The following is a 144,179-nucleotide window of genomic DNA, read 5'->3' on the forward strand; positions in this document are numbered from 1 at the left end:
GTTTCCAATCTTTGGGTCTGCCTCCCTTCTCTTTTCTGTAAAGTAGCAGCTCCGACTTGGCGGGGGAGCATCGAAGTCCGGTGGGGCGGAGATACTCCTCGATCACGTCAATCGCCTCCTGCATGGCTTCTTCGACTCTGCCCTCGCAGCCGCGGGAGCACCATATGGTGATGTCATCGGCGTAAATGGTGTGCTTGACGTCCTCGACGCGCGCCAACCTCTCCGAAAGACCAATCATACAGATGTTAAACAATGTTGGGGAGATGACGGCGCCCTGAGGAGTGCCCCGCCCTCCGAGGGGCACATCTTCGGAGCGGAAGTCTCCAATGCGAAGCTTGGCCTTCCTGTCAGTTAGAAAAGAGCTGACGTAGTTGTGGAATCTGGAACCGAGACCCAGGTCTGAAATGGTCTTGACGATGAAGGTGTGGAGCACGTTGTCGAAAGCCTTCGCGAGATCCAGACCGAGCAGAGCCTTGACGTCTCTGGAACGGCCATCCACAATCTGATGCTTGATTAGTTTCATGGCATCCTGCGTCGAGAGTCTGGCACGGAAGCCGATCATGTTGTAAGTGTAAACCTCTTTGTCTTCGAGGTACCCGTTAAGCCTGTTGAGGACGACGCGCTCCATGACCTTGCCGACGCAGGAGGTCAGAGAAATCGGCCTCAAGTTGTCGATGTTCGGGGCCTTGCCAGGCTTGGGAATGAGCACCGTGCAGGCCGTCTTCCATTCTGCAGGTACAATGCCGCTCTTCCAGGACTCGTTTATCTTGTCGGTCAGAAAGACAATCGACGTGTCGTCGAGGTTCCTCAACATTTTGTTGGTGACTCCGTCCGGACCCGGCGCAGACTTGCGGTTGAGCGCGAAGATGGCCTGTCTGACCTCGGCAATGGAGAAGTCTTCATCCAGCTCGGGTCGGGGAGGGCCTCGGTAGTCCGGTAGTTGGGTCGACGGATCTCCGTCGCGATGGACAGGCAGGTACTTCTGTAAGAGTTTTGCGACGAGTTCATCGACCGTGTTAGACCTGGTAGCTTCGTGAAGGGCCCGGGCCAAAGTCGCAGCTTGACATGTTGCCAGTCACTACGCTTGCAGCCCACAGATTGACAAAGGCGAACCATGGTGCTCGCGAAAAGGAAGTTCGAGACGAACACTGACCGCGCTCTTAACACGCAGCACGTTGCAACACAAGCAGGCGACACTTGCTGTGTGCCCCGTCTCGTATAGTAATGAATTGGCCTTGCGCATTCTCTTTGTTACTTTATAGAAACAAATTAACCTTCCAACTACTACAAACAGCTGTTCGCTATAAAGTTGGAAAAATGATCGATAATGTGACACTCGGTAGAGCACAGACCGAGGACACATACTGTGGGCTCTCACCCGAGCTCTTGGGACAAAGGAACACAGCAGTGCAGACAGTCACAAGGGCATTTATTGCACCTTTTATACACCAATCTATGACCAGCCGAATTATCGATATAACATGCCGACTCGCTGCGACCGGATAACGAGTATGTTCACCCCATGCTGGACACTAACGTCTGGACGTTCGCGCGTACGGTCACGAGAACGGTGGCGCGTTCGAACGATCGGGTTCGTCCATTCCGGTGTAGGCCTCGCGAGACAGTCTCGCAGAAGCATGGATCGGCGCACACGCGGAACTTTCGTACCGCTTGCCGATCCCTAGCCGAAGAGGAATATTCTATTAAGAGCCTACTACACGTCACGAGACATGCGGAGAAAACAGCATATTAGGGGACGCGTGACAGTCGCGCATCCCCACAATACTCAGCATACCCAGAGAGCACATACCCAGTCTCTTACCTACCCAGTCCAGTGACCTACGTCCAGTGGCGTAGCTAGGTCGTCTGGCACCCGGGGCCCATAGGTCTTTTGTCACCCCCCCCTCCAGGGTGTAGCCGGCGGAAAGAGGGGTGACTTCAGACGTATATGACACCCCCCCCCCCTCCACTGGCCCCTTGCACCCGGGGCCCACAGCCCCCCGGCCCCCCCCTGTTGCTACGCCACTGCCCACGTCAGCATGAAAGAGGTTTGAAGAGCGGCGCGTATGTACACATTGCCACATACTCAGTGCCCCAAGTTCGCCCAATGGTTGGTTTCGAAAGCTGTTACCTCAGCACAGTATCCCGATGAGCTACCCATTTGACCACGGACCACCCAGAGCCCCAGGTTGGCAGGAAAATGGTCAGACGATAGGTAGCCCCCAGAAAGTGCATTTAAAAACTACGAAGGCATTGTTTCAGGCAACGCCAAGCACCGTTCCTTACTTTAAGATTTTCACTAAAACTTATTTGATTTGTTTTCTGGCCATTAACGCTACCACTGTTCGGCAATTCACCTGTTTAAAGATCTTGGAGATCGCTGATCTGTGCCACCTTTCAGGATGCCCAAACTGAATATAAGTACTGACTGACACGCCGATAAGTTAGAAGCGCGTAAACAATTCCAGGCAATACGATGCACCCGAACTAAATAACTCTCCCTACACGGGTTTTTGGCTACTTGACAGTACAGATTGGTTGAATTTCATTGAGATTTTGGTACCACTTTCAAAGTCAAACATAGAATTCCTTGTTTATGGGATTTAAGCATGTTCGTTTCCGTCAATGTGACACAGTCTCCCCATTCCAACCACAACTCAGACATGTCCCGAGCTGTAGACAGTCCCTTTAGGCTTCAATGTGAATTCAAAACGTATGTCGTGAAATCGAAGACTCCAATTTTCTTCTGGGCACTTCTAACGAAATGCATGACAGCAGGCGGCCTCGTGGCATCAAGCTTCAAGAAACAATCCGCACAGAAATCTGGCTATCTATGTGGAGTTCCGACCTTCTCGCACGGTCTTTGTTGTGCTGTCGACCAGCGCTGGATCCGTGTCAGCACTGTAGCTTGTATGCGGCTACGGAAGGACAGTGACTGTGCAGCTTACATGCATTCGTTGCAAAGCAACAAATCAGTCATAGCAGACGTCTATTAATTCCTTCACTGTGCAGGTGAATTCATTATAGCTTTGCTGTAGAGGCATTCACAGTGCAGATTTAAGGATAGGAATTTGGCTGGGACGCACAGGACTATGGCATTGACTTAGACTAGTTGGTACCTTTCCAAGCTTAAACAGCACTAAAGACACGACAACTAGGCAAGAAACACGAAGGTGCTGACCTTCAACTAACGTTTATTTTTTGCAGCGTTCCAGGAGACCCAAAAGCCCACCGTGCATCAAGTACCGAACAAAGTGCGCCGCCTGCATCACCGAAGTCACCTACGACATCCCTGTCATACAGCCAGTCGTACATACCAGCCGCTTAGGGATGGTCGATTAATTTATTCAATGAACTATTCATCATTCATTGTTTTAGCCTTTAGTCAAATAATCACTTTTGATGCAGGTTTTTTCATAGATCAATTTATGATACTTTTTTGCCATGCACTTCTGAAACGGTTATTTACTTTTGTAGGATCCTATCTTAACGTTTGAGAGATGGAATAAAGTTTTGAACACGAGTGTAACACGTTTGATAGGTCATTTGACTAGCATGTTTGAACACTAGCATTCTGGTTTCTGGCACTAGCCTGCTCCGTCACTGCTGACATTACAAGCAGCAGACACGAGGGGGGCTACTTAATCCAATTTAAACGTAGAGTTATGTGCTCTTAACGGGCCCCCAAAACACTAATTATAAAACGGCCTCAGTATTAAAAAACATCGTCTCGCAAATCTCGTCCTGCAAAAATTTTTGGAATCCTTTTCGCACCGATACCCAGCTTTCTCTTTTCATCTCCGGCTGTAAGCTACACATCACAAAACTGAAGAAGGCAAACCCTGCCCAAAATTTGAGTGTCAAGGAAGCAAAAGAGCTCGTCTCAGAACCCCATGATGGCCACGACAGACAATACGCAGCATGCCACTGCCATCTCGAGAGCCGTGTGCAGCAGACTCTGCTACGCACTATCGTCGTGTGTAGACTAGCAGTGCAAAGATAAAAAATTTGTCTTGTTGAGATAGCAGACATTTATATACTAAATTTATTGAACTTCATATTAGCAATTTTGCATAACTGAGAATGCTCTTGCGATCACTAGTCAGCGAATAGTTTTGCTGGGTCCAACATTGTAGAAGTGAGCAAGCAACTTTTCACGATTCTTTAGCAATTGTAAACTCCCCACTGCATGCAGTGCAGTAAAACTTGGCTCTCCATGTTCACAGCAGCCTCTAGAGTGGATCGGCCATGTTTTCTTACTATGTTCAAAAAGTGTTTCAGGACCCCTTTAAGAACTGAGTTCAAACATGATATGCAGTCAAATTTGAAACCACTTCCTTGATATACCTAAATAATAAAGTTGGCCTTTGACCAATTATGCAGAGAAGCCTAGCTGTTTGATGATGATGATGTGTGTTGTTTTGTGGCGCAAGGGCCAGGTTTGGCCAAAGAGCGCCATGACTGGTGGTAGTGTTAAGGATGTATTATGGAAGATGTGACTTGGCTGTAAAGTGGCCTAAAATAGTCGCTGTGAAGTGCGTAAAATCTACGTGCTATAAAATTATGGCGATGACTGGTGACGGATACTATGAACTTTAAAATCCATCGTAAAAGAATGATACAATGTTTAAAATATGCGAGATGTTAAATTGCTTACAGCACTACTGCCTCGACAGGGCCCTTGAACCATAAGGGCCTAGAGGCATGTGCTATTTAAAATATTTATCGCAGCGGCATCCTCTGGAGAGAGGACCCGCTACGAACACGTGGGGCTAAAAACATGCAAGACATCTTTCAGAAAGCTTAGTACTGCGTTGGTGTCAAATAAAGGTTCTGGGCCGAGTAACATAACAGGATGAAGGGGGATGTGCTGTCGGTATGCTAAGGGAAAATGTTTCTTTCTTTCATATTCGGCTTCCCGACACTCCAGGAGGACGTGGAGGACGGTCAGCCTCTCCCCGCATCTACCGCAGGTTGGAGGCTCGTTTCCCGTGAGTAAAAAGTTATGTGTGCCAAAAGTGTGTCCTATTCTTAGGCGACAAAATAGGACATCTGTCCGGCGGGATTTTGTTACAGGAGGCCAAAAACCTAATTGTGGCTTTATTACATGCAGTTTATTATTTATTTCTTCGTCCCACATGCGTTGCCAGTGGCTTCGTAGTTTCCTTCTTAAGAAAGGCTTCAGGTCTGTGACAGGGACCGAAGCAGTAGGATTAACTGCATGCAATGAGATTGATGTGGCCATCTGGTCAGCTAGAGCGTTTCCCTCGATGCCCCTATGTCCAGGCACCCAGCATATGATCACATGTTGGTTAGACATATATGATTTGCACAGTGCGGAGTAGAGCTCATTAAATACTGGATTTTTGTGATTACAGAAAGACTTCAAGGCCTTCACAACACTGAGGGAGTCCGTGTATATAACTGATTTCTGGAGTTTTGATTTATTTATATGCTTTACGGCCGACAGCAGCGCGTAGGCCTCAGCCGTAAAGATACTAGTTTCCGGGTGCAGTACGTCGGATTCCGAGAAGGATGGACCGACGGCTGCATAGGACACCCCGTCGTGTGACTGATGCGTCTGTGTAGAACTCCGTGCAGGAGTATTTGTGCTGGAGTTCCCGGAAATGCATCTTGATTTCAATCTCTGGAGCATGCTTTGCGACTTCCACGAAAGATATATCACATTGTATGAGCTGCCACTCCCAAGGAGGTAGCAGCTTGGCTGGATGCATTAGGCGAAGCTCGAGGAGTGGAACGTGCATTTCTTCGCTAAGCTCCCTCACACGCAGCGAGAAAGGCTGTCTTACGGAAGGACGATTACGAAATAGTGTGGCACGTGTCATGTCATTAATGGTGTTAAAACAGAGATGTTCGGGATTAGAGTGGACTTTCAAAAAATATGTTTGGCTGATGTATGTTCTCTGGATATGAAGTGACCACTCATTCGATTCTGCATATAAACTTTGTACGGGACTCGTTCTGAAAGCTCCTGTGGCTAAACGGATACCCAGATGGTGAACAGGGTCCAGCATCTTTAGTGCGCTTGGGGCGGCAGAGTGATAAATGACGGCACCATAGTCTAGTCGCGATCGAATGAGGCTTTTATATAGATTCATTAAACACTTCCTGTCACTACCCCACGTAGTCTGGGATAGAAGTTTCATTATGTTCATTGTTTTCAGACATTTTTCTTTAAGATGTTTAATGTGGGGGATGAAAGTGAGTCTGTAATCAAGTATGACACCTAGAAATTTGTGTTCTTTGTTTACAGGTATCTGTTGTCCACACACTTCTAAGCAGGGACCCGGAACCAGGCCTCTCTTCCTTGTAAACAAAACACAAGAACTCTTATGAGGATTGATTTTGAATCCGTTTTTCTCTGCCCACCCTGACACCTTGTTCGAACCATGCTGTACCTGTCTCTCGCACACTGCGAGGTTACAGGATTTGAAACCTATTTGAATGTCGTCCACATAGACGGAATACAAAATGGCCGGTGGTAAGGAAGTACGAAGTGTTGTCATCTTAACAATAAAGAGTGTGCAACTGAGCACGCCACCCTGGGGTACACCGGTTTCTTGTGCAAAAGGACGTGACAGCACATTGCCTACTTTCACCCTGAAGGTACGATTGGACAAGTAGCTTTTTATTACGTTTAGCATATTACCATGAATTCCCATTTCTGACAAATCTCTCAAGATTCCGTAGCGCCAGGTCGTATCGTACGCCTTCTCCATATCGAGGAAATATCGATAAGAAGAACTGTTTGTGTACAAACGCGTCACGAATATGTCCTTCAATACGTACAAGATGGTCGGTTGTGCAGCGCCCTTCTCGGAAGCCACACTGAAAGGGATCAAGCAATTTGTTTTGTTCAAGGAAATGTATGAGTCGCCGATTTATCATTTTTTCAAATACCTTACACATGCAGCTTGTGAGGGCTATCGGGCGGTAACTTGCCACTGAAGAAGGGTCTTTCCCTTGTTTCAAAACAGGGACCACAATGGCTTCTTTCCATGCCGTTGGAAGGTACCCTGCATCCCAGATAGTGTTGAAGAGTGTAAGTTGTGTAAGTTGCGTGTCATTGTGTAAGTTTTTGAGCATTTCATACATGATTCTATCGGATCCTGGTGCGGAACTCTTGCATGCGCTCAAGGCCGCTTTCAACTCGGCAGCACTAAAAGGGCAATTGTACGGTTCATTCTGTCGGCATTTATTGGTGAGTGGCTTGCATTCTTCTATTTGTTTATATTTCAGGAATGATTGCGAATAATGATTTGAGCTTGATACACTTTCAAAGTGCTCCCCAAGTGAGTCTGCTTGTTCAAGTAGGGTATCGCCTTGTGTGTTTACCAGGGGGAGCGAATAAGTTTGTAAGCCTAACTGTTTCAAACCATTGTCACTAATGAGAATGGTCTCATCACTAGCACACAAGCTCTTGTCCAAAGAAGCTTCACAGTGACAGTTGAAAACTGACCAGCACATGAACAATGTGCTGCTTACAAAGACACACAAACATATGTAAAAAAAGACCTGTATTGCATCCAGACTCTCATACAAATTCACTTCGAGAGAGGGGAAATAAATGGTTGCACAGAAACATAAGCCAATCCTGTAATTATGCCAACAGATACAAACTTTTCTACTGCCATGCTTTAAGCGCACACTGAGGAAACAAACCAAAAATAATTTTAAGGGCTAAATAAGACAGAGGTTGACATGAAAGGGGACAGTCGGCAGTTTTTATCAAATGCCAAGCAGCCGGCCACAGGTGCAGCCCCACATGTCAATCTTGACAATGGCAGCACTGTATTTCAGTTCGTTTGTAGCGGTGGCCGCCTTGCATAAGATGTGCTCCTGCTATGGCGGCGGTAGAAGGCTCAGTCACACGGTGGTTCCAGTTACATCGGTTAACGTGTTACCAGTACAATACGCTGAACAAGGACTGCGAGCAGCAGGTGACCAAGGAGTCCAACCACATAGAGAAACCCGGAAAAACTAGCACATGCGTGCAAGCCTGCTGTGCCGGCACTGGGCACGTTAATTTACTCTGGGAGCTGCATGAGCCCAATGGTCTCCAACACCAAAGCAAAAGGGTGACACCGTGGACACACCTTGGCACGCGCAACAGCTGTGAAAGCAAGCAAGGGCATCATCTGGTGCGAGGAAAATCAAGAAATTACACTGCACTCTAATACAATACACAATTTGGTAGTAAGTCTCAAAAACAGTTACAATATAGCGGCAAAAAATACGGGAAGAATAAAGGCGCAGAGCAATTACAAGGGTTTCTTGCTACACAAATTAAACCACAGTGAAATGCTCCAAGGAGCCCACAACGGACACAAAAACGAACAGCGTTACAGCAAAAACTATGGATGCTACTAACTCTCTGGGTTTGGCCTAGCAAACCAAGCACTGAGGGGAAGCAGTCTGCTGCTACTGCTGGGAAATGATACACACCAGTAATTATATTCTGAAACTCTCCACAATTTGACAAAGTTAGCAAAGCTGATGAGAACACTATTGCAGTGCAAGATTTAAGGAAGAAATGCCTGCAAACACTAGATATGAAGCCTACTTTTACGTGCAATGTTACTGCTACAATGCCCTGCATACCAAAAAATCCCACTGACAAACAGACTGGTTATGTACTGCAACACACAGAAAAGAACTCCTGGTCTCCTTTTATGGTAACCGAGAGAGTTCAAAGCAATTAAACAACAGTCTTCTGCTGGCAGCTGCCAGGTAACGAAGAAAGGCAAAAAAAAAAAAGCTTGCTCAAAATACAGCCTAGGGGTCGGACACTAATCGGCTGATAGCTGTTCCGGCCAGTCTAACACAATAGCAGGGTAAATGAACGGACTGTAGATGCGAGCCAAAAGGAAAAAAAACTGCCAGTAGAAAAACAAACGCCACCGAGGCAGAAACGAAAAAAGAAATTTAATAAAGCCCAGGAACGTCGGTAAAGAGCAGTGTAGTCTGCGCAATGCACTGCATCTCAGCCAAAGCCCAAGTAGCACTGGGGGAGAACAAAAACTTAAGCAAAAGGTGTTTAACAACTACAGGATCAAACTCTACCCTAAAAAACCAAGAAAATGCCAAAGTGCAAGAAGGAGTAATCTAGATCATGATAAGCAAAGGATGTGCTGTGCCAGAGCATCAAGCCGCGTAAGGCAGCAGCAGCAGCCAGTTAGCAAATTCCAGGGGTCAAAATTCAAAAGGTGTTTCTGGTGCACGGACACCACCACGAGGAAAGCCATAAAACACTGCAGGCAACTCCTTTTCATTTGCTCATACACAAGATGAGAAGAGAAAGCCTATCTCAGAGATCCATGTTTTACACAGCACTGCGATCTAGTGGTAACACATGGAAGCAAACATCTACACAGCAGGAAAAAAAAAGTGCAGCGAGTATGCCGTCTGCACAAAGTAACGCATTAACGAAGCCTTCCTAAACCAGCGAACACCAAGGCCGCATGGAGGAAAGTAGAAAAGGGACAGTCAAACAAGAAGTGTCATGTTCACAAATCGGGTCTGTCCTCAAATCTGTCATTCATGAGTTTCGAGGTCTCATTTGTCAAGGTCCGCATTTTTTTTTTTCTTCTCGGTAGCCACTGCAGGTTGCAAATCTTTCCGTCATCTTTGCCGAACCGGTTCGCTCATCAGTTTCCTCGAGAGTTGAACTATCGTGCAAGACCCCTCTGAGCAAAGCGGGAGCCCGGAGTTGAAAAAGCTTGCTTGCACTTGCAGGATGTGGAAAGAGAAGGTGACCATGAAGCAGACATGTTCAAGCCATAAGCTTGAAGTTATGAGAAAGTTGGAAGAATGCTTCACAGCAGAGTTGCCACCCTTCATACATCTATATACCCACATTGATTTCTCTGCAAGACAATGAAAGGCCTTCCTCAATCCGCTGCAAGGATAAAAAACGCAGTGCAAAGCAAATGGGATAGTAAAACTAGCAACGTGGTTGCTTTTTGTCAGGTTGACTCACTGCCCTGCCGGCATACGTTTTCAAGCAGACTTGAACGCAGTTCGGAGAAACTTGATGGGAGGAACTGACAAATAGGTCAGGGTTAAATTGCTACCACATGGCAGCAGCTTGTTCCAGGCTGTAGTGGTCTGTTATGCGTGTCACTGTCAGCCTTCCTTTGTAGTCGCAGTCACGGTAATAAAACTCTGGGTTCCTGGATTGGGGAGAAACTCCCCTTCCTGCATGGTACAAGTGAGGTAGCCGTCGTCAAAGAAGAGTGCAGTCAAACGAGGACTCCTTCGAGGAGAGGATCACGCGAAGCTGCGCTCCCTGACCAGTGGATTCAAACGAACAAATGTTTAACACGGGCATCACCTGGAGACATCCTCGCAAAGAGAGAGAGAGTGGGAGCACAGTCCTGAGAGAAAGTTTCCGTAGCCTGTAATCCTGAGGGAGGGGCGTCATAGGAATGAAACTGGTGCATGTCGGCGCAAAAGAAAAAAAAACGGCTTTCAGCTCCACTGTGGGAATGGCGTTTTGAACGCAAATCTGTTTTAGAAGCCCCCACCCTCGCAAAAAAAGCCAGCAGAAGGCCTTGAGCTGCTATCGTCAAAGTATATGTGATGAAGTTTTTTTTCATATTTATGGTTTTCTAGAGCCTGCTGCTGAAAGCAAGCAGCATCCCACTTACGTGTTCTTTGCTGTTGTGTTTAGCCTATGAATTCAGTTGATGTGTTATGACTAAGATTAGTGGTCTGCGTGTCTCGTCTTCACTGCAGCTACACAAAAAAAAAAAAAAAATGAACATTGAAGCACTGTTAACCCATGCGAGGCGGTCAACATGAGATTTTTTCTTTCTTGTCCAACATCCGAAGCAGAGGGAACGAGAGCTTTTCTTTTTCTTCCAGTGCTCTTGGCTCCCCTCACAAATTTTACAAGTGTGTAACAGCAATGCAGTTGTGATGCCAGCTTCAACGGTAATAACTGCTTGCAAAGGGAAAGGGATTGGGAAACAACTGAACTTATTGGAGAAACTTGGCACAAAAACCAACCGATAACATGTCTTGCACGTTTTTTTCTTTTTGTGTCTTTCACAAGTTGCACACGCAAACATGCCAATAAAGGCCTCAACATCTCGCAGAACATTTCTGAGCATAACCCGTCCATGGAAGAACAGCAGATGTGTAAGAAAAGGCTGCTTGGCAATGCAAGGCGTGCATGCAAAATTATCAGGTTTCAACTATCCGACCGACTTGGTAAAAAAATTTCTTTTTGCTTGTTTGCTTGTTTATCTCTCTGACAGACTTTTAGCCTTCTATGTTTTGTTTTTTTTTTCTGTTCCATACCACACGCAATGTCTCGCATCACATCAGGTCATCAAGCATCCAAAAAAAAAAACGTGTGTCGTGGCAAAAGGCGCCACCTTGTCATAGGACACACACCTGCACACGCGCATACACACACACACAAAAAAAAAAGTTTCTCCAACAAGTATCAAAAATAAAAGCTCTCGTTCATCGCGTAACGTTTATACAATAAAAAAACGGGAGGGACAGAAACACAAAACACGAAAGTGTTTCTCGCCTCCATCAAAAACGCCTCCTCTCTGCTCAAGCATGAGCGGCAGACTCGCAACGCCGACTACTAAAGTCGGCCAGCTCCAACGGCAATACAGCTGCTTTCATCACGAGCGCCGCTCGCCGTGACCAAAAGTTTTACACGACTGGCGCGTTTTTTTTTTTTTTTTTTTTACATACACATGTCACATATGCTACTGAAAGCTGCACATGTGTAAAAGAAACGCACTTTTTTTTTTTCACAGCCCTGGCAACCATAAAAACACGAGGTTGCATTTGCGCCTGCGCCCAAGATGAGAGGGGGAGGAAGGTCACCCTCTAAGCAAGTCTTGTCAGTGTCGGCACGCAGCTCATAGCCTCCGAAAACCAGAAGGCCACCACCATTGTAACAAGTGTCGGCAAAACACACTGATGCACACTTTCAATCACACTCGTCTAGAGAATGCGAGCGGTGTTGTGCAAGTTGCCATGAATACATTCATGAGTAACACTATCTTTAAGAAGGGACAAGGCACTTCGAAAAACAATTTTTTTGAACAATCTGAATGAAATTTCCACAGTTAATGTATTTTTAGCAGCAGATTTCAAAAATGCAATTTTTTTTTCTACGATAGATATTCTTTATGATATCCAAAACAGAATGTTCTTTGTTAGAAGCTTAATTAGCTCATCAAAAGCAACTTGCATGCTAACATAGAGCAGACGGAATCGATTCTGAATGCTCATAGTGTGTTGTAACCGATAAATTGTTTTAGGCCATTTCGAAGCAAAGTTATAGGTTGTCAAACGTAGCCATAAAAAATGCCCATATTGATACCTTTCTATTATCTAGGTCGGTATTTTTCGTGACTAAGTTTGACAACCTATAACTTCACTTCGAAATGACCTAAAACAACAATTTATAGGTTACGACACCCTATGACCATTCAGAATCAGTTCCGTGTGCTGTAGGTTACTGTGTAAGTTGCTGCTGATTAGCTAATTAGGCTCCAAACAAAGAACATTGTTTTGGATGTTATAGAAAATATTTATCGTAGAGAACATAAATTGCACTTTAGAAATCAGCTGAAAAAGATACACTAACTGTCTGAATTTCATTTAAGCTGTTTTGAAAAAAAATTTCCAAATTTTTTTTTAAGTACCTCATCCCTCATCCCCCCCCTTTAAAGCTTTCGTCCCAGACTTTGCATAGTTGAACAGTGTGGTTGGCTCCTGGTTTTCCAGAAAGCTGTCTGGAATCCAGCGTGCACAGCATAACAGCACGTCTTGCACCACACAGCACTCCGCAGCACACCACTCGTGTGCTCTAGAGAGATGCAATCGGAGGGGGGGCCTGCAGTACATGCAAGCTTCAGCATGAACTGTTGCACAAAGCGCTCTTCTTGGTCTAAAACAGCAGCCGACCGCTGCCTGACGGACAGCTGCAGCAAGATGTCGCCGCAGCTTGGTACCTAAAAGCTTGGTGGGACAAAGCCATGCTTCCTGTGGCCTCTCGCCATTGGCTGACGCCCACTTAATACACGCCAGTATCCATTTGATGCAGAACAAACAAAGGAGGGTTCCCTTCCTCCCCACACCCAAACGTAGTATACATGTGTATATATATACAATGCACTCTCCTCCACGCACTCCCTCCCTCATTACTCTCCCCTGTGGAGGAGCACTCTCTCTCTTTCACATTTGCACTTTGTGTCGATCAAACCCACTCTCTCCAACATTTGTTTCCTAAAGAGAGAGAACAAAAAAAAATGTGACATGTTGATGAAGAACAAGGTCAACAACATCATCAACTGCCCTGCTCCCTAATCCCCTCCTCTTTTTTTCTTGTGGCCAACACTCTTAATACACCACTACAAGGGGGGGGGGAGAAAAAAAAGACTGCATCTAACAAAATGTGCTAACTTTAGTTCACTAACCGCCATTCCTTGTAAATGAGGCACAGGCAAGCGCACGCATATTTACAATGCTGAAATTGTCTTTGGTGGTGCTTGAGCCTCAAATCTAGAAGACAATCGCGGCCAGCTGAATCCAGACACCCGGAAAAGCGAGTTTCGCGAGTTTGACTCGCTGCCCAAACCATGCCAAAGTCAAATGCACGAGACTTTCATTACACTAACTTCATAATGTTCGGGCCTTCATGCACAAACTAGGATGTGCCGCTATTATTTAGTGCCAGCAATGGGTCTCTTTCATAGAAAAAGAAAATAAAAGAAGACTGCAAAGGCTTACTTTCGAAGAATGTTGTTCATGCCGATGTACAAGCCCCAAATGAAGGAAGTGCAATCGCACACGAACACCACACTCGAAATCTCCTTCAACACTCCACACCTGCCCCTAATAAAGCACCACTTCACACAATCACCGCATGTAATCCTTGGAAACCCTTTGGAACAGTGCTGAACAAATGGTGCAGGAAGAAACCTCCTGAATACAAAGAAGCAGTCCTTTACCTACCCCGTCACTCCTGGTCCAGTGGTGCAAAGGAGTGTGGCCACAAGAAAAAAAAAAAAAGACACTGGGAGGAGAGGGACGGCCACCTAATACGCTCAGACACAATCCCCTCTCAGTTGCTCGGGGGCGAGCCAGCCTGCGGCTGTGGTGGCTGCGAAGAGGAAGAGGAAGATGGAGGCGATGGCTGCTGCTGCTGCTGCTGCTGCCTATTGCTGTTGTTGCTGCCACCTCCGCCACCACCCCTGCGTGGTCCCATCCGGGGGTGCATGGGGTAGGGTCCCTGGCCACCCACCATCTGGTTCCGGTTCACCAAGGCCCTGATCTGGCGCTGGGCAGCCTGCACGCATTTGCACAGGGAGCCTTGACATCAAGCACACAAAACAGCGGCAAAACGTCTTCAGGCACATGAGGGCCTGCACCAAATGCCAGAAAGCACTCAACCTGCAGCAATGGCACAGCAATGGTGCAATTTGGATATGAAAAAAAAAAAAAGACCCTTTTGAAGCAACATGGAGCAACAATTCCAGACAGTGCAGACTGACACAACTGGTACAGCACTTCCACTACTGCTCTTCCTTTCTTCAACATGGAATACCCCTCATCCTTGCACTCTGTCATCAATTCTCCGAGGTCAACGGTTCCGCTTCTAACCTCCACTTCCTTATGATCCTGTCGAGCGAGTGATCAGTAAGCTGAGGTTCTGGCAACTTGCTCGTGGTGTGGCCCGCAACCAGAATGGTCTGCAATACCCAAAAGTATTTTCTATGCAGATCCATTAAAACAGATTAGGACTATACTGACACAACCAAAAGGCAAAATGGCTACCCTAAAGAGTGAGGAGAATGGGCGATCATGAAAGAGGGGAAAAGGGATCTTACTACACGTGAGGGTGGGAGTTCCCTAGAAGATACGAAAACTCTGAATGGCAAACTTCACGGCAGTGCACATTGTGCTGCCGTGAAGCCACACTTCAAGCCAAACTTATCATTCGCACCCAAGCCAAACTTCAATATTTTAAAATTTTTTGGGGTGCAGATTATAATCGCAAAAACACTGCACCTACTAAAGTCATGGACGAAACGTCACCACTTAGCTTCATTTTCTTTTAAGGTGAGACACTGCTATTGAAATAATGTTCCCCATTTTCTTTCATCAATATTCAGGAAACATTCCTGTCTTACTACGACTCTTGTGCCGATTTCAAATGTGCAATTCGTTTTGCTGCAGGTGAAGTAGTTCCTAAGATAAAATTTCACTTCCATTGTTCAAAGGGACACGAAAGCAAAACAAATCAGTTTAGACTAATTGTTTCACGCAGTACGCTGCAGGCAGTCGTTTCGAAATAGTTTGGTTATTAGATGAGAAAATGAAGGTCGAAATATCAGTATTTTAATTTCGCGCCAAAACCCAGACACCAGTACATCAGTGTGACGTCCGGGATTCCATTGTATGCTTTTGCATTTGGGCTGCGTTGGCTGAGTAAAGGTTCCCAAAACTTGCCACATTTATTATTTGGTTCTTTTAGAACACTATGTAGTCAATCTGTACCGCTATATATAATTAGTAGGCCCTAGAAGATGCCATCAAAATCCATGACGTCACAGCGACCAGGTGTGGGAACTTCAAGGAGGCATCGCCACCCGTCTTTCATTCTTGCACTTTTTCTGGCTTACCAAGCAAGCGTCTTATCATAGTAGGAGTGGTGTTTTTGGTGTCCTAGAGAGGTAATTTACTGATGAAAAAAAAAATCATTTTTCTCTTTAGTGCCCCTATTAAGGCCACAACAGAAAATAAATGTCACAATAAACATTCTTAAGGCATGGTTAAACAGCATAAAAAGCCTAGCAAGCACTTGATCTGACCATTAAAAGATATATTTATCAACCCATTGAATATAAGACCACAAAATGGGCAACCATGTAGCAGAAAATGTAGCAAAATATAATTGATTTCCAACATAAAAACAAAATTCTGCTTGCTATATACTTTATACGCATTAGGCTCCATTCTGCAAAAAAAAATATTTCTATCTGTTCCTGGTGTTAAGATATCGAAGCCTGAATATTGGATGGAGACTTTTTTTTTTTGAGAAAAGTACAAAAACAGCATTAAATATATGGGGACCCGGCGTCTGGAACAAACATTTAAGGGGGGACGGACCTGGGTTCTAAAACGTTTTTCTTTATTTTTCAGTTCAATTTGACCTAAGCTTCACTGTTTTGTTCAGTTTGCATGCTGATTTCAAATGTATAATTAATTTTTTGATTGCTGCTCTAGTTCAGAAAGTATTAACATCTGAAAATAAACTTAATGGGTGTTTCTCACGGGGCTTTTTGGCAATTTCGTGTTGCTAAATGCAAGAAGTTCATGACCTGAATGCCAAAGACTTGCATTGGGGGTGATGCTATGTTTATTTGTTTGAAAGCACTCTAAAGGTAAGAAAGCAGACCAACATTTACTGTGAATACTTTTTCTTATTTTCACTCATTACTATTTTTTATTGTAATTTGCAAAATGATGCTAGTGCGACAGAAACAGCATCACCCCCTAGATAATTTCAATATGAATACACTGATACCAAACTTACTGTATTTATTCAAATCTAGGCCGATAGCTTTTTTTTTTAATAATCCTATACCAAACTCTAGGGTCGGCTTAGATTCGAGGATCTTAAAAACGTGCCAGCTTTAACATATACTAATAAATACAGTGCATAGCTAATACCATCTAGAAAAGTCAGTATCGCAGCTGCTACTAGCCGTGTCAGTAGCCAATTGAAGTACATGAGCAACGTCGCCATTTTGACCTGGGTCTAACTGGTTTAGCATGGCGTTACCGCAATGACGCCAAACAGGTAATGCCACTATGCCGCCGCTTTCAAATGAAAAGTTGTGCTAGCCGCAGAGGCATTGCCAAACGCTCAAGCTGGGCGCGACTTCCGCATTGATGAGAAAGGCGTCCGTCGTGGGGGGGGGGGCTGCAAAAAGATGACAGCGATAAGAAAGTGACATAGAATGAGCTCAGGATGTTCATATTCAATTAATGCTGTTTTCATTTTGTGGACGCTGTCCTCACTTTATTTTGTTCGCCTACATTCAAGGTAAGTTTTTTTTTTTTTCCCCTTGAAGAAAAAAGCCCGCTCTTTGAAATGAGACCAAGATGTCCACACTTCGATGTGTGAAACAGCAGCTACGTTTTGCAGAAGTGCCGTTTTAGTATTAATTTCGGCTCAAATTTTGCTAGTATCAATGAAATGAAGCAATGCTACGGCTAAAATACTGATGGAATAGTTTAAAAATTCGGTCTGGTTGTGTAAAAAGAGGTGTAGATTTCAGAAACACCGTTTTCAAAAAGTGAGTTTTTTTTCGCTATTTTTTTTTCGTCCCAAAGGCCCCTATCCCCCTTTAATCCGCTCCAAAAGCTCTTTCGCACATTCTCTGCCCCTGTGGCCAAAGTTATGTGTCATTCACCCAGTCACTGCCCATGACGTCTCCCGAAATGGAGGTTTGCTAAGTCACACAGGCGTCATACGCACTTATTATAAACACGGAGGAAACGGAGGCAGTTGAGGCAAGCAATGGTGGCGTCACCACCTGATCAAAAATTGCAGTGCCTACAGGATCGCCGCGAGAACTGTCAACACAGTGAGAAACTAAGGATGGGCCCCTGCTTCCTTCTGTAACGATGATGACGTTAACGTGCTGTTGGTTTTGGTTTCTGTTTTGGTAGCTGTGAAGCATGGATAGAAGGAGGGCTTTGCTCTTTTGCATGCTTTGGCCACTTTGGCACAGGCTCGGAGCAATTCTCCACTAAAATGTCGTTTTGGCACAGGATAGAGCAAAGGTCCGCTCTCGGAGCAGTTGGCACAATTCTGTTTGCAAGCTGTTCCACCACTGCACTTCGGATGCAATAGGTGGCACCGGCCGTTCCGTTCATGCCAGCCATTCAGGAAGCGAGCACACCTGCAATCTTCGGCCTCTCGTTCCATCAACGCTTTAGTTTTTTTTTCGTAAGCTTGACTGGCCTTTAGGCGAGCGTCTCCTGATGCGCCACAAGACAAAAGCCGCTGCACCAGCGGCGTGAACGCAAGTGAAAGCAGACAACGTCGACCCACGTAAACTGGCAGCAACGGCAGAGACGGCGGCGCACGCATAACAAAAATGAAAAACAAAATGGCTGCTTTGGTGACGCCAGCCTATGGAAGGCGCAAGACGAGGGGCTCGCCTTGCGCACTTGCGCTCTGCCCAATCAGAGGCCAACAATCACCCTTCAGAAAAGTGGCAAGAGCCGTCCTTATGTTTGAGCGGTGCCACTTTGAGCCGGCGCAAAATGTGCACAAGGAAACCAGCTTCAAAAGCCCAAGATGGCGGCGGTCGGCCAGCGGCTGTGGCAGACGCTGGAAGTCTTGAACAAATTTAGCCTGGCTCCCGCGGCATTATGAAAGCAGATTTTTTCTTATTTACCGATCAAAATCGGCTATAATAATTTGAGGACAGATGCTTGAAGGCACAAACATTCCTAAAATGCATTTTTCTCAAAATAAATTTTTCAGCCATGTTTTATCATTCTAGAACATGCAAACCCCCCTTAAAAATTTGGGATGCGACTTGCAAAAAATGTAGTGCAACAGGATAGCTAAAAGTAAGCAAGTATGTTTCTGGACGTTTAAAGACTGCAAGTTAGAATTTTGATGTTTGTATCTGTGCTTTAGCCGAAGTTTTGAAATTTTAGTGTTGCAGCTTTACAAATGTGAATTCATGTTAGTGATTTATATAGGATTTCAAAATTTTACAGTGTCATAAGACACTACTATATCGTAGTTCTTGTGCACCCTCTGATTCACCAACATTCGGGTAAAAGAAAGAATGACGAGAACTGAATGAGTAGAAGGGACACAGTGCCAATCCCAAAATGTGAGACTTAAAAAAAACTGTGAGAAAAACAAAAATAAAACAAAAAAAGATGGGAAATCATAATTGGACACAAGAATGCTTCCGCTGATGACATTGCGCGGACGTACAGGCTCGTAACAGGATCCAGAATGCACCAACACAAACCCACATACACGCGAGAGGCACACGCAAGGAGTACGGGAATCAGTATCGGCACATCATCTGCAGTCTCCGAACTACTCAAGAGGACAAGCGGCTATGGTCGATGCAGTACGAGATTACAGGAAGCAGTGGCTTATCTACAGTGTGATTTTGTCATCGGCTGTATGCCACAACTACCTCCTCTTTCTTGCCCTGAGAAGCAGAGACGGCTTGCACTTTGTTTTCTATTGATGCGTGTCCTGTTCCGAACTTATTTTTTTGAAGCGAGGGTCAATTTGGTTTTCACGTTCACAGTGTGATTAACAAATAAACCGCGGATCAAGAGTTTTCAAACCAGGCCCACTGGCATGCCTAGCAGATGAGCTCTATACTGGCCGTGTCAGGGCACTAGGTGCCATAGTAACAGCGAAGAGGTAGGTGCCTCTGAGCGTGCTGGCACACAGAGCTAATAGGAAAGCCGCGAAGTTCTTCAGAACGGCCCCTAATTGTTTTTAACGCGATAGCGTTAAGGAGCTCGTGTCGCAGAAAAGCCGGTGTCGTCGGCGTCGGTGTCGGCGTCAGCGGCGTTGGCCGTGAGCGATAAATCCTAGCAGGCATTTCATGAATAAAAAACAACTTGCAAGATGGACTGGGTGGGAATCGAACCAGGGTCTCCGGAGTGTGAGACGGAGTCACTACCACTCAGCCACGAGTTCGATGCTTCAAAGCGGTACAAAAGCATCTCTAGTGAATGCGGTGTCGCCTTAGAAACGAGCTGTTTCGTGCGTCGCTTGCTCAGGCGCACATTTCGTTGCCGCGCCGAACGCTGCGTTGCTCGACGCTCACCACGTCCGATGCGGGGCGCGTAGTCGCTGTGCCGTAGCCCATTGACGGGTCGATGGGAACGCTGTCGCGTTCCACTCTTGAAGGCGAAGCTTAAGCGCCCTCCAATTTTTCATTTGCCCCTTTCCTATGCAGCCATAGTGGGTGAGAATGCAGGAAACTGAGAGAAGGAACTTTGAGCTTTTCGAACAATACCAATATGGCAGTGCTCTGCGGTGGGAAAGACTGGAGATTGCTACATGAACTCCATTGTTTCTGCACAATTTTGGGCTCTTTTCTCACTGTCTGCACTGACGAAATTTTTTGGGGCCCTTGGGGTGCGTTTTTGGGCAAATCATTTTGATATGGCGTAGATTAGGCATTATAGATGCGGAAACAAGTACCGTATCTACTCTAATCTAGGCCGGCCCCAATTCTAAGCCGACCCCCAAATGTGCAAAGCCAGAAAAAATTTTGAAAGCTTACCTCGAATGTAGACCAAACAAAAAAAACGAAGGACAGCACTCACAAAATGAAAACAGCATTTATTCAATATGAACATGCCGAGCTCACTCTACGTTATGATTGCTGCTAGCCCAGACCACACACACGCTTGCGGATGCATGCAAGCTTACGTCAGCAAGCGCAGACAGTGCGGCATGGCTTGCAGGCATTGAAACACAGCGCAATCCCGGTGAACATCTTGTTATTACGCGCTTATTTTCCTTATCGCAGTCATCTCCTTGTTGCAGCCATGCATAAAGCGCCTTCCCCCACTGCTCCCTCCAGCGACACACATTTTTTCTCATTGATGCCGAAGTCCCGCATGACTTGTACGTTTGACGATGCCTTTGTGGCTAGCACAACTTTTCGTTTGAAAGCAGGGCTATAGTGGCATTGCCTGTTTGGTGCCATTGTGATAATGCCATGCTATGGGCCACGCCGCACGCCAATATGACACAGGTCAAAATATCTAGCTAGTTGCATAGCTAGATGCCACTAGCTATGCACCATATTTATCATATTCAATTACAAACCGGCACGTTTTTTAAATCCTGGAATCTAAGCCGACCCTAGAGTTTGGTACATGAGTATTTGAAGAAAGCTATCAGCCTAGATTCTAACAAATCTAAATCCTAAAATCTTTTCCTAAAGATCCTTTTTTCACGCCTTTCAGTTTTTATGACCCCTGTTCCCCCTTAACAAACCAGCCTTCACTCACGGTACATACGACCGACGTCACGGTAAGCAATTCTAAGGCGTAAATGTGGAGGAAAAATGGCCAGCGAGAAAAATTAGCATGCTCACATGAGTGCTGAAGAAGTCACCAAGGAGGTGCACTGGGGTCTCCTCAGTGTTGGCATTCTGGCTCTCCTCTGGCAGCTTTATGAGCGCACGTGTCAGCCGCTGCAGCTCTCGAACCTGCAACACACACAAGCAGCCCAGACGATAAACAAACCACTAATGAACAGTGGTACCAATGAACAAACTATTGTGCCACGACGATGACATGTAGTGTTTAAGGGGGGACAAATAAAATGGTCGATTTGGACACATTTTCTAATCGTCTGATTTTCTTCTAAACCGGAGTCGAATTAATGGAAGTCTACTATCCTTGGAATCACGATTGCACTTTCATTGAGCTGAGATGCTCTTCTCGAATTCATCTCGTATGGCTTCATTGTTTTTCGGTACAGTTGAGAATGTTGAAGACGGTTCACCGAAGTGCTTTGCAATTTCATATTTTTGTCGGTCGCCTTCTCCACCTCGCGTACTACATAACTTCTTGTTCCAAGGTCAGGCACATTCACGCAGGGACTGGCAGTGCCATTTCCAACCGAAGACCCACAAAAGCACACGCGAGGCACATGTAACAAAGCAATCCACAAACCACATGGTCACAAAGCCTGCACTGGCCACTGCATGTATGCAAGCAAGCACAGAGGAAGCAGCGCAATTCTGGTTCGGCAGACTTTGGGCACACGGAATGCGGTGCAAGGGTAACACTTGCCCATTTCATGGCACACACTGTGTGCACTACTTCCGCAGCGCCACGGAGTGTGCGCACCCACGACAGCACTCCGTGTTTTGCGCCGAGCCACGTCGGGTGAGGGAGTGACCCTCTCCGTGGCCAGCTACGCCGTCGCACCCTTTTCTTCCATACTGCGCCCACGTGTTACCAGAGACGAGGAGCGGGTGCGCACTCGCAGCAGAGTTCAGCTCCTTTCGCACCGCACAAGCGGGCGAGCAACACTCAGCCTCTCTTGCCACGCTGCCTTTTCCTCCATACTGCGCTTTTATGTTATCAAAGGCAGGCAGCCCTTGCCAGTTCACTCTAAGCAGAGCAGCTTATCAGTGTGCTTCGCGTAACCTGGTAGAAAACCAGGCGTTCAGGTTGGGACTTGGACAAATTTCGAATAAAGCGATAATTCAAGCAAAGCGGCTTCATTACAATGAAGGTTTATACAGTACATTGCTATGGGGTAATGTAATGTGGCTGTATATAGGCCTAAGAGGACGCACTGTATAAAAGTTTAAGAGATGCACACTGCTGAAATTATGCGACTGAGCAACAGACACGTTTACTAAAATTAATTCGGATCGCGGTAAAGCAACGAAGTTTTGTTGTCTAGAGATACAGATCTCATTAAATTCTACGGCCATCCGCCCGAGATACAAGTATACTGCACTGTGACAAATGATCCTAGCTTTAGTTATTGTAGAGTTCCGACTGTATCCCCAAAAGTGACCATCCAAGAATACAGGTTGATATAGCAGCTATTGCTCTATCACAGCAGACTGCATTGCCTCAGGACACTTCAGCCTGCCAGAGATCGTTGCTTGCAACTAGGAAAATAAGACTGCACATGCAACAGGAACAAAGATGGCCAGAAAGATGCACGGCCCACTCCAGTTACACTATCCTTTCCAAACAAGCTACAACGAACTAAGCAAGCAGACAGTGCATGCTGTTGATACTCACCGTCTGGCCACCCTTGCCAATGATGCGCCCAACTTGGTTGGAAGGCACATAAATCTCTACCCTCAGGGTGCCGTCTGGATTGCCCATGCAGCCCTCGTAGCAAACTTTGTTGAAGATCATGCTTTGTGCCTGCATCAGAGCAACACGAAACAATGAAGAAAGGCCTGCAGCAGCACATCGTGGTCTACAACATGGTGCGGCACCTGAAGCAGCAATCTGCAGTCTTCCATATGCAGCATCAACGCCACACCAATGTCACCCATGGCATCTCGAAACATTTCTAGCACCAGGCTGCACATGTCAGTGCCTTGGTGCGCGAATTAAGCAGGCGTTTTGAGGACTTGTTTGTGGGCAAGTTCCTGCAGTTTACTGCCCATTTTTTCGAATGGTGCCAAAAGCAGACAGCACACAGAAAACATTGACACAAGCACACTATGGCACTTGTGTACATTATGTTCTCTGTGTGGTCTCTGCTTTTCGTGACATTCAAGACAACGCATACAGTAGAACCTCATTCATACATTATAGAAAAAAAAGCAAGAAAGACATACTAACCAGAAAAATTTACAGGCCAAGCCAAAGTCCTTAAAGAATTTGCCAGATTCAATTTTATTTGACACCTGCGAAGCGTTGCACAAATTGTTGCACCACAAGATGCTGACACATACCGAGCTGGTTGGCCTGAGACACATTCTGTCGTTTTTGCGGCTTCGTCAAGCTTACGTTTGCACTCTTTGAACTCTGCCTAGGTCAGCAGCTCCTACAGACAGTGCATTTCACCGGAAGTTCTGACGTGCCCCCACCACGAGATTTGTTGTGGCTCAAGATGCTGACACACATTGAGCTGGTGGGGCTCAAGTGGCTGGAGAGGCCCTTTGTAGTTTTCTTATTGCCTAGTGTTTTAAGATGGTTATGAGAAACCAAAAAGAAAACGTGCTGGTAGGCAACGATGCTGCCAGAGCAAAAATTGACACTCACTTCGCAGCGAATGGTGGCACATTTAGGTTACAGCCTATTGAAAAGCATCCAGTACACTTCCAACACCAATACGCCGCACCCTGGGAAACAGATAGGCGAAGATGCTTATTCCAATACGGTCATGGCGAAAAATGAGGAAAATCGGACTGTGGAGGGTTTTTGCGTTTAAAATTTCAAACGTTCTTATAAATTGGCTCTACGGGGTACATGGTGGTGCCATGAAGGCGTCCAATAAATCGGCCATTGACTGTAAAGGCTTTCCTGCGGACGTCTATTTACGAGATGTGACAGCCTCTCAACAGTTACAGACTAAGCAATTCCTAAAAGTACAGCACTTTCAAAGGTTTGTAAGACATGTCTTATTACACAGTGAGATGCAGGGATCATTTCGCGATAAACTCAGCTTTTGGAAACCAGGCGTTGCGGTATCGGCAACATTTACATCAACACTGTATCAAAATAGTTTGCCGGAAAGTGCCCTTAAAGTGCCCAAAGAATTTAATTTGCCAGTGCGCAGGGCGGGAAAACAGCTTTAAGGGGGGAAGTGGGTCTTAAAAATTTTTTATGCGAAGCATATTACGAGAGCTCAACCCAGCTCCTCAGGCGCGGCGGTGTCGCCTTGAAACCACGTGACACCGTGACGTCACGACAGAGGAGAAGTGGCTTTGGGTCAACTCTTGCAAGATGGGGTGGGTGGGAATCGAACCAGGGTCTCTGGAGTGTGAGACAGAGACGCTACCACTGAGCCACGAGTATGATGCTTCAAAGCGGTACAAAAGCGCCTCTAGTGAATGCGGTGTTGCCTTAGAAACGAGCTGTTTCTAAGGCTCAGGCGTGCGTCGCTTGCTCAGGCGCACATTTCGTTGCCGCGCCGAACGCTGCGTTGCTCGACGCTCACCGCGTCCAATGCGGGGCGTCCAAGGCGGGGCGTCCAAGGCGAAGCAGAGTAACGCATGAGTTGTTTCTTCGTCTAGCCGAACCAAATATAGCCAAGCAACAGCAGTTCACCAAGCTAAACAGTGGTTCAACAACTAAAATAAAGGCTAGTATGCTTCGCATCCTGGGCTTAACCTTACCTAAGCCACAGCCATTTTTTTCTTATTTTTGGGTGAATCTTTAATAAACTCCACTGTCTGGGGTAATTTTTCGTGATGATTTCAGATCTGTAATTAGATTTTTGATAGCTGTAGCAGTTCAAAAAATATTGATGGCTGAAGTCAAATTAATTTCAAACTCGTTACGGGGCTTTTTGATGATTCCGTCTTGCTAAATCAAAAACTAAATGCATGACACCATTGCTAAAGACCTACTGCAGGGGGTGATGCTATTTTTATTCATTTGGAAGCATTGTACGGACAAGAAAACAATCTTGCATTTATTATGTACATTTTTTTCTAATTAGCAGCGAGTACTATACCTGAATGTAATTTTCATGACTGTGCAAGAGTAATAAAAATAGCATCACCCCCCAGATCATTTAAATACGAATAAAATGATACCACCCTTGTCATTTTTGGCCAAAGACAACCCAGAAAAAACACCCGTAAGGCGAAGTACAGTGTGCAAAAACATCGAACTGAAATAAACGCATTTGAAGTTTCAAACGAATGTAGCTTTTGCTGAAGTGAATCTACAGCAATACAAATGGTACCATTTTGAAGCTCTATGTTTTGTAAGAATGGCCATACTAAATGTGTAACTGCACACTCTCAAAATAATAGCACACTGGCCACTGAACTAGCACAAGACACTTTATTAGGCACCATGCTCTACAAAGAGCATGGTGCGTGGGTTTCAAACCGAAGTGTAAAACTCTGTGTGGGCATGAATATAGTTCCAGTGTTGTACATGCAGGCTGTCTGATTGATAGCAGTCTCCATTACAATCAGTGAGGAATTTTTTTTCATTTGGTATAATTGACCATGTTACTGAATGAAAGCTCCGAGTGTAAGTAGCCTTCCAAGTCATCTTCACCTGACAGTGGCTGTGGAACTTAGGATCAGAGAGCCAGTGATAGATATGCAGCTGCTAGGTGCTTTCCAGAATTTTACTTTTGTATGATGCCTCGATCACTTCTGCAGCCAGGTGTGTGCCAGCCCAAGGGGCCTAGTGAACAGAGCTCATGATGAGGTTCTCTTTATGAAGGGGTGGTATGATAGATATTGTTACGAGCTATCGTGACAATATGATAATAGAGTGAACGCGCAATGTGCTTGGTTGCAAGTCCGAAGTGCCGATGTGCGAAATGCACAGCCGCAGATACAAGGAGCCGACGCGCGATGTGCTTAGTCGCACAGTTCAAGCTGCCGACGCGCGAAATGCCTAGTCGCGGGCTCGAGGAGTCGACCCTCGACGCGCTTATTCGGGCAGTCCGAGGTGCCGACGCACGAAAAGCCTAGTCGCGGGCTCGTGGAGTCAACCCTCGATGCGCTCATTCAGGCAGTCCGAGGTGCCGACGCGCGAAATGCCTAGTCGCGGGCTCGATCGAGGAGCCGACACTCGATGCGCTTATATTCGCGCAGTCGGAGGCGCCGATGCACAAAATGATTAGGTGACGGTCCGAGAAGTCCGCGCGCGATGTGCATGATCGCCGAGTCGGAGACTCCCTATGCACGAAATGTTTAGCCGTGTTTCCGAGGATTGCGTGCGCGATACGAATTTGTCACGAATTTGAAACACCGAGTGCTGAAAGGCTTAGCCGCATGTCCGAGAATTCCGCGCGTGAATGTTGGTTGCGAAGTTCGCGTCGCCGATGCTCGGAATGCTTAGCCGCGAGTCTGAAACGTCCACAAGTGCAGGGATCGGCCACGCTACTGTGATGTCCGCGTAGCGCCCGTTTTGACACGTCGAGATTACGGCGAGTGGAGACATCAAACTCGCGAGGTGCAAAGAGCTGAGCAGACGACGCGAGCGCCGGACCAATGGCGAACCGCGCTGGAGTCACGTGGCAGGCGCGGCCAATCGCAGACTCCGGCACGACCTTCAATCATTTGCTTTTTGTGCGCTTGTTTCTGTATGGAGGAGATCGCTGAAGCGGCAAATTTGAAGACGGAGAAATGCGCTTTCCAACGAGACCAAGATGGCGGCGCTCGGTCGCGCCGTTCCGGAGATATCGTGGCGTGAAAAACGTTCTTTCTTGATTTCCGCGAGATTTTTCGCCACCTTGGCTGATAAAACGAATTTTTTAGAGCACTTCTAAGTGGTTTACAGTGATGATATTTGGGTATCAGATAGAAAAGGGGTTATAGAAACTGAAAATGTGATTTTCAAAAAATCGATTTTTTGGCCATTTTTCGCGATTTAAAACCCGCGTCCCCCCTTAACTCTTCGAGGGTCAATGATGTAAATATACGGCACCGCAAAAAAGTCCGAAAATGGTCAATGCCGTATATTTACAGCGCCGTCTGTACATTTAAAAAGCGCGCCAATTTCCCAACTTCTTCTTTTCTGTCATGTGCTGCCACTATGTGGGAATACAGGGAATTTTTTTCGCGAGCCTCCCTCTCTCGGTTTCCGTTGCATGGTTTGTTTTAGAGTTAGTTTGCACCCGCACGACTATACACTACCACTCGCGCATTGGCACGCCGGACGACGGTGGTTTGGGCTTTGTTCTGCGGGCAGTTTCGGCTTCTTGCGCTTGCAAAACTGATGGCTATCTCGTTACTAATCACTAAAAGGGCAATCGCCTCTTTCTCGCTTATTTAGTGCTCACAGGGGTGCACACAGGAAGGATGCTGCCGTGTATACGTTTCCATTGCTTTTTTTTTTTACTCTCACAAAAACTAATTGCCCCTGGTTGGCAATAAGATGAAGATTAGCAGAAGTTTGTCACACATGCTTTTTTGACGGGCACGCAACCACACAGTTTTCTTGAGTTCGCGCACCTACGCAGTTCGATTACGCTATGGATGTACATATTAGATATTAATGTAAGAGCAGCAACATTTGAGTCTTGAGAAATATTTGCGTATTTGCGTAGGCCTCGAGCTGTGTTCCATGTCAGCGGTGATGCAGACGCACAAGCGTGCAGCGTTCGCGACTCCCTTCGCACGGTGTCCACAACTGAATGGAAGTTGAATTTGATGGACCGGCAAGGCCAAGAACAAATTTTCAAAGCCCACCAAACGACGAGGCAAAGGTGCAAGAAGATGACTAATAGCTATGATGCCGAATATTACAGCTCTGGTCCATTTTATTAAATCTGCACTGCTTGCAAAACTTTGCAGCCCGTTTTCCTCCCTCTTCTTCTCTTAACAGCTCCAGTGTAAAAACCTCTCTCAATCCAGTTGCTGCCTGCGGAACGGCCTTTATGTCTCAAGCTGCTTTTAAGCCACGGAATACAACAGAACAACAATGATATGCGCGTGCACAATTGTGCGTACAAGGTGGCTGGTTATACACTATAATTACTCACCCTCCACTGGCACTCGGGAGTTCCCACAATCGTGACCTTTCTCTCATGAGCATCAGCAGGGTCATCCTTGTTTGGTTGAGCAACCTGAGTGGTGCAAAGGAGAGAGAAAATTAAGGGAATCAAACACAAAAAACCAGAACCCTTCATTTTACTGTGAAGGCACTGGACAAGAATGTGGCACTTTTTGCTGCATTCGCCCATTTAAGGGACAGTCAGCGCAGAACAAGCATGTCACTGCAGCAAAGAAAAACTGAAGACTATCTAGAATATGGTTGACACTTGTAACAGATCTAGCAAGAAATGTCCCTAGCATCCTATAGCCCGTTCATTCTCAAATTTAGGGCTGCTAGCATATGTAAAACTTGTGAATGTAATACAGACGCCGACTGATTTTTCTGACTCTAAAAATTCGGACACGCTCGATTATTTGGTCTGCTTTACGGCACCGCCTTCTCCCCATAGACCATAATGTATAACTGCCGAAAGTATGGACACCTTGCAACCTCTTGTCTGCTTTTTCGGACACTCCTTGAGCCAACTCGATTCCTGAACGCCGTTTTTGTTTTGAACAGAGCCTCCTTGCTGCACCACGAAGTGGCGCTACCGCAAATCCCTGCTCATCATCATCGTTCCTGCCTGGTTCGATAGAGTGGCTACAGCAGTTCTGGTCTCAGCTTAGTAAGCCATGTCAAGACAATCCAGCAGCTGTTTTGTTTCTTTCTTCATGCATCATGTTGTAAGTAGGCCACGTTTTTTGTTTGTGCGACTGGTGTTGGCGTCGTGGTGGTGTTTGTTTTGTGTACTGTGTCGAGGTTGCGGTGATCCAACGTGGCGTACCGGAAACATAGCGTCAAATGTCTAATGGCGCCGACAGTGCCCGCGCAGACTGCGCTAGGGAATGCTGGCAAGAAAGTGCCGAGAGGCCTAGGATTTGTCGCCTTCCGATGTGCTCTACTGCCGCCGAAAATGTTCTGCCGAGACATGCACAGTGGTTGCATTGCGATTCCGGACACCGTCTCATTTGACAGTTTCATAGGTTCTGACACTGCTGTACTGACATGCGCAGAACTTGACGACGGCGAGATCATTTGTCAGGTTTCTGCTGCACCGCCGGAGGCTGACTCCGAGTCGGAAGGTGATGCACCATGTGCTACACGCTGCCGTCGCGTACGGAGCGTGCACAAGCAGTGACTGTGCTTTCAGACGCCTATAGTGACCATATGACCCTCTCCGAGATTCAGGCTAATCTGATTGCGCGTAAACGGAACAGCGTGCAACAGTGCATTCATGATTTCTTCAAGCCTACTGGCGAGCCCGAATGAGTGCGTGGAAATAAAGGATTCCTTTTTTTTTTTTTAACAGCTTTTTCGGACACCTGTTTATTCGGACTTTTCTACAGTCCCCGTGAGGTCCGAATAAACGGTCGGCAACTGTATGAAATCTTTCCATTTAATACGAACTCGAATAATGAAAATCAAGAGGGAACTGAACTGAATATTTTTTTATTATGATCGTATTTACTTAAATCTAATGTGACCGTGATGTTTTTTTTTTTAACATGAGGGTTGACTTTCCAACCACACGAAATAAAAAAAAAATGCCACGAATGTAACGCAATATGAAAGGACAAAGATATGGTACCTTTATTCAAGAAATCACAGTTCGGAAATGTTCTCTTCACTTATTGTCGCCGTCTGAGGTGGAGGCAGCTTTTTAGGGTGATCCCTTTTGGAGACAGTTTCACTTTCCCGAAATTTCGCGTGACTTGGCACAGGGAATGTCCCCGACAAGTGCTTCCGGTGCTGTGCCAAGCTCGCTATCAGTGTCAAGAGTGCCGTCAGCTGGATACAGTCGAACCTCGATAATTCGAACTCAAAGGCCCAAAAATTTCTTCGAATGAAAAGGAGTTGAAATTAAAGGAAGCTAACTGGATGGAGGACTTAGCTACAGTGGCGCATGTGCGTGGGAAGTTCCACGCACATGAGTGGGAAGTTGCAGAAGACTTATTCACACGTATTTACAAATTAGTCAGTTATTAGGCACACTGGTGCTCATACTGCAATAGAAGACGGAGGGTGCAGGCATGTATAATTAAAGGAAACGAACCATGTCCCATGACAATTGCCCCTTCGAACTTTTGGTATGCTTCGAAGCCCTGAAGATCGGCATTTGCAGTTGAATCTCTGTGGCGTCATGCTGCGACCTAGGCAAGGCCTCAGGGATTACCATCTAATGTGCAATCTTTGAGGCCATATTTGATGTCTAGGGTCCCTGACATCATAGATGTCTTGCCGGGGTTGCAGAGGAGATAATGGCGGCAAATTCGGCGTTTGCTGCAGATACGGAATCCGGATAACTGATTACGGAGCTGCCGGCTGTGCAAGATATCAGCTGTCTTCACACATTTAGTCTATGGGGCCATTGGTAGTGCCGCAAAGCTGTCCGAATTACCAAGCATCAAGCATGTCTGAATTATCAGTGTCCGATTTACCAGATGGCGACTATAATGCCATTACTAGAATGTAACGCAAGGGTCAAGTTGAAGTAACGAAAATCAAGAAAAATACTTGCGTTAAAATCGAGTAAATATAGTAATACCGTATTTACTCGCATAATGATCGCACTTTTTTGTCAGAAAAAATTGACGCAAATTCAGGGGTGCGATCACTACGCGGGTTAAATTTCCCGCAAAAAAAAATTTTTTTTTGTCGTCCCGCGTTTGCTGCGGGATGCGAGTGCGGGACACCAAAACAAAAATGGCGGCCGGCGGAGCAAGCCGAACGTGCCGAACGCGATCTTTTTTTTTTTCTTCTCGTGAGTACATTACGTGCATTGAAACAGTTTCTTCTGTGTCAGTGATGAATAATATCGTAATATCGGCAAGTTTGCGGCAATAACGTAGCCATGTCCACTTTGAGGGGACAGAAACTGATGGGCGCACTTTGCTGCCAGTGACAGAAACCCATGGCCGGCGTGCTGCGGAAACTGCGGCACCTGTTTTCACTACTACCTTAACACGGCACGTTTCCGCTAAGGGTGGGCGAATATCTTAACTGTGTTACAAGCGTTGGCGTATCAACAGGGTACACTTTTAACGTATCAGTGTAAACGTGGCTACTGTCATTGCCGCGCGCGATTTGTTGCGTGCTCACGAGTACAGATGAAAAGAATCGAATGTCCCTTTTTTGTTGTTGTTGACTACAACCATTATAAAACCTACCCATAATAAAGGCAAGTTTGGTTGTGCAGAAAGTGATAAAAGTAATGAAATGAGGCATCTACTTAAGCATGTTTGGTGCGTGCAGACGAGTCGTTCGCGTAGCATTCGACAGATGGTAAGCGCGATCATTATTAGCTAGACTTGGCATACTACATATCGCTGCAGCAAGTTCAGGGTGCGATCATTAGACGAGAAATAAAAAAAAAACGAATTTTGACGACAAAATTCAGGGGTGCGATCATTACGCGAGTGCGATCATTATGCGAGTAAATACGGTACTATTGGTTTTGCAAAAATTCAATTTTTTCACCCACCAGAGATTCAAAAAGAAAAGGAAAGTTTATTGCACAGCAAATAATGTAAATAAACATTATGCTTTTCGGTTAAGAAAATTGTCAAGTACAGCACTACTGCTTGACAGTATCACAACTGCAGCTATCTAACGTTGTTATGAAGGAAGGATAGCTGCTCGACATGTTCGGGGAGCAGCAACACACTACAGTCGCCGACCGATTTTTCCGGACTCCAAAAATTCGGACATGCCCGATTATTCGGTCAGCTTTGCGGCACCGCCATTCTCCCCATAGACCATAATGTATAACAACTGCCGAAAGTTCGGACACCTTGCAACCTCTCGTCCGATATTTCGGACACTCCTTGAGCCAACTCGATCGAGGGTATCATGCACCGACTCTGACCGGCGCATAGTTCGACTTGCTGAACGCCATTTTTTGTTTTCAACAGAGCCTCCTTCCTGCCCCACGAAGTGGCGCTACTGGAAATCCTCGCTCATCATCATCGTTTCTGCCTGGTTCGATAGAGTGGCCGTACAGCAGCTCCGGTTTCAGCTTAGTAAGCCATGTCAAGACAATCCAGCAGCCGATTAGTTTGTTTCGCGCACGACGCTGCGAGCAGGCCACATTTTTCGTTCGTGCAACTGGTGTCGGCACGGTGGTGTTTGCTTTGTGTGCTGTGTCGAGGTCTCGGTGATACAACGTGGCGTACGGAAACATCGCGTCAAGTGTCTAATGGTGCCGACAGTGCCCGCGCAGACTGCGCTGGGGAATGCCGGCAAGCGGGTGCCGGGAGGTCTAGGATTTGTCACCTTCCGATGTGCTCCCTACTTACGCGAAAAAATGTTCGGCCGAGACCTGCGCAGTGGTTGTAATGCGATTCCGGACACCGTCTCATTTGACAGTTTCACGGGTGCTGATGCTGTACTGACATGCGCAGAACTCGACGACGGCGAGATCATTCGTCAGGTTTCTGCTGCACCGCCGGATGATGACTCCGAGTCGGAAGATGACGCACCATGTGCTGCGCTGCCGTCGCATGCCGAGCGTGCACAAGCAGTGACTGTGCTTTCAGACGCCTATAGTGACCGTACGACCTTCTCAGAGTTTCAGGCTTATCTGATTGTGCGTAAACGGAACAGCGTGCAACGGCGCACTCACGATTTCTTCAAGCCTACTGGCGAGCCCGAATAAGTGCGTGGAAATAAAAGGATTTCGTTTTTTTTTTTTTCTTAATCTGCTTTTTCGGACACCTGTTTATTCGGACATTTCCGCAGTCCCCGTGAGGTCCGAATAAACGGTCGGCGACTGTAGTGCATGTCACAATTCCTTTTAACACCGAAAACAGTCTAGTGAGCCCTCTTTACTGTATTTGGTGTTTATGTTCCTGGAAGCATTGATGTTGATGGAAGCACAGCTTCATTAAGGTGAGGTCCAACTACATACGAATGACCCATCCGGCACAGGAAAGATGCGCGGCACCCACCTTGATGGAGGCCCCCGAGAGCATGATCATGTCGCGGATGCTGCTTCCACCCGTGCCGATGATGGCACCCACAGCCGTGTTGGGGATGTACAGGCAGACCAGCTCCCTGTCCACCCCGTGGCCAGGTGACATGTAGCCCCCCATAGGACCGTGCGTGGCACCCCCCATGTAGCCTCCCCCTCCCATGGTAGGCGGGTGCGGGTAGGGGCCGCCTCCGCCTCCACCCCGGTAGTGAGGCGGCCGTGCAGGAGGACCATGCACAGGCGGCGGTGGCGCGTAAGCCGACATCATGGCCATTGGATGCAGCCCGGGGAACATGAGGCTCTGGGGTGCCAACGCCGCCAGGTCACTCTCGTACGACTGGCGCAGCTTGGCGCTCACCAGTTGCTCTGCGCGGCACACGCCTTCTGGTTTGCCCTTGATGGTGATTACCCGCTCCAGGTGAAGGGCACTGCCATCGTGCAGGCTGCCAGGGATGAAGAAGAACAACAAGGGGGCACGGTTCAAAGCGATCGGTATCACATGCTGGTGCACACTCGCTCACACACAGAATCACGAAGGTGCAGCATAAAAAAAAGATCACTATGCTAGACTGTACCGAATTTTTTTTTTTTTTGCATGATTGCGCCTTTCGCTTCTTGACACATTCTGTTACCAATACAGTAAAGCCTTGTTCATTCAGACTTCACTGGACCGGAAAAAATATCTAATTAACCGAATGTCAAATTATCGAGAGTATCAAGAAAACAATGAACAAATGCTTAGTATGTCAACACGCTTTTGTTTAGCGAATGAATGGGCGAGCCAATCCTGTTGCTATTTTGCACAAAAGCAGTGCGCAAGCTGGAATTCTCGTCATCTCGTGGCTGATTAATGCTCGCAGTGGCAAAGGCTATGCAACTTGTCTAACGCGGCCGCAGCATGCATCTTCATCTGAGACACGCTTTTCTCTACCCCACAAGAAATCCCAATAATTTTTTCGCCAGTGAGCTGGGCCGCTATTTTGTACGCGCTCAAAAAGCCAACATTCAGTTTCACCTCACGCAATAGGCCTAGATTGGCCTAGGCCGCGATATCGGCACAACCTATACGATTGCACGAGGAGAAACTGAATGTTGGCATTTCGAACGCGTACAAGATAGCAGTCCTGGTTGCCATCTATCATAATAAAGCCAATGCCCTTTGTGTAAGCTTTGCACTAAGTCAAACGAAATTACTGTTTGCCGCAACCGCTGTAGATAAAACCACAGCCGCTGTTGATGCGATCATGGCAGGCGACCATGCAGTTCTGAAGCTGTGCGGCCGACGCATGCACCGAGTCGGAGTGAAACTATTGTTTGCTGCAACTGTGGCCAAAACCGCGGTCACTACCGACAAGATAATGGATGGCAACTATGCATTTACGAGTACACGCCCGACACGTACCAAGCCAGAACAAAACTACTGCTGTGGACGAAACCACGGCAGCTATCGATGCAATCATGGATGGCAACTACGCAGTCATGAAGGCACATGGCACACTAAGGCAAAACGAAACTACAGCTTGCTGCAACCACTGTGGATGAAACTAGTCAGTGTCAACACGACCATGAACGACGTCACTATCAACGCGATCATGGAAGCCGACTATACAGTTATGAGGGCATGTCACCAATGTGGCATATTGAACAGCGGTAAACGCAAGAATAAGGGCTGTAAATGAATAGATAGACAATGCACTCAGACATTCCTAATGTTCACATACGATTTCCATTGATGACTACGGCAATGTGGACTCCGCTGCTTCGTTTAGGTTGAAGGCTAGCGCCGCTTTTGCTGTGCTGTGCCACAAATTTGCAGCGCTCCGCATTCACCAAGCTTCGAGAGTCGACCGAATTAGCCGATGAGTAGCCAAATACTTCTGAATTAACGAGTTTGCTCCTATGAAATAACGCACATGCCAGTTGGAACCAGGTAACGAATTCGACTGATTTAATTTTCCAAATTAACGAGGTTTTATTGTAGCGGCGGCGCTGCAGTCACTGGCTATTGAAAGTGCATCCCAGTGTGCGATGAAATACATTGGCCATCCAGTTAATTTTATGCTTCAATGCATAAAAAAGGCGGTTTGTTAATAAAGGCAAGTGGAACAACAGTTCATTTTTACTGCACGTTTGAGAGTACATATCTCAAAACTGGTGCAATATACAGAATTCGTTGCCACTGGATGTACCTCGCAATCTCACCAACTACAATTAATAAATTACAATGTATTAAAGTAATTAGTTAAAATTCATGGGTGAACTTCTGCATTTGTTCATTATGTGTTTCAATTTATAGGGCAAGTAATGTCCACCTCTTTGAGCAATGAGGTTAATGATTAGAATTGTGCTATCTGCCACACACAATTCTTAAAAATTCTTTACTTCACGTGAACTTAATATGTGGGAATGATGACGTATCAAAGGGGATTCTAACACATAAATAACTCTTTCACGTACCAGGCTTAAGCGACATTACACCTGCAAAAACGTATGAACGAGGATTGTATCAGCGGGCTTTTACTCTCAATAAAGGCATCCTGATCTCTTAAAATTTGTTGTTCCCTTTCGACTATTTCATGTTAATACGACGTTTGAGTAATTTAGATAATCCTTCTAGCCCCATGAAGTGCAAATCAATACAGTAAAGGTACGTTAATTCAAAACTCGATAATTCAAATTTTTGCATAATTCGAAGTAGCCGCCGCAGCCCGTCCTACAATGCATTGAAAGCAATATGTAACGCATCCCGCTAATACCCACTGAAATCTGCACTGCCACCGGTAATTTGAACTCCGCTCCATCAGGGATGAAGAGAGTGCCAGTGCACCAGAGTGCGTTGGCGACGCTGGCTTAGCCGCGCGGGCCGCGAAGCTTTGCTTTTTCAATTTGCAACCCTTTGTTTAGACCTGCAGAGTTCACTGCAGAGACGCATTTGCAGCTGGCCACACATGGCCAACGCTTCTGTTGCAGGTCGGTTCTCTCTCTCTGTCTCTCTCAAAAGCTTCAAGATAAAAATGCAAACGTGGCGCTGTTTTTTTTTTTCTTCTCTCTTTTCATGTTACATCTTGGAAGCTATGCTCTCTCTCCACGAGGTGTTCTGCCGAGAAGCAGCGCCAGGTAATGTCTGAAGCATGGCGGCCGTGACGTTGATCGGCGCTCACGGTACGAAAAGCATAGCCTCTGAAATTCGTGGCTATTACTCAAAGAAAAGCATCGCTGGGATGCATGTTTGGGTGCCACCTATACGTATAGCGGAACTCATCAGCGCACAGCCAGCACAGCTACGAAAATACAACAGAGACCAACGTCACAGCAGGTTGTGCTGCATTTCGTGAGTGCAATTTTTTAAATTATGGGGTTTTACGTGCCAAAACCACTTTCCGATTATGAGGCACACCGTAGTGGAGGACTCCGGAAATTTCAACCACCTGGGGTTCTTTAACGTGCACCTAAATCTAAGTACACGGGTGTTTTCGCATTTCGCCCCCAATGAAATGCGGCTGCCGTGGCCGGGATTCGATCCCGCGACCTCGTGCTCAGCAGCCCAACACCATAGCCACTGAGCAACCGCGGCGGGTGTGAGTGCAATTTAGAGCGCAGTTCCTGTACCTGCAGAGAGTGTCGGTGGTGCAATGGCATGCTTATAATCCTACGTTTTCAGCGCACATCACTTGCGCTACGCCAGCCAAAAAGCTGCCCCCTCTACACTTCGAAGCACATGCCGTTGGCTGCTCTCTTCGGAGCATTTGCACAGCGATCCCCAACCCATGCGCCGCTTTGAACGGGTGTTTGTAACCGTCAGCGAAGTAGCGTGGCCACCTTCTTTCTCTGTGCCATGCATTGTGGGACAGTGCAGTCGGCGAGATGAACGCATGAATGGAGAAAGAGCCATCTCAACGTCGGGCACGTCGAACCACAAACCGCATTACATTGGCTGCGCCAGTATTTCGAAATATAGACGTTCTCACCAACGTGATGCAGCATGTCTGCACGTGCGCTGAATGCTATGCCTGACTATATGCACGCCTCAGCCTGACAAATATTTTTTCTGCTACTTTCATTCGTTTGAATTTTCTATAATTTGAATTTTTTTTTAGCGCCCCTAGAAATTCAAGTTAAGGAGCTTTTACTGTAGTGTTTTATCATACTCAGAAAGTTTAATCAAGGTTATCAGCCATTTAATCAAATTCAAACATTCACACGATTTGACCGTGCCCACCACAAAGAATGCCAAGCAAAACAAAACATGACAACCACATTTCCTCCCACACGCACCTGGACACGGTGATCTTTGTATCTGTCTGCTCCATGATGCGCTTGATGGTGTTGCCGCTCTTGCCGATGATGCGCCCAATCAGGTTGTTGTGGGCCATAATCTTCAAGGGAACATCCCTGCACAAGCAGAAGCTGCTGAGATATCCAGCTGGGACACTTGACAGTTTCCTGTATTCGTTAATACTATGAGGTAATTGGGTACTGCGACGTCTCGATGTGTCAGAGTCCACATGACAGGCACTCTTTAGCACCACCCTTGAACTAGACAAGATACGCGCTCATGCCATTCATTTTCCCTGCACCTACCATCCCTACCATCTGATATGCTGTGGCCCACGTCTCATGACAAATTGCCCGTGCTGCAACATGCCTTTGCTTTTTACCCTGAATCCTTATGTTACATAATCCCTGAATCCATAATCCATATGTTACCCTGAATCCATAATCCAGCACAGCATGCTGTATTCAATAGAAAAACAAATGCTGTGTACCGCGCGTGTGGAACACTTGTTATGCATTTACTTTCACTGTGAGAAGGACGCTACAAATGACCGGGAGAGCTTGTGGTCGTGCAAGCAAGCACACACACACATGCACTCACTCATCTGAGGCATCATGGGTCCATTTTACAGTTCCTAAAATGGCCTGCTACAGCTTTTGCCCTTTTCTGCACTGCAGATGATGCCCTACATGGCAAGTTCTCAACAACAGACAACTAGGGTCATGAATGAAACACCACGCAATATCAAACTAGTATGCGTGCTCACATGCAGACCTCACTTTTGCTACTTGCACGCATTGCTGACGGTTTTCGAGCAGTTTCTCACCGCTAAAATTTAACAAGGTGCGAGAATTTTCCTACGTAAGAAAATTACTATTTCATTCACACACCGAATGATAAAACACGTGTACCTGACGTAAACTTTTTTGTTAATTTAATATTTACAAATTTTTTTAATGAAGTAACTGATCCTACAAATTTTAAATCTCCAATTTTCGAATGTTGTCTGCTGAAAGGGTTAACAAGTGTCCTGCTCTACAAACAAGTGACCACTCACCCCCTGTTGGTGTTGCTAGCCTCCTGCTGCATCACCTCCAAGATCTTCTGGCAAGCCGTGGAGCAGTTCTCAGGGTTGCCATAGATGGTGATCACCTGTAGGGAGAACAAGCCCATTGCTAAAAGAAAAATTAAACCTAGGCTTCTGTATGCCAAAACCCTAATCTGATTATGAGGAATCTCCCAGTGGGAACACCTAGTAAATTTTAATCTCTCGGGGGTGGGGTTTCCTTACCAAGCGCCTAAATCAAAAGTCCAGGAGCGTTTCTTGCATTCTGACCACATACCAATGTGGCCACTGCTACTGGAATTGAACCCGCGACCTTAGGCTCAGCAGCACGATTTCATAGCCAAATTTCAAAGCGCTGCTGTGATATTTGAAAGCTACCGGACTGAGTCACCATCTGTGATCCAGACTGAGTGACCGAATGATATCCCCAGTGAACTTTATCTTTTAATCTTTCTGTCCCCTTTTCCCTTTCCCCAGTGCAGGGTAGCCAACCGGGCTCAGTCCTGGTTAACCTCCCTACCTTTCATTTATAATTTGCTCTCTCTCTCTGATAGCCACTTACATTGATGGGAATGCCCTTCAGCATTTTTCAGCACCCATTTCTGTGTTCAGAGCAGGTGTAAAGCTTCCACGAAAGCACAAACAAAGAAATGAAACTTAGTTTCTCTCTTGTTTACGTAATCATTTAATTGTAACAACTAGGAACAAGTGGGACACCACACAACGTGACGCTATCAGCAGTGAACTTAGCCTAAACACGACACACTGCTGGCTGCAATGCATGAAACCGTGCAAGTTAACGTTAAAAGGACACTTATGCAAAAAATGAAATCAGTTTCATATAATAAAACATTTTTTGAAAACTGATTTCTTCAATTTCGCAGCAATGAGTGATTAGAAGAGGAAATCAAGGTCACATTTCCAGTTATTCCATTTCGCGCCAGAACCCCAGCGCTGGTACGTTAGCGTGACGTCGCATATTTCACAATGGAGCGGTGGCGCAAAAACTAAACGAAAAGAATCACTCTTTCAAACAAAATCAAAATGGCTGCGATTGGAAACTTAGAACGGCAACTGGGCGTCATGGAAAAAGGCCTTTTTCTTGCGCTTTTATCAGTAAAAATACAGCTTGTCAACGTGATTAAAATGCCATTACGACTAAAATAGTAGTCCAAGATGCGTGAAAATTTCTGAAATAATGCATCAGACACTGTAGATGCCAAAAATCACGTTTTCAAAAAGTAATTCTGCTACTTTTTCGGTCTCTTAGACCTGTGCCCCCCCCCCCTAATTTGCTATTTCTATCGAAGCGTTGCCTTTTGGCCAAAATTGCGACCTTTCTTTACCGTTTTTTACTTTGGACGTTCGCCACTCACTTTTAATGTCGTTAGACATTGCGACGAAAGTTTCGGAATTGAGGCGTTTCAGATATTACGGACTTCTGATAAAACTGAAGCTTTTTTTGTCGGCTTATCAGGGCCCGTTGCAAGGAGAGTCGAGTAATCATAATTTAACTGTACGACACTTGGGCGTCATGCTAAACACCTCGGCACTTCTTTCACAAGTGCATGAAAGAACTTCAACTCTGAGGACACACCCCACTCTCAACGAATTCGGGCGAAGCAAGCATGCCTACCTTTTCAAGGGAACCAGCATTCTCTTTTCTGTGAACATCGACCCTGCAGGACAAAGCGGAACCACAAGCAGTGAGCGACACAAGCAACATAACTCGGGGATAAAACTATTTTTCACCTAGAAATATGAATTTTCTTGCAAGTGCAGTTTGATTAGACGAAAAATATGATATACTGCACAATATACTCACACAACAATTGCACTTTCCCTGAAAAATTTCCGCAAAGAGAGGAGGTGTGCCTACATTATGCCAGGTTAAAGTTGAAGCAACATTTTGTTGCGAAAGCGTCAAATGGCTCATTGTGCAAGAAAAAAGCAAAAAGCCAGCGTCCGGTGTTTGTAGCAGCCTAAATTCTAATTGGCTGCGACGCCACACCACGAACCCACTTCGACCGAGCAGACCGGGTGAACCAGAACACCAGCGCACCAGATGTAGCATGAGGAGAGAGGGCATGGCCGCTACGCTATGTCACAATCGTTCTCACTCTCGGAAACCTGCCAAGAGTTTCTTGTCTGTGCAAGCTCTCCCCTGCATTCTAACTGCGTCTCGGGAAGACCAAATCTGAATGCACCAAGTGTCTCAATGCACTCGCTTGGTTGCGAAGAGTTCATAACTCAAAGGACCACCCAGCGGCGTTCAATTGGACATTAGTGCTTTCGCAGTCTCAACTCAGAAGTGCTTAGGTGTCCTCAGTTTCTTTCTTTTTTTTTTTTCTTTAGGTGGCCATCTCCAAAACGTGGGAGACACAATGTGTTATCCAGCATCTGCTACAGCGGCCAATGCACCGGAACCCAGGCGTTTTGCCGTGCCATAGAGCTGAATCAGATGTCTCGTTTGTCTCGCTTGCGCAGGCATGAAATCTGGTGCTATGGCATGGCAAGACTTCAGTTCCGTTGCGTCGGATGCCGAATCATATTGTGCGTCTCGTACTTCTCAGGCCAGGAGTCCAATCCGGCGCTACTGCACAACGTATGCCTCGTTCCGGCACGTTGGACGCCATACCAGGCATTAAACTGTACCACATGTCCCACTTTTGTTGCACGCCGGACATACGATCCAGCACTACGGCATGGCAAAATGACTGATCCGGCTGCTGTTCCAGCGCGTCGGAGGCCGTATCAGATGACAAATTGTACAGTGGGCCTCCTTCACGGCAGCAAGTTTGGGGCGTGATCATTATGCAAGGGAAAGCAAAATCTTACTTTTTTATTGGAAAAGTCGGGAATGTGTTCATTATATGAGTAAACACAATATACCGTACCTACTCGCATAATGATTGCACTTTTTTGTCAAAAGAATTGCCGCAAATTCAGAGGTGCAATCATTACGCAGGTTAAATTTCCCACGAAAAGAAAAAAAATTTTTTTTTCATCCCGCATTTGCTGTGCGATGACAACAGGTCAACAAACCGGCAGCTGCTGCTGTAACAGTGCGGGACACCAAAACAAAAATGGCATCCGGCGGAGCATGCCAAACGAAATTTTTTTTCTTTTTGCGAGTACACGACACGCATTGAAACAGTTTCTTCCGATCAACAATGAATAATATTGTTAATAATGACAAGCCTGTGGCTATAACATAGCCATGTCTGCTTTGAGGGGACAGAAACAGATGGGCGAGCTTAGCTGCCAGCGACATAGAAACACATGGTGGCTATGCTGCGGAAACTGTGGCATTTGCCTTCGCTACTATCCTAATACGGCACGTTTCCGCTAAGGGTGGGCGAGTATCTTAGCTGTGTTACAAGCGTCGGCATATGAATCGGGTACACTTCTAACGTATCAGTGTAAACGTGGCTACTATCGTTGCCGCTCGCGATTTGTGGCATGCCCACGAGCGCAGACGAAAAAAATCGAAAGGCGCCTTTTTTGTTGTTGTTGCCCACAACCATTATAAAGCCTACATATAATAAAGCCAAGGCAAGTTTCGTAGTAGCTTTTTTTATTTTTCATGGAAACGTGGAAAATGATAAAAGGAATAAAACGGCACATCTGCTTAAGAATGTTTCGTGTGTGCAGACCACTTGGTATGTCTTGAGTCATTCGCGCAGCATTTGACAGCATTTGATAGATGGTAAGCGTGATCATCATTAGCTAGACTTGGCACACAGCATATCACTGAGGCAAGTTCGGGGTGCGATCATTACGCGAGTGCAATCATTACGCAAGTAAATACAGTAGACATTGCCCGCTTCTTAAGTACTTTAAGAAATTTATTTCGTGCGATATCTTCTTCACTCAAGTTCTGACTAATTTTCAGGTCATTCTGCACGCTCTGCAGAATGACCTGAATTCAACATCACTGCTTTATTTTAAAAAAAGTTCGGCCATCAAATTAGACTGAAAATATTATTGCACAAAGCAATGCATAAGCTTGTGCATGTGCAGTAAAAAAATTGGTCACATAAAAATGAAAATTATGTTTGCACATGACCAGTTTACAGTCCAGAAATTGTGCTTTAAATTCAGCTGACCTTTAGAAACTTCAAGACAAAAATAATACTTCGTTATAACAAAACAAGCAGGACAGGAAACAGGCTTCGTTGTAAAGGTGATTTCATTAAAGGACACCCATCAACTCCACTGGAAGCTGTCAATCACAGTGAAAAGAGCATTCCACTACAAGTCTGTCAAAAGAGGGTTCAATCTGATTCATCATTTATTTTATTTTTGTAGAAAGACTTCACAGGCCTACAGAAGAGGCATAGCGTGAGGGGGGCATATGGTACAATTTATCACAAGATACAATCAGTAAAAACATTGGCACAAAACGGTGAAATTTACATACGTACAGAAAGATGTCAAAAACAAAGAAAAAAGTAAAGGGAATGAACAGATAAGCATTGCATAATAAAAGCGAGGAAAGCAAGAAGTAATACATAAAAGCAGCAAGGTACATTGCAGTGAAATGTTATACGCAGCGTAAAGTAAAAAAAAAACAGGAAACAAACATAAGGCATAACGCATGGCAATGCATTGCAAACGTAGACGTAATGGGATTGATGAGTGCCTGTGCACTAACTCAACCCTACACACAGTGCAGAGAAAAATGTTTGACCAAATTACTGCAAAAGGCATCATGGTTTCTGAGCGAAGCAGTGCTATCCTGAAGGCTGCTCCAGAGACGGAAAGCGCGAGGCAGTGGTGGTGAAAAGTTAAATGTTTGTGTCGCTCCATATATGCGGACATAGCTGAAATTATTGTGAAATCTGCACGAGAGAGAAGCAAACCGAATGTCAAAGGAGGCTCTTGTTGCACTGACCTGTGCACGCAAGCAACATTCCTCCCCTGCTTTTTCCAATATCGGATACAAGGGGCCCACACAATACACATTTATGCTTCCTTGAAAGTTACACTTCGCCTGGACCTTCCTTTGTCAAACTTCGTTGTTGCAACAGCCATAAGCAATGCTGCCTCCAATGTAACAACTGACAGACATCTGTGTAGCAGACGACACTTCCCTATAACCAATCAAGAAAGCAGGATTTGTTCCACATAACACAAACGTCTGCTCCACAGTTGCAGGAGCAACATTGCTCCAATTCTACCGTGAAAGAATGTACCACGCACCGTGCCCTCGACTGCTGGGTGATCTGTCGGATAGTGCCCCCGGCCCGGCCGATAATGGCACCAACCATGTCACTCAAGACAAGGATCCTGCAACACAGTTAAAAGTAAGCGTTTCTTTAACAAAAACACACGACACAAAACAGCCCGTACATTATTCATCGCAGCCTCCAAAGCGCTGAACAGAATCCTAATGGCTAACTGACAGCCTGCAAGCAAACCCTTAATCACAGCTAATGAAGTTGACATATCACCACTGATCATAAATTACTTGGCATTGTGCCAGACGCCACTCCTATTTCACTAAACAAAGGAAGCAATTATCCCTAGCTATAAAAACAGGCCGCAATTCCACATTTAAAAAAAATTTTTATGCTATACAAATTTGTCAACTGATAATTCAGTGTTGACAGAGACTACCAAAATGCCTGAATGAGATTAAAGATATTGGATTTGCCATAAAAAAAAGTTACTGCGCAAGTTCCCAAAAAATGTGTGCCATATGCTTAATTGGCCACTTTCTCGGACACCTTCAACATGACATGTCTAATGCAACTGCAAGCACCCAACAACTAAAGCAAGCTGGCGTACTAAGTTCTTTGCTTTTATTGAACTTAACGGGTTACATTCACATGCAGAGTGCAGTCAGAGTCCCACTTCGTGGCGTCACGATGACACGCAACACACATCGGGCCATATAATGGGGGAACGTACAATGCTCCTGTGGCCTCGACCATTACGAAATTTCAAGTAACGCGTACCATAACACTGAGCAAAAGGGTGTAAACAAATATTCTCTACTGCTGGCGTTATGAAAAATGTACAACTTCCGTTTTTGCACAGATATAAATAAAGCTTTGAAGACGATTTAAAAGATTACCTCTGCTAGTAAAGGATATGCTATCCTGACATCCACATATGCGCACACAGCGCCTGAGGGGGACATATACTTACCACGTGTGCAGAATAAATCCAGTTACAGGACAACACTTATGTTGTTCCAACTGCTCCTTGTCTTTATCGAAAAAATGCATAAGCAGCAAATCCAATAATCCATATGCACATACCGCAAATCCAATAATACCACATGAACATGTACGGTTCCTTCATAAAAGCTTGGCATGTCCAATATGATATACAAGAGCATACAGATTTTTATATGGGACCCCCAAATGTTCATATAAGACCACTGGCTATAGAAATTATGGGAAGGGGGTGGGGGTTTGACATGGTTCTCTTTATGCTGCTACACCACGAAAGTATTTCTACTTGCCCAGCTCTGCACACCATTCGGTGCATACATGCACAATCTACTCCCTATTGGTGAATTCCAATGGCAGATTCAAAGCACTTCCGGTAGTAGTTTATCTGCTGCTTGCGAAGCTAGTCTATTTCATTGAGAGATTGGAACAGCTCTCCTGCTAGATTCACTCCACAAAGCAGAACTCTCTACTCTGCAAAAACTAACGAAGCGGACTGGAAGTCGCGTGATGTAACACCACTCACAGCTAACGTACCGTTATAGTGCGCGTGCCCGTGAACGCAAATCGCGGTCTCTCGGAAGAAATGAATGGTGCTTTGCACCGTCAACTTGCGCTTTTACTGCTTGAAGAGAGTGATGATTCATCTAGTTCAAGTTCCGAATTGACCAGCGGTGACTCAAGCTACGAAGAAGCTTCGGAAACTAGTGTATTCAAGCAAGCTTTTAACATGTTTTGGCCGCCGGCCAAGAGAACAAAAGTTGCGCGAAGTTCGTCAAGAACGACGTTCACCAATATTCGGATGAAGAGGTAACAACAGCTCCTTTTAGGAAGTTTGCATTTTAACGGCCTTTACTTTGTTGATGAAAAGTATTTGCGAAGGCACTTCAGGCTGTCTCGACGTGTTGCCACAGAACTGATCGCAGGCTTCGCTGCATCTCCAATGTTTCCAACACACAATCATGGCGGACGAGAGAAGCAGACTTACATGCGGTGTGATTTGGATTAGAGCGCAGGAGGCTAAAAAGAAACACTAAACTTCTAATCACAATGCTCGCGCAACTTCAAGCCGAACACGAAAAAAAAAAACATGAGGAATGCTGGCCGCTTTCAGAAGCGGATGTGTGCAAGCACTCCCTGTCCATTGCTCTAGCTGGACTGCCTGTGCTTCACTCGCAGACTTCATTCTGTTGCCCTGCGCCGCAGGGTTCGTCGGCCACTCCAAATCTGCCATTGGAATTCACTGAGTAAACCCCAAAGAGTTTTAATGAGGCTTTTAGCACAAGACACACGAAGCAAACTTCAGGCCCAGAGGTTTCCTCATGCTCTCCCAGATGTGTCCGCACCTGAGGGGGAAGTCGGACGGCCTCATGGGGGACGCCTGGCCACCCGAGTACTGGAAAGGCCGAAACATGGGTCGGTTGCTGCCCATGCGCATGTTGTTGCGGCCACCGCCACCACCGCCGCCGCCGTTGCGCATGCTCATGTCCATGGCGTACTCAGCTCTCAGCATGCTTCCTTCGTACTCGTAGTCCCTCAGCTGAGCCACAGCCCTGCAGAGAGGACAGAGTGCTACTGCAACAAAGGTGAGGCTAAAACATTCTCTCGCGACTAGGTAAAAACAATGAAGGCTTCACCACATAGCTGTACTGGCATAAAACAGGGCACTACCGCGACATGGTGCACCATCTGACAAGAATGAAAAATGGAATGGTAAAAAGTAAAGGCCCTGCAAGAACCACTGGCTTAGTCCAATTTTTACACCTGCACACTATGAACAAATATGGCCAACACTCAAAAGGTGGTGCTCCCCAAAGCAAGCCATACACACGCACCTCCACTGCCCGTGGTCAATCAAGTTTGGAGTGAAGGCATGCACTGGTGAAAGTGCACAACCTGCACTGCTTGGTTGCGCGAGAATATGAAAGCCAGCCACAATTTGCAATATCGAGAGGGCTAGACTACACAACACTGCAATAAACTGCATGGTTACCATGATCTAAGTGGCTACAGCAACAAAGGTTTGACAGGACCCCTTGTGGGGGTTGTTCATAACGAGGCAACAACGCCTTATTCAAAAAATGTGTAGAAATGTGCCTGGTATCCTCGTGAATATTATTTAATCAAAAAGCTATTTTAGCGTGTTTAGTATGAAGACCATGAACGAGGTTAATGGGAATTAAGCGCTGCCGCTGCCCCATCCTCGCAACGATACCCCGTCATTCTAACTAATAAATACCGCTTCCCTCCATTCATCGCTGTGTCACATTATTGCATCGGCATAAACTCAAGATAAAGTAGCACAACCCACAGAGTTCCCTGCCAAAATACTAGAAGCAAGTCTGGACCTGCAATCATACTGCTACCATGGGAATAATGGATACAACATGGATTCACTTTTGTGCATATGGCATCAGAGGTTTCATCATGATCATAATTTATTATTCCCTTAAGGGTCCCTTCCGGGACATTACATAAGGGGGGGGAGACAGCGATGGGAAAGTGCCATACATCAGCTCAAAAAAAGCAAACGAAGGTAACAGAAAAATAAATAAGCTGTGTAGGAAACATCAGGTATAAACAGAACAATGAAAATATCTCAAACTGAGTAGCAATAAATTAAAAGAAAAATGTACACATAAATATGAAAAACGCTAAACAAAAGTGGCAAAAAAGAAGAGAAGGAAAAATAAGCAGTGACACAAGCAAGTCTGATTGCTGGGAGAAGAAACGTGAGGAAAAATGACTATTTTGGGTTCAAATGGTCTGATAGTAACTGCCTAAATTTGGAGGGATTTGACTCTGAGACCACGGCTTCTGGAAGATTGTTCCATTCTTCTACGGCAATGGGGAGGAAGGATTTGAAGGCGTTGGAAGAACCATGCAAATGCTATATGCTAAGCGAGTTAAACGGTGAGATGAGCAAAACGGAGCATGTAGTAAGTTCTCGCGCAGTGCAGGAAAGTTAAAGTATAATTTTGTAGCATCAGTTTCTAAACAATCACAATTTTCTGAACAAATGAAGGCAAGAAGTCCCTATGCACATGCGTGGTTGTGAACGGCTGCATTTACAAGGTCTTGTCTCGTAGAAAATCGTCAATTTGCAAAGCCAGAGCTGGTAGAAGCCAGATGTAGGAGGTTTTAGGCAAATCCATGTCTGTCATCATGCCCCTACAGACTGAACTGCGAAGCTTACACCAACCATAGACACTGGCACCACATTTTCCTTTATAGCAATTTTTGCACCAAACTATGGCACAACCCATGGTAACATGACTCAATCTCTATATTTATTGTATTGCTGCAGTGGTACACTTCACGATCAGATGGTGCCACCTATCAGTAACAAAATTCTCTTGCTTCTGCTCGAGGCACTGCTTAGTCATGACATCTAGAGAAATCTGCTCAGAGGCCATTGTGCTTTGAGAAGTGTAAAGGAATTCATGGAAGTGGCAGATATATCAGAAAGTTCAAAAAGAAAGAAAGAGCAGGTAAAACTTTTAATCGAAGTGCAGCAATAATTGGAATGTTTTAGCGTAGAGTTGCCATCCTACTGTTACCAATAATTGCTGCCACGACTTCTCAGGCAGAGTTACTGGGTTCTCAGTATTTACCGTTATAGTCCGGCAAGTTTGTCATGACTACTTCCATTGGTTTGCCGCGATTGTGCAACAACATGGCAGCATCCAAGCGGCCCACCTGAATCCTAATTTGCCATTGCTATTTCCTCTCCGCTGTGACAGCAAGATAACACAGCAAAACCAGCATTCACTTACATCTCACCTCATGCTGAGGATAAAGTTCTAGCAATCTATACAGGTGAGTTTGCTGTCGGTACATGGTGTTGAGAACAGAACCAGCAAGAAAAAAGATATGCAGATTCCACACACAGTGGGAATCGATGTAAGCGAAGCTTTCAGTGCTGTTTGCATTCATCGATGGCATTTCGCGGCAACATGGACGGCATATGACAGTTGCGATGCGATGATAAATGTTACCTAGCCTGCACCACTTGTGTTTTTCCACATAGTACACAGAAACATGTCATTCATTAACTCATTTCTTTACTGAAGAGAGCCCGAACGAGCAATGCTTTCTGACCACGCATTTTCTTTTTCCCATGTCATGTTAGGTGAAGTACCACGAGAGCAAAAAAGGGGTAAGGTTAATCGCCCGTTTCCAGACTGTGTCGGTATGGTATCCAGTTGTACCCACTCTCTGCCTCCTCTCTCTTTACTTTGTCTCTAACAGCCTCCCTACCTCCTCCCTGGACTGTCATTGCTATTGCGCATGAGCATGGCAGCTCCTGCAATGCTTTTCCGTTGGTTATGCCTAATTACAGTGCCCAGAGGGCATTGCCAAGTCCCTTGGGAACCTTCAAAAGGGATTGTGGCGTGGCTCCGGGCACATCGGAGGGCGTTCTGGCTCTGCGCTTCCAAAACATCATTGACGTCGCCCATCTCTTCGCCTGCACTGCTGCCGTGAGCTCGCAACTATCCCCCAACGTGATGTGCAATGCAGCGGCAGCAGCAGTGGAAAAGTCTCAGCAAACGACAAAGAAAGCTTCGTTTAAAAAAAGAAAGAAAGACTGAACTAGACAAAAGACAGATACAGTGCTTTGTCAATCATTATTGATTTGACTTTTTACACTGTTAGATTTAAGAAAATATACAGACAGGCAAAAAGCTCCGACTTGTACCTAATAAGATACTGTAAACCCTCATTTATTCGAGGCTCCTTAATTTGGAAAATCTGATAATTCAAACCCTTTCTGAGGTACTAGCAAGCATATGCATTATTTAATGGTATCAAACTCCCATTCATGCAAATGTACTCAGCTGCGCACCGGCTAATTCGGACAACTCTCAAAGCACGACGAGTCGCACGAACATGCCAAGAAAAAGAGCAACAGCAGCACTAGCGAGCACCGAAAATGAAGTAGCGGAGTCCACATCAGCATAATCATCAACGGAAACCATATGGGAATGACAGCACGACCAGAACGCTTCAAGTCTATTTGTGCCTTTATTTTGAAGTTTACGACCATGCCTGATACTGTGGACGTACCTTCAGAACTGCATAGATCCACGATTGCAACAATAGCGACCACAGTTTCACATGCAGTGGTTGCAACAAAGAGTACTAGCAAATATGTTCAAATATAAGTCTACCTTTCTTTTTTTTCCCCTGAGAATGCAACCAAAAATGAGCTATCAACCTAGATGTGTCAACAACTCTAGCAAAAGTACGAAGCTAACTCCATTGTACTCGCCGAAAGGCAAGTTGGAGATTATCCATTATTCTAAAGACTAGCGCAAAATAGCAGGGACAAAGACAGAGAAGACGACAGGCTGGCTTTAGGAAATGCTGCCTATGCAACACACTTGACAGCCCCAACGACACTTCAGTTTGGGGTGCCAAGGACGTCAGCGAAGCATCCAACGAGGACAACTCTGGCAGTTTAGACAAGGATGCAGCACGTGGCATCAGCTAGCGAGACGATGCAGCCAACCTTATGGTAAATAAAGGTGTATCATGTTAAAGTATTTTTTTCTCTAAAGAGATAGGGGTCAACTTGTATTCGAACCACCGTATATACTCACGTAACGTGCACACATATTTAAAAAAAAAAGCAAAGCAATGTACATGGGGGGAGGAGGAAATTAATTATGCAGAGAAAAGTTTATGGGCATTTTTTCTAAACAGCAAAAATTGTAATGTAAGACAGTAATGATTTGAAAAATGCATTACATAGATTATCTTTGCAGTAAAGATAGATGTATACTATTTGCAAACCATAACAGCATTTTTATTGCACTTCACACCGCACCGATCGGAACCACCAGACTTATCGTTCATGTTGCTGGCCGCTTTATCCGCATTGTGGATCCACAACAGCTCGTCCTCGCAGCCGCTTAGGGCCGTCTGGAGTTATCACAAGCATCTTGTTGAAGCGCTGCTTTTTGGCACCTGTTTTGACAAACACGCTGTGTGTGTCTCTTTCCTTTACCATCCTGCTCATCGGCATGTCAAACTTTATCGGTGTCTGATCAGCCTTTCAGTTTCTGTAAGCAGATGAACTCTGTCCCGCAGCAGGCTTAGGGCTCATTGCTCAGAATGAAACCAAAGACGCAAAGTGTCCACCAAAAAAGGCAGAAAAGTGGGCAACTGACACGTCAATTTGACACTACAGCCCGCTATGCTCACCATGCTGACCAAGTGCCAGCCACCCCCTCTCGACTTTGACTCTCCCGTGCGCAACGCATGCTCCTATTACATCAGAGTAAAGTCCGTAATCTGCTTAAAGAAACTGTTGCAGAGAGCCAGTTGCATTTTTTTGTTTTCTCTCTCGTCTGCGAGGTGCCTTTGCACCAGCACTGGTAGCAAGCACACAGCAAGACCATGCCGAGTGTTATTGTGCACACTTTCCGTCAGGTCCCAGACAACCATGACAGCGTGCAGCCTGTTTTTATTTCATGCTTGCCGCCAAGGTGCCATCGGCTTCTGAGTCATCAAACCCACTGCCCCTGCCGGTGCCCCATCACAGCATGTTTACCGCTAGCATGGATGTGCAGCCTACATAAGTTAGCCACAGAGTCTTTTTTTGCGCGACGTCGGTGTTCCTCACGTGGCATGATCATTATTTCCAACACAGCAATGAGCATCGAGTGCGCTTGCTGCAAACACATGTGCGAGAGTAACAGATTTTAGTCACCAAAAAACTACAGCTCAGCCATTTGATCGTGGGACTGCAAAGTAGCAAAGTTGGGGGTGCGTTTATTATGGGAGTACGTTCCTTACACAAGTATATACGGTATATTCTTTTTTCTTTGAGAGTTCAATATATAGAGGTCAACCTACATTCGTGTGCAGACCATTCTCGAGTAAATACAGCAGTTTCATTCCAACTCGGTGCGCATTGGCCAACTACCTTTAGAACAGCATGTCTCCATTTGATTTCTCCATTTTTCTTATCTTGGCTTGAGATATGCCAAGTTTTCAGTTTGGTTGTCCCATTTCATACTCGCCATGAACTTGTCAGATGGTAGTGGTAAATACAGAGATCCCAGTATCCTCCACGCAGGTGCAATCATGGCAACAGGTATTGGCAACAAGAGGATGGTAATGCAATGCTTAAACACCTATTTCGGGCTCAGATGTTTATGAGAGCAGTGCACAGAGACTAAGGTATACTTAATATGTTCCAAGGAGGGTTGCGGGGCCCCCTCAGATCACCTTGTTCTTCAGTACCCAAAGAAGAAGAAACAATAATAGGAACAGAAAAGCAAGGGGGAAAAAAGCATACGTACTGCTGCGCCTGTTCGGGAGTTTCGTAAGTTACTTGTGCTCGAAAGGTTTGGCTCTCGGGCTTGGAAGGAGGAACTGAGGAAAAGAAAGAAACAAAAATAAAAGAAGGAAAATTCAAAGAAATGCAGCAGCATAATGTTCACGGGCCAGATTATAAAAGCAGAACTAATGATATTGCAACGCAAAGAGCACGAACTGGCTATTTCACAAGTAATGTGCTGCACAATGCTTTATGCAATCCCTCCTGCAGCTGCACAACAGCTTGACACAAGCTGCAGATGCCAAGTGCCTGCTACGCAACCATGGTGCGGAGAGTGCAAAGCGCATCAACCCATTACCCTACAACTGTCGCACAACCTCGGACGTGAACAGCAACGGTTGAAGATCAACTGCAACGAAATTTTCGAGGACCACATAAAAGGCCTAGGCCAAGATAACATAAAATTGTTCCAACCTGTTTTTATTCCAAATGTGCCGTTAGCTCTCTACGATGGGTCAAAACCATCTGGCGTCACTCATGTGGACGCAGCCCACGCCGGTATGGCCAGGGCAAGTGTCATTTTGACCTATCAGAGACATCTTGTTATCCTGGCCTTGGTTTCAGATAACACAGCAGCAGAGCAGCCCTTGTTCAAAATTCTACTTATGGAATATGAGTAGATGTTTCACTGAAAGCTGGCAAAAACAGATGTTTTTGACACCAAAACTGAAAACAATGCCGCCATTACCATTCACTGGCAGTGACCATTGACCTAGAAGGCGGAGTACCAGCGTGGGTCCTCGGCGTAACTGCGGAGATTAGTTAGGGTTGTGACCGCAGCTGCCCGCAGTGCGCCAAAGAAATCTGACGCAGCCTGCTGGTATTCTATGTCAAATCCGTTTACCAGGTGTGTGTGCTGTCGACTCAGATGCTGCTTAAAGGCTGTTAAAAAGAAAATTAAACAATTTCAAGCTCTGAAGATTTGTAATGACTTCTTCAATAGTGCATACTGCTCATTCATAACCAATTTAGCCAAATTGAAATTTCGCTGTGGCTGGCCTTTAATGGTACAACACTAAACAGGAAAATAAAGTGAGCTGTATTAACAATTTATGCTTCTACAATTTTATGCCACAGCTGAGTTCAAGAACCCACATTCCAACACCATGTGGTTACTTCTGCAACAAGGAGCATGTGGCTCTCCTAGAAAAGATTCCAGAACAGCCCTTTGAGCTTGGCGATTAACTACATTCTGCATGTACAGCACAGAGGTGTGACACTTCAGTGCAGTTCTGTAGTCACGTGTGAAACATGCAACTAATGAGCATGACATTAAGTCCCTTTATTCTTAATGGATGGCTTCTATGCACCATTTTCTGGAATGTCAGGTGATGTCAGGTGCCAGCTGATGACAGGTAATGGTAGCTCCGGAGGAAGGAAAAAAAAAAAGAAGACTGGGAGAGAGCATGACATCAGGCAGCACGCCTCAGCAAAGCAACCTATTGGCAGCAACAGCCCTCCTTCAGGGCCTATCTGAATGTTGGTTCCTGGGAAGTAAGCCCTCCAATGTTGCCGGACCTTACAGGTTGTTTGGTTCGTGGTAGCTCTTAATGACGCCCTCGTAACGATCGGCAGTCGCCGCCTGCTCGCCGCTCTATTCCCCACGTGCTCGGCAGCCAGATGCTGCTGTTTACTTGTCACATGGGGAGGGCCTATTATATCCCATGAGCCCTTTATGCTTTGTGTGACTAGGCTTCAAAATTGTCGGGCGACGCTGCAAGCGCCTTTTCTTGAGCGTGCAGTAACTCCTTTAGACATGCACTTCACACTATTGCTGCTGGCAATAACTAATGACGAAGAACGCTCGATTAAGAGAACAAAAATGGCGTTCCTTTTTTGAAATTCCTTTCAAAACTACATCAGACCTGATACAAGCACATTTCAGCTCAGCAACTATTTTTGCAACAAGGTAAGAAACTCAAACGGGCCATGCTGGGCTTTGCCATCATTACAAAGATTCATACCGCTCAAGAGTGACTTTTCAAATCTAAACAACTTAGCCGGAGTTTTTCCCATGCCATCAAACAATGTATGCTATAGCAACAGATCTACCAAGGTTCAAGCACCTGTTGCATGGCCATGCAACTCATGTGGATTTTTTTTTTAACATGCTTATTTTCACAATAATTACACACATGGAACAAAAAGTGCACTAAAGAATCGAGATCTCCTTTAACTTAAAATCACTTTCCTTAAAATGCACATGCTTAATTGCTCATCTTTAACATGCCAAAGCCACATGATAGGCCATGGGGACCCCATAGTTAGGGAGGGTGTTTATTGATATCAACTCAAACCTACCATAAGCAAACATTAGCAAACAGGCATTTTTACAGAATCCTAAACATCAGTAAACAAACATTTCCGCATTCCACCCATGTAAAAATGTGGCCAGCACATCCAGGGATCTGATAACATGACCTCGTGTTTTAAAGTGGCAATGGCCTGATCAGCGACACTCAAAATATTCGTGTGCCCCGCCCACATCAGGTAGCAGGCGACGACCCTATGGACCCAAGTCCCTTTGCCAAATCATTGGAACCAGTGATATTCTTCGTTCAAACACTGTCACTGACTTCAAGTCTCCCTCTTCCTGTTAACTTCTCTCCTGCTCTGACCACTGTCATGAAGTTTCCTATGAAAATTAGTAGAAGAAACTGGCGCTGTGGACACTCGGATACCATGAGAATGCTGGGTCGTACATGGATTAGTGTAATCTTCTTGCTTAAAAACTAAATTCTGTGGATTTGTGTGCTAAAACTATAATCAGATTCAGGGTGTCTACCAAGTTGACATTTCCAAATTCCCTGAGTTTTCCAGGTTTTCCCTGAGCACCTTTGTGAAATTCCCTGAATGAGTCAGATCTTTGTTTTATGTCAAGACAGGCTGACACCACGTTGCCCGATGCTGTCACTCTCTAGTAAGCATGCTGAAACAAAAAAATAACTTAATCCAGTTTGAATAGTAAGGAGTAATATATATTTTATTTAAAAAGAAAACAGAAGGAAGGTGTTAGTAAAATGCACAGCGAAAGAAATGGTAAAGCCCATTCCAAATTGAGTCGAACATTTTCAAATACGAATGAAAAGGAGATGCATACATAAGTAAACATTTTTTTAATATCAGCTATTTCTATCAACTGATAGCAAGCTCATCTGTATGAGCTCCTGAACTTTGTCACAACTAAGGTTCTCTCTCAGCAGCTGGGAAGTCAACCTCAACTGTCCTGACATACTCTCAGCCCGTACACAACATCTCAGTGTTGGGTTTCACTGCGTAGACAATTTATTTTGGTTTGGATGAGGGACACCTGTGTCTCAGCATCAGCCATCACTTAGTTTTTTTAGCTCAAGCTTCTTCAAAAAAGGTGGCGGCGCCCTTCCTTTCCCGTTAATTCCTCAGTGCGTCGGTCCTTTCTGTTCTCAACCTCCTTCTACCACGCTTTCACCACATGGATCATCTGAAGCATCCTCTTGGTCAGTTGTACAGTCAACATTTGATTTCTTGGACTTCCGAGGGGCCGCAAAAAAAAATTGAAAAAAAACGGGCAGTCTGAAAAAAATTAATGCATGTCTTTACCTGCCTTTAAGGGCTAAAATTGCCACAGGCACGTCTCAAAAAGCTCTGAAGGCCTGCCAGTACGCTTTTTAGGCATATCAGGGCTTGTACTGTGACAGAAGACGACGTGCACGCATGTGTAATTAAGGAATGCATACTGTGTCCCGTGACAATTGCTCCTTCCCACCCTTGTTTTGCTTCACTGCCTAGCACTACTGCACTGAGGCGAAACTAACTTTTGGTGACTGGCATTACGCAACGCGCTGTGCTCTGCGAGCTTTGAAGCCAATCGCGAGGATTACAAAGGCGGAGTCGGTGCCATTGCAGACAGCGGCGAATTCTTTCAATGAAAAACACGGCACCGCACGGCAAGAAGCTTAATAGCGAACATAGAAGCAGCTAGGCCTGACGTTGCCGCGGTGGTGGTTACGGATTTGCGGATTTGCCTGCGAGAGTGCCGGTTCGAGGCGGCGAGATAATCAAAATAGCGGCGGTGGCGGCTTTGATTAATGCCATTTCAGACCTGCAGTCGGGGCAATATACATTGACTATATGGAGTACGTGGTGGTGCCGCAAAACCGTGCAAATTATCGGGCATGTCCGAAAAATCGGGCGTCTAGAAAATCGGTCGTTAACTACTCTGGCAATACATCGTGCCGATGACACGGCGTCAATAATGATTCGTTGCGATTCCTCTGCTACTGGAGCCAGCATTACACGACTTTCGTTCCCTTTCAATAAAGTTACAGCTAATTTTCCCTGATGGAAGCACAAATTCCCTGAGTTTTCCCTGAGTTTTTCCAGACTGTTCAAATTCCCTGAGAATTCCCGGTTTTCCCGGTTTTCCCGGTTGGTAGACACCCTGAGATTATCAGGCACGCCATAGAGGGGCAAACTCCGGATTAATTCTAACCACGTGGGGTTCTTTAACGTGCACTGAAGTACCACAAGAGTTCCTGCATTTCACCATATTTAAATGCAGCGTTTGGAAGGATCGAACCACTGATCTGCACTATAAGTTGCTGGACACCGCTTCGCGGCTCACCGAGCCAAGTGCAGGTGAAGCCAGCAGAAATGCGGCATAGTGCAGCAGCTTGTCCTGGAAGTAGTGCGTATGCTGCCCTTACTAGTGCACTTGGTCGGATAATATTGCAGCCGTAGCAATTTTTATTCGTGGTTTACCGTGTTTTAGGGGGTGCTTTTTTATCTTTTTTTCAAGTGTGGTAAGGGCTTTTACGACAATCTGAACCCGCATGTGATATCCTATTCTTGCTCTTACATAAAGCGTTTTCTCAACTGGCAATGTTTCCAGCATGCACCACTCATGTCAGCGATGCTGTCAGAGCAGCGATGGCCAATTTTTTATGTCTACCCAAAAGACATATCTGGCATCTTGGGTAGCTTGTAGTTTAATAGGCAGGTGTCCAAAGTGAAAATTTTAAAAATGCTGAGCTCCCATGCAGACGAAGTGTCACTGCAAATGAGAAAAGTGCTGAGTTCCGGTACAAGGGAGATTACTTTCGATGGCTTCAGCTGAGGACGCTTGATGTGCTACACAGCCCCCCTAAAGTAGAGATCAGTGGACCGAACCCGCACCCTCAAGATCAGCAGCCGAACGCCACCGCCACTAAACTGCCAGGGTGGGGAATCTTCACACAGTCGCCATTATAGTACACTTTATCTCTTTAAATTTCCTATCAATCATATCTTTCTAAATATATCAAAGCGATATGTTACTGCAATATGCTGCATTTATAATGCAACAGATGAACATCATAAATTTGCAAAGCCATCTGAAGCCAGAAGGATGATGTTGAGGCAAATCCACGTACAGCAGACATCCGGTGATTTAACTTTGGTCAATTCGACCCGGGTGACAGCTGGCGCTCATACATTTATATGGGATCAAACATTTGTTATTTCGGTCCAAAAATTTAGCCTTCAGCAGATAACTTGAACTTGGCTGGTTATCACACACGTGCCCAGCTCCAATGATCACCCCAGTTGGCGACTCCCATAGCGGCAGCATCCATCTCCTGTCGAAAACGCCAATTTTCAGCCTATTCCAGGAAGATTTTCAAGTGAAATCAGTATCTTACAAAGACTTATTAAAGTATTTACCCAACTCAAACGCACACCTTGTTTTCGAAGAAAATTGGCCGTAAATTTCTTGGGTAGTCAGAGCCAGCCTAGCCATCATTGCCGTCGCAAGATGGCGGCCACAGATGGTAAACGAGCATTTTCGCATAGGATAACGACGACAACTTGTTGCTTTTAGTCTGATTATGAAAGCAAATTCAAATAAGTTATTTTACATGTTCAGCTAGCAGCAACAAGTGGCATCACATGTTACTGGCATACTGGAGAATTGTATGTGTCACCGGACAAACTAGCGAAGTGGTTGGTCTAAATGTGGGCTACAATCCCATCTGCAATTGTTGCGAAGTCGCTTGATAAATGTAGACTACAAAATGGACTGTAGACCACACGAAGAACAAGATGTTGTTGCACTTAATAGACGGTGATAAAGTGCTGCCCTAGAGTGATAATGGGTATTATGTAAATAAATTTACATTCTGTGAAGTCACAGTTCACCATTGTATTTCTTTTTTTCTTTTCCTTATCGCCAGAATTGCATGCACGGTACATTTTCCTTGCTAAAATGATGGGTGTGCATTTGACTTCTACTTTGTTTAGGATCCTAATGCCATTTCTACATTACTTAGCTATATTGAACTGCTAAAGAGTGGGTGCGCATTTGATTCGGGAGCGTTTGAGAATTGGGGCAAATACTGTCGATGAATTGGCAGCGTCTTTCGGCGTTTCTATTTCTGCCTCTTGCTTAATTCGACCTGCCATCCACCATTCTCATGGCTGTCCAATCCTGCTGAACTAGGGACTAGCACCAGAGTTCTGTCTCGTAATTTTTGTAGGAAACATTTCCTCTGTGCACCGAGAATAAGCAAGCAAAAAAAAAAAATTGTAAAACTCACATAGTTCTAGGTTCTGCACAGTTCCAAAAGTAGCAAGAAGATCGTGGACGTCTTCACGCTGCACATGGCTGGGAATGTTGCTCACATGCACTCGGTTGCCACGACTTCTGGAAACGAGCACACACACCCCAAAGGCACACCACTATCAGCATATACACCCTACATATTTGTACAGTATAAAGCGTTTCCTTTTTCTTTCTTTTTTTCTTTACTATACAGATGACATTACTAAAAAGGCTATGAGCAAGCAAATGTGGAATTTTTGCGGAGGAGTTGTAAGGCAAGGCAGACACAGCTTGCCACTGTTATCAATTAAAGTTTGAGAGGACTAACAAGTATTTTTTAACTTCCTTATTAGTACCTCGAGGGCACTTCTTTATATGGAGGCTATCACATTTTATGGCCACCCCCCCTTTATAAAATCCATAACTGCAATTTCACAAACTCAACTTTAAATCGAGTTTCGTAAACCTTAATGCAACATTTAGTAGACAGAGCCCAAATTTGTGAATTTCACATAAAGGTCAAGAGTTTGCAGGTAAGTCTACCCTTCTAGACCAGGAGACAGCCTGCAAGTCTTTTACATACATTGCTTAAACGTGCCTGCAACTCCTGGCATTTCTCTCATTTAGACAAGTTTGCAATGGCACTCAATTCCGTGCACAAACCCAATTATGGGTAAGACTATCTCTGAAGAGAATGTTTTGCATTTATGCTTTTAAGAATCAGCTATCGGGCAGGCATCTTGCTTTAGAACACATCAGCAGGACGACAGAGAACATGACCAACAGCAGCCAAACATTACCAAGCCATTTTCCTGTTGCGTAAAATGCCCGTGTTATCAGTTTCACACAAAACCTGCGCGAAAGGTTCAATATGACCTCGGTGAAGACATCTGCAACGGAGGCCTGACATAAGCATACGCCAAAATTACATTTATTTGAGACATTGAGAACTCGCAGCAATCATGGCAAGTCACGGGGTTTCACACTGACACTGAATGTGAAAGAATGGTGTGTCAACACCACCATCCAGGTGACTGCCGATGAGGTGCAACGCTTTCATTCCTTTTGCGCAAAAATATGGAAACAAAGTCTGGTTCTGGCCGGTGAGGATGCTACGACTCCAGAAGGTTTTAATTCAGCTAATGCACCAAGGTTTACATATGATCCACTGAAACACTTTCTGCATTTCCTGAATGCAAACTTTATTATACATCCAAGGCACTCGCTTCTGACAACATAAATTATGTTTTCCACCGTGTATAAACTTCATGCTTTTCTTGAGTGCTTTACTTCCCATAAGGGAAACAAATGGACACTTGGCCAGTAAAGCCTCCAACTTAGGAAGCTCGACTCCGTATTGAAGGCACTGTATACAAATTGTTCTTGCCAAGTGCATGACAACTGCAGATTGCTAACGCAGCTAAAAGGGAACACAAAGGTTAAACTGCAAAGCATTTGTAGTTTGTGATAACACCAACATTCTGTGATCATAGCAAAAGCAGAAAGCAACCAATTCCATTTGTTGACATACTACCAGCAGGTAAATACTAAGGGGGGGGGGGGGCATTAGCCTCAGAAATTAAAAATATCTAGTTTTGTATACCTGCATTTTCAGAATCCACATCTATTAAGTTCTTTATCTGCAAAGTTTCTGATCTTGTATGTTGATATTTCAGCCATAACATTAATTTTAAAACTGTAGGGCAAGTTATTTGTTTGTTTTAATTTTCTCAAGATACTAATTTTGCACATCCGGCAAAGCTTCTACTGTGGTACATCAGTACCTACCACAGAAATATTTTTGCAGCAAGAATCTAGATATTTGGAGCACACAACATGAGCTCAGATTTAAATATTCTTGTTTGAAGCTTTTAAAAATTTGTCTTGTGTGCAACCACTGCATGGCCAGTTCAAAACGCTGGTGTTCAGTGTGCTATAAAACAAGAAATAATGACCTATTAATAGGTCATTAAGTGCCTCCGTCATTGTGCGTCTTAGGCTTCCTAGTGTTGACTCGTGTCATTTGCATATTTTTGTGCAGTGGTTATTTGACCACTATTCTGAAAACAAAAGGAATTTCTTGTTTATCTTGTGAAATAATGAAGCTAAAGAAAAACTCATTTTTAGAATCAAAAGAAACTAAACATTATTTTCAACAAATTTGGTTCATAAAGAAATATAGCTTAAAACCCATGTGCCCCATAAGGCAAAACAGTACAGAAAAAAAAGCTTGCCACTAAGATAAGCAAACTGAATTAGCTTTGGGTTAAAATTACATAGTTCAACATATTAGTGCACTGTATCCAACTATTAAACATACTCATTCCACTCCATTGCTAGCAACACTAGAATAGAAATGCCTCATAAGTAATTTGAAATGCCATATTAATTCAACCAAATCTAAAGTTTTCAACTGGCTGAACATGTACTCAGTGCCATTAAATAGCGCCCAATTCAAACAATGCTCCATTCGAAAAAAACTACCAGTTTTAACACTTTCGGGACCGGCCCATAGGCCATCGATCATATATGATCGACGGTTTTGCGCGCACTGCCCCGTTCAAATTTCCGCGCGCTTGGACATGTAGCTCCATCTAGGAGGTCGTCAGGAACTAGACTCTCGGTTTCGGCATAGTTTCTTTCATTTCCAGCAGGTGGCGATACGCGAGAGAGAATTTTCTCGATTGCGGCGGCGGCGGACGCAGTGGAAAATGCCGTCGTGCTCGCGTCCGGTCGCTCGAAAAGAACGCCGTCAATCGCTCAATTCCGCTGCTTCGGCAACGGATTTTTTTGATGAACCGAGCAGCGAAGAGTCTGAAGACGGCTTCGGCAGCTCCGATTTTATTTCGGACTCCGATTCGGATGATGATGAGCCACGGACTTCATCTAGTAACCGAAGGTGAGCATAGTTCCACATTCATTTCTTTCTGGAGTAGGTGAACGGGCTCGCTATATGTTCTCATTATTTTATCTTTACTTGATAGGGTCTCAACAAGCTACGGCAATGATCTGCTGCCGCCAGCGCAGAAGCGGATTGAGTTTTCGCCGCGACGGGAACCTGGCGTGTACTTGGACGCAGAAGTGGGCGTGGCGCTCAGAAGCGGATCAAAGAAATTCTTGACTGCTCTGGACTTCTTTCTTCTGTTTTTCTCGATGAATGTGATCGAAACAATTTGTGACAACACGAACAAGTATGCTTGGACTCACACTTTGGAAAAACCAACGCATGCTTGTTCCGATGGATCTTGGGAAGAAGTCACCCCAAGTGAAATGCTAAAGTTTATCGGACTCGTAATTTACATGGGCGTTGTGAAGGTTCCTCGGCTGAAGCTGTATTGGAACGTAGGAGATCTGTACAGCGGTCTGCTCCCACCACGGATCATGCGGCGACGCCGGTTCATAGCTCTACTCGCAATGTTGCAAGTTGCAGACTTGGACGATGTCACTCAAAGTTCAAGAGGAAAGCTCCGATACATGTGGTGGCTCCTGCAACACATGAACGAAGTGTCAGCGAATCTTTTCCAGCCACATCGCGATCTTTCCGTGGATGAGCGCATGGTGAAATCGAAAGGGCGGTCAGGCATCCGACAGTATATCAAAGATAAAGTAACAAAATGGGGCTACAAGCTGTGGGTCCTAGCTGACCCTGGCACCGGATATACTGTGCAGTTTAGTGTGTATACCGGTAAGCGTGAGCAGCCAGGGCCCCATGGCTTAGCTTTCGACGTAGTTTGCCAGCTGTGTCACAGATATCTTGATCAGGGCTACAGGATCTTTATGGACAATTTTTACACTTCTACTAGCCTGTTCAGTCATCTTCTCAGCCGAAAAACATTGGCTTGCGGAACCACACGCAAGGATCGCCGAGGATTTCCTGCCGAACTGAAGGATGCACGGCGGGAAAAAAAAGCTCGACGTGGCGACATTCGATGGTTGCGCGATCAGAACATCCTGTACCTTCAGTGGAAAGACCGGCGTGTTGTCAACATGATGAGCACGGTTCATACTGCAAATGACACGGTCACCGCAAAAAGAAGGGAAAGAAGGCAAAACTCCTGGACTCAGATATCTATAACAAAGCCTCTGCTGATCCATGATTATAATGCTGGCATGCTAGGCGTAGATAAATCGGATCAAATGATTGGATATTATAATGTTCTCATGAGAAGCGTACGGTGGTGGAAGACTGTTCTTCCACTGCATCGATATTGCATGTGTGAACAGTTTCGTACTCTTCCAAGCTCACCGCACATTGCACCCAGAGATTCCTGAGCTGGCACGCACTGCCGGGTTTGACCACCTAGCTTTTAGAGAAGAGCTCATTCGGCAGCTTCTGAATCTTGACGGTGCCAAGCAAGCACACACGCCTCCACCACCCGTCGCAAAACATGCACTCCACAAGCCGGAAAAAGTGGCAAAACGCAGAAACTGCAAGCTGTGCTATGAGCAGAAGAAAATCGAGCTCAAAACTAATGTCTTTTGCAGCACATGCCAAGTTCCCTTGTGTTTTACGACTGCCCGGAACTGCTTCGTCGAGTGGCACAAGAACCGTGGGACCTGAGTGGCTGACCACTGGTGCAAGCTAGATTTCACACAAAAAAAAGACAGTTGTAGATACGCGTGCCAAATTTTCACAAGCAAGAAAGGAGGCATTGTAGCACATTTTGTATATCTTGAATTTTTTTTATTATGTTTTTCCACTTGTATATCCATGACTTTTCCAACTTTTTTATGTTGTTCTTTCAGCAAATCTTGAATTTGAGATTTTTTAAAAAATATTATATATCACTTTTAAGTCTAACCTTTCTTTATGCATGAAAGACCATCTAATTAGCTACATTTTGATAAACATTGCAGCAATATAGCGCAATGACTATTCGTAATAAAAAATAATTTTTGACACCCATCAGAATTGCCTGTTTTTTCCCCGGTCCCGAAAGAGTTAATTGCTTTTTTACCTCACAAGGAGGTGGAACACAGGAAAAAGTGGCTCATAAGAGGCACTTGTAATACAAGAGTAGTCAATTCATGCACGCAATCACATACGTGGTCTCCTCCCTAGGAGTATGAATTACTGCAGTTTGACTACAGCTCGTAAGCAGCACTCTGCCCCACAGCTCAAGCCCTGGGATAATATACCTTCTGTTCTGCGGTGCCGACTGTTGTGGTTCCACCAGCAGTTGGGATCCCATGAAAGAGTGTCCTACAAGGCAAAGTGGGCGTACACCCAAGTTCAGTATGCACAGTGACCCGAGTTGGGTACACAAAGAATTATCTCCCAGATGCTGCCAACAGCAGTGCACACAAAATCACAGCCCAGATTAGAACATTAAAAACAACAGCGTGGGCTGTAACTTGACCATTCCTTTTTCATGCTCCCTTACAGCAGCTCTATCAAAATGTAGGTGCAGTGATAGCGCACTAAAACTTTCTACACGCCTCACTAGCTCTAGTCTTTCCTGCGTCAACCTAAAGGTCACTAATACTAAAATCTAAAGGTCACTATATTTGCCCTGTCAAAAAGGCAAACTTGGGCTACGTTCACACATGGGAGGCCGCAAGTGGGCGGAAAGGCCAAAGCGAGCAGAAAATGTTTTCCATGGATGTCCAAGATGTTCACATTTGTTTCGCCACTGCAGCGGAAACCAATGCCACTTTCACCCACATCCATCTAGTCTGCATACGTTTGTTCGAGTGGTGGTGATGTTCATTACACTATTTCAAGCGGAATGTTCATTCATTGACCCATCACTTATTAAAAGCTATCATTATGCGCAACTGCATATGTCGTCTTTAACTTCCGTCTATCATGGAAGAGGAAGACAGTTTTGATACTTTTAGCCAGTTGTTTTTCATAAAAACGGACAATAAACAACGGAAGATGTTAAATTTTATGGCCAGATGTTTACATGCTAGTGCGACTTTAGGTGAAGCGGAACACCTTTCTGCCTTGCCGTGGCCAAAAGAACGATCCAAGACCGATCGGGCTCACCGTCTGGTTTTCTGCCCGTTTCGCCGCCTAGGCAGGCAGATTTTGTCAAGCTTTTGCCACTTCCTCCTGCTCCGAGACCAAGTGTCAACATTGCCTTAGAGACACTACAGGCAAGTGCGCTTTGCCATTGGAGTCATCAGCACACAGTCGCACAAAATGGTTTAGTGACAGTTGCTGTAGAACGAACATACTGTCAAGTGCCTTCGTTCAACACACTTTGTTGCAATTAAGTGTGTAGCCTCAATAGCAGCACTTTTAACATAATACTCAATGCAAAGTCCAAATCATATTTACAACATGTAATTTTAACTGTCACAAGCATCCCAGTGCCCCCTGGAATGGAAACAGCCACATTTCCTCTTTTCGCATTGGATGTGACCTTGTCTTTTGGCTCGCGATGATTGAAAATGGTTAATGTGGTTGCAATGATTTGCTTTATGCAAGTTAAAATTCATGCTAGATAGTGTTCTAGGCAATAATGCAGTGTTATTTTGAAAATATTACCTAAAACAGCAAACATTTAATGTGCCTACCAATTTCCCCATAGGCATTGCAATCAATTCCAAATGAAACCTTTCGCGCGTAGCAGCGCACTGCCATGGCTACATCTGCCAGTCCAAACGGGGTATAAGTCATGTCATTGGACTAACTACCTTATATTGTCAAATAGCACTTACAGGCACAGTTTTAAAGGGAAACTTTTGTCCCTTTTTTTTAGGACCACAGATCTTGACCAAATTGATATCACACTTCTGGGCACTTCAGCCATGTGCATGGCTCCTGGTTGCAGCCATGCAACCAAACTGCCCAGTAATGCAAGGATTTCCAAGACTGGTATGCACAATCCTAATCACTGTCCTCGCATAGATGCTTTTTCCTCGCCTACCTATGCCTGGGGGGTCACGAAATTAGCACAAAAAAGTACCAGCAGTTTTGTTCCTATCTCTTTTGTTGCAATCACCCAAGACATTCACCTACTCTGCTCACATAAGTTTTCTATCAGGCAATGTATTGGTTATTTCGTTAGTCTGCTCTGCTGCAACAAATCAACTGCACTATAATCGTGATTTAAAAACATTGTCGCATGGAGTTACCATTAGCACTTCTCACTCCCAGTGCGTTAACCACATTGGTGACTTCACAAGGAAAGGCATAGCCAGCCCAATTCTAATGTTGACATAGAGATTGTTGCTTGTTTATAAAATGACCTTAGGGCAGAAAAGCCTGGAGAAAAATCCATAGCAACCCCTTATCTGATATGGCCAAGGATCACCGGAGTTTCCCACTAATGACGCACCAATGATAATCAGTTCAGAGCACACTATTTTTAGCTCTATTCATACTTTTTTGAAAAAAAAACAAGTGTTTCTTATTAGCGAGACAAGTTAAAGGCCAAAGTTTCCAGGGTTCTTGAATCTCACCCAATCTCAACATTGATGAAGCCTATTCTACACTAAAAACTTCACTTAGTCTTTATTCCACATATTTCAGCCATTCCTGCACACAAGTTGCCAGCGTGGTTACTGCCATGCTCTTAAATGCCATCTAATATTCCTTTACCAGTAACTAACCTCACAAAGACATCAAAGTCTGAGGTCTGTGTGAAAATTTCTTTGATGTCTGCATGTGAAACTTCTGTGGGAATTTCTAGATTTCACCACCAGTTCCTGCTAGCTTAATTGTGCAGATCATCCCAGAAAGTAATGGCACAAGTTTTCTGCAGTCTCTCATTGCAAAGATCTAATTGATCAACACAGCTCATTATCAATGGAGTTTAGGTTCCTCAGGAAGTCCCTGCTGGCATGCCATGTCATCAATGACAAATTCAAAATTCTAGAAGCATGATCTATTGACCTGATGTAACTTAATATCTTTGACGTCCCTTCAGAGGATGCCTACTGAGCCCTGCAATAAGACCGCACAAGATTTGCACTAAGGGACCCCCAGCATCTTGCAATCAGAACTGTCGCTTTGCCCCCGGCAATATGCAACAATGATCGTGACAACCCTTGCCGATTATAGATGCCAAACAAACTACACATGGTACTGACAGTGCCCTAACAAAAGCATGTCTTAACAAGACCAGCTCACATATCTCAAGGCAATAGGCAACAGGTGGCCAGTAATTTTGCGAGACAGTGCCCATTAAGGTGAGTTTCCACAGCACTTTAGATATCTTCCAATTATGGAATACGCACATCTCAACAGCATATATTGGAATATACATACTGGTCATGGCATCAGTACACAGACCGCCACAAAGGCAAGGGCTCCATCACGGTGTTATTCGCGTGCACTGCAACTTCCCGGCTTCCCAAAGAACTTTTCACATATAGTTCTATAGACAGAGAAGTCGCTGATGACCATCCGGGCAACGCCCAGTTAACACACAACGAGAAAGTTGCAACTTCTATAGTTTTTCGTATGGCTAGCCCAACGCTCCAAACAGTACTTAGTCCAGCAGAGAAGTGGTACATGTTAGTTTAAAACTACAACTATGTCTGGCCAGTTTAACGATCGTGCAAATTTCAAATGTTCGTACCGAGAAAGATAGGTTCCCTTGTTCGCAGAAAAAAAATGAAAAGCATGGCACGTGCCTGTCTTATCTGCGTTTCATCATGGAGGCGACTACTAAAAGTCCAAATACGTCGTTATTAATTACCCCACGATAAATCGCCGATGCGATTGCACCAATTTTTGCACTTAGCTGTTCAAATATGCCGCCTCTTCAAAAGCACGCTGGTCCTGAAGTACTCTGGTCGATATGGGAAACAACGCGCGACGGTCTGGCTGGAAGAACATTTTGCTATCCGCTTTGAGACAGATTTTTGTGACCTGTCACGCTAACCAATCTTCACGCGACCATTTATCAACGCTCCCACGCGTTTCCTTTATATCAGTGCAAGAGGAATCGCGGAAGGGAGGGACACGTATCGCGCTTAGTATGTCATCTTATCGACAGTCCACTTGTAAAATGAAAGATGCACGGCCGAGGCGAAAGCTTAGCGCGCGGCCACTTACGACGGGGTGGTATCCTTTCTTCTATCTTCCTCCTAACGATTATCTCTAGAGTACAGCACATTTACTATAGCAAAACCAGAAACATGTCTATGAAGGTCGCCGTCAGGAGAGAGTTTTTTTAGGAGCACACGCGGCGAATATGAGATGCTCCTCTGCATAAAACGCCGCAGGACTTTAAAAAATGAAGTGGGCGAGTCCCGCCTAACCAAACACGAGCATGAAATGAGAAGCGCCTCTAAGGTCGTTGCCTCTAAAATAAGCACCCGAAGATTCAGCGCCGCTCTGCGACCGGCGTTTCCCAAAGAGTATGCGCGCTCGTGCACACAAACGCGCACGTAATAAAAGCGGCACTAACCACTAGGTCAACCATGGCTCGCAACTAACGGTAACATCGCGCACTAATCGAGCTCGCTTTTCGCCGCCGCATCGTCTGTCGCGGCCGAATTTAGCGCTATTTTCCCACAATTTTTCGCTAAGCCTAACCGCAATAACCATGTGAGCGCGGTTGCGTTGCTGCGGCAAAAGCAGTGCCGACAGCACGCGCTGATAGTACGCCCAACGGTCACGTTGTCGGCGGGCCTCGCGCTAACGCCGCGCACCGCGGACGCAAGCGTCGCAACGCGTCATCAATGAATAAGCAACAACATGCAACCTCCTGGCCACGCCGGCCGGATAATTTAGATTAGGCGCCATTTTGAAGCCGAGTTCATGCAACCTGAGTTTCCTCGGCCCTCCTAACACGAACCCTACTACAAACGTAAACTGGCAGCACGAGACACTTGCCGCACGCGCTTCTTAGAGTCATAATGTCAACTAAATGCGCATAGACACGACGTCTCACCGTTCAGGGCTTCGATGGCCTTGCTAATCACCAAGTCGTCGGCACACTCGACGAAAGCATAGCCCCCCTTCTTCAGGAGCACAGATTTGGGGACGGCGCCGGTTTGCTCGTGAAACAGTTCTCGGATAGATCCTTCGTTCACGTCCGCCGGTAGATTGCCGATGTAAAGCTTGTTCATGGTGAGGACACTGATCTATGGATACAGTTTTGAGACAGTTTTGGGGGTTGGGAAACAAGAAGAAAAGAATAATAAAAGAAAAAAAAAACTAACACGCCGACGGTACACTGAAATATGCTCGTGTGAGTGCCGCCTCACGTTGTCGATCGCCACCCTCTTGGAGCAGTCTAAAACGTGGCACGCATTAACCCACGTGACCAAAAAGAAAAATAAGTTTCACTTTGTAAACTTCTTGAATGTAAGTTGCAAAAAATAAGCTTAAGAAGTTTTTACTTCAGTAAAATACAATATCATAAAATAACTTAAGTCTGATCAGCGTATGTAGCTTCGTCGCGGAGAGAGGACCGTTTAGCTGTCGCGGATAACGGATTTACAACCGAAACTGACTGCGGCGTCTGCTGCAAGCACGCCCGCAAGCAGCCGCTGCAAGACATCATTTGAATTTACCGTTCGTCGCCCGTTCCCCGACCGTTCTCAGTAAAATGTACGTTCCGTAGACCATCAGAAAACAGACATCCAACCAATGCTGTATCGAGCAACTCAGAACACTTAGCAGGCAATGACATGAAGTGACCATGACCGGCAAGTGCTCCGGTCATAGAAGTCTCAGTGCGCGCGTTTCGCAATGCAGTTAATTTTGACCTGCGACGCTGTCTGCGCAATAACTACATATATTACAATTACAACTTGTAGACGTAAGGTCATGTCAAATTACCTATTATTTGGGCCCCTTTGCGTTTGTAGTATGCGACGTAGTATGTATTGGTCGCGACCGCGCGGTGTGCACTGTGACCGCTAGTCTCAGTAAGGCTAATTGGATTAAGATGAAAACCAGCGAAATAAACGCATACACAATGAGTACACATGTCTGCTGCTGCTGATGTTGTTGTTGTTGTTGCAGCTGCTGCAGTACTGTCGTTGTTGTTGTAGTTGTTGTTGTAGTTGTTGTTGCAGCTGTTGCAGTACTGTCGTCGTCGTCGTTGTTGTTGTTGTTGTTGCTGCTGCTGCTGTTGTTGTTAAATTGTAGCAGTGAGGGAAATCATGCCTGCGGAGCGTTGCGTGCTACGCGTATGAAACGGAATTTTGCTGTAACGAATTATAGCAATGCGAAGACATCAATTGTAGCAGGTGTCTTCCGCTATAGCCGATTTGAACAGAGTATTTATAAGCGCACTCTCAGAGATCGTGCGTGTGCGCGCCTATTACAGACGCATGACACATGTAAGCACATGCCATATGTAAGCGTCAGTGGACAGAAAATAAAAATGCATTCTTATGCACATGCGGATAATTTGTTCCCATATTTGTTTGGTCGTATATTAATGAGTTGAAAAATTCTGGTGACTGCTTCTGAGAATTTTGTGCAATAAGTAAAATAATAAACGTACGTCGTGCGTTCATTGCAGAGCGGACTTCCGCGTGGGATCTTCCGCGCACGAAATTATCAATTGGAGCACCCAACTCGTAAGGTTTTCCGATTTCCCAGTTTATTTTTCGCCACAATTGAAGTACTGTATAGAAACTTGTTGAATCATTAATTCCTGCTTGTTAAGTTTTCCCGCTTCTAACGCACCAATAACGTTTACTTTCCATAGAGTCACGTGTATATATTCCCGGTAGGTACGTTTCTCTTCCCGCTTGTTACGTTTATCTTTCCGGCTGTCACGTCCGAAAACTGCGACGGCGCACGTGGGAAGATGGGGGTGGAGGGGGGCAGAGGTGATATTCTGTAATAGTCCATTTCCTCTGCTGCTGAAGCCCGCGTATCCCATCTTAGTCGATCAGAAATTCAGAAGCAGACGAAATGGACATGTCCACCAGGTGAAAAGTTACAGAATACTCCCACATTTATCTCCTCGCCGCCCGCACTTCCCCTCGTCGCTCGCCGTCACAGTAAAGTTTCGTTCGTTCTCTGTCCTCGCTTCACCGTTGGAACTTGAAGCTTCTAAGACAATGATCGGCAGTTGTTGATCAAACGCAGGCAGGAAACGATGAGATCAGATGTACAAGAACTATTTATACGTAAACTTTTCTATATACATGGCAGGTAAAACAAATACATTACAAATTTGAACAATTGAGAAACAAAGTCTCACTCTTCGACTGTCTCAATGACTGTTAGAGCCCAGACTCGTTTTAACGTACATAGTACGGAGGCTCACTGATCTATCAGCAATCCTGATTTCAGCCAAGTCTGCGGGACAGCATGTCGTCCCCATTTTTATAGCCCAAATATACAAAGAAAAAAAAGGCGGTAGGGCCGTTGGTACGTCCCACAGGTTCAGTTGCCAATCAGAGTCAACCGTTTGTTAACCCACAACCCACAGGGATGGGCTTACTGTTAAAAATAAACATATTGGAAAACAAAGCTCTTTTCCTTCTTCCCAAAAACTCCGTTGCCCTCTCATTTCTCCGTAGTTAGTGACGGGCTCAGCAGAACACGCCAGGCCCGAACAAGTTATCGCTAGGCCGCCTCAAATCCCAAGGGCGTCTCTGGGCCGCAACTGTCTCGGAAGCAGGGGCATCGACACCACGTAGTGCCGCTGTACTCAAAGTTTGGCCGTGTGGGAGACGGATGGCCCTCCTTGTCCTTCAAACTTATTGTCTACAAGACAAAGTTCTCCGAGTGCGTGTTTCCAAGACGCCGTCGTCCGAATGCACTCTTTACGTGTGCACCGCATCCCTACAGCGTGCACTGTAAGCTCGCCTTCGACACCACACAGGCAGTCGCACCCAACAACAAGGCTGGCGATTGCGTTCCGGACGCGAAGTCCATGCTCACTGCATGCGGCACGGGGTCAGAGTTGCTAAGCCCTTCTTAACCTCGGCGGCGCCTCCAATTAGTCAGGTACTCGGGAGCCAGACCCACAATACCGGGTACAGCGGTCCCTTTCAAGGCTGGTCTGTGCGGACTCGTGTGACCGTCGGCGGACTGCCAACACCGTGCGCACAATACCGACTTCCCGGAATCGGCACTCGCCCTCCTGGCGCCTGCCGCGACGCGTCATTCAACACCGCGCGGTGGCTGTGACCCCACATAACACAGCAACTGTTGCCCCGCTGACATGGGGGGAAGTGAACCCCCTCTCTATACACAAAGCACGTGGCCGATTCGTGACACTTAAGAACACGGACAATCAGAGCGACCTTACAGTCACAGTTTGCTCTTTCGCTTAGTCCGCATTGAACTCGTGTCTGCCGCGTTGGTGTGTTTTATACTATGAGTACAGTAACATATGTTCCGCTTACATTTTTTGACGTGTACTCGGCGTGTGTTGTGTGAACGGACTATTGGCGCAGTGTCGTGGGCCTTGTTAGGCCGACCAGAGGCACAAGAACACTAATATTTGAACAGTCTCTCACAATTGGATCAGTCCCCACTGACTGGAAAATTGGTAAAATAACTCCCATCTTTAAAGAAGGCGACCGTACAAATCCTAGCAACTGCCGTCTAATATCCATCACCAGTGTTTGCTCGAAACTGATGGAGCACGTTATACATTCCCGCGCTGCCAGTTTCCTGTCATCTGTCAATTTCTTTCATCCTAACCAGCCGGGATATCGCTAATTCTTGCAATACTCAACTTGCTCTGTTCCTACACGATTTGCGTTCTCATATCCATCGCAACATCCCCACTGGCGCTCTCTTTCTGGATTTCGGAAAAGCTTTCGATAAAGTGTCGCATATTCTTCTCCTGCATAAACTCTCGCACTTTAATCTTCAATCAGACATCTTTAATTGGATCCGTGAATTTCTAACCGATTGGCTTCCGTTTATTTCCGCTAACTCGATCTCCACGATCATGTCTCCTGTACTATCTGGTCTGCCCTAAGGCTCTGTCCTTGGGCCTCTAATCTTTCTAATATATATTAATGACCTTCCACTTATCAACAAACATACGCCGCTCCGCGGACGATTTCGTTTTCTGCCGACAGATAACAAATGCTTTAGACTGCCCCGTTCTTCATGAAGACCTGCTCCATATCAAGGCATGGTGCAGCAGATGGTGCGTGTTCCTGAATGTTAGTAAGTGTTCTCACGTGTGCTTTCATCGGCGTCGAAATTATGTGGTGCATTCCTACTCCCTTAACAACTGCACTTTAACAGTGTGAAACATTTAAACACCTAGGAGTGCATATATCGAGTGACTTATCTCGGAAACATCATATCAATCTGTTAACTAATTCCTACAAACGACTGCCAGGTTGCCTACGCCATAACTGATCTTCAGCATCTCCCTCAGTGAAACTACTTGCATATAAAATCTTAATCCCATTTAAACTTGAATATGATTGTGCTATTTATGACAACTATCAGGTTACATGTGATTAACACCATTGAATCGGTTCAGAATCGAGCTGCCAGATTCATTCTTTCTGACTGCTCCTATAACACCAGTGTTTGAGCCTTGAAATCCCCGGTTGTGTCTTCCCTCTCATACCTCCCGCCGCAAAAATGCTCGTCTTTTTAAAAATTATTTTTAGGTTCTTCTATTCACAGCCCAGAGGTAACCAAATCATAATTCCAGCCCATCGCTCCTTCCGACACGCGCGGATGCTGATGATGCTGCTGCTTATGATGATGATGATGATGATGATGATGATGATGATCCTATGTCATGGCTCGCACCCACTAAGGGGGATATGTCAAGAATCGGGTGGCAGGAAGTAGCTAAAGGAAATTCTTATTTGAGGACGGTAAACGCAAAGTAAAAGAAATACAAAAAAGGGAGATGGCGAAATAACTAGACTAGTATGCCAACGAGCAGTCAGACTATCTTAAAGGTGAACGTTAAAAGAGGGTACAATCAAGGAGAAATTAATGTTAATAAAGAAGTTCGAGAAACCAATTTGGCATCCTAATGCTGTGTATCTACCACGCGCCCATTCCACTACGTATCAACGTTCTTTTTTTTTTCCCCCTACACACAGCCCGTGAATGGAATACCCTTCCTTTTGACATCGCCCTCATCCCTGACATTTCTCGTTTCAAAGCTGCCATCGAAGACCATCTTTCAAGTCACACTACCAAACGTTTTTCAATATGTGCCCACCCCTCATGTAACATGTCCCGTTTAGGGATCCTTGAGGTATAACAAATAAATAAATAAATAAATAAATAAATAAATAAATAAATAAATAAATAAATAAATAAATAAATAAACTATTTCTTTTTACGCAGCAAACGGACCGCGCAAATGCGCTGAAGAAGGCCCAACAAAAGACTGCAGTTTTTTTATCTGAACAATAATTCGCGCACGTAATATTCACGAATATTGCAGAAAGCAAGTGCTAGCTCGGTTATCTGTGTGAGCACGTCCTATGTTAAGTATATAGCGCTGACGGATTCGTTAGAACGCGCTCACATCGATCGTAAATACAACGCGGTCGTCACGCGACTATTGTCACTATAGTTTACGGTTTTAATCTTCAATTTTTTTTTTTGTTGTAGTATTACGCCAAGCACGAGGCGAATGAGTCCATGGTAAAATTACCCGCTAGCGCACGTACTCGTAGCCTATTCATATTAAGTCATTCATCTGTTTAGTGCTAAGCGATAAAAAATAACAGAGTGCATTAAAGAAAGAAACGTAGTAGCTTTGAATGTAAGCTCGCTATTGTACTTGCAGTTAAACGGTTCGTCGAAATGCTGTTGTTTGTTGTGATCGTTCACTTTCCCATAACAGGTTTTTGCGAGTGGCAGAACAAATATAAAGCTTGTCGTTGCTTCATTGCTGGGCTACTTGGTTCATTTATGGCAGGAAAGGCGTGAAACCACATGAAGAAACGACCATGGACAGGAATGAAAGTGGTGTGTGTCTCTTCTGTGTGACTCGTCAAAAATGTTGCGCATTCCAACCTCCAATATGCTATACCAACACGCCCAGTCGTCAACCTTGGCACATGAAAGCCACTCGCCGCTATTAAGTTTATTCAGAGAAGACAGGCGCACCTTTTTAATAAGGTGCGAGCGTGCGCAGACACACTTTTGCGCGTGCGCATAAATGTGACCATATGAACATGGGAGTGAAATTGCCAACCTGCATGCTTATTCACTGTAGCATACGCCAGAAGAACCATTGCTGCCTAGCGTCGCAGATATATCGCCGACGTTCTTCTTTGTCCAGTCGCTTTTATTCATATGGTTTCGCGCCTCAATTTTCCCTAATACATAAAGCTCAAGACATCTATATCAGGGTCCTGCGCGCGAATTAAAAACACGCGCCTTCAGCACGCAGCTGCATTATCATTGTGCATGTCATTTTCTATAATGCAGCTGCAAATAAATGGTACACGACTACAAAAAACAATAATAAAATTAAATTATGGGGTTTTACGTGCCGAAACCACTTTCTGATTATGAGGCACGCCGTAGTGGAGGACTCCGGAAATTTGGACCACCTGGGGTTCTTTAACGTGCACCTAAATCTAAGTACACGGGTGTTTTCGCCTCCATCGAAATGCTGCCGCCGTGTCCGGGATTCGATCCCGCGACCTCGTGCTCAGCAGCCCAACACCATAGCCACTGAGCAACAACTGCGGGTAATAAAATAAAGTCTCCTAACGTTAGGAACGCATTGACAATGAAAAATAGATCAGAGTAAACCTTCGCGAAGTATAAACAAATGCTTATCCGTACGTAATGTGTAGAGCTCACCCACATTACGCAAAATTCTTATAATGACATAACGTCCACCCTACAAAAAAGTGCTTTCGGTGCTTTCGAGCAGCACTCACAAAAAACAAAACCAACGGCCTACGCACAAATTGACCGACAGCTGCACGTCCACGCTTACATTCACGGCAGCCACGCTTCCATTTTGCAGCAAAGGACTGTTACTGTATCGGTAATTATCAGAAGGGAAGCAACTACAAATGCTTTCGAAGAATTGCAGCAATAAAATGGGTAATTAAGACTGTTTTTTCAGTTCCACGGTGGAACCCTGTGTACTCTGACAGCATGTGACAATCTGCGGTTTTTGCTCTGTCATATAGTGTATTCGGCAGTCTAGTCATGTAATAGTTTCGTCTCTTACGCCACACCCATTCTTATTTTTTTTAAAAACGAGCCCTCATACATGTAATAACGGCGCACAAGTCCTTCAGCGAATTCTTTTTTTCTTTTTCCCGTAACTTCTGATCTTGTTATTGCGATAGCAATTATATATGGACACTCCGATTGCATTTTCGCCGTCGGCATCGTCCTGAGGTTCCGTATGAAGTCCAAGGACGAAAAAATCGTCGCCACGCGCCGTATGCTGGATGTGCGAATGAAAGCGTGCGAGGGTCTGCCGGCGATCGCGGCTCAAGATCGCGCATGAAAGGGAGGAAAGCGGGGAGGAAACGCACCGTCTTCCGTCGCGCGCAAGGCGCCGTGCGCGCGTTCCACTCCGAGCGATGCGGCCGGCCGCTCGTGTCCGGGCCGCTGTATCTTGAAAGCCATCTGCGAAGGGGCTAGAGTCCGCCGCGCGCTGTGTTTTCGCGGCTTCGTTCGCGTTGATGCGAGACGCAGCGCGAAGGTCGGTTCGCTCGCTGCTGCTGCCGTGCTTCCTCACTCCAGTATTTTGACCGCGAGTTTCCGCGGTCATCGACAGGTATGTGTTCGTGTTTGCTTGTGCGCTCGTGACACCATGCTTGTTAATTTAGTCATTTAGCGAATGTTTACAAGTTTGCACTGTCGATAAAAATACTATTCACTTCGTACAGCTGTCCATTAATTTGCTATCGCACTAAATGCTTCGCCTTTCCGCCGAAACTGCGACCTTTCTTTTTGATAACCACTTATTTAGAGGAAATTCACCATTGAATCGCGCTATATGTCCTTGGAAGGCTTACTTGCAATCCCTCTCTAAAGATGTTGAGAGGGTATTCATGCACATTTTTAATGACAATTGATAATGTTATTTTTAAGAATGATTCCAATAGTACCCGACACTGAGCGGTCTTTATTTCACTGGTCAGTACAAGCGTACACATAACTATAACAAGATATTCGTAGCTGGACGCATATATTTAGAGCAGGAACTTCCTGCTTTAAGTATATGCGTCTGCGTTTGACTATTCTGTTCGGTATTTGACACTCACTATTCATATTAAAAACAATAATATTTCACAGCTCTATTTTATACTTTTTTATTCAAGGGGCTTAAGGAGACAGCGCGTCTGATCATGGTACCGCGCTACAGTGAACTATACCACGTGCCCCCCCCCCCCCCGGGTTGCGCGCACTTTATCGCGTGACCCCCTACATCGGGCGTGCATGGTCAACATCCTTCTTGGCTCATCTTCACAAGCTTACTCTCGTGATAGGATCTCATCACACTTGGCCTTTATACGGAATTACCTCATGGCGACGCCTAAGGCGAACATTCGGTTGGAGTGCTCATAATACTCATATAGTTAATATAGCCTACTATATAGAAGAAAAGCTCCCCGTAGCTCCCATGCATTGAAATCGGTACACTGAGCTAGGTTGGGTAGATAAGCACATCTCATCATCAGGCTATATTATGTCCGCTGCAGGACGAAGGCGATCTCGGGCTACCTCTGTCCTGCGCCAACCGATTCCAACTTGCGCCTGCGAATTTCTTAATTTCATCACCCTACCTTTTGTCTTCTGTCGTTCTTAACTCCGCTTCAGTTTGACACATATTATGTAACCTTAATGGACCACCATTTATCTAACCTGCGCAATGCAGGGCCTACCCAGCTCCATTTTCTTTTAATGAATGTGAATTAGAATATCGCTCTTCGTTCCATCGCTCTTTGTCTTCTTTGTCAATCTCCAAGTTTCTGCCCCATATGCTAGCACCGGTAGAATGCATTGATTGTACACCTTTCTTTTCAATGATAGTGGTACGCTTCCTGTCGGGATCTGACAATGTCTGCCGGATGCGTTCCAACCCATTTTTATTCTGTAAATTTCCTTCTCATGATCAGGGTCCCCTGTGAGCAATTGACCTCAGTAAACGTACTCCTTCACAGACTCTACAGGCTGACTGGCGATACTGAACACTTGTTCCCTTGCCAAGCTTCTTCATATTAATCTTCAACCTACTGGTACACTCTCTCTGTTAAGGTCCTCAATCATTTGTTGTAACTCGTCCCCAGTGCTGGTAAACAGGACAATGTCATCCGCAAACCGCAGCTTGCTAAGATATTCGCCGTCTATCCTTACTCCTAAGCCTTCCCAATTTAATAGCTTGAATACTTCTTCCAAGCATGCAGTGAATAGCATTGGGGAGATTGTCTCTCCTTGCTTGACCCCTTTATTTATAGGTATCGTTCTACTTTTCTTGCGGAGAATCAAGGGAACTGTGGAGTCTTTGTAGATATTTTCCAAGATATTTACATAAGCCTCCTAAACTCCTTGATTGCGTAATGCCTCTATGACTGTTGGTATCCCTACTGAATAAAATGTATTTTCGTTAACTATGAAAGCCATGTAGAGAAGATGATTGTACTCTGCAGATTTCTCGATTACTTGATTGATGACATGGATGTGATCCATTGTAGAGTTTCCCTTCCTGAAGCCAGTCTGTTCTCTTGGTTGGCTGAAGTTAAGTGTTGCCCTTATTCTATAGGAAATTATCTTGGTGAATATTTATTACAATACTAGAAGTAAGCTAATGGGTATTTAATTTGTCAATTCTTTGACGTCTCCCTTTTTGTGGATTAGTATAACGTTGGCATTCTTCCAGTTCTCTGGGACCCTTGAAGTCGTGAGATACTTCGTATGAAGGGGCGCGCAAGCTTTTCAAGCATGATGTCTCCACTATCTTTGATTAAATCGACTGTTATTCCAACTTCTCCTGCCGCTTTTCCCCGTTTCATATCTTGCAAGGCTCTTCTAACTTCATCGCTAGTTATAGAAGGAGCCTTTGTAAGCTGTTCATTACTATTTCCAGTGGAGGTATCGTGGCTGCTCTGGGTATTGTACAGGTCAGTATAGAATTATTCCGCTGCTTTTACTATATCTTCGAAATTGCTGATAATATTACCCTGCTTATCTTTCAGTGCGTACATCTTGGCTTGTCCTATGCCAAGTTTGCTCTCACTGATTTCATGCTGCGTACATTTTTTACTGCTTCCTCAATCTTTCTCACGTTATAATTTTGAATATCCCTTACTTTCTCCTTGTTGGTCAGTTTTGATAGTTTCCCGAATTCTATCTGATCTTTTGAGTTGGACACTTTCACTCTTTGTCATTTCTCTATGAGCTCCTTCTTTACTAGGGAGGGCTCACCTACTGGTTGCCTTGGTGCCTTACCTCCAACTTCGATTGCTGGTCCTGAAGCCAGTCTAGTTACAGTTTCGTTAACTACCTCAATGTCATTTTCATCCCTCTGTTCTAAGGCTTAATATTTGTTTGCAAGCACCAGCCTAAATTGGTCTGCTTTTACCGTTACTGCGTCTAGGTTGGTCTGTTTCTTCTTGACCAATTTTACTATTTCTCTCTTCGTATTGAGGTGAACCGTAGACCTCACTAACCTATGATCAATGCATGCACTTTACCTTTTCTACATCCTGCACTATGCTTGGATCGGCAGAAAGTATGAAATGTGTTTCATTTCTTGTTTCACCATTAGGTCTTTTCCAGGTCCGCTTTCTGTTGCTACGCTTCCTCAAGAAGGTGTTAATTATTCGCAGCTTATTCCTTTACCCGAATTCTACAAACATTTCTCCTCTAGCGTTCCTAGAATAGATGCCGTAGTTGCCAATTGCTTGTTCACCAGCCTGCTTTGCCCCCGATACGTAGATCTAGCTCACTATAAAATTGGTAACCGCGAGGCCACCGCCACGTTGCCACGCTGTGCGGGCGCAGACGACGAGATGCCAGTTCAGCCTGGATGCGCAATCAAACGAGATCCCGAGCCTTCCTCTGTATGATGGCGCCATCCAGTTCAGGCGCCGTAAATATTATTAATAGCCACCAGACCTTTCTCACGAATACCCAGAATGAACTACGCACTTTGCCAATGCGTACGTACTAAGTGTAGATGCTTGTTCTTTCACCATATTTCGATAATTTTTAGCGTTACAGAATGAGAGATAGCAACACGGCGGCGCAGTTGTGGTACTTATGTGGCCTCAGCTGTTTCCCTAAAGTCTGTGTATACTAAATCTGTTATATAATTGATATCTTCGCTAAAATAGGAGCTTTTGGTACCAGAACAGGAGAAAAAAATAGAAGACTCAGTGCCCTTCCACACTGTGAAGAAGGATGACCATCGAAGCTGTGTCCGCCGCGGGTCGGCCTGGCATTGAACTATCTTTGGGATCGGCTCACGTATGGGGAGTATTTAACGCCTGCTTCACTTCCGCCAAAGGTCAGCCCGGCATTGCACTATCTTTGGGATAGGCTCAAGCATGGGGAGTGCTTAACGCCTGCTTGATTTCCGCCATGGGTTAGCCCGGCGGTATTGCACTATCTTCGGGATTTCTTTTTCTGCAGCGGACACGATAGTGAGGAAAGCAGCACTTAACAACTTCGCTGTAAAAAAAAAAAAAGAACGGTTTACACTACCACTCTCCGGAAATAACACGATCTATAAAGCGCATGGCTTCTTGGCACGAGGTATAAGCCGATGCCCACGCAGCGCTGAAAAAGTCAAATGAGCTCAACAGGCGAAGCACTGATTGCGATAACAAATGATCAGATAGCTAGCTATACAAAGTAAGGTTAGTCATTTTATCGGCTGCATATACTGCTGTAAACATCCACTTACTAAGTTAACAAGCCCATTGTCACGCGCGCACAGACAAACACGAACACATCTCACTAGACGACGGCGGCCACACTCGCTGTCAGATTGCTGGCGTGATGAAGAGCGACAGCAGCGGCGAGAGAATTTCCACTCGTGCTGCCTAGCTTCACGGCGAAGTAGGCGCGCAAGAACATATGCCCGCGGCACCCTCAGCGAAGCTTCTACGTGATTTATTTTTTAGTTAAGGATGAAGTGGTAGAGATCAAAGCAAATGAAATGTTGGGCCATGTTGCTAGCCACCTTCTGCGTAGCAAGGTTTGCTTGCATTGTATCGACCACACCGCGCAATACTCAAGCCTTTCTTTCGTCACGTCCCCGCCTCCTTTCTGGTTGCTGCACGAGACAATTGCGTCACGTCACCAATGGAGCGGGGCCGAGGAGCTTCGAGAAGACCGTGCGGAATTTTGTTTGTGTTTCCAGCAGTTATCGCCGCATAATACGTTGCCACACACAATCGGCAACAAGCTTTCTTTTGCAATGCGCAAACCCTTACGTGCAAGGTAAAATAGAGAGGGCGAAGTCCTTCCAAGACGTCGTCGGCACCAGGTTTGGGCTTTAGTTTGTAGATCTGTCATCGTCAACTCGCGGGAAAGTTATGCAACCTGCTCGAATTATTGGGCCTGAAACAAATGGTACTTCACAGCAGGTTCTATGACAAGGAAGCTTCCTCCGACACTATTAACAATGAGCAAGGTACAGTAGGACTTCGCTAAAACGATCGCGTTACGTACGAGTTTCCGTCGCCCACGTTTGCGATCGGGAAAACAAACACAAAAAAAATTACCCAATAGAGCCACGATTATGTTTTACCGGTTCGTATGAAAACACGGTTTTTCGGCACCAACGTTCTGTACATCGCAAACTGCGATCGTACGATACGCTTTTCGGTCGCTATGGACCCCGTAAACACCAACGTTACTAGATTATTTAAGAGTATCTAGTAGCGATGGCAAACACAGTAAAAAATGCGCGAGGCGCGCGCGATCAACACTGCAGACCGCGGCAGCTTCACCGCAATACTCGCCCGCCCGTCTCGCGCGAAAACGCCGGCGCGCACCGTTTCCTATTCCGGCACCAGCAAATCCCATCCGGGGTCGTCGCACGCCGCATTCACAGCTATCGCCGCCAAATCTATTGCGATAAGCATCTTCGCAGCACGTGGTGCCGATGAAAGCGTACTGCACGCTTTTAAAAACGCCCCTCCGCTCCTTGCTGCAGGCGGTGCGATGCGAGCGCCGTTTCGCTTCGGCGGCATCCGGCGTCGCCCACCAGCTCAATTTTTTTAACGTCGCCGTCTTTAAACACTGCGCCACGGGAAAACAAAACGTGTCTCGAGCTGACGACGCCCCACCAGCTCAACGCGCCTCGTTCGTCACGCTTTGCATTACGCATATGCCAAATACACTTGTCTGTCAAACTTTTTAGTTACTTTGGACCTTACATTTTCGCGGTTGGCACGTTTCTTTGGGAGTTTTACATAAACGTATGAATGAGGTTCTACTGTAAATCTATTGCCACTGTAATCAAGCAGGGCAAACACGAAATGGCAACTAAATGAGACGGCACTTATTGAGAAATGGTATACGCAAGATATGGTTTTTTTTCCCCCTTCCAAGTATTAACTGCACAGGTACGAATCCTAATTGCAAGCCAGCGCTGTGTGCCATTATTTATTTGTATTGCCCTTGTGTCTGCGGCACTTAGATTGTGGGAAAATGTGAATCACGCCGACTTAACTCGCCCTATTCAGTTGCACTTTTTATTCACGAGGGTAGCTTGTTGGGCTAGTTGGTACATAGTTATGCTAGGAAAATGCCAGCAACTAGGTAACAATTGAGGCAAAGTAACAGGAAGGTGGCTGGAGACACGATTTTCTTGTGTTCGAACACAAAATCCATAAAGTGACAAGATACACTGATGTTAGGTTCACTAATGAAGGTTAACTTATAATTCAGTTTTTGTCTTCTGTTGAATGAATTCTTGCATTTTTAATATATTACGGGATTGTGCCAGCATGTTCTGTAGTCTTGGGCAGCAGCTAAGCAACAGTGTGGCAAACAAACCTCTCACCAGAACCCTTGCGAAACATGCATACCCAATTTCATGAATCTGGACAGCCAGGACAAGTGAGTGTTTCATTTTATTATCTCTGTTGTTGAGAAAATGGCAGCACTCTAGTAAGAGCCCCCCTCCCCTTGGTCACTTGGGCCTGTTGTTCTGTGCGTCGGCCATAACTCTCTTGCGCAGGTGCTCCTTGTAGGCGAGGATGTCCCCTTTCCACTTAGTAACGGTCTGGTTCTGGCACACCCAGATCTCCTCGGCCACGCGGCTGATGAGCCGGAAGTCGTGGCTCACTAAGACCATGCCACCGTCGAACTCTGCGATGGCCTCGGCTAGTGCGTCGATGGTCTCCATGTCCAAGTGGTTGGTCGGTTCGTCCAGTAGCAGCAGGTGGGGCACTTGCCATGCCAGCCAGGCGAACACAACGCGGCAGCGCTGGCCATCAGACAGTTGCCGAATCGGGCAGATCTGTGACATGAGAGAAAAGGTGGGTGAAATTTGGTCTCTACTCAACATTTGACACAGAAAAAAAAGAAAAGAGCATACAATACGCACATGCAGAGGCGTGGCGTTAAGCAAGCCTTTAATGGGAAGTACAACAGGAGTCAAACGTTTATGGGATGTGGGCTTTGTGAAAAAGTTGAACTTCTGAACAGCCTGTTGGCATCCAGTAAAGCTCTACTACACTAAATTCATGGCATGCACTTGTATGTGGTGGAAATATCAATACCACGCTGCATTCCCAGACAATGTAAATACTAGGACTTTTCACAGATCCCATGCTGCGTGAACTTCTGACAATTATGGTACATGTCAGCCATATATGTACACATTATCATAAAGTAAAACGTGAAATAACACAAAAACACACTTGACATGTCCAAATTTGACCAATTGACTGTATGTGCAAGTCATGCAACATGCCTCTTGGTCACAAGGAGATTACCCCATGTTGGATGAGAGAATCAATGTGCAATCAGAGTTCTGCAAACATGCACTTTATTTTTATGTCTGCTATGACATCCTTGGAATCAGCCACTGACATCCACAGTGTCCCTCCTTCTTCATTTGTTTGCTCCCAGAGCCATCTCTTCACACTTAAGCAATAGAGCCAGCTTTGTGTAACTCGTACATGCTTCAGGAAAAAGAGCGAGAGAGAGAGAGAGAGTGAAAGAAGAAGAAAACGCATCCCGATTACGATTACTTCATTCAAAAATGTTATTGATTACAGTGACTAATTACTGCCCCATGAAAGTAACTGAGCAATTATTGAAATGTAATCGATTATGTTCATGTTAATTTCCTGCCAAACTTCAACATTGCACAAACACGGTAAGTAGAACGAGCTTGGCTCTTTCAGTGCATCCTCTGCAGCAATTTACATGTTTATGTTTACGAACAGTTGCTCTTCAAAAATTTCATTGGTCACAGTCCCTTGCTTTCTTGCGAGGAAATCGGTGTCGACACTGAAAACTCGTCTGACATGTGCGTGGGAGTGAAGGGCAGTGTTGCTACATATGGACACCTTGGCCATACGATTGTATTAACTAAATGCCCCGATGGCTGCTTCTGGATGCTCCATAAAATTAAATTATGGGGTTTTACGTGCCAAAACCACTTTCTGATTATGAGGCACGCCGTAGTGGGGGACTCCGGAAATTTCTACCACCTGGGATTCTTTAACGTGCACCTAAATCTAAGTACACGGGTGTTTTTCGCATTTCGCCCCCATGCCGTGGCCGGGATTCCATCCCACGACCTCGTGCTCAGCAGCCTAACACCATAGCCACTGACCAACCACGGCGGGTTGGATGCTCCATAAAGAGCAGAGCTTCAATGTTGCCAAGTCTCTGAGAAAGTGCTCCCGGCAGGGCTCATGAAAAGGTGAAAAAATTGTCTATAGGTTTTTGCTGGCATCAACTTTTGAAGTGGGCATAACTATGGAGCTACAGCAGTCCCAGTTCACTTTGTTGCCGAACATCTGGTGCAGCGTGAATATGACGAAACAAATACTGAGCGGCTGCATTTGCCTGACTGAAAATGTGCATCCACAAGGTTGCTGCATGGCATGACCGCGTGCTTTTCACTGTAGTTTCTGCCATATTCAAGTGTTCAAAGCTGCATTGCCTGTTATAGAGTGTCTCATAAGTAAAGCAACTGGTTACATGTAAACAGGTTACTGAAGAAAGTACTTGAATTACAATACTACCATAAAATGTAATTAAGTAAATGTAGGGGTGTGCAAAAATGTGAAAATTCAGAGTACCATTCAATATTACATTTTTAATATTTGTATTAGTTTCGAAACAAATATTCAGAACAAATTAAATATATTGAACGCTGTGCGCTAGCATAAGTGGTTCTTGGCGTTTGTTTCTATCTAGTCAAAGAATACATGTAAAATTTTTGTGCTTAATTCTGTAATTTAGTGCTGCTGATGAAATTTAGCCTGTAAAGTGTGCTCAGCCATTGGACTGCTAAGCTGTGTGAGCAAGTCAGCCTGTTGGTACCAAGGGGTGCCGGCTAGGGGTTAGCGAGGGTGCATTTAGAATGAAATGAAAGGAGATAGGGGTGACTGTGCAGAACACAACTGCAATAAGAATGCTCTTCCGAGAGCACAGGTCCCACGCGTCGATCCTCAGCAGTGATGCCCCAATTCTGAGTTTATTGCTTGACAGCAATGCGAAGAGTCCCAGCAGCCACAGGGTCAAATGCCTCAGAATTTATGGGAATCTGATGCTAGATAACATGGCAGTTTGGCGATAACAGACAGCTAATAGGAATGACTCAATTTCCCTGGTTAAGATGAGTCAAATGTACAATCTTTCTGAATAATGTACAATCTTTTCGTATTCATTACGTACAAGTCTGGCGTTAATAAATGATGTATTCATTCATTTATATAGAAGGCCCTGTTAGGCTTCTCGTAGCATTTACCCTCAATCCTCTGCTTGAAGAGCTCTTCTCATCTTGATACTGGTAGCATGGAATGCGAGGAAAAAAAAGGGTGGCCCTTACTACATTAGCTAGTAGTAAGCCACGTGCGTCACATAATCAACTTGGCATTTAGTTGTAACTGCTATAACAAAATGACAGAGTGAAAAAAAAAAAAAAAACCTGCAGCCAAATTTCCAAATTAGACAGGTTCACAAAAAGACGGAGGCTTGCAGAGATCGACAGTGGTCGAACAAGGGATTCCTTAGCCTGGAGCCAACTATTTGACAAGTCTTCATCAGAGTCCTGACAAAGACAGGTTCCCTTGTTGAAGCATCAGCTCTAGCCTAAGGCATCCCTTGTTCAAATACTGCTGAGCATAGACAAATAACAATGTGTCCTTAATAAATGAGAGATACTGCTATCCCAATCTATTAAGGGGGGACACGGGTTGTGGCGACCAAAAATCGCGAAAAAACCTCGATTTTTTTTATTGCATTTTTGGAATGTACAGCTATTATTGCATCTATATTGTTAATTTCATACCGATAACATCAGTATTTTAGCCGCAGTGACGCCTTATACGACATGTACTAGCTGAATTTCAGGTGGAACTTGCGCTGAAACGGCATATTTTCCGAAACGCGCGCCTGCTCTTCCACGTGCGCTAGCGCGGACATCTTGGTCTCATTTGAAAGAGGCGACTTTTCCCTTCAAATTCCCGCCAGAACGGGTCCCATTCAGCCATTGGCCACTTAGAAAATGCGCGGCAAAAGAAGGTACTAGAACGCCCTCCTATTCGTCACTCGGTGCACGTGACTTGAGCTTGCTTCCCGATTGGCGGAACTGCATGGCCATCGTCTGCTCCGCGCTTGGAGCCGCGCACTGAGGTGCGCCATCTTGCCCCAGTGACAACGCGATGTCTGAAACGGAGCGCAAATTTTGAACGCGCTACAAGTATGGTGCACAAAAAGTGCGACGAACGCTCATCGAAAACTTAAGTAAAAACGCTGCTCAACACTGCAAAACGGTCAGGACGCCACAACCTTAGCGACCGATGCCGAAATCGTCGATGCAGCAACGGCAGGCCTAACGACCGCATCGGCTGCTGCGGATACTGTGACAAGTCCGCCTGCCGTGGACCCTTCGACCAGCGCTCGCATACGGCAAGATACGATCTACCGGCAACCCTCCAAGCGGGAGGAGAAGGAAGCGAAAGCCAAAGCAAAGCTATCGGAGTTGTCTTCCGCTCCAGCGACGGAGAGGAAACGCGAGATTGTGGGTGACGGTACCGACGATGCACTTCGCCCGCCTGATGGGACTACGTTTACGATTGTGGATTTGAGTGCCGTGAACACTTTATTAACATTTGCGAACTGCAACATCTGCAGTGGTGCCTTAGAAATCGTCCGAGATGAGCGGGAATACGAACTCGCGCTCGCTGTGAAGCTGCGTTTTATGTGCGCAAACTGTGGAGAGATTGCGTCGGTGTGGGGCTCGCCGCGCGTTCACAGTGCTAAACGAATGAAACCCTTTGCTGTGAACGTTTTGGCTACGCGTGCCATGCAGGCAAAGGGGGACCGACAGACCGCGTTCAATGACGTTTGTCTCGTTGATGGGCATCGGCCGTCGGGCTCTTCACACGAAAACGTGCCAGAGCTATGCGAGAACGAAGTTGACGCCAGCGGTCGATCGCGCTGCGCGTAATCTGACGAGCGACTGCGCGCGGTCGGTTCGCGAACTTTACGCCGAAATGAACGTGGGTCATACTGGGAACATCGTTGTGTGCAAAGGAAAGGGCCTCAAAGGCCATAATGAAAGAACTATGTCTAAATGCGAGCGGGCAAAGTCGCACCCTCATGGCCGAGAAAGATAGGCGTCAAATGGCAGCATCAGCCAAGAAGTGCAAAGCATGAGAAAATTTGTGCCAGTCCCTAAAAAAGCGGCACACAGGGGCTGGGAGTCAGGAGGACTACATGCCTGGTGCCTACTGAGCTGTTCCAGCTGTAAATTTGTAAATAAAGTAGGGTTTTGCACGTTTTCTCACTTATCTCAAAACATGTTTTTGGCTCACTTCACTAGACTGTCGGAGTGATAGCTCATGATCAAGAACAGCTAGAGCGCTAATTCTTTCTTTAGCAGAAAGCCTAATCTACATATTAAAAAGTGCTGAGAGCAGAATTTCAAATTTGTGCATATGTATATTTCCATTTTATGAATTTTCTTTTGGTGTGGTAGCCTTAGGTCAAGGAAAGAATTTTGATCACCCCCAGAATGGCTAATTAAAATTTGATTTGAAAACTTTTTGCAGCATTGCAGTTATTGCACATTATAGTATCTAGCTATGCAATAATATTCACTTTCTGCAGAGCCGTTTTTTTTTCATTGTCTCCGGAAACAATAGAATGGCAGCACGGTCAATCTCCTGAACTAATGAACCTACAAGAAAAATCATTGCATATTTGAAATCAGCACGAAAAACTAAGTAAGCTTGTGCATTTTCATCAGATTTGGCCATAAGATGCAGGAAATAATCGCCACAACCCATGTCCCCCCTTAACTCTTGCTTCATGTACTACTTGTGTTCCGTAAACTATTTCACTACTATTCTAGTAGTGAAATTATCTTTATCCTTTATTACCGTTTATTTGTATTGCCACTATTTTTTAACAACAGCACAGGTCCATTACTGCCCACCCGTCTCTCCCTTCCTCCGACACACTTCACAAAATTATTCAGCCTCACCGACCTGCTGCCTTCCAGTGAGGCCATAGCGGCCGATGATCTTGCGCATCTCTTCTTTCTCCTTAACCTCTGGAAAGCTGGACATCATGTACTCCAGAGCAGACATGTTCAGGTTCAGTTGCTCTGACAGGTGCTGCACAGGTATAGAGAATAATGTCACACACACACACATGTACAAGTCTGGTACAGAAAGCACTAGGGTTGATAGAAAATCAACAACCAGGTAAATGTGAACCACAAGTTTACTGACAATACCATAGTAACTTGTTACTGCGGTCACATGGCTCGTGGAGGGAGCACTCCCATTCGCCAACACAGATTTGAATCACTGGCATGCTTGTTTTGAGCATATCTTGGAGGCAGTGAGCTATGTACTCGAGTGTTCGAAAGCTGACATTTCAATAACTGCCTGGTTATCTCGAGTTTTGTTGCTGCATCCTAGCTGCTGCCCGGTGGTGATAAAGACACAATTAAAACAAGATAAGGGATCAATTTCCTCTTCTATCTGGCAGTAAAGGTGCTGTGTATAGTGCGATCTGACGGGTTCAAAGGTAGAAAACGTACGAATTATCAGGTGCCGAAAACGATGGAAGGAGTGGAATACGGAGATAAGACTACCTACAGACGCAAATTCTGTTTATCTTGCTGACAGGGCAAGACTGGGTCACATGTATCATATCTACTCGTATAATGATAGAACGTTTTTGTCAAAATAACTGCTGCATATTCAGGGGTGCGATCATTATGCGTGTTAGATTTCCCACGAAAAGAAAAAAATATTTTTCATCCTGCATTTGCTGTGGGATGACAACAGGTCAGCAAACAGGCGGCTGCCGCTGTAACAGTGCGAGGACACCAAAACAAAAATGGCGACCAGTGGAGCAAGCCGAACGCGATTTTTTTTTTCTTTTTGCGAGTACATTACGCGCATTGAAACAGTTTCTTCTGTATCAGTAATGAATAATATTGTTAACATCGGCAAGTCTGCGGCAATAACGTCACCATATCCACTTTGAGGGGACAAACAGAGATGGGCGTGCTTAGCTGCCAGTGACATAGAAACACACGGTAGGTATGCTGCGGAAACTGCGGCATTTTTCTTGACTACTATCCTAATACGGCACATTTCCGCTAAGGGTAAGCGAATTCTTAGATGTGTTACAAGCGTCGGCGTATTAATAGGATACACTTCTAACATATCAGTGTAAACGTGGCTACTATCGTTGCTGCTCGCAATTTGTTGCGTGTCCACTAGTGCAGACGAGAAGAATTTAAAGGCGCCTGTTTTGCTGTTGACCACAACCATTATAGGGCCCACAAATAATAAAGCCAAGGCAAGTTTGGTTGTCGCTTTTTTTTTCATGGAGGTATGGAAAGTAATGAAAGGAATTAAACGGGGCATCTGCTTAATAAGAATGTTTGGTGCGTGCAGACCGCTTGGTATGTCTGAAGAGTCGTTTGCGTAGCATTCTACAGATGGTAAGCGCAATCATTATTAGCTAGACTTGGCACACGACATAGCTGTGGCAAGTTTGGGGTGCAATCATTACACGGGAAAGAAAAAAAGAATCGAATTTTGACGTCAAAATTCAGGGGTGTGATTACGCAAGTGCGATCATTATGCAAGTAAATACGGTAATTGCTGGCTTCTGGTAAGTTGCAAGGCATTTGAAAATGGCCAACAAGCTGCACGATACAGCTAAAGAAAGCCAAGGATTGCATAGAGATGTAAAGGAAATGTAAACAAAGCTTTGCAAAATAACAAATCAAAAGTTTTTTAAATTGGGGGGGGGGGCAGGCAGGGGGGGGGGGGGGAGTGCGAGGAGTCAAGGGAGGCTTGGGTCACCAGGTCATGCAACCGGTGCATCGGCATGGCCGCTCTGCCGGCCTGACAACAGCCAGTGGATAGCTGTTCTCATCCAACGCAGCACAAAAAGCAGTTCGCAACATCTGAAATTCGGCACCTTGTAAGCTAAGTGACATGGGCTGGGACTTTTAAAGCTACGCAAGAAGTGAGGTCATATATGTCTCACTCCATGCATTTCACAGTGAAGTTGTATTTGACCGGCAACGTTTTTTTTTAACGAAATAACCACTTCATGCAATACAGCTATAGCTTACGGACAATAAGGATACATCAACTCTCACATTTGTGTTGCTCAGATGTCACGCACCATATTTTGATGGTGAGTGCGAGCAGTGTGGTATGGCTGCTGACAACACAATTATGCCACTCTGCTCATTCAGTGACAAGTAGGTCCAGACCTAGAGCGCTCTCCACATAATAATTGCGTCACGTTTTGCTGCATAATTGTACGAGACAATCTTACACCAAATGCATGACACATATCTGTGTCTCTCAATGTGATGCACTATTTTTTGGTCACAAATGCGAGCAGTAGAAGCCTTTTTACAGTGCTGCCTGTTATGCATGATACGGGTCCCAGCACACAGACAAAAAAGAAATCCTTCTTACCTGATGGTATCGAGCAATCTTTAGGTGCGAATGTGTCCGGATCAAGCCATCGTTAGGCACAAGCTGTGTGGAAGAAAAAGCAGCATCAAAGCCAATGCTCTTTCTAGGTTTTAGAAGAACACCAGGGAACCCTTGCGCTGCACAATCATTGCAATAAGCTCACGTCAGAAAGGTCGAGATGAAAGTGCAGCAGGAAACACCACTACATGACCAATGTGGCTAGAAAGTCCTGTTGAGCAAATCTTTTGCAGAGCTTCGTAAGTGCACTTTTCCAAAAGCAAAGGTAGGACACTATGCAGAAGTAGAACACAGTACACAAGAAATATGAGCACATATATAAAGATGTTTAAAACCAGCTGAAGCCTCTCTGCAGTTATTCATATTGAAATTGTAAAGTTATGGTGGAAAACTGCAAAACCCATGCACTTTAGAGAGCTACATGCACCATACAAGAACATATTGCTCATGTTGCAGCCGTCAACCGATTTTCCTCACCTCGCGGAGACCGAAAAATAGTCAGAAAAATCGAACAGCCTGAAAAACTCGTTCAGCGAGAAAAATGAAACACATTAGGCTAAGAGTGGCATTTTGTTAGCCAAAGAAGAGCGGGCATGACCGAGACTGGATGACGTTGCATGCTCTCTATTGAAAGCGTGCGCGTCCCAATATTGGAGGTTATAGAGTGGGCCACTGGAAGTCAAGCCTGGCCAAGCTAGTGGGAAATACAGTCAAACCTCGATATATTGAACACGGATATATCGAATTATTGCATATATCGAACAATTTCTATATCACATGGAAAATCGCATGCATTTTTAATTCTTTATTTTGAACGGGGCCGGATGTAAAATGGATATATTGAACTCCGCCGCCCCAGATCAAGTGCGCTCTGTTGACAGGAGGCGAGCTTTCCCGCAACACTCTCGAAGATAGCGGCGGCGCGATGGGCGTTCCAGACTGCTGCGTACGACAGCTCCCACATCGGTTGCGCCGAGGGCGCCATTTGAACGTAGCGGCGTATACACGCGGCGGCTTGGAGCCAGCACGGCCGCCTCGATCACGCGCGCACCTAAGCGCGCACGCCGGGGCAAACCACCTCGATAACGCGCGCATGGCGAGGCGTGCCCCCGCCGTGCGCACGTGGTCGAGGCAGCCGTGGAGCCAGTTGGAGCGCTATGTCGGTGCTGAGCCACACAGCATGTGCATTGAGGACTTCGTTGGCGGTGACGACAGCACCGGAACAGTGGCGGAGTTAACAGACGTGGAGATCGCGGCAGAAGTGACTGCTGAGCGGCCAAACGAAGACGCTGCCGAGGCTGATCCAGCAAGCGCTGATGTTGCCCCGCTCCCGACTGCAACTGAGGCTGTAGCTGCTTTGGCCGTTGTACGCCGCTACTGCGGCGCAATAGAAGGCACTGGACTGTCTCTTGTGGACCGTTTGGACTATGTTGAGGACGCCGTGGTCAAGCACGCGGTTGCCAATATGAAGCAGGCTACTCTGCTTCAGTACTTTCAGCGAACTAAATAAATACTTTGTTTGAAGCTTCATATGAGTATCTATTGCGCCACGATTGGTTCATTGATTGATTTGCGCTAGTTTTTGACGCGTTTTCTACATGATTTTATATATAGAATTCTGGCTATATCGAACTATTTTGCGATCACCGCGCTGTTCGATATACAGTCGCCGACCGATTTTCCGGACTCCGAAAATTTGGACATGCCCGATTATTCGGTGAGCTTCGCGGCACCGCCATTCTCCCCATAGACCATAATGTATAACAACTGCCGAAAGTTCGGACACCTTGCAATCTCTCGTCTGATTTTTCGGACACTCCTTGAGCCAACTCGATCGAGAGCACTATGCACCGACTCTGATCAGCGCATGGTTCGACTTGCTGAACGCCATTTTTGTTTTGAACGGAGCCTCCTTGCTGCCCCACGAAGTGGCGCTAGTGGATATCCCCGCTCATCATCATCGTTTGTACTGGTTCGATAGAGTGGCTCTACAGCAGTTCCGGTTTCAGCTTAGTAAGCCATGTCAAGACAATCCAGCAGCTGATTTGTTTCTTCGCGCACGACGCTGCGAGCAGGCCGCGTTTTTCGTTTTTGCGACTGGTGTCGGCACGGTGGTGTTTGCTCTGTGCGCTGTGTCGAGGTTTCGGTGATCCAACGCGGCATACGGAAACATCCCGTCAAGTGTCTAATGGCGCCGACAGTGTGCGCACAGACTGCGCTGGGGAATGCTGGCAAGCGGGTGCCGGGAGGCCTAAGATTTGTCGCCTTCCGATGTGCTCCCTACTGACGCGGAAAATGTTCTGCCGAGACCTGCGCAGTGGTTGCATTGCGACTCCGGACACCGTCTCATTTGACAGTTTCACAGGTGCCGACACTGCTGTACTGACGTGCGCAGAACTCGACGACGGCGAGATCATTCGTCAGATTTCTGCTGCACCGCTGGACGATGACTCTCGAGTCGGAAGATGAACGCACCATGTGCTACGCTGCCGTCGCATGTGGAGCGTGTACAAGCAGTGACTGTGCTTTCAGCCACCTATAGGGATCGTACGACCCTCTCCGAGATCAGGCTTATCTGATTGCGCGTAAACGGAATGGCGTGCAACGGCGCATTCACGATTTCTTCAAGCCTACTGCCGAGCCCGAATAAGTGCGTGGAAATAAAGGTTTTCATTTTTTTTTTCTTAATCTGCTTTTTTGGACACCTGTTTATTCGGACATTTTCGCAGTCCCCGTGAGGTCCGAATAAACGGTCGGCGACTGTATCGAGGTTCGACTGTAGATGGCAGCACCCAAAAGAATTGGGTAGCGCGGCTCGGAACGAGCGATTCAGTCTGGAAAATCGAACTTTGGGGCCTAAATTTGTCAGAAGAATCGGTCACGAAAATGCATTAGCTCTATGGGAACCCTGACAGTGCATTTATGATGTCCGGAATATCCAAGTCCAAAGTTTTCGAGTCCAAAAAATTCACCGGCAACTGTGCAAGCATCAATGATATTCTTTCACATCTGTGTGAACCATGCTTGCTTGATCGAATTATGTCATGAGTATTACGTGTCACTTGTGCTGTAGCTAGCACTACAGGCCCTTTGTGTGGGCAATGGGAGTCATGAATCTTGTAAATTGTGACAATCGCCGATTGTTCTGTCTGCCATTCAAACTGACAACCGCAAATTACACTGTCAGCACTGCCGCTTAGTGTGCGGGCACAACACTTTCCATCTGACTTTCATTTGTCGCCTCTCTGCTATATATGCCAGTCCCCTTGAGAATATGTGAATGGCAGGCTGTCTTCTGCTATTAGCATGCAGACAGCTTGTGTCTTGTGTACAGCGGAGGTGAGGAGTGTTGAAGGTGACAGTGGCTTGTAAAATGGTGACTGGCGTCAATATAGAAAGACTTGCCGACTCATTATGAAATGTGGGTAGCACAACAGATCGGGGTGGCGAAAGAAAACGTCAAAAGCGTTTTCATCATCACTGCGTATCGTGCTATCCTCATTTCACAGTGAAAACCTACGAACTTGAATGAATGTCAAGCTTGTGACTCACCTCTCCACAGAGGAGCTTGAGCAGGGTTGATTTGCCGGCTCCATTGGGTCCTACCAGGGCCACTCTCGTGTCCAGGTCAATGCCAAACTCGAGATCCTTGTAAATCCAGGGCTGCACAAACGCCACCGGTCCTAAATCATGCACAACCTACCTGGACCAGGCAACTATAGACAAATTTGCAAAGCAGTGCAGGTGCTTGATGTGCCTGATGCACTCAATTTTGTGCCTGTTACGACTGGCCTGTGTGGTGAACAATTTGCATCATGCCGCCAAAACAATGGTAAAAGACCGGACATTTTAAATGGCAAAAAGTTGTTAGCGCTTGTGTGCACATTCTCGTCTCATTACCCAGAGCAGACACGGTACCCTGATGTCTGCGTAGGCTCCACAATGTTGCCTCCTTTCAGTGAGCGGAACGGTTAAGGGGGTTGTGGGTTCTGAATTGTCTCTTTATTTTTGGTTCAATCTGAAATAAACTTCACTGTTTCTATCTTTTTTTCATGCCGATTTTATATCTGTAATTAGCTTTTTGATAGCTACTCTGGTTCAGAAAGTATTGAAGTCTGAAAATAAACAATGGGTACTTCTTATGGGGCCTTTTGGGAATTTCGCATTGCTAAATGCATAAAGTAAGTGTATGACACTGATGCCAAAGACTTGCTCTATGGGGTGATGCTATTTTTATTTGTTTAAAAGCACTCTAATTAAAGAAAGCAGACCAACATTTACTGTGCATATTTCTTATTTTCACTAATTATTTTTGATTGTAATTTACCTATACAAGCATTCCTCCTTTCCAAAAGCTGTACATGATTGGAGTAAACTGCCGCTCGAAATTGTCACAGCAACGCCATCTGTGTTCGAAACTTTGTTGTCGAAACATTTATATCTTTAGTTCTAAAATGAGTTTTGCTTCGGACTTTTTGCTTTACTTGCTGTCCTTTTTTTTCCATTACTCTATTATAATAATTATTAATAATATCATTGCACTGTACTATGTACTAAAGTATACATATTGTATTTCATAATAACCTTAGGTGTAATGTTGTGTTAAGTACTGTGTTTTCAATATCAATATTTTGTTGTATTGTGTATTAGATGCATCGTTTTGTAACATCAATCATCTGTATTTCCATCATTTGTATATTCCTTCCCCCTACTATAATGCCCAACATTGGGCACTGTAGGTATGTAAGTAAATAAATAAATGAAATAAATGAAAACGATGCTTGAGTAACAGAGGTAGCATCACCCCCTACATAATTTCAACATGAATACACTAATACCAAACTAATTATTGTCACTCAACAACATCATGGAGAAAAGTCCTGCAAGACCGAGTGTCGCGTGTGAAAACATCGAAATGAGAAAAACTCATTTGATGTTTAGACAGGTGTTTAGACAGGGAGTACCATCGTGGCACATAGCGGTGTATTGGTCTTGTCCTCACGTTACCCCGCGGGTATTGTGCGTAATGTAGAGCAGAAACATGTACATTGTCTACGAAATGCTTTGCACTTGCTGCACACAATTGTTTCAATGAGCTTTCGTCCTTCCCACACCAACAGAAATGTACACAGGCACTGCAGACAACTGCTTCACCTCACCTGGAGCTTTCAGTCCGCTTACGCCGCGACTTTCTCAAAACAAGAACACGACAATCAAGCCAAACATTATGTAAAGAGGCTGCGTCAGTGCATACTTGTCATGGCATACAAGTAGTAATACAGGTTCATTTGATCAGTTGGAACACCTCAAGAGAATGGAATGTCAAAAGATGCTCACCCCGTCGTCGCTGTACCGGAAGGACACATTCTGCACCATGATCACTGGTGGTGGAATAGGGCCACACGAAGGAAAGTAAAACTGCACCGTCTGCAATGAACAAGACAAACACAGGCGAGTTGTCTAGAAAGCTCGTTTCCAAATGCATTTTTTTTTTAACCACGATAAAGGAAAACCATGACATAAGACAGTCAAACTCGATGAGTAAAGTTCCTCTTATCCTTAGCTCTCCTCACTCGAAAATCTACAGCTCACTGAATCACAGAAAAAGCACTGTGCCAGGGTGTCTACCAAGTTGACATTACCAAATTCCCAAAGCTTTCCAGGTTTCCCTGAGTGCCTTTGCAAGATTCCCTGAGTGACACAGAACTTTGCCTTATGTGAAGATGGGCTGATACAATGTCACCTGATGCTTCTCTAGTAAGCATGTTAAAAAATAAACGACTTAATCCAGCTTGAATAGTTAGGAGCAGCAACTATTTTATTCAAGAAGAAAACAGAAGAGAGGGGTTAGAAAAATGCACAGCAAATAAAATACCGTATACCCTCATGTAATGGCCACAGGTTTTTTAATGAGATTTGGGGCGAAAATCAGGATACGTGGTGGTGCCGTGAAGCTGTCTGAATTATCAGGCATGTCCAGAAAATTGTGCGTATGGAAAGTCGGTTGTTGACTGCACACTGGCAACTCGTCCAGCCGACAATACAGCATCAAGGACGATTCGTAAAGATTCCTCTCTGTTACTAGAGCCAGCATTAGCACAACTTTTGTTCCCTTTCAGTAATTTTACAGCTAATTTTCCCTGATAGAAACACGAATTCTCTGAATTTTTCCCCGAGTATTTCCAGACTATTCAAAATGCCCGAGAATTCCCTGTTTTTCCAGTTGGTAGACAACCTGCATGCAGACCCATTCAAGACTTTTTGAGCCAAGATTTGACTCATGCAGGGTTCGTACAGCACATTAGACTCAAAATTCAAGGACAATGCAAGGATTTCAAAGATGCTGAAGGCCTAAATTCAAGGAGGGGGAAACAAACCTAATTTGTACACAAAGACTGAAAAAATGATGAGATCTTAGCAGCTCAGCGGCTTTGAAGTTGGATGCATGCTTCAAGCTTTTTCAGGTCTCATTTTATAAGTTTATTTTCCCATTGTAATGATCTCGGCTGCCTTCTGGCATTGTTCTTAGCAGTGTCCAACTTCCGCCAAATTAAGATATTTGTTGTATTAAAAAGCCAATGGCTGAAACTTGCTTTCTGCCAGGCATATTGAGAGTAGGACTTGAAAATGAAGCCATGATGGCTTCGGTGTGAACAAATTAGCAACAAAACGCACCCACAAAAACAGGACACAGCTTGGTTGTTTTATCTGGCCAGCTCCCAAGGGCAAAGGCGATTTAAACAAGCCTGTCTTTCGTTACCGTGGAAATGCCACATTACAATCATTTAGAGAGACTCCCAATGAAAATATCTAGCACTGTTTCCCGAGAGACAGTGTTAATGACATAGCCCCTTTGCAGAATTTGTGACAATGTTCGTGTGTGCCCCCTAATCCCGCTGTTCAAGGAATTCAAGAGGCATGAAGGACGGCAAAGAGTTTCTTCAGAGTTTTAAGCACACTTGAATCAGTTTTTACAAATTCAAAAGTTTTCAAGGATTTCAGAGATGTACGAACTCCGTCATTGTAGGTTTTGGCAGCGCTGGCTGATGAAGTTTATTTGCAGCTGCACAACAGGCAAATATAGGGAACCTGATTATATGACTTGTACAACGGGGCTAGAAACCAGCACCTTGCATATCAAATGGCATGATTGACTGCTATGGTGCTCTCTAGGCTTCAAAGATTGTCACATGACGCCCCTACTGAAAATAAGCTTTTTGCCAGGGAACTGTGCAAGATAAAAACAGCCACCCTGAAAGCGATGTTTCTAGCAGAAACTTTCCCATCATCCGATTCCTTAAGCTAAAAGACTTACTTAAGGAGGAACATGGCAATTTTTTTTTATTTAAGGAAATAAATTGACGACATTTGGCATGCAGGTACGATTTGTTATGCTGATATTATAATTGAAATCAGTTTTGTGATATCATAGTTTTCAAGCAACAACACTTAACAGCTTCTAATGGTCATCCCCAAATTTATTAATTAAACATAAGTTCACCAAGATTTTCACATCAGCATGTCCAGAAAGGCCCATTCTGTGCAATAAAGATATTGGTGTATTTTTTAAAATGCCAAAATAAGCATAAAAAGTTTTTTTGAACTTTTCTATGCCCATTGTCTTACAAACGACTTGCAAAAAACCCATTATAATTTTTTTTTTATGAAGTGCAGATAAAAAAGGACAGCTTTAGTGCACTCATCAATATTTCAGGCTGTAAGTGCAAAAGGCAATGATTTTGTATTCATTCGTAGTGAAATCGCATTGGGATGACTGAAAGCAACTGCACAAAAAATGAAAGCTGAGAAAACAGAGCTCAAGGTTTCATTTGCTGTAAACATTTAAAATCTTTAAGCACCTAAAACTCGCCTGGGACATAGTCCTTTGCCTGTCCGAATGCATTTTCTTTACATTTTGATGTAGCTTTTTGCTTCCTTGCAGCAGTTTTATGCCCTTTAGTTGCCTTTTTGATGTGTTGTGCAGAGGTAGATGACAGCACATTCAAAACGCGAAAACTTCTGCCCTCGCTGATGTCACGTTGCTGTCATGACTGTACGTGGATGCGCTTTCCCGGTCACCCACATGCGCCGGTCGTGCCTCGTCGACAAGGTCGGCGGCATCCGCTTCTGCGATCTTCCATTCGTGTGGGCCGTTTCAGAACGTGCTTCCTTTGGGGCTTGTCACAGAACACGTGTGTGCCCCGATCGTTAAATCACATTGATTGGAACACGCAGCTTGCTTCTGCACAAATGCACGTGAAAGGCTCGTCAGCAATCCAAATCTACAACAGTCGATACGAGTGTAATGCGGTCTTTGCCTTTTTTTCTTTTTTTTCGCTTGTGTTTGCTGGTTTATTTTTCAGTAGACAAATACATCGCTGCGGCTCTCCTCTTTGTGATGCCAAGGTGACAGCACTGTGTCAACGAATAGCCGAGCGATCCGTGGTGTAACGGTGCCTTCCGAAGCCCGATTTCTTTCTGTAATTTTTGATAACAGCAGTCTAGGAAAGTGCCGTTTTCCCTATTTCTACCACGTTGTTATAATATTTCAACACAATAAACAAAGGCCCATGGATGACGAAAACAAATCTGAAAATCATAAATTTTGACAATTTGACCACTTCCAATTGCAGTGTCCCCCCTTAAGGACAATGTCTACCATCTTCGTAATAATATCTGCTTAACTTCTGTTCAACAGCCCGATCCAAACAACTTCTGTGCAATGAACTTTGTATCAAGTGGACTCAGCTGCATTGTCTATCGCCTCCAGCACAATGACCCACAGCAAAGCCAGCAGTTTTTAAATACAGTCCATGCACATTACAATGGATCTGCATACAACATACTTTTGGATATAACATACCATTCTTCTCACTCAGTTTTCTCTGCCTATAGTATCAATGCAACAAATTCAGCTTTAACAGACCTGGCTATAATGGACTATTAGTTACAAGAGATCGGCTTAGCTTCAGAGCCGCTGCATATAGCACTATCGTGAAGTTTTGATATTGTTTTGATAATGCTTTATTTCACATCGAATCAGTTTACACAGAAAAGAAGAGAGGATGCTATTCGCGGTGTCCAAACAGCAAAGCGCTTGATGCAGTCGAGCCATCTCGCGTGTGCTGTAGCAGCGGCCACAGGTGGGCTCAGACCCGAGCGTGGCTTGCACCGGAGCTCTAGTTCACCTAAGAGGTTTGACACTGGCCATCGCTTGTTGCAAAAGATTATATTAAGACAACAGTTTATTCTAATGACTATCGTTTTCTGTGAAAGTCTTGTCGATGCTTGAGCCAATGGCGAGGTACTCGGGCCAAACATCTAACTGGCTCCCCCGTTGTTATGCCGGCCGTAAATCGTGCTGTTCTGTGGGTGTGTATATTATGCTCAAATGCAAGAAAACTGCCATTTGTCGGCTACCAGCACCCCCAAAATGGCAAACAGCAAGGAGCCATGCCGCGTGGTCCTACTATCACATAAGCCAGCTTATCTTATAATTGCAATGTTTTCCATCATGTTTATTGCAATTGGCTTCAGGTTAGACAGCAGCATATGCAAAGTTCTGCCATTTAGTAACATACCATGGCTCTAATTTTGGACAGAACAGACTTCAAATATAACAAACTAGCAATGTACAAATACCAAAATTTTCCGATATGAATTAATGCTGAATAATGACATGCATGTGCATTTATTAGCAAGATGGGTTAACTTGTTATATTGGAACATTGCAATTGCATTATCAATGCAAAAAAACTAGGCAAGTAGGCCCTTATACTCAAAGATTGTATTTGGCTCTAATAATTTGGAAAATTTAGTAAATCCCACTAGCTGTCCTTGCCAGCCTGTGCCTTATTATACTGCATCAAATGCCCGTAAAGCCGGAGGCTTTTCACACAGTGCCAGTTGTCGCTCATCACACTTGCTGCCAAGCAATAAGCTCAGAATTGAGAGCGGCGCTGCAAAAAAGCACTCGCGCTGTCCGCAAACCTGTGCCCCTTGCTACTGAGAGGTGGGACTTGACGCAAAGGTTGGACGTTTAGTGGCTAAGTGTGCTTTACAGGCAAAATGTTGCTAGCAGCACGAAATCGTCGCAAAATTCAGTAGAAAATCGCCCCAATATTTCAAGATTAGATAGAAACAAATGCTAACAACCGTGTTTGCTCCCACACGGCCAGTAATACAGTCAACGACCAATTTTTCGGACCCTCTAGGGAACGTAAAAACGTCCGAAAATTCAGGCAGTCCGAAAAAATGAATGCATGCAAAAAAACGCACCCTTTTTCTTTTTTTCTCAGATCTAGAGGTAAAGGGTGAAGTAACAGGCTTCCAAAACCCTGCCACAGCATCAGTGAAGTGGCTATAAAAAGAGGCGTTCAAAAACTCTGTATGCAGACGACTTGCTGTATGCAAAACTATGTATGCAGCCGGTTTATTATGTACATGTGCATCGTCGAGCAGCCGGTGTTATTGCTGCAGTGGCTTGAAGAACTTGTTGATTGTTGTTTTGACGGCGTTCTGGTTGCATGCGATCATATTCGCCTCGATCTGAGCAAGGGTCATATCAGCACTGTACACCGATAAGAGTCAACAGTGCTCGCGTCAACTCGGCGCTTGTAGGCGGCGCAGGCACTGGCTCCTCATTTTCAACATCGGAGTCTTCTGAATCCCCCACAACCTGACGGACTATTCCCTCGTCAATGAGTTCTGCGGAGAAGTTGAGCTCATTGTCAGCGTCAACAAACTGTTAAAAAGTTATTTCCGTGGGTATGGAAACCCCAGCAGAGCGGAGGTCGTTGATCACGTCGTCCGACGGTACTACTGCTTTCCGCGCTTCGATGCCATCGGCGAGGACGACGAAGACGGAGTGGCCGCCATCGAAGACGAGCGAAATCCTCATGTTGCGAACAGTGGAGTTCGCTGACGAGCGTCGAAGCACCTAGGCCTAGCGTCGCAGAGCATATTTGACACAACAGCACAACCACACACCACGCTAGCCAAAACGTGGCCTGTGCAAACAAACAAACAAAATGGCGCCGCTCCGGAAACTCCGCCGAAGGCGGAAGTGCGGCGATGAACATAGCCAGCGTGGCCAGACCAAATCAGTGTGTGACGGCTAGATTCGGCTAGTTGTGGTTCAGAGCGGTGATATGCTTCGGCTGCAAGTCGATTTCCTTCACAAGGGCGCTGTGCGAGGAGCCAAAAGTCCTTCCGTCCGTCAAAAAGTCCGGAAAATTGGACGGCGGGGGGTTCGAGCGTCCGAAACTTCAGATGTCCTTATACATTGATTCTATGGGGTTCGTGACGGTGCCGCGAAGACGTCCGAAATATCAGGCATGTCCGAAAATTTGGGCGTCCGAAAATTCAGTCGTTGACTGTATATTCTATTTGATTCGAATATCTATTTCTCGAATCGAATGCGAATATTAATAATATAATATTCGAACTTTTCAAATATTCGCACACCTCTGTAACAAACCTTTCTCACTGGATTATTGTGGTCTGTTTTTAATGAGTGCCGAAAGCACAACTAACGTTCCCTCTATGGCAAATGCGGCGGAGAGGTGACGTACCTTGTCTGCGATGACCTTTTCAGTCAGGCCAGCTGCAACCATTTTGCCAAGTGTTTTCTCCTTGCTCTGGGCTTGCCTGGCCAGCTTGGCGCTACCGTGGCCAAACCGGGCTATGTAGTTCTGCAAACAGGTGCAAGGATAAGCAAAGGCTCACGGCCCTTCTGCTTGCGATTCTGCATTCGACAGAAAACTTGAGCCTCTGTGGGATTTGCAACGAGAACGTTTTTCTCCACAGAAGGAATAGTGCAACATGTTTGGTCCCTAAACAAATGTGAAAAAAAAAAGAGGCTAGCATGCAGTTAATAATGCTTTGTATAACATTTCAAAAAGCTGTGACTAAAATGCTAATAGCTGTGGTTAGAACATAAACACACGCACACACACATTTGAACCTGGATATATTGAACCTACATTTGATCGATTATTTTGTATAACGACCAAGAGTAAAATTACCTTGAAAATTTTAGTGAAAGTTTTTTATTTTATGTATCGAATTATTTATACAATGGAATCACCATAAACGGGAATCACCTAAATGGAACTGCCTCTTAAATGGAACACCATCCTCATGATTGGTCGGGTTTGTATTCATGAAATTGCATTTAGCTTTGTCTCTCAATAAATGGAACTCTGATAGACAGAACCAATTGCCCTGGTCCCTTGAGGTTCCATTTTAAAAGCGTCCACTGTATACTGAACTTGGTTAAAACACGTAGGCGGGTTAGTTGGTTAGAATCCATGATAGAGTGTATAAGTGCGACTGAACGAGGACATAGAAAGAAACAGATACACAGACACAACGCTCTGTGTATCCGTTTCTTTCTATCTCCTCGTTCAGTCGCGCTTATACACTCTACCATGTATACTGAACTTTTTTTGTGATCCCCTTCAGATTCAACATATCTTGGTTCGACTGTATATATATCCTCCGAAGAAATCTAGTGCACCATGTTGAACACGGATTACATATTAACCGGCAAAATTTCCTCTTTTGTCTAATTTAGATACACTGGGCACCAAAGGTGAGTGGTTGGACTGTATGCTTTTCACCAGCTTACAACAAAATTGGCAGCAATTTGTGGGCTACAATGAAAAGCCCCCATAAAGTAAAGTTCAAATGAAAAGACAGCCTACATGCCACGTTATGTTACATTTTCACCTTTGTGTCTAGGTATACACGTGGTAATTAAGAGAACTAGAAGAGATGGCTTCTTTGTTCAAGAACATGAAGATGTTTTGTGCAACTGCTGTATTTCAACAATGTTATTCAGGTTCATAACATACCAGTTGGCAGCAAGAGGAAACTTGAAATAGTATTATGCATTTTCTGGCTCTCAAAGGATATTGTATTCATTAGAAAATAACACTAAGTAAAAAGATAAATAAATATAACCACTTACTTTCATGTGTGCGATCTGGCTCTGTTCCCAGTTGTAGCGCTTCATTTGATTCTCTAGAAGTTCTATGCGTGTCTTCACAAAGGCATCGTAGTTACCCTAAACACCGAAAAAAAAAAAAAAAGCAAGGAGCACATCACACACCATGTGGAGGTGCTCAACAGAGGAGTTGCTTGTACTAGGACACAGACTTACACCATAGTACTTGAGCTTTTGGTTGTCTAGATGAATGATGTTTGTACACACACCATTAAGAAAGTCTTGAGAGTGGGATATGATCACCAGGATTCGTTTGTACCTGTGCAATAAAATGCCACCATCAGTTAACAATGCTATAACCTGACAGGTAAGGCACATACCCTATTATTCAGCGTATAAGCCGCACCTACAAAAAATCCGAAGACACCTAAGCACTTCTTACGAGGTTGTGAATGGGAAAGCAGTTATGTTCAATTGAATGCCGCCGAGCGGTCCTTCAGAGTTACGAACTCTTCGCGGGACAGCGAGCGTGTTGAGATGCTTGGCACATTTTGATTACCGAGGCGCAGTTAGAATGCAGGTGAGAGTGTGCGCGGACAAGAGGCTTCCGAGAGTAACGTGGTGTTGTGGTGCTGCCCTCTCCGCTCACGCAATACCGCCGCAGCAGATGCTTCCTTTCGCCCGTTCCGCTCCATTGAGGCTCAAGTCGGCAAGTGCAAGCCAGAGTAATGAGCGCGAGGCGTGCTCGAGACGTGGCGTCGCAGCCAATGGGAAGTTTCGCTGCTACAGACGCCACCGGCTTTTATACTTAATGGGTCATTTGATGCTTTTGCAATAAAAAAAAGAAAAACCACGCACCTACATGTGCAAATAAATGCAAACAAGAACACTCAAACATTTGTAAAAAAGATCCTTTGTGGAAGCACGACTTTTACACATCTTCAGTCAGTGGCTCTGTTCCCCACCTCTTCCACTATGCTGATGATCAGCTTCTGCTGTACTGTAAGGACTGCCATCGATCGCAGCTCACCGTGATCCGAGTTCTGGTTTGCTGGCGCTGTGCGCCATATTCTCTAACTGCTACTAACAGTGCCAAAACGCAATACCGTTACCCCAAAGGACGAGGAGAATGGGCAACCCTGAAGCGAGGTTGGGGTTCCCGAAGAAATAACGAAACTTTGACCGCTGGAGAACTTTGCACTGACATGTTGTGCATCACTTCCCACGAGTAGTAACGGAATTTTTTTGTTTCAGTATGAAAAACATCCATGTTTGCGAACATTTTGCAATGCACTCAATCGCATTTCAAGCGCAAAATTTTCCACATAGGCTACTCTGCAGACATATCTCTGAATGCTGTCAATGTTCCGTAGCATTTCCGCAACTTAGGCACAGGCAAGGCATATGGGCCATCCTGAGGTAATGCCTCCTCGATGGCACCATCCAACGTAGCTTGCGGCAGACTGCAACATTATCGTTGACATCAACAATACTCAGTGAAGGTCCCTGCACTGAAACCTTCAAATCCCCTATTGTCATCGGCTGCAAAAGTGCAAGCAGAGGAGGCACAGTCGCACCTAGAACCACAGTGCTTGAACAAATTTGCAATGGTGGTCTGGGAGACTGCGCTCCACTAACTGGCGATGTAGTGTGCGGTGCCCAGCAAGGAAACTTGCTTGGAATCATTGTGCTGCGTGATCACCAGTAGACATTTCACTAAAAGCTTCCTACAGCTGTGCTTTATGCACTTTATGACTCCAGCATCCAGCGGCTGCACCCACCTCATTCAGTTCCACGGAAAAAAGACCACTTTCACATTTCGAAGGCTATGTGTGTCTGGCGGATGGCACGATGCATTGTCTGGTAAAAACAGCATTTCTCTTGTGCTGACAGGAATTTTGCAGTCTAGCTGCCGCAGAAATGTTGTGAAGATTCAGGACGCCATCCAAACTTTCGCAGTTATAGAGGTACGGCAGCGTCATTAGCTTGGCTTCGCAGACTTCCTGATGACAAACATGCGGAGCTTCCTCAAGCTGTCCTCGTTTGTGCATAAGAGTGCTGTGATACGCCCCTTGCTTTGTTGGCTACCATGACAGCTGTGGCCCTTTGATGTAAGCATTTGCTCAGGCTGCATGTTATACAAAATTCCGCATTTATTGACGTTAGAACGCATTACAGGGTTTGTATTCCATAATCAACTCTGGCAGTGACTGCGTCCGCTCGTTCAGTCAGAGCCTCCACTGAGGAACTTTCCCCACAGGAGCATCAGTATACAATCATTTGTTCAAAACTATCAAGCCACCTGTTTCATGCGTGGAAATCTTCGATGCATAAATGCAATGTCAGGCCAGTATTTTCTTTTGTATGCTGCTTTTGTATGTTCTGTTTTAGTCGGCTCAGAAATAATTCAGTTCATGCAGAATGGCGCCACGAACACTGATCACAGAAGTATGAGCCCGATGCAGCCACTTTTCGAGGATCTTTTCTAGTTTCTTGGGCTTTCTTGTTTTTTTTGCCGCCTTTTTTTTTTTAGCTTGAACTCGCCTGCTTTCTGCAGTGTGGTCTCCTTCACAAGAATTTTTTTTAACATAGGAATACCTAGATTTCGGGTCAAGCTGGCTTTCACGGCTCTAGGCTGTTTCTTTATGTGTGTAATTCTCAATTTGTCCCACAGCGTCAGCGTTGTTCGTTTCTGGAACACTGTGCATTGCAGTTGCTCAACACGTTTTAGCTCTGTTCGCTCCGATCATGGCTGACAAAGAGAGAGAGAAAAAGGAAGACCCTTGCCCATGCCATGGAAGCAGGCATTACCGAGTAAAAGCAAAGGGGTGTGGTGGGGCAGTCGACAAAAAATGCAGCGAGAGAAAAGGCAATGATCCAACAATGAAGGTAAGGAAGTGAGCAGCAATAGAGTGACGTGGAAATTGGGAAGGAAAATGACCGATGAGACAGCAGCAATTACCAGGAAAGGAAAATGTCACACATCACCCCGTCCCCCTGCTACTGCAACAAACAAAAAAATCCACGCACGTCTTTAGCTCTTCCTCCAGCCAGACACAAGCGTCCAAGTCAAGGTGGTTGGTAGGCTCATCCAAGAGCAATATGTGCGGTCGTACGTACAGTGCACGGGCCAAGGCAATGCGCATCCGCCATCCTCCTGCAGCAACAGCAGAGGCAAGAGTGTCACGGTCACAAGGGTCACATTTCCTGCTATATCACAGCTAAGATGGCAACATCATTTCCAATGGGGACAAGCTTTCTCAATGTTCGTTTCCCTCTACCCTGCTATAGCCAAGCTTGGCTGCAGTATGTCAAGATAAATGAAACATAAGCAGAGTCTATCATAGGACCCAAGGGCATTTCCCAAGCCTATCTCTCTGCTCACCCCATGTGATTCGAAAACAATGTTTACCTTGCAGCATATGCTCAACTCATTCTCTGACAGCCCCAACTGCCCATCCTTTGGCATTTCACACCCTGTCACTCCTTCAGAACCTTGCATCTCTTTATTACAGTCAGTGTGTGCTGAATCAAGGTCAAAGTTTTTTGCTTGAACTAGAGCATCAGGATCTCTGGTTTGCTTTACCGGTGATTGCTGTTCATGGAATAACTTGCAGCTATTGAGTTCACTGCCCTCTTTCTTTGGAAGCATTCACCAGAATCACTCGTCCAAACCTAGAACTTGATTCCTGGTCTGCAAAGTGTGTGTGCTTGAGCTGTCATTTTGAGTTATTTTTGTTAAACCTGCTATTGCTTTTTCTGAACTGCCCTCCACAGTTCTTTAAATGTGTGGTTCTCTCCCTGCCTCCAACAAGCTATGGCTATTGTCTCCTTTCAACCTCTTCATGGCATCCCGTTTTATCTTTAAGGTTACTAATCTACAAGCACTGCTGTACTGGCAAAATGCTGCACTAAATACACACTTTTAAGGAAAGCAGCACGATGCTGTTCAATGGTAAGCAATGCCTTTCATATGCACTGCATGAATCGCAAAAGAAATCGCCAAGAAAAACTGATCACACATTCATGCGACAGTCTGCTCCTAACTTACCAGAAAAGTCCTTGCACTTTTTCTGCTGCATTGCGGGTGTGAATCCCAGGCCGTGAAGAATGTAGGCTGCCTTCATCTCGGCCACATCGGCACAAATGTCATCGAGACGTTCGTAGACATCAAGCAGCTGTTCCTGGGCTTCTGCAAGGCCAGACCGAAAAACTATGTTACCAATCATGTTCATGCACACTTTAATTGTGACAGCTACTGCAGGACGAAAGCAAACAAAATTTTACGCAAGTGTGCTCGGATGGTAAAGGGCTTTGCTTCAGGTCATTTCATAATGTAAGAACAAGGGTGAAACAACCTGTTCCACTGCAACGACACAATCTGCTGAACAAGGCAGAGACAGAAGCATCTGCCTTTCCAGAACATTAGCTAGGAAAGGCTGCAGTGCTGAAAGCCCACAATGAGCTGAACAACCCATCCAACACTTCAAAAGACATTTTCCTTTTACATATGCTCCTATGCTAGACTACTTCCAGATCAGAGTGACTGATCACCTGCCATTACTGCCACCTGTGCTGTAGCATGAACAATAGGAGCTAACTTTTTGAGGAGCACACACGCTCATTTCCTCTAGCTTACCGTGCCGAGAGCTGGCAGAAGGGTCAGGGAAAGCGCACCTTGCCCCCTTCCACAGTTGCCTGCATGACGCACATTTCCACGAGACTGGCTGGAAAGCGAATAAGTATTCCTCCCTATTGCAAGCAGGGCAGCTGTTTTGCAAAAGTAACTACAGTTGAAGCAAGCAATAACGATATCAATGGGGAACGCAATAAAATTTGCACTGTATGAATTTAATTGTAGCGAAATGAGATGGCAAAGATAGGGAATGCGCTGCAGAACTAAACTTTAATGTCAAAATACCATTAGCCTATTTTGGCAAGCCGTGCTCGAGGCCATAGAACGGCACTGCCGACAGCACAAAGCGTGCGCCATGCATCAATCGGCAATGGTGGCATTGCCGTGTGGCGGTATCCTTGGTTGATTGCTTTCGGAAATACGATCACTTCTGCGAGATATTGCGTAACTTGGCACAGGATGTGGAGCAACAGCACTCCATGCACGCAGGAGCATTTCTACAGCGCACACTGTCGCCCATAGATGCCAATGCACCCAGTGCGAGTGCCAAAAGTGATTGTATCTCGTATTCCTGAAAGGGATCGATCGAGATTGCAGGCCCTTCGTGCAAATCGATATCTGGCACCAAATCATGTGCGGATTTGTGCCGAATAATCTGCAAACCATGCCTATTGAGTGGCACTGAAACCAGCATTGTTGAAGTAAGGGACACATATTTCAGACAATAGCTCAATCATGAACAGATAGTACGTGGCAGTTCACGCTGCGGCCGCCATCTCAAGCGACATAAACAAGTCCACACGGTGGGACATGGATTTTTTTTGTTCCACTTCTCTCACTGAGCTGCACATTGCACACTGTGCTAGATGTGCAGAAACCATTGTTGCACGTCGGTAGTGACATGCGTGCCACCTCAAACATGCAATCAATAAACAAGATGGTGTACATGTGGTTCTGGTACACGCAATCACTTCCAGCGCTTGGTTATTTTTGTAAAAAAATATGGCGGCACCCATTCAAGTGTAATGGGGTAGTATATTGCGCACTTTAACTGCAAAGGCATTTGAGCACTTTTTGGAGTCTACTAGTCTTGCAAGAGTAGGTAATATGCAGGGTTACATTCTAGTAAGTTTCGATGATATGGGATTGCAGTTCAGCGACATTTTGTTGTTGAGAGGTACGAAATGCATCAAATCCTATGGGGCATTCACCGGAAATACGAAAACATTTTGTTGTCACAGAATTTCATTCACGGGTTTCGACTGTTAGTTCTAGAGGAAGACTCGCATTTTCTGGCTGCAACTAACCTGGCCTTCTCGCAGTCGAGCTTGTTGTATAATCCTGCGTGAAGATGGGCGAGCCCCTTCACTGCTATCCTTAACAGTTCACAAAGCGGATATCCTTTCTCCGCACGCTTAGTTTGCACACTGTTGTTCTGCCTTATTCATCCAAACCTGCAGTAGTCACAGCTACTTGCACTACGAGTTGTGGATACAGTATCGAGTGACTGAGTGTGGCTAGAACAGGAGCTTGCCTTTCCCTCCTAGCAGCATGCAGAGTGTACCCCATACATTCTGCTTGAAAGTAAAATATGATGCGACAGAATACAAGGTCATCACGAATCCCATCAACGATGGGTATGTCTGCAAGTTGTCAATAATGCAGTCAAGGCTGAGAGGAGTTATTAATACCGTCGTCCTCGATATGTGCCAGCTCTTCTGCGAGCTTCTCAAGGCGGTTGCGCTCGCTGTCCACCTCCAGGACGGCCTGAAGTGCCGTCTTCTCGCTGGGCGCGATCTCCCGTGTCAGGTGGTAGATGTCCAGCTGCGACTGGATTGGTACCTCCCGCCGACCCAGCGCTGACAGCAGCGTAGACTTGCCTGCATCCAGCCCAAAGCGGGACAGCTGATTAAATAGCTTAGTGAAACGATGGCTATGCAAAAGCAGTTCTATTGAAATAACCTTCACGTCATCCAATGTCAAAAGGCAAACACAGAAAGGTGAGCACAAGCCAAAGAAAACAAAAGGAGCAAGCTTTTCACTGGGAGCAAACTTGCATCTTGTAGCAACTTGGCATTCACTATCGCTGAAAGGGCTTTATACACAGTAGACTTCCGTTACTTCAATCCCTGACGAAGGTCCCGAATGGCACTCGTGCATTTCTATGGGGCCAAACTTTCTATATTTCCCCCCTAAAGGTGGCCTTTGCCAAATAATTCGAACTTTACCAATCAGCCCATATGTACCTATCTCATAAGGTGACCCCAATAGCAAGCCCTTTTGTGGCAGCATTTGTGCTGGCGGAGCTTAAGGGATAGCGAATGTGTTGAACATGTGTCATCTCTCTTTGAAAATGCCTATTTTCAGCCTGCCCTAGGAAGTTTCTCAAGCAATAACTGTAGCACACGACGTCTGATTACGGTATTCACCAGCACAGTGCAAGTGAACACGATACCAACATTGCAGTTTGCATGCTTTACCGCAAAACACAGATGTACTGCGGCGAAGTTGACTTTAGGAAACTGGATACCATTGTGCAACGCATATATGACTTTTGCGCAATTTTATTGAAAAAAAAAAAAAGTGTGTGTGTCAGATTTCTACTTTGTTTCGGAACTTTAATGTAGTTTCTAGGTTAGCTTTTAACTATGGACACACAGAAAGTAGATGGCACTTGATTCTGGGGCATGTTAGAATCGGGAAAATGTTGCCAAATTAATCAGTGGTGTGCTTTGGCATTTATTTTGCATCTTGTTTTATCTGACTCATTGGATAAGTCAATAAATCTCTCCGGTCCCATCAAATTTGAATTAACAGTAGTTGCCTATACTTTCATGCAAAAGCTAAGTGATACAGACTCCATGTCCATTTCTATATGAACAATAGAAAATTGGGAGAATGCATATGAATGTTTTTATAAAGGATGATGTGACGGCATTGTGATTAGATTGAATGTGACGACCTACGTGTAGCCAAAATTAAAGATCTAACAGATATGGCTGTTATCACATGTAATCAGGAACAATTACAATCACTGCCATAAACAGACAATCTGACACACCCACCAATATCACAAATAAAACTTTCTTGGACACATCAACACTGAGCCAACTTATCAAAAGCAAAGAAAGGTAAACATTACACTACTACAGTGAAATCTCGGTACAACGAACTTCAGGGGACCGCGGGAAAATGTTCGTTATTCTGAAAGGTCGTTATAGTGAAAGCCCAAAAATTAGCCATAACAATAGCATTTAAGTAACGCAAGCGTCCTACCTTTGAAACGGTACCTCCTTGAACTCGTTTCTCACACAATGCACACGTGATCGCCAGACAAGGCACATTTATTTGAAATAGTCCGTGATCGTCTTCTGACGGGTGCAGCACAGACTCTGCAGCACGAACGATTCCAGACCGTCCGCATTCTTATGCACGCCTTCGGTCGCTGTGCCGCTTTTGGCTATAAATATGCGGAGTTTTCGCAAGCAGTCCAACGCATCTGTGGCCGACACGGACTCGTCGCGGTCTTCGGGTGCTGCCGTAACGTGCAGCAAGATTCTTGCTGGTGCTTAAAGATTTTCTCCTTATCTTTGAGAATCGTGGCGATCGTCGACCGCGCCACGCCACGTTCTTTAGCCACGACGGATTGTTTCTTCCCGTCTTCTATCTCGCGAAGAATCTCTACTCTCTCGCTCAAAGAAAACTGCTTTCGCTTCTTCGCCGTGGTTAGAGTTGTTGAGTTCATGGCAACGCGAACGCGGGCACGCACTTCTAACACAATATATAACCAGAAGAAAAACAAGATGGACAGGCCTGATACGGGTGACAGCACGCGAACTGAGAAAACAAGCAAGAAAAACGTGATGCGTCGTCACCTGCGCAACAGGAAAAAAAAAAAAAAAAAGGCCCACTTCAGCGTTAATTACTACTTTTTTTTTTCTTCTGCCGCACCGTCTCAGGTTTTACGAGCCCATGCTCGCCGCCTCTCCACTCACAAAACCTGGTGCGTCGTTGCCTCCACAACGGAGAAGGAAAAAAAGAGTCTCCGCCCGCATCTTTCTCCTTCCGCGCCATCTCAGGTTTTTGCGGGAAGCAAGTTGCAAGGCGGCCCGCTCTTCGCGCTGCGTCGTCTGCTAGCTTAGAGCTCCGACTGCCGTGACGGATACACTGAAATCTAAGAATCCTCGCATTTCGGGATATGAGTTCGTAGTACTGAAGTGTTGTTAAGATGACACGGAAATTAAATAACGATCGTTATTCTGAAATGTTCGTTATTCTGAAGTTCATAGTAGTGAAATATTTTTACAGTGAAACTATAAGCAGTCGGCACGGGATTTCATAAAAGTTCGTTAATCTGAAATGTTCGTTAATGTGGCGTTCGTTGTAACGGGGTTTGACTGTATTTATGAAAACGTTACCTCATTGCTGGCTGGTGTTCTTTTGTGGCCTAGCACCAAATGAGTGTTGTAATGCACACAACACAATTTGCATGTTATTTAAAATGTCATTTGAGACATCGTCCCTAATTACAGTATAATTTTGTTCATAAGTTCGGGAAAAAAACATCAGAAAAAAATGTACCAACCAGGAAAATGCACGATCCGAAGTAAATAAAAAATTTGACAGACTCAACTATTGTTGACATCTACGCAATAGAAAGCCTTGCACGGATCGTTGTGTCACGAAACGCCAACGTGCGTCAAGCTGGTGGCGCTCCGGCGGCCCGAGACGCGTTTTGTTGTTTTCCTATCGTGTGGCGTTTTACGGGGGCGACGGGAAACCGAAACAAAATCGAGCTGGTGGACGATGCCGGATGCAGCTGAAGGGAAACGTTTTGCCCACATCGTGCCTCCACAGCAGGGAATGGTGGTGCGATTGGATTATCACCTACTAAAAGCATGCAATACGCTACCAATGACACTACGCACCACACGCTGTAGAACAGATAGGTGAGGATGCTCATCGCAATAGGTTTGGTGACGATAGCTGTGAATGCGATGTGCGACGACCAAGGCGGAGATTTCCTGGTACCGGAATAAGAAATTGCACGCTGTCGTTTACATGCGAGACATATAATCCGCTGTATACTGTTCTCCATAGCGCTCTTTACGCCTTTTTTTGTTCACATCGGATCTAGTGCCCGGAAAATGTACACGATCGCAGAGTGCAGCAGGGAACGGTGGTGCATCTCGGTTATCGTCTATTGAAAGCGTGCATTATGCTTTCGACGGCACCACGCACTGCGAAACACATAGGCAAAGATGCTCATCGCTATAGGATTGGCGGTGATAGCTGTGAATGCCATGTGCAACGACCCCGGAGAAGATCTGCTGGTAGTGAAACGAGAAACTGAGTGCGCGTCAGCATTTTAATGTGAGACAGGCGGGCGAGTACTGCGGTGAACCTGCTGCAACGGATAGCTATATGCTGTTCTCGATCACGCATGCCTTGCGCATTTTCTTGATTACATGGGATCTAGTGGCCGGAAAGTATATCATACGATCGTAGTTTGGCGACATACTGAATGTTGGTGCCGAAAAATATTTTTTTTTCAGGGAACGTATGAACCCGTAAAAAATGAGTGTAACTCTGTTGAGACATTTTTTGTGTTCTTTATTGTGAACGTTGGTGCCAGAAAAACATACGTAATGGGAATGTATCAACGAGGTCCTACTGTATTTCTGTTAGGCTGCTGATCACTGTTCACATAAAGCAAGCTTGACCAAAAGCTCCTCTCCCAGAATAATTTTTTCATAAATCTGTCTTAAAAATAAACATATTATTGCTACGAAATCTGCTATTATGCACAAGCAAGAAACGATCATAAAACCAGCCATATCATATGGCACATTAGTAAATAAAACTGGACACTGGCTGTCATTATTAATAACACCGCATTCTGCACCAAGGCGAAAGTTCCACCCAATCATGACACCCCACAAGCCTGCACCAAATTTCGCGACCAGTGAAAAAGTTAAGCAAACCAATGTCAATGAAATGATGCCAAGCAAGCATGGAATTGAGAAAACCAAGGGACACCTACCGCTGCCATTGAGGCCGATGAGCCCGTACCGTTGCCCACAATTGAGCTCGAGGCGCGTGTCGACCAAGATCTCCACGCCGTGGAAGGTGATGGAAAGGTTGTCAATTTTAACATCCCGTGAGCGTGGGTGCACTGCCAACACACCCGTGCAAGCCCTTGCCTCTGCATTCAACCGCATGTCTTCTTCGAGGCGGTGCACAAGCTCCCGTTCGGCCTCTGCAAGATGCGAGCGACAATGCGAATCTCGAGTCACTGCGTTGGTCATGCTGGCTTAGTTAGTTATCCTATGGATACACACACCAAGGTGTTCTTCGTACTGCCCTGCTCCGAAAGGAATTGGTGCCTTTTCGCAGTGTGCGATGACACATGAACCGCAGCCAGTTGTTTTAATTACATGTTAACATTGCCATTTTTCATTGCAAGGTAACATGGCGGATTCAGACCACACGAACAAACTAATTCACAGCAGATTAATTTTACGTGTGCAATAACCTTTTAACACCTCAAATGCACAAAATATAAACAATACAACTGTTGTTACAAGCACCAATTCTGCAATATAACCTTCAAGGCTACAAGTCGCATGTCACAAGCACTTTACTATGCAGTGAAAATTGTGCAACGAGTGTTTCTACACACAGGACAAACTTGGCAACTGCAGATCACACTACAAGGAAATCATGAGATTTATTAGCACTTGGATGGCACAGCGCAGTTTTCCCAACGACAGGGATTTAAAAATGTATTTGTGCTATTATTGGCAACTCTTACAGTTGGTAACACTCACCAATGCTACACAGCAGCCTCCTAATGCGAACTGCTGGGTTCTCATGGCCATAATTAATGAATGGTGGCACTTTACGACACAAAGGTACTACCACACAAAGGTGGCTATGGAGAAGGGCTCTGGATTAATTTCGACCGCACGGGTCTGGTACCGTCCACCTAAATCTACTTGGTGTACCAGCTAACATGGAGCAAATCAATAAAGATGCCTTCTGCATGAATGAAATCAATGCTTGTTGCTGCTCACAACCTCCTGAAAAAGCCTGCAATATTTTTGCACTACCACCTATATTAAGTAATTAGTAGCGATTATTTAACCCTTTCATGCCGAGCTATTGTCCTGAATTCTGGCCCAATATGGCCAAATTATTTTGAAAGACACCAGCTGCCAACATATTTTTCACCTCACCAGAAAGCATTCGCTTCTGCTTGTGCTGTCCTGAGAATGGTGTGCTGCCATTTATCAAAAGCCCGTTGAGCACTGAGAAATAATTAGGCTCGTCAATATCATTGCTAGAAAATATGTAGTACCGCTCTGAGCTTGCCCTTGGGTGTATTTACCAGAAATGTGTGTACAAACCCCGCTAGTCGAAGACATAGAAGGGGTTAACTAACATTTTTATCATTAAACTAATGGCCATAATGTCAATAGGTGGCTTGCACAGACGTCATCGTAGCTGCCATGCTGGTGCACCGGCATGTTGATAAGCTGGGTCCGTGAGGTTACGTGAAAGCTATATGAAGCTTATATGAAGTTTGCAGAGAACATTTGAAAATATTAGTACTTTCAGTTGTTCATGATGTTACTGTTAGGATAGTTTTTTTTTTCATGCTTTAAAGAAATCCCCTCAATGCCTTTGCCACTTGCATGCGGCCTACATTTGAGAGTGGCATTTTCAAATGTGCCTTATAAACTTTGTATCGACATTGTTAGTGTAAAATTAATGATGTTAGTCACAGTTACAATATTTACTTGAAGATAGGTCATACACGAATTTAGGCCGACTCATCTTTAGAATGAGAAAATTTAAAAATGACAATGCTTTATTCACAGTAAGCTCTGCTACTACATTTCGCTGGTTGGTGCCACAAGCTGCATCCTCATCGGACGCTTTGTAGGTGTCCTTGGCACTCCTAACGAACACGTCCTCAGTGTTGGACATGCAGCATTTCTTAACGCCTGTCTGGATAATCTCCAGACTGACATCATGGTGGGTGCAACAAAGGAACTCTGTTATCTTGGTACTTTTGCTGGCTTTGTCCATGCATACAGGCTGAGATTATTTAGTCACAAATATAGGTCAACAGCTCATTGTGGGCTGCATTTCCGTGGGAAAGAAAAGGGTCGGCCTATACTCAAATTAATATGCTCATTGAAGCAGACTGAAATTGGCATACGAAAGAAGAGGAAGTCTGTAAAAGGAAAGGTTAGCAAAGAACAAGATTAAAGGGCCCCTAAGCCACCCCTTATAGTTCTTTTTATGCATTTTAATTAAACATGCACATTGTGTGCAGTATACCACGATGATCCCCTTTTGTGAATATGGCAGCACTAAGTGCCATGGGGAAGTCGCACACACATGCACGTATGCATAAACAGACAAAAACACTCCTGTGACCCTCTCCAGGATTTTCCTGTCCTTTCTTCGCAAGTCGTAATGCCAGTAGGTTGCTCTGTGTGACATAATCAAGGTAAAAGCTGGTGATGCGCTAGTCTACGAAAAGACGCTAGCACCCCCTGGCTGTGTGTTCATTGTAGACTTGTGCACGGTTGCCATTATATGACAAGATTTCAATGTAGGGGGGAACGCCAACTGTGTACCACTGAACCTTGCATGAAGCTTCCGTTCAGTTGGCATTGAGTGGAGGGCGATTAGGAATTGGACATTGGGGAACCTTTCTTCCGGTGTGTTGATGCAACCAGCAGCTTTCACTACAGTGCATAGAGTTGGTGTAAGAACACGGTGAGGAGAGAGCAATAACAAGGAAGGTAGCTAAAGCAAACGAGAAATCGTGGCGGCTGTGTTGCCGGCTGTCAGATGCCTACAACTTTGACATTACAGCATCATTTACAAAATTCCTATGGCTGTGTGTTCACTGTAGACTTGTACACAGCTGTCATTATATGACAAATTTTCAAGCTCAGTGGTCTACAGGCCTTTTAAATGGCACACAGAGCTGTATCTCGTGGTTACTTGCTCAAACCAAGACCACTACATTAATTACTTAATAAGAACACATATACTGTAGCCTTATTTCGGAGGTTGTTGACAATATACAGGTGGTTTCATCTGACCAGAGGCAGTGCTACGTTTTTAAATGTTGCTCCGTATTAGCTGGTTCACCTGATATGAACACAAGTGCTCCAACACACCACCCCCATCGGAATGTAACCACTTCAGTGTGCCTTGAACCTGTAACCGTGTTCAGAAGCATAGTGCCATAGACACTGAGCTACATTAGCGTAACCAGTGCGTACCAAATTACAGACGGCACAAATTTAATAAATATTCTATTGTATAAGGAGATGTAGAAAAGCAGACTTCAGAGGATAATTACCGAGATTCCCTGCCTTTGCACTATTTCTTTATGCTGTGTTATCCCAATGCCGAGTTTCTAAGAGAAACTGCAACATAAAGAGCAACATCTCATCTATTGTTGCATTGCATTTCTGCCGGTTCGTAAGTGTAATGTTATATTGACCCATTTCGTGGAACATTTTGTTCTAAAAAAACGAGATGGCACTTCCGGTGGTGTGCCGCACTTGGCCTCAGTGACGGCGCACATATGCGAAACCATTACCGCTTCTACCTTGCTTCTGTGGGATCAGCTGTTGGAAATGCAACTGAGTTTTCACAGACGCACTGATTTTCACGGACGCCAGTTTTATAAAACGTTTGCAACTTAAGACACACACACACAACACGTCAGATAAACAGTGCTTGATCCTGTCAATTCGTGTCTCCCCTTTGCCATTGTATTTTGCGCTGTAATCAATACCATCCAGCCTAAGTAACCGTCCTCTCAATTTCTAGTTTTCCCCTGAAATTGTTAGAGGGCACTGGGATTTTGTTCAGTCACAGGCTCCTACGTTCCAATCACAGGCCTGTTTACCTGCACCACTCTCGAGCCAGTTCATGGTAGTGCACGGAATGTTAGTTGCGCAGCTCGATTTAAGCAGTGCAGGCACTACACGACACTCGAAACCAATGCCAAATCGGAGATGAAGTGCAGGCGTTAAGTTTTGTCTGACTTAATATGTGCCGCCTACGTAAGCATGAGAAATCTAAAACCACAGCTGAGGTAGAAATACACCCCGCACTTGCATAGACAGTGGCACTTACGCCCATGTGCTGCACTACTGCTTCGCGCCCATGCGTGTGACAAGTCGTCACCGTCAGTTGAAAGGGTGCATAAATATCGTGCACACTTTAGAATGAACGGCACGAGTCACCGGGTACCATTGCTGCACCACTACTGAAATGAAAGGCAGGGTGCAGGCAGCACCTCATGAACTGGTTCAGGTGCCGCAGGATAGCCAAACAGACCGTACTTTGGCCGCACGCATACATGACGCCACAGATGTTTTTGACATTGCCAACGGTTAGACACTGATACATAGTAACATCTCGGAGCTACCTGAAGTTACACTTAAAGCTGAAATCAACTTTGCTGGCTATCGAAGAATCAATAAATTTCGGTCAGCCTGCTCTACAGATAAGTGCAAAAAAAAAAAAAATACCTGACAGACTTAACTGAACAGTTCCCCCACTTTCTACTACATACAAACGAAATTATCCGCACACGCAACGTGCATGAAAGCTTCTTTCGTTGGTGGTGAAGTTCCCCGCTAAAACTAAACAATGGGCCGGCGCAACAGTCGCACCTGTTTTTGACGAACGAATACGAGATCTTTCTTGCGACATCGACCAAGAACCCACGGAAAGGATCCAGTAGCATACAAATTCAGTGTTTAAACCGGAGCAGGGGACCGAAATAGCTTGATGTGAAACAGGCGCAGGAAAGAAAAAGAAATACGGGAACTAGATTAAACAAAACAAAAATCCTTCAACGTCACCGCCCGCCTCGACACCCCCAACACACAGCTCTGATCGCAATCAAGACCTCTGAACGCAGCGAAATGAAGTCAAATTTACAATTGAAAAAAAAAAAGAAAATATTAGGAAGCAAACGAAAGAAAAAAAGAGAAACATACCGCTCATGTTGTCGCCATTCAGCAGACTGTCTCCCTGGCAATCTCCGTTTTCTATGATGTTGGCGGCGGTGTCGCCGTTGGCCGCATTTTTAGCCGTCTTCTTTTGCTGCTGCTGGTTCCTGCTCTTGACTGCCTCTTTCTTCTTGGCATCGCGCTTCTTTTTGGCGTCGGACGGCATGGCTCTCTGTAAAAGCAACGGCGGCGGGGCCGGGTGACGTGGTTGGCGGCAGGTTTAGCGGCGGCGCGAACATTATAAGCCTAAATTAGGTTAACGAGACGCCCGAGAACGACTATGGTTTCATTTTTCTCAAAACATTTCGGCGTCGGCAAACGCGAAAAGCGGCACAAGCTGAGTACGTCGCAATCAGCTCCTGAAGCGCCCGCGCCTTCCAATCAGCTGTGGCGCGCGCACGCAAGCAATTTCTGGCAGCGGCCTTAGCAGCACAGCCTTTAGTAACCCGCACTTCTCGGCTAGTACGGATCTTGATTTCATCCCAGCCCTCCCCCTAAGGAATCACGACAGTGTGCCTTGAAAGAGAACAAACAGGCAAATTACTGGTTCGCCACTGCTACGAACAGGACGCAAACACTGCGGTGGAACGATGAAACCAAGGTTGGTTAAAGGTGCGGTCACACCGACTGACGTGAATGCGCAATCCAGGGAGTGCAGCGTTGCCGAAATTTTGCCGCGGGAAGCAAACGCAAGTCTCGCAGCTGGAGTCACGTTATAAGCAAGGCACTTTTTGCAATCAATGTTCTGTTATTTATATTTAGTTCAAGAAAAAAAATTCTAAAGGCGTCTGACGTGTGACAAAGGACTTCCCCACTAAGCCACTCACACTCATTCATTCCTCAGGCTAAGCTAAGCGCCTCAACTATTTGCAGGTAAAGTAAGCGCAATAAGGAGGCGATAAAGTTTGTAAAAGCGAAATTAAGACGTCCGCTCACCTTTGGTTCCTTCGAATTACAGGATTCTGTTTGCTTGTTTCTTTAAATACGTTAAATAGGGAGAACCGGGTCACTTCCAAATCACTATTCCAGAGACAAGAGCAGAGAGCGGCGTGAGCGGAAAACAGCGCCGCAGTAAATATACGAAAGTAACAAAATACGTAAAATTATACAAAATATTATAAAAACAATTCACAGTACAATATTGGAAACAAAAACAAGTTAAGTATTTAAATATAAAGTTAACTTTATAGTTTTTTTTTGTATTTTGACGTCATGGAAAAATTAGATAGGTGTGACAGCAGTAGGGCAGAAGTCGCTGTGGACGGCGCCATGTTACCTCATACTACGAAGATGCTACTCACGCTTCAAATAATTGAAACCATCCAAACACTTCTTCTCCGCTTTTCTTTCCTTCTTCTCTCTCTTTTCTGAAACGGTTTTTGGGTGGCGGTGAACTCCTGCGCGCGACGGCGTGGTCGATATCAAAAAGCAACGCAAAAAATATGTGGGTCCAAATCCACGCCCCAATGTCGGCTTTCTCCCATACAGTCTAAAGCATCTAGAGGAAAAGCTGGGAGAAAAAAAAATATGGCAATCGCAAAGACGCTGCCACATTGCTATCTTTCATTCTTGTAACGCTAAATATGATCAAAATATGATGCAAAAACAAGCGCTTGCGTATGAACAATGTTTAAAGTTCATTCCGCATATTTTTGAGAAAGATTCGATTGCTATTTATAAAATTTCAGTATAAAATTTACGGTGCATGAAATAATGCGTTTGCAAGCGCCTGAACTAGATGGCGGCACGGTACAGGCGGAGGTCTGAGTATGTTGGAACGCTACTCACCCGTTACAGATAAAACCCCTTAAACTTCATAAAGTAGTGCCACGCTTTGAAGAATGCCTCCTCCTCCTCGAGCGCTCTTGCCGAGGCCAACGCCGCGTCGCTATTGGCCTAATAGCATCACGTGGGCCCTCGCGCCATGCATCAGCGCCATTTTTGCTCGAGAAGCGTCTACGGAGTGACCAGGAACGCATGTTGGCGCTGTTGCTACGCTCGAACAGTGTAGGCGGCGCCACGGTCGAGGAGGGAGCGTGAAGGAGAGGAGAAACGAGAAGGAGTGAAGGTGAAGGATGAGAGTGTCGCTACTTTACGAAGTTTAAGGGGATTTAGTTGCAGAGGGCACAGCCACTAATTCAGTTCAGTCAGACTAGAGGTCGCGTTCATTGCGCTTGATTATAACCGCACGTCTACCATCTTCGCGACAGTGACGAAAACTCGTAGAGTTACTGTAACGAACTCCAGTGGAAAAGCTTCCCACAGCGCCCACGTTATGCACCATACCCACGTATTGAAATTGGTAACCGCAAGGACGCCGCCATGTTGCCACTCTGTGCAGACGCGCAAGCGCGAACCGCAAGATGCGATGCAAACGTGACTCGTATTCCTGAGCCTCCCTCAGTATTGTTCAGGTATCTGCAATATTCTTTCATGCACTGTAAATTTCACATAAAAAGTTTATGAATAGCCATCGCATCTTTCTGAAATATATACAGAATGAACTTTAAACATTGTCAATTTGTACTTGTTAGGGGTAAACGCTTGTTTTTGCATCGTATTTTAATTATTTGTAGCGTTACAAAAATGTGAAGTAGCAACATGACGGCGCCTTTGCAATTACCACTTTTTTCGCCCAACCATTATAGAGTTTCATACAATAATTGAAGCTTTTCCTCTAACTCTATGGGGAAACCCAATGTATGCATAAGGTTGTCGGCATTATACAACAAGACGGGAGAAACCAAATTACTGGTAAAAAGAAATGCATGTAAGTTGTCTATTCGAATGAGACATACGTAGGACGTAGCTTTTATATAATAATAATTTGTTATTACACTTCATAGAAAGTAAGTGACGTTCATAACATGGCGTCTACGATGTTTTCAAAAGATCAAACCTTTGATCACATATTGACAATCAGATGACGCCCTCCCCCCCTGCTAATTTCCCTAAAATGTCAACATTGTGACACGTTGATCCCTTTCAGAACATCGAGTGAACTTTCCACGCGTGGTTTGCGAAATACGCTTTTAAAGCTCTGGAATGCTTGAATAAGAAATTTTTTTTAACTATTGTACACAACCTACACATTTCAAACTTTCGTCAGACGTCGCCATGGTAGGGATGGTCGATTAAATTTCTGATTCTATTAACGATTAATCACTCATCATTTTAGCCTTTAATCAATTAAACGCTTTCGATGTAGCGTTTTTCATCGATTAATTGATTAATATAATTTTTTGCCGGGCACACTTAGAAATGTCCAAACACAGTTATGTACTTTTGTAGGAGCCTATTTTGTTGCTCCAGCGGTGGAAGCAAGATTGAAACACAAGTGCATAAGCGTTTGATAAAGGATAATCTTTAACTTGTGAAAGAGTTAATATAGTTGATACTATATACGCTTTTGAAAAGATAAACAACATATGTTATAAAAGGGCACTTAAAGCAGAATTAAAAAAAAGATGGAGGACACCGACAAGAGTGGAACGCGATAGCGTTATCGCACCCCGTTCGCACCGCCCACTCATTCGCTTGTGTAAGATTCGTCGGACGATCTCGCCGCTGTCACCATTTGTTAGAGTTTTCGGACGATCTACGAGCTGTAGGCCGATCTCACCGCTGCCATTCAGATGTAAGATTTGGCAGTCGTAGCTGTAAGGATGAGCTTGGAAGGAACTAGGTGAACAGGATTTATTTACATTATTTACATCTTAGGCAAGACATACATCGACAGTCTAGAGTGACTCCCAAATGGAGCCCGCAAGATTAACATACAGCAAATAGCTTACGAGCACACAGCTCACGAGTACATTTCAAGCATGACAACGAGCACACTCTAGCAGCCGACAATCGCTGCTTATATGCACTCTGCTCGACGTCATAGTTCGACGTCATTGAAGATGACCCGGCCTTTTGGAGGAGGATGAGGGCTCAGATACACGTGCCGCACACACACACAGGTGTAATGGTTCGGAGCCGACGTCAGAGGGGCTTCGTAGAACTCTGAGCCGTCCCGGGTAGCACATTGTCTCGTGTCTCGAAAAGCTCATGGGGAGGTTCCGCCAATTACCTCCCCTCGAGAACTCCCCTGAGCTGACCCCGCGCCACGTGGCTGCCCGTTATCCGCAGTTTTCTGAAGTGCGCCCCGTCCCGGTTGGATTGGAACACGTGCAGCGGGCTGAAATAGCTGCAGGCCGATCCTAACACTCGGCATGCTCTTGACGAGACGAAGGGGACAAACGGGCGAGTGGCGCGCCACCTGTCGGGGCAGCGCCGTACATTGCGAGAAGGGGGATCTTCTGTGTTTGCCGCAAGATGGCTCTGCGTGTGTGCCAAGCGCAGAAGAAATGTAGCGGAAACGTACTTCGTTACTCGTTCAACTGCGACTTCTGCAATTTACATGCTCATAATTACCGATATACACCGCAGTATTGGCGGCGAGGAGTTACGGAGTCGCCATCTATCGGAAGCGCCTGGCTGGCGTAGTATGAGGGATCACGTGGCGCGCTCCTCATAGGTTTTGCTCTCAGCGCTCACTGAAAACACCACGCACGAACTCTCCCGGACGTAAGTACTGTAAGTACTTACGTAACTTACGTACTTACGTTTCTGTAAGTACTTTCGAAACGAGAGAAGTTTGTTACTGTCTAAATAATAATCATGGGCAAACTGAAAGCACAGAATCGTTTACAGACGCTATCTCTTTAGCGAATACGTACAGTGAACGCCACTGCGCGCGGTCGCCGCGATGGAGTCTCCCGAACAGGCTTCTTGCGTGAAAGGTAGGTAAACGCTGAGAGCAAACTATGTGAAATATGTTCTTATTGTGTTTGTATGACTGAATGGAGCGTAATAGAATGAAGCCTCAATGCAGCGATCGCACAGATTCGCAGCGACCGACTGCGCGTCTGCATGCTTGTTTCGCTTTCACCGCGTGCGCGTTTTCGCACCGTGGCATGAGCTTTAGGCCTCAGAATATAAGCAGTTGACAGTATACAAGCAACCATTGTTGCGTGGGCGCTATCAGAGTTGTTCAAAAATTATTTCTTTGTAGAGACTTCGACGGGGACTGAGATGTGCCGTCGCGACGATTCAATCTTTTTTTTCCTCTTCTAAACTCTTGGACGTTTCAATATTATTTCTCGAGTTGCGTCGCACTGTATGTTTACAGCGTGCGTACAGTGTTCTCAGCGTGCGATTTCCCGCTGCTTCTTTTTGTAATCCAGAGTGCATTAATTCATAACACAAACATGACCATAAGCCATTATTTTTTAAATGTGCTTCTTACCGCTCCCTTTCCACTCCAGTGAACTTGCCAGTATCTATAGCATCGACAAGTTCATAGACCAAACCGTCATGACATTAGTCGGGCAGCGGACTCGGGCGAGCTTCTCAGTGCGCGTTTTCCGAACATCACAGACCCGGCGCCGTAGCAGAAATCTTCCTCGGGTCTGTGCTTGCTACATACCCGAGTTGTAGCCGATGGCTGTTTGCCGGTTTTATGTTTCGCGAGTCAAGCTTCACGCAGCTTCTTGTCCGGCGGCTACGTGTGAATAAGGCTGACACCGGGCTCCGTTGCGTACGTCCGGCACTGCGGCACCGAGCAGTAGCCCACCATGTTGCGCGCCTTCAAAGGCAGCCACTACCTATTGTGGCGCTTTCAAGCGTTGTAAAGGAGACACTCGAAGCGGGAGAATCTCGCCACTAAATGAGGACCGCAGCGTACGAGGGAATTTAAACTCTCGTTTTCAGCTCGCTTCGGCGCTCCCGAAGCAGCCGACGCGGACGCTATGTCCGCGTGATCCCTAATAGCACGTCACGCCGACGATGGCGCCAGCTTTTCCAGGGGTGGAGCTCGAGGCCAATAACTTTCTACGGCACGTTTCTAAGGCAACACCACATTCACTAGAAGCGCATTTGTCCCGTTTTGAACCATCGGACCATCGAAGAGGCTTGTTCGAACGGCCACGTTTGCGATGAGCTCCGCTGGAAACAGCGCATCGGCCCTCGGCCGAGGATCACACCCACCGTCAACTACTGATTCCGGTAATTATAAAGTAGTTCTTCCTCCTCTACCGACTGGCAACACCATTCTCAATTCAGTTTTCCTGCATGCTGACCTGGCAGGGCGGCCGTATCGGGCCCCGGACTTTCGCGATGCTCTCCTTTCAGTGCTAAATGCAACCGATATACTCTGCGCTGGACAATACCAGATGAGCCATTTGTGGTTGGTGACATGTGTTAACAGCATCGCGAAACAGAAACTTGTCGACAAAGGCGAGTTGTTGGTGAAGGGCCTCAAGTGCCTTGTCATTGACCCGGGATGCAAGAATATCAAGATGAAGCTTCTTTGGCTTCCCCCACACCTCGAACAGAGACGGATTGTTGAAGCGCTAGAGCCATATGGCACAGTGCAGTCCATCACGAGAGAAATGTCGCGGTGTGACGGCATGGAGGGCTGGCAAATTACTAATCGAGACGTAGCGTTCACATTGAAAGATGGAGTTTCTGCCAGTAATCTGTCACATCTCTTGCGCTTATACGGCCACCAGAGCCTTATCTTGGTACCTGGCCGACCACCACTTTGCCTCCGGTGCAACAGTGTTGGGCATATCCGGCGACAATGTAGAACACCACGCTGCAGTAGAACACCACGCTGCGAGCGAGGATGAGACTAAGGCGCCTGACGACGAACCAACTGTGCATGGGCAGAATCACCACCAGTTCAAGATCGCCCACCGTCTGGATCGATGTGCGAGGCCGCTAAGAAGCGTCCAGCGCCATCTGACAATCCATCGCCCTCGGGAAAGGAGGCTCGCGTTCCCAAAGTGTCAAAGTTGACAAAACCGCTCCGGGGAACGCCTACTCCTGCAGATGTCCCTTGTGTTAACGTGCACCAAAAGGTCCATAGTGCATCGCCTCATCAAGAAGGGAGTGGTGCACCTCTGGAGCAGCGTTTAGACGCTGCACCTATATAGGTAATCATGGCGGGATCTCTTCCTTTCCATTTTGGCCCTTTAAATGTCCGTGGCTTACGAAGTAAGCGACGGCAAGTACAGCTTCTTCATTTGTTACGCAATAGAAAATTAGATATTGCTGCTATCCAAGAAACAAAGATTGAATCTGACAAAAACATAGAAGTAGCTCTATCTCCATTCCTATCTGACTCTAATGTTTGTGTCAGCCATGCAATAGGCGTTTCCGCAGGCTGTATGTGATTTGTTAGAAAACATTTACCATGTGATTTGCTACATTTGTATACAGATAGGGAAGGGCGCCTAATCTGTTGCGATATTGATATCAGTGGTATGAGCGTCAGATATGTGTGTGTTTATGCTCCGAACAAGTTACGTGAACGCGAGTGTTTCTTCTTATCTCTAGAACATCATTTCTGTACTGATCGTGCTTTGGGCCTCTTTGGAGACTTTAATTGTGTATATGTAACGCGCAAGATCGCACGTCACTGAAGCTGAGACTTGATCCAAGTAGTGATGCGTTGCAACGCCTGATATGTGATTATCAGCTTGTGGACATTGGGGGAAAATGAAAAGGCGGGATGTCGATATACGCACTTCCAGGGTAACTCGCATGCAAGGCTTGATCGAATTTACGTTTCACTTAGCGCGCTACCTCTTATTTATGGATACACTGTGCACCCTATATTCTTTAGTGACCATTGCCTAGCCTCAGCATCGTTTGGCAGCCGTCGGTATCAAAGTCGGCGTATGTGCTGGGAGCTGTGGAAGTTTAATAACCAATTAATTTTGCGTGAATGTTTCCTAAATCGTTTCACTGAGCTTATAGCTCATGTGTCATGCCGCAAGGACTTGCCACTCTTTGCTGTGTGGGAATTATTCAAACAGGAAGTTAAAATGATAGCTATCGAAGAATCATCAATAATGACATTTGAAAAAAAGAATGATTACAAAGCATTGTATAAACTTCTGAGTGAATTGCATGACCTTGAATGCCTACATCCGGGTCAATATATTGATGATATTTATAGGGTCAAGGCACAGTTACAAACTTTGAGCGCAGAAAAATACAGAGGTGCACGAGTGCGTGCGCGAGAGCAGCATTTCCTGGAAGAACAGCCTTGCAGTAGGGCCCTTGGTGATGAACGCCGACACGCGCTGTCGAAGCAAATACTAGCTATAGAGTATGGTGGAACCATTGTTAATGAGCCTACTCTAATAACTAAAGCGTTTTTCGAGCATTATCAAAAACTATATCGAGACCATAAGCCATTGTATACAGATGCTGCCAAAAAACCTGTATCGTTGTTGCCCCAGTTAAATCAGGACGATTACAATTATACAAATGAAAACATTGATATTAATGTGGTAAGTGCATGCATCGATTCGTTAGCGAAGGGCAAGGCGCCCGGCCCGGATGGCCTTACTGCCGAATTTTATCAGTGTTTTCGTTCCCTCTCATCGCCATTAATACTTCAGGTGTACCGTGAGGCCTTGGAAGTCGGGTACCTAACCGCCACAATCTACGAAGGACACAACGTCCTTATAGCTAAAAGCGATGATGAGACTAAATTGCAAAACGTTGACGGATATCGGCCTATCTCCTTATGCAATGTGGATTATAAAATTTTTGCTAAGGTATTACTAACCGTTTGCAAGTTGTAATAAGATCTGTGGTCGGTAATCCTCAAACATGTGGCATCAGGGGCCGCTCCATTCAGACGAACATTCATGTTGCGAGATCGCTGCTAGAGTGTGTAGCTGAGGGGTTTGGACAGGTGGCGATGGTACAGTTAGATTTGGCTAAGGCGTTCGACAGGGTGAATCACTCATTCCTGTTTACTGTACTAAAGCATATAAATATCGGATCTCTGCTCCTTAGAGGTGTCAGGATATGTTATGCTAATGGTTCAACGAGGCTGATAGTGAATGGCTCTCTCTCCGGTTCGATTAGGCTTGCATCATCAGTACGACAAGGATGCCCTTTGTCACCGCTTCTGGTCTGCTTGTATTTAGAACCACTTTGTATGAGCATTCTTAAAGAACAAAATTTCCAAGGGTTTAAATTACTGACTAATGAGGTTCGGGTTCTTGCGTATGCAGACGACGTGGCCTTTTTTGTACAGGTAAAAAGAGTGTAAAGACTGCTCTTGCAATTACAGAGGAATTTTGTGCGGCTTCTGGTGCAAGCGTTAACTTTGAAAAAAAGTTCAGGTTTTTGGTTTGGATTATGGGCCACAATTCCACCACATTACGCAGGCATTCAATGGAAAGAAGATCTGCGTTATTTAGGTGTGCCTCTCTCACAGTATAGAAATAGCAACGCTCATTGGTCGGGAGAAGTTGGCAAAATTCAACGTAAAGTGAATTCATGGCGAGGGCGGAATTCGTCAATGCTCAATCGTGCTGAAGTGTGCAATGTGTTCTTAGTTTCCCGTTTTATGTATGTGCTGCAAGTACTGCACTGCTCACGACTTCGCCTTCAGGCACTGCGTCGCGTATTTGCAACATTTATTTGGAGTTCGAGTTGTGAATCGATGCGGCGCGACAATCTGTTCCTCCCCCTTGAACGTGGTGGTCTAGGATTAGTCCACCTTTTCGTCAGGCAAATTGTTTCACGCCTGTTTTTCTTTCGAGACAATGACCATCCATTTTTTTCGTGAAATGTTGCAATTCCGTTTAGTTCATTATATTCCTAATATAGTAGTGCCGTCAAATGCCAAAGATGTCCCACAGGCCCCTTGGGGCTTTCTTAAGGAGGTTGTTGACACATTTCTTTTCTTGAAAGTTAGATTCAGCCTGGAGTATGTGTTCACTGCGAGTCGAAAAGCAATTTCTGCGGCACTGATGGACTCTATTTTCCCAGATCATTTGTATCGTGCACCTTATTTAAGCCGACCTTATCAGGATGTACTTAAGCGCGTCCGAAAAATGTGTGTACCTCCTTGAGTAAAAACATTTTTCTTTAAGTTACATTCGGAAACACTCCTTGTTAAAACTTGGTTGAATTCGAGTTGTTGCTTTGTGCCGTGGTCAACCAACTGTCGGTTCTGTCCACGTGCCGAAACCATAGATACTGCTTCATAGACTGTAAGGACGCTGTATTTTTTGGGACATTCTCCAACGGACGCTTAAAAAGGACATTGACATGACTCCATATACAATTAGGTTTCTACCGTTTAAAGTTACGGGTGGTCCTCCCCATGACATGTTCATAGTACTTGGTTTACATAGCTTATGGAGAAGTAGACTGTGTGACCGCCATGCCGAAAGCCCGCGATCTACAAAGTCCTTCTTTCGCGAAAGTGCTGCTTGTGTAAGAAGTGTCTACCCTGCGCAGGAACCTCCGCCAGACTGGATGCACTTGTTGGGTGCATGTATGTGTTTGCCTGAGTTTTAAGTGTGTAGTTGTGTCCACTTTGTAATACACCTTCAGTTTTCTTTTCCATGTAATAAAGAAAAAAAAAGAACTCATGGCTGAGTGGTAACGTGTACGTCTCACACTCCAGAGACCCTGGTTCGATTCCCACCCAGCTCATCTTGCAAGTTGTTTTTCGCTCCCGGCCAACGCTGCCGACACCGGCTTTTCTGCAACACGAGCTCCTTAACGCTATCGCGTTAATAAAATTACATGGCACTATACTCGCGGACAACTTTCTGCGGCAATGAAGGGAAAGCTACGGAGGCAAAGCGCGCTCAAGTGAGAGCGCTTCTGAAAAGAGTCCCGTGTTTTCATCCACGTTAGTTTAACCTGGGGAAGAGAAAGCTAAAAACCTTATTAGCAACAGTTAAATAAGATAAAACACACCACTCATTGTAAAGGTTTACTTATTTCGCGGCTTTTCCATTCCGCGTCTGGGCAAATACGGAACCGTCGCACGGGAAGCTGCGTCGATTCAGCGTCTGTTCCGAGCAACCAAAAGCACGGTCAAACGCTGGCGGACTACTTGGCTCCGTAACACATGTGCAGCAGCCCCGCGCCCGTAGCTTTCCCTTCATTGGCACAGAAAGTTGTCTGCGCTTATAGTGAATTTCTGTGCAGTTAAGAAAAATGGCAAAAGTGAAAGGCAATGTCCAACTGCAATACGCGAGAAATTGCAATACGCGCAGGGGAATAGAAAATTACTGGTTTAGGCTTCTAAACCACATGGCCTTTTCTACAGAGCGAAGGAATATGTCAATTGGTTAGGATGCTTGGGTGAAACCAACACGTTTTTTTGAATGGTCAGACAACCAACACGCGCGAATAGACGCTCGGACGCTCGAGATTTTGCTGGACTCGACATGAATTCCATCGCAATGTCAAATACACGATCCAAACCGGCTCGCATGCTGTGCCACGTCTTTAGTGGACTGGGAGTGACACCACGGCCAACGACTGGGTTGGTATAGTATGCCTTAAATCGCGAGAGCATTTCAAGCCTCCGGCTTCGGGTGGCATGTGCAGTGTGGGTGAAGGGAGGAGAAGCGTGCGCGACTCGGTATCACTCGGGACTCAGAAAAACAGTCGACATTCGCTCTACCACAGCCGCACAGTCTCTGCTCGTGCGCCGCAATTCCAGTGCGATTTCGAAATTTTCGCACCACTCAGGTCAAACTCTCGAAAACGATTAACCAAACAGGTATAATCGATTAAGTCGATTAAATGAAAAGTGTACGTCGGTGAATATTAATCGTTTTGCGGGATACATTTAATCGAATAATCGATCAATCGTTTGTCGATATCACCAACTGTACGCCATGGCCCCTGTGTCACGCAAAAAAATTAAACAAAACTGAAATCGATGGTTCGATGATAATTCGTGTGGTAGGGAGGGGGCACAATGAAAAGTGAAACAGAGAAATGCCGACCAAAAACTCAGCTACAGATCTCCGATAGACTCGCCCGATCTTCTCAAGGTACTGAAGTTCTCTCTTGAAAACACATACTTTGTGTTTCGGGATGCGGTCTACAAACAAGTGCATGGAACTGCGTTGGGGGCTTCAATTTCAGTTACGGCGGCAAACTTTGCCATGGAGTCAGTGAAGACACGGGCTTTGAGTTCTCTCGACCGGCCCCCAAAGATTTTTCTGCGCTATATTGATGACTATTTTTGCTCCATCAAGAAGGAAGCTTTAGAGGCATTCTCGGTGCATCTGGACAGCCTGTAGAGACATCCATTCAGTTCACAATTGAAACGGAAGTCTTCTTTTTTTACAGACGTGCTGGCAGAGAGGAAAAACGGCCGCCTTTATTTTGGTGTCTTCAGGAAGGAGACGCAGAGACACTCACCGGCCACTACTTGCATTACGAGTCTATTCACCCGGCCTACCACAAATGCCCTGTTGCATCTTCCCTGATTCAAAAGATCGCATGATTTGCTCCAGTGAAGATGACTGTTCGTCTGACCTGTTCAAGGTGACCTGCACGGTGCTGCCCCGAGCTCAAGCAGCCGTCCCCTATGTGCCAGTGGTCAGTGAGGCGTTGGTACGGATTCTGAGGACATTTGACGTACACGTGGCGCATGTACCCGCACGAAAGCTGAAGCATGAACTGGTGCACGTGAGAGACCGGCTCAAGAAGAAAAGATTGAAGGCGTTGTTTATAGAATTCCCTGCGCAGGCTGTGGCTATGTTTATGATGATGATCATCATCATTATCACCACCACCACCACCATCGGCCTATTTTATGTTCACTGCAGGGTGAAGGCCTCTCCCTGCAATCTCCAATCACCCCTCTCCTGCGCCAACCGATAACACAACTAAACAGGCAGAATACGAGGGCTTAGCGATTTTCCTTCACCGCCTAATTAATCTACACATATGAAAGTTTGCCTGCGTATCACTGCTAACGTGTCCACCGTTTTCTTTTAATATTAGCTCGGTGAGCGGTTCATGGTTGTATCACAACACCGTGAAAATAGACGTATAACGTTTTCGAGCGTTTCTAGTCGCAACAACAACTCCGCTGTAATATTGACGGCATACTTTTAACTTTTAAAATGCGCTTTCTATAGTTACTACATCTTAACTACATTTTAACTAGTGGTTGCCGAGAAAAGTGGTTTCTCAGTTCTGATGCACTTAGATAGAAGCTCTCGAGCGCTAACCCTCGGTGGAATTTTGTTGGTATAGACACACGGGATAGAAATTATATGGACATTCGTGGCGCTGTAGTGCTGTCACGGCGCATGCGCGGTAAGCGAGAAAGAAGCGATGCAGACGGGGGCAGTGCGTTTAGCTGCAATGACGACTCCTTTCAATGCGGCCGAAAAAAAAAAAGAAAACGCACCCAAGGGAACGCACCGTCACGCTCTGCTGAATCGGCTCCGCAGTGGAGCAGCCTTTTCAGGCACACGTGCTGCATTTCGCTGTTGGCATAGCGACATACGAACATTATGGCTATATGAAGTTTCCTACGAGAATTACTAGAGGAAAGTTGGGTGCTATAGCGACTACGGGTTCTACTAATATGGTGGTTCAGCTAGCATGGAATACCAGATTATTTAGGTGCACTAAAAAAATAATAAGAAAGCAGACATTGCCTGTGGGAGATGATGCAATTCTGACCCGTGAGCTAAATTTCTCGATTTACTCGTGAGCTAAATTCTCGAGAAATCAGAAATGCTTAATTGAATCATTAACATCAATACACAAATTTACTTTTAGTTTAGTTACCTTACGGCACATATTACAATTCATGAATGGTGAATGGTCATGAATGGTGAATTCGCAAGGCGTATCCACTTGGACCGAATTCTCAGGACCACACCAGCTTCGAGATAGTTTTCAAAGCGTCCAACGAAATGTATTGGCGTCCCAGTTAATTTTATGCTTCAATGCATAAAACAGCGTCTTTCGTTAAAAAAAGTAATTGGAACAACAGTGTACGTTTTCCTGCAAGTTTCACGGCACCTATATATCTTGAGACCGGTGCCATATTCAGAATTCGTTCCAAGTGCATATGCCTTGCAAACTCAGTAGCTAGAATTCGTAGATCGGAATATGTGCCTAAAATATTTAATTAATATGTTAATTAGCGTAATTATTATAATTATTCACTTCAGCATTTACAATCCTGGTAGCTCAAGGGTTAGAATTTTCCTATTTGCCACATGCAATTAAAAAAAACTGGTGCACACACACACACACACACACACACACACACACAAACACACACACACACACACACGCAAACACACACACACACACACACACACACACACACACACACACACACACACACACACACACACACACACACACACACACACACACACACACACACGCACGCACAAGCACAAGAAGGACTTATAAACTAGGGAATATGTGTTAGCACTTGGATTTTTCTAAACGTCGTCCATCTGGATTCGAACAGCTTTTTGACTGTGCAAACTGATCATTTCGACAATATATTGCGCTGGAAACGCAACAATTCACCATGATTATGCATGCACGCCGAGTCTTATGGCCTCCTGCATTAGAAAAAGGATTTATTCAAAAATAGCGCCGATAAAGGCGGATACAAAGCTGCAAATAAATCTGCAAGAGCACCTCAAGCTACGAACACAAACATTGGACAAATTGAAGAACTAGCCATCATCACAATCTACACGGTGCTTCGCCAGTGAATGACCGCTAGAAAAAAAAATTTGGGTCAATCCCGGATATAGCTCCCTCTAAAAAGAAAGGGTCAACCAAGTGTTGACGCTAAAGAAGGCAAGGTTGACGTACATGGTGGCTCAAATGATTCACTGAATAAATGTTGATTATATTTCTCTATGCTGCCTCTTTTTAACGTTAATTATTCACTCATTTCGTATTCTTGTTCCGGTCTCCAAACACTGGCTCATATGCGCTGCAGGGAATTGACCAAGAAGCAAACGGTTTCAATGTGTGTTTGTTAGGGTTGAAATCAAAATAAAATATTGCGAAGCAAAGCTTGGGTTGAAGAAAGGTAAATTTAGAAACTCGAAAAAAAAAGAATTGTAAGGAATTTCAACATAATTCAACACGAAGGAATAAGATAAGGGAAATGATTGATAATTTCTATTGGCATCACATTTCACGCGCAATTACGTCTAGCTTGTCATTTTTAGCGTAGACACTTGGCTGACCCTTTCTTTTTTACCAAAAGGCCAAGTGGGCCGATCCCTGAGACAGTGAAGTTTACGTGGGCAATGTTCGACTATATTGTCACTAATTACGCCCGTACCGTTAATTTTACGTACTATGCGGCTGGCCCTCATTTCTTGCGGGCACCACTAAAGTTGCCTTCCAGACATCAATGTCTCGCGCCAGCACTGCTTAGTTCAAGTGAACTCGCTTCATTCACCAAAAGTGCACCGTACGGCGGCTTTGCCTCAGCATCTATATATCTAGGGCGGTGCACCCTTTACAGGTGTCAGTGCAATGCGGTTAATTTTTGACTATATTGACACCAATTAGGCCCGTGTCATTATCTTTACCTACTCTGAGACTAATTCTAGCTTCTTGTCTCGTTGACACCTCTTGAAATTCGTTACGACGCTCTGCAGGGGCGAAAGGTTTGCTTTTTTGTGAGCGGTTACAGGATACCCAGTTCCCAGATACGCAAAACCTGTGTGATGTCAGTTAATAAGACCATGTCTTCGAAAAAGTTCCGACCTGGCGCGTCCCTGGCGCTTTTATCAAGCCGATACCCGACAGCCATCCCCGGGCGGTAGCACCGTGACAGATCACGCCGTTTTCAATGCACGTGGTGAGCCGCATCATGCGCCTTATAATCCAGCGGTCGTGGTCAGAATCCCTCTCGTAATTTTTCGTAGGAAAACTCCACGCTACTACAGAACCAGTTCAGTTTCACAGGTCACTACAAGGCAGGAGCGTGTTCTGAGCGGCGTTTGCCTGAAGTAGCGGTGCTGCAGTCACAATGTTTGTGCATACTGTCGCGTGAGGCGCGGAGGAATGAGGCCTGTGTACAATGACTTGCACAGCCCTTAGCGTTGGCTCTTCACGTTGGCTTCGCTCCTGACTGACGCGCGCTAAAAGCATGCTTTGCAAGTCCGAGCACCGATGTTTTACTGCATGCGGAGATATAAAAAACCAGCGTACACAATGGGGCTCAGACACATACGCTGATGTCACACGCCTTTTAATTCGCATTGTGCTTTAAAAGCATGAATCCGCTGCGGCTTGGTCGACTGCGCGCAGTAAATCTTCGCTCTAACTCATTCGTGTTTTACTTGAACGGCGATTTGTAAAAAAAAAGAAAATCTATGGGAACTTTGCTTAGCTAAAATGCGATAGGCGACAGCCTATCTATGACTGCTTCTGTTGCAGTTGTGTGAACTGTTCTGCGAACGGACGCCGCCGTGGCCCTGAGCATGGGATGCAATCGCAGCGACGTAGCTGCAACGTTTGTCGCCGATGTGTGTGCATCCCAACGCGCATGTACGCGCTTTCCCACGCGCCCACTCGCACAGCGCTACTGGCATGGTGCCTCCTCTCCTTGCTCCCCTCGCCGGCGATCACCGCTTTCCTGCGTCCACTACGGACTGCGCCCGGACACTCATGAGCCACTAAAGGCTTACGCCTTAAAAATGTGCTGTTTTGCGTGAGTCACAAGTAGTTACGGTCGTATAATGCGCAGTTAAGGTTGTTCAATACAGTAAGCAACACGAAGGTGGGTTCAGAGTGAGAGTAACGGTACAGACTGAGTAAAAACAACCGGTTCTGCTAATTATTGTATAGATGGATAAAAGCAGGAAGAAGAGGACATGGTAAAAAAAAAAACGAATGACACAAGCTTGCGTTACTGGCAATTCGAATTTATTGCACCTAACTGGTGCAAATTGTCAGTCTCACTGGATTATTACGAAATTGGAAATGCACATCCGGCCGAGTCCTCGCATGAAGGCTGATGGCACAACGCTCACGATTCTGCGATAAGCGCTCATAAAAAAAATGGAAAGGAAAAAGCGCACATGACTTGTGCGACTTTGCATAGAAGCCGTTTCTTTTGAGCAGTTACGTTAAGAATTTCAATTGCGTGTAACTTGATGACTCTCGACCTCGGCTCATCTGGCGCAAATTGAAATTCTGCTTGATAGACCAGTCTCTTGGAATGCCAGGAAAACACTCCTATAAGGCTCTAGTACTACCATAATTATTTCACACACAAACATCAAAATTTGCACGCACTTAAGTCATAACGTGCTTTAAGACATAGCCATTTAAGGCATAAAGTAAATTAGTAAAAAACTCCTAATTTCTAGAGGACACCGGGGAAACCTATTATTCGACTACTGTTACGCATGAAACGATGGAAAAACGAGTGTTCAGTATTTTTCTGCAAAACTCATAATTAATTTTTTCGCGACACAACACCCTTAATACCTTCAATTTCCACCAAATGAGAACTCGGTGTGATGCACAGTTCGCTGAGGACACTGGGAAACATTTCAGATAACGGCCGTATCACGCTTTCACGCATTCGCTAAGATACCTTGGGTACAAAACGTGTAGTTAACTAATAATCTTTATTATATCTATTCATTTAGTACACAATGCGGACCGCAATGTGGTCCAAGCACTACAGGCGACACCTAACAAAATGCAATTTGTAAACAAGACACTAATGCATTGTGCAGGAAAGAATAAATAAGGTTCTAATCTACATATGATTGGTAAGGCTCAGTTAGGTGGCTCCACTTAGGTATTGTACGGTAAAAATGTCAAAAATTTGTAAGTGTTAGTTTTAGCGAACTGTGTGGGTTTAGAGAACGAGCTCGGAAATGCCACGTATGTCTTCTGGACATAAGGAATAATTATTTTCTGGGGTCGAGGGTCAACCTACATTTAATAAATAAATAAAGTAAGTTTGTACGGTTGCATTCTTCGTAGCTCGAGTTTCTCAATATTATTAGCTTGAATCTTATTGCTCACAGCGTTCCCCTCCCTCCCCCCCGCCTAATGATATCCATACATTTCTTCGAAACGTTTACATTTTGTTAAATATTTTCAAGGTTCACAATTAACCTTCAGATTTTAACCTTTCGGCCGCATCAACCGTAGCATGGTTCCTTTTCACTCCGAATATGAAACTGCTGGCCGACTTGATTCTTTCAGGACAGCGGGACTTGAAGCTAAACATTTCGACAGAATTGCCTGTCTGGTTGGGAAATTGATTAGGACTTGAGACTGACTCCAACCAAATAACTGAATTTTATTAGCCCGACGTTTCGGAGCCCATTCGGCTCCTTCTTCAGGGGGGTTGTTCTTCGGGGGTGGTGGTGTGCCGCTTTTAAAGCATCTTTTTTGAAGAAAGGAGGGGGGGGGAACACGGGAGGTGGGGAGACACTTCACAGATGGAAAGGTGGGGGGGAACAAAAGGAAAGGGGGGGGGGGGGGTGTTGAGCGCTTCCATGGTGCTGGGATGACCCGTGCTGGGGGGAGTGCTCGCGACAGTGCCCTTGATGAGGGGGGGGGGTTACAGGGTCGCGCCGACGTTCTGTGTTGGTGAAACAAGCGGGAGTCTATCTGGCTGCGCATCCTTTTCTTCTTCTCGTCAGGTCGCCAAGGCCATGGACATACACCGAGGGTAGGTTGCCCTTCACGCGGTTTAAGTTATTCCCCGTATTCTGAATGTGCCATGACTCCAGTAGTAGTCTCTTTCGCCAGTTCGTTTCTGTTTGAAGGATTTCAGTTTCCTTGAAAGCGATTTTGTGGTCGGCGACTTCAGAGTGTTCAGCGACGGCGCTGCGAATACGGTTGAATGTCCTGACGTCGTTCTCGTGCTGTCTGATCCTTTCTTTTAGATTTTTGGTTTCCCCGATGTACGACGCCGGACAGTCGGCACAACTGATTTTGTAGACGACGCCTTGAGCTTTTTCTTTAGGTGGACGATCTTTTGGTTTAGGGAGGAGGATATTGAAAGTGTTTATTGGTTTGTGCGCCACTTTGAGGCCTTCTTTTTTTAATATTCGGCTGAGCGCTTCGCTGGTACCTCTGATGTACGGGATGGACACTCGCTTCTGGGGTTGCGGAGAAGTCGACGGCTGAAGGTCCCGCATTTTGCTTCTTCTTTTTTGTTGTCTGGTTGTTTTTCGAATGAAGTCATCTGTGTAGCCATTCCTCTTAAGTTCGTTGAGAACCGTTCTCTTTTCTTTCTTTAGATCCGATTCCGATGAGGAATGAGTTTCGGCTCGTTTGAATAAAGAATTTACAACAGATGCCTTGTGGTTTGTCGGATGGTCGGATTGGAAATGAAGATAGCGGCCTGTGTGGGTTGGTTTTCGGTAGACTGAAAATTTTAAAATGCCGTCTTTTCGTGTAACTTGTACATCTAAGAATGGGAGTGATCCGTTCTGTTCGCGCTCATATGTGAACTGTATATCCGGGTCTATGGAGTTTAAGTGTTTCTGCAAGTTTTCGACTTGGCTCGTCTTCACGATACAAAAACAATCATCCACGTACCTGAGGAATACAAAATCAGTTGTGCCGACTGTCCGGCGTCGTACATCGGGGAAACCAAAAATCTAAAAGAAGGGATCAGACAGCACGAGAACGACGTCAGGACATTCAACCGTATTCGCAGCGCCGTCGCTGAACACTCTGAAGTCGCCCACCACAAAATCGCTTTCAAGGAAACTGAAATCCTTCAAACAGAAACGAACTGGCGAAAGAGACTACTACTGGAGTCATGGCACATTCAGAATACGGGGAATAACTTAAACCGCGTGAAGGGCAACCTACCCTCGGTGTATGTCCATGGCCTTGGCGACCTGACGAAAAGAAGAAAAGGACGCGCAGCCAGATAGACTCCCGCTTGTTTCACCAACACAGAACGTCGGCGCGACCCTGTAACCCCCCCCCCCCCCCATCAAGGGCACCATCGCGAACACTCCCCCCAGCACAGGTCATCCCAGCACCATGGAAGTGCTCAACAACACCCCCCCCCCTTTCCTTTTGTTCCCCCCCACCTTTCCGTCTGTGAAGTGTCTCCCCACCTCCCGTGTTCCCCCCCCCCCCTCCTTTCTTCAAAAAAGATACTTTAAAAGCGGCACACCGCCACCCCCGAAGAACAACCCCCCTGAAGAAGGAGCCGAATGGGCTCCGAAACGTCGGGCTAATAAAATTCAGTTATTTGGTTGGAGTCAGTCTCAAGTCCTAATCAATTTCCCAACCAGACAGGCAATTCTGTCGAAATGTTTAGCTTCAAGTCTTTACGTGCAGACTTCGGGCTAGAGGCAGTGCAACTTGCAAAGAACTATATAAAAGCAGTGAAAGGAATATCCACCTTCAAGACACACCTAGACTTCACCCGGAAATGCAAGGACAAAAACGTCGTGCCACGAAGTCTCCAGCTACGCCAACCAATCAACACACCGGAAGGCCGGGACATCATCAACAAGGCCCAGCAAAGATTGGTGACAGCACGGATACATGAGTGCCACATGGTGATCCGGAAGAAAGAAGTCGACGCGTTCTTCGCCAGAAGACAACTTGAACATCAGGTACCCCATCTCTTTTCATCAATTGAATCGTTTGCAAAGGCCGTAGCGTCCTCAGAGGAAATGAAACACAGTCAAACGCAGAAGAAGAAATTCTCTTCCCTAATCAACGAAAACGAGAAAACAGGAGTGTTAAACAAGCACACAGTAACCAATTTATCATCGAGGAAGCTCACAAGCGAAGAAACTTCAATCCTGGCAAAAGGTCAAAAATTCAATATTACGACAGATAACCCACCCCTCCCCAAGATGATCGCCGCCCTTGAGAGCGGCATCCAGCAACTAGACCCTAAAGTGCGGGAACAGATCAGACTGAAAGCAATCGGCATAATAAGGTCCAATAACAACCGCAGAAGAGAACGCAACTTAACTTCCGACGAAATAAAAGCAGTGAGAACGCTGAAAGAAGATAACAACATAGTGATCCTACCGGCAGACAAGGGGAACTCAACTGTTGTTTTGAACATGAAGGACTACGAGGATAAGGCGTCCGCCCTACTTGACAGCCAAGATTACGAGAGACTAAAGAAGGACCCCACTACGAGAACCCAGTCGGTGCTGAACAAGACGCTGATTGAAATATTCCGCAACCACCCAAATTCTCGAAACCTCTACCTAAAATTAATCTGTAGGAACGGATCCGCCCCTGCTTTCTACGGCTTGCCAAAACTCCATAAACCCGGAATCCCCTTACGACCAATCGTAGACTTTTCGTGTTCCCCACTACGATCACTATCCACTTACTTGCATCAGATCATATCACCACTCACCGGAAGGACAGCATCGCACGTGCGCGACTCCGAGAATTTCATCAAACTCACATCAAAAGTCCGTATCGAAGATGATGAATGTGTGGTCTCTTTTGATGTAGTCTCTCTGTTCACAAGAGTACCCATTAAGTTGGCTGTTTCCGCAACTAGAGATGCACTGGAACGTGACGATATGCTCAGTGAGAGAACCCCTTTGAGTGTAGACGAGATCTGCCGCCTTCTCGAACTGTGCCTGTCCAATACCTATTTCACCTTCCGAGGCAGCTACTACAAACAGGTTAAAGGAACTCCTATGGGGGCCTCAATTTCCGTTGCCATGGCTAACTTGACTATGGAGAGCATCGAGGAGAGAGCTTTAAATACTTTTTCCCCGAAACCAAAAGTCTTCCTCAGGTACGTGGATGATTGTTTTTGTATCGTGAAGACGAGCCAAGTCGAAAACTTGCAGAAACACTTAAACTCCATAGACCCGGATATACAGTTCACATATGAGCGCGAACAGAACGGATCACTCCCATTCTTAGATGTACAAGTTACACGAAAAGACGGCATTTTAAAATTTTCAGTCTACCGAAAACCAACCCACACAGGCCGCTATCTTCATTTCCAATCCGACCATCCGACAAACCACAAGGCATCTGTTGTAAATTCTTTATTCAAACGAGCCGAAACTCATTCCTCATCGGAATCGGATCTAAAGAAAGAAAAGAGAACGGTTCTCAACGAACTTAAGAGGAATGGCTACACAGATGACTTCATTCGAAAAACAACAAGACAACAAAAAAGAAGAAGCAAAATGCGGGACCTTCAGCCGTCGACTTCTCCGCAACCCCAGAAGCGAGTGTCCATCCCGTACATCAGAGGTACCAGCGAAGCGCTCAGCCGAATATTAAAAAAAGAAGGCCTCAAAGTGGCGCACAAACCAATAAACACTTTCAATATCCTCCTCCCTAAACCAAAAGATCGTCCACCTAAAGAAAAAGCTCAAGGCGTCGTCTACAAAATCAGTTGTGCCGACTGTCCGGCGTCGTACATCGGGGAAACCAAAAATCTAAAAGAAAGGATCAGACAGCACGAGAACGACGTCAGGACATTCAACCGTATTCGCAGCGCCGTCGCTGAACACTCTGAAGTCGCCGACCACAAAATCGCTTTCAAGGAAACTGAAATCCTTCAAACAGAAACGAACTGGCGAAAGAGACTACTACTGGAGTCATGGCACATTCAGAATACGGGGAATAACTTAAACCGCGTGAAGGGCAACCTACCATCGGTGTATGTCCATGGCCTTGGCGACCTGACGAGAAGAAGAAAAGGATGCGCAGCCAGATAGACTCCCGCTTGTTTCACCAACACAGAACGTCGGCGCGACCCTGTAACCCCCCCCCCCCATCAAGGGCACCATCGCGAACACTCCCCCCAGCACAGGTCATCCCAGCACCATGGAAGCGCTCAACAACACCCCCCCCTTTCCTTTTGTTCCCCCCCACCTTTCTGTCTGTGAAGTGTCTCCCCACCTCCCGTGTTCCCCCCCCTCCTTTCTTCAAAAAAGATGCTTTAAAAGCGGCACACCGCCACCCCCGAAGAACAACCCCCCTGAAGAAGGAGCCGAATGGGCTCCGAAACGTCGGGCTAATAAAATTCAGTTATTTGGTTGGAATCAGTCTCAAGTCCTAAGGACAGCGGGAGCACTTCTCCTCTAAATACAGTATAAACTCGATGAATTTTGCGGTTCTCTCTGGACTATGTGCAAACTCTCGAGCTCTTTTAGTCGTTGTCGTGACTCGGGGTCATGGTCAGGCCAGGAGCCCTCTCGCCACAGAGATGACGCCCGAACAGCAAGATAGAGAAAAAAATGCGTAAACTTTTATTCATTTTATTTTTTTTGTCATCCTATGATGGGAGGCCGGAAGCCTTGGCGTTGAGACGTACTCTTCACCCTGTCTATCAGCTCGGACTGTTCTTCCGGATGGGTGTTGGTGAGCTGGAGCTCCCACTGGGTGGGTTGGGAGTTGGGTGGTTAGGGGTACGGCGTGTGATCGTTCCCCCATCATATGGAATAGTGTACAGGGTGCTGTGCAAAGTTTGCATTGATAGCAGTACTGTGCAGGGAACACGGCGTGCAGGACTGCTGCCTGTTAGATATGTGTTAGTCTGTAGCTGCCTGAACGTAACTGTTTCTTCTCGCGTAAGGGTGGGATGTGGAAGCCGGTATCGTCGGCGCTTTATACGTTAGTACCTCAAGATGTCTGTATAGCGCTATGGTACTGGTTCTAAAGTGTGTCTCGAAGAGCTGTAACAGTCGGCGTTTGGAGGACATGAGTGCTCCACGCAGCCAGATTGAGTGCCATATACACCGGCGGTGAAATTCTGACCACAGACCAAACACCATGACAACTGTCTAAAGAAGCAAGGAAAGCTACTCGCTTTAAAACGCGAGAGCAGCGCGTAGAAATCAGCGGTAAACAGACTCCACATGCAGCAGCTGCGTCGGCGTGGAGACAGGGCTGTCGCGTAGTTGCAGTGTCACAGCGAAGCCTTGTCTCCTGACAGTCGGAACCTATCGACGCGGCCGTCGGTGGACAGTTAGCAGACGTTTAGCACCGGTGCACGGGCATGGCCGCCCAAATGATGGAGGCTGGTGTCGCCGAAAGTCGGCCGCCAAAAATCAGTGGGTGGTCCATCACAGTGTAACCGCGACTTCGCCATCAAATGCAAAAGCGCTCGCAGTCAAGGTCCCTAGATAAATTTTACTCGTAGCGCCGTTCACCGTCGCGAGCTCCGCATGTTGCTTCACTTTTCTGAAGTGGTCTTACCCTCAAACTTTTCGACTAGGATCCCTACCTCGCTTCACTCACGAGGGTGGCGATGCCTGTTCACAACCAAACAAAAACGCGTGAGGTAGACAATAAGGTAGAAGCCTTCCCTACAAGGGTAAATACAGGTTAGAACATTACGAAAAGAGTTGTAGCCATGGTAATGTACATAAATAAGATGCATATATATTGAAGGCAGTTATGTAGAAATTGAGAACATTGACAACCTGAGCCAATAATGCACTTTAGACACATTCTCGAAATAAAGAAGAATGACGAAACTGTACGCTATAGCTACGAACTATGGGGTAGGAAAACGAGCGAGGAACACTTCCGGTAGAACTTATCTCGCGATGACGGCATACTAGGGTTATGCGGATATTCAAAGTTTCGAATTCGAATCGATTAATACACACTAACTGTTCGCATTCGTATTCGAAAAGGAACTATTCGGTACTTCGCGTATTTGAAAGTAACCAAATATTTCGCATTAGCCGACCGTTAGCGTCATGTTACTGCTCTCTATCTGAAGAAAACAAACAGAAGTAAGCATAAAAAATTAATTATCTGAAGTGAGATAACGACAAAAATTTTCAAAACAACGTAGAAACAAAATGGGTAATGCAAGCTTTGTTTTCGGTTTCGCGGCGAAAGCCCACATGTCAACTTGCCACATTTGCTTGTATAGTTTGTCACTTAGCGTTTTTGGCAGTCCAGTCAAGCTACAGCTCGATCTTTTACATTACGACCAGTGATGTTGCCCTTGCAACGGGTCCG

The 144,179-nt window shown here is 45.4% G+C and overlaps 2 protein-coding genes across 3 annotated transcripts; both read right to left on the reverse strand.

Annotated features, from left to right (window-relative positions):
- Positions 1-7,521: 7,521 nt before the first annotated feature.
- Imp (IGF-II mRNA-binding protein) lies at positions 7,522-68,884 on the reverse strand. Of its 2 annotated transcripts, none has more exons than XM_065440330.1 (14): positions 68,542-68,884; positions 63,827-63,890; positions 58,683-58,786; positions 52,094-52,166; positions 46,130-46,336; positions 43,807-43,893; positions 40,238-40,280; positions 38,593-38,687; positions 37,535-37,651; positions 33,237-33,702; positions 28,238-28,321; positions 22,846-22,974; positions 21,171-21,284; positions 7,522-14,344 (listed from the first exon to the last, which is right to left on the reverse strand). In XM_065440330.1, the coding sequence occupies exons 1-14, from the start codon at positions 68,717-68,719 to the stop codon at positions 14,120-14,122; spliced, it is 1,986 nt and encodes a 661-aa protein (XP_065296402.1). In that variant the 5' UTR covers positions 68,720-68,884; the 3' UTR covers positions 7,522-14,119. The 2 variants fall into 2 exon arrangements, with proteins under 2 accessions (XP_065296402.1, XP_065296400.1); XM_065440328.2 differs by having other exon boundaries at positions 58,683-58,789.
- Positions 68,885-82,608: 13,724 nt separating this feature from the next.
- Positions 82,609-120,453, reverse strand: LOC135908521 (ATP-binding cassette sub-family F member 2). The gene is made up of 14 exons (XM_065440327.1): positions 120,300-120,453; positions 119,352-119,535; positions 114,350-114,565; positions 109,998-110,186; positions 107,722-107,862; positions 106,701-106,827; positions 103,887-103,989; positions 103,695-103,790; positions 102,295-102,414; positions 96,059-96,148; positions 94,274-94,384; positions 90,704-90,766; positions 88,232-88,360; positions 82,609-83,016 (listed from the first exon to the last, which is right to left on the reverse strand). Exons 2-14 carry the CDS (start codon positions 119,527-119,529, stop codon positions 82,687-82,689), a joined length of 1,893 nt encoding a protein of 630 aa, XP_065296399.1. The 5' UTR covers positions 119,530-119,535; positions 120,300-120,453; the 3' UTR covers positions 82,609-82,686.
- Between the last annotated feature and the right edge of the window lie 23,726 nt (positions 120,454-144,179).

This window comes from Dermacentor albipictus, chromosome 1 (genome assembly GCF_038994185.2).
Source record: "Dermacentor albipictus isolate Rhodes 1998 colony chromosome 1, USDA_Dalb.pri_finalv2, whole genome shotgun sequence".
NCBI classification, from domain to species: Eukaryota; Metazoa; Arthropoda; class Arachnida; order Ixodida; family Ixodidae; genus Dermacentor; species Dermacentor albipictus.

Bases quoted from the DNA above. Each gene is read 5' to 3' on its own strand.
- LOC135908521 (XM_065440327.1), bottom strand. From the start codon at position 119,529: ATGCCGTCCGACGCCAAAAAGAAGCGCGATGCCAAGAAGAAAGAGGCA. The intron at 103,791-103,886 runs GTAAGTCTGTGT...TTCGGTGTTTAG, and splicing joins AAAAGCTCAAGTACTATGGT to GGTAACTACGATGCCTTTGT. The intron at 96,149-102,294 runs GTACGTCACCTC...TGTTCATTGCAG, and splicing joins AAAAGGTCATCGCAGACAAG to ACGGTGCAGTTTTACTTTCC.
- Imp (XM_065440328.2), bottom strand. From the start codon at position 68,719: ATGAACAAGCTTTACATCGGCAATCTACCGGCGGACGTGAACGAAGGA. The intron at 38,688-40,237 runs GTAGGCATGCTT...TTCTCCCTACAG, and splicing joins ATGCTGGTTCCCTTGAAAAG to GTGATCACCATCTATGGCAA. The intron at 22,975-28,237 runs GTGAGTAATTAT...GCTCTGATGCAG, and splicing joins CTCCCGAGTGCCAGTGGAGG to GCACAAAGCATGATCTTCAA.